The 134438-nt window shown below is 40.0% G+C and overlaps 1 protein-coding gene across 12 annotated transcripts; it reads left to right on the top strand.

The window, feature by feature from the left end:
• The first annotated feature begins 19243 nt into the window (after nucleotides 1-19243).
• On the top strand, nucleotides 19244-111054 carry PCNX1 (pecanex 1). Of its 12 annotated transcripts, XR_013956881.1 has the most exons (37): nucleotides 19244-19557; nucleotides 27462-27670; nucleotides 33757-33862; nucleotides 36948-36993; nucleotides 37915-38004; nucleotides 39567-41264; nucleotides 52399-52531; nucleotides 57214-57398; nucleotides 64519-64609; nucleotides 66347-66404; nucleotides 68547-68764; nucleotides 69853-70006; nucleotides 70789-70821; nucleotides 71878-72049; nucleotides 75461-75571; nucleotides 76049-76140; nucleotides 77337-77446; nucleotides 79118-79223; nucleotides 80596-80688; nucleotides 82171-82321; nucleotides 84038-84179; nucleotides 85452-85629; nucleotides 86030-86138; nucleotides 86633-86762; nucleotides 87778-87836; nucleotides 88550-88765; nucleotides 89189-89442; nucleotides 90403-90633; nucleotides 92777-92877; nucleotides 94132-94282; nucleotides 96501-96731; nucleotides 97119-97393; nucleotides 99144-99385; nucleotides 100469-100905; nucleotides 102322-102462; nucleotides 105975-106262; nucleotides 107539-111054. XR_013956881.1 is itself a non-coding variant. In XM_080618092.1 (36 exons), the coding sequence occupies exons 1-36, from the start codon at nucleotides 19405-19407 to the stop codon at nucleotides 106113-106115; spliced, it is 7044 nt and encodes a 2347-aa protein (XP_080474218.1). In that variant the 5' UTR covers nucleotides 19244-19404; the 3' UTR covers nucleotides 106116-107347. The 12 variants fall into 12 exon arrangements, 11 of the variants coding, with proteins under 11 accessions (XP_080474218.1, XP_080474214.1, XP_080474219.1 ...); XM_080618092.1 differs by lacking the exon at nucleotides 107539-111054 and having other exon boundaries at nucleotides 52402-52531; nucleotides 105975-107347; XM_080618088.1 differs by lacking the exon at nucleotides 107539-111054 and having other exon boundaries at nucleotides 105975-107347.
• Nucleotides 111055-134438: the final 23384 nt, after the last annotated feature.

The following is a 134438-nucleotide window of genomic DNA, read 5'->3' as shown; positions in this document are numbered from 1 at the left end:
CACACCTTCTCTGGGCACCCTGTGCCAGCGCCTCAGCACCCTCACAGTGAAGAACTTAATCATATCTAACCTCAATTTCCCCTCTGTCAGAATAAAATCCCAGGTACCCTGACCACACATGATGTCTTCCCACTTACATAAAGTATTTGGTTTAGGTTTTCCTTAGCACATTAAAAATGGAGTTACCCAGTTGTCTGCAAAACGAGATTTTTTAAAAATTCTGCGTTCCCTGGTGAGACGTTTGTTTTATTTTAAGTACAGAGTAACTGCTGCTAGTCCTTAAGATCTGTGCAGTGAGGCTCTGTCTGTCTATTTATCTATCCTTGTATTAGCACTGTGCTGCTGCACTTCGGAAGCACCAGGATTTAGGCTTTGAAAAGAGAGATGAAGATTTTAAGACTAGTGTGCTCTGAGTTTAAGAACTTATTGTTGTTGTGAAACATTTTAATTGGCTTGTCTGGGTTTTTTTTTTTTGGGGGGGGGGGGGAAACACCTCCACTCAGCTGAAACTTAATACTAACTATTGCAGAGAATTATGCAGGAAACTGAAATTGTTAGTAAGTCTTTTTTTTCCCAGACTTCACAGCCTTTATTTCTGATAGAGACCCAAAAATACCTTTTCTGGAAAGAGCTGGTATATTAATATTCTTATTTTCCAAATAAATTATAGAGCAAAATATATCTAGTTGAAGATGGAACTGTCATTTCAATGTGACACATGCAAGATGTAGGCATGCTGCAGCACTAGTTTTCAATTTAACCTAAGAAATGAGCTTTGGATTTTCTCCTGTGTCTCCATATCCCCTCTCTAGTGAAGGCAGAGCTGAGGATGCATCCTTTTCACTACTCTTTTGTTACTTAAGGGTGTGTTTGCACAATTAGCGTAAGCTTATCCAATATTACTCTGTTGCTGAAAGGGACTTTCCTGCCCCTTGTCACATGCTTGACCTCCTTTACTGATTGCGGCAGACATGACTGCGTGGCTGTAGAGTCACTCCAGCTCGTTTATCTAACTGGAAGCTAAGCCGCCAAGTAAAAGCAGCGAGTTCTCCATCAGCTCCTAGGTTGATCTGATTTGCATTAGGACTGTAGGCATAGTTGTTGAAGCCAGCACCACATAAGGAAGCAGGACAGGGTGGGGAAAGGGACAGCAGACCTGGCTTTTCCAGCAACAGCCACTTACTTTTCTGAACAATTTTATTTGGGGGGGGGGGGGGGGGGGGAATATTTCTTTATTTCACACAATGGGGAATTACTATTCTTTATGCAAATATTGTGCCTTTAAAGTTGTAGCATAAAAATTTGAGTGAGACATAACAAAATAGAGGCCTCGTGCCTTTCAGCTGTTTGACACTTACTTTGATCATGCTGTAGAGCACTGACAGGTTTAAAGTAAAGGGTTATATTGCCTTTGGTGAAAACTATGATAGGAGAAAAATGAGTCCTGCAGAGGCTCGGGCTGGCTGTTGTAGTGACCTGCCAAGACAGAACCCTGCCATCTTGTGGAACGCATTGATACTGAAGTACTCAGCCAGCTTTGCTTTTCAAACACATCTTGCTTGGGTTTGTTCCTTCCTCCTTTTTTTTTTTTTTTTTTTTAACCGATGATGCGTTTGTTTCCACAGAGACGGTGTGACTGGCTCAGAATGCCCAGAGCAGCCAGTGCCTGCAGCTGGGAAATCCTCTGAAGAGCCAGGATAGGATTTTCCCATTCTCACAAACTTCTCTTGGCCTCTTTTACCAGCCATGTCAGAGACTGATTTCTGAATGAAAAGATTTGACCAGATTGGGAAGGCTGTTCTTAGGATCAAGATAAATAGAAGAGTCAGTAAATGTTAAGTTCGTATTTCAGTAACTGGGAAAGGGCAGAAGAACAGAACACTAAAGACCGTCTGCACACGGTCTGTGAAAGACGACATTTCAGCATTTGCAAGATACAGAAAGATATTTGAAGTGGTGCACACCTTTCTGGTGATCATACAGCCTAAATGCTAACTGTTTCTTCCTTGTGTATTTTCTAATAAGTCTGCATATTTTCCCATCATTATTCAGCAGATGTGAATAATGGGAATTAGATTCTAAATATGACAGATCCAGTTCTCAAAGTCTGTGTCTGAATACACACTCATTGCTTCCTAAAGTTTGGATATAGATTTTGTTATGTTTGAGAAGGAGAGTCCATTCTGCAAAATGCAGGTGATAATCTGAATGTAGTTCAGACTTCCCACAAACTGGGACCCTTAGAACAAGAATTTTAATTCAGGGTCATTTGTGCATCTGCATTAAAAAAGAAAAAACAAACACCAAAACCCAAAACCCAACAGCAAATTATTGGAGGGTAAACAAAAAGGCCACTCTATCCCCAGGCCTTGTTTTAAAAAGCAATGGGAAGTATGCTGCTTATTCAGTTCCATTGTTCATATAAATTTAGGGCAATCATCTCAGTTTTGCTCTCTCTCTCTTCTAGGTGTTTATTCATCCTTCTAAACCAGCAGTCTCTTTTTCAATGGACACCTTTCACTTCACTGGACTTAGCAGCTCTGTAACAACATGTTAGCACTGTGCCCATCCATAGTTATAAATCTACACTGGATATTTAAATGTTGGCACTCCAGGGTCCTGATCTCTGTGCTCTTAGAGGGGGAAGAGGAGTATTCAGAAAGAAGAAAAAGTACCAGAAGTACCAACACAGTCCAACTACACTGCAGTACTGGAAAACCACTGTACCTCCAATTATAGCTGCAATGAAAGTACATTTCTATCAGCACAGTAAGAAAGGATAAAAGATTAAGGAGATGCTTCTTGGCACACCTGCTTAATGCAGCTCACTCCTTTCACATCTCATGGTAATTTATATTCCATCTTAAATTAACCCAGCACTAATGCTCTCATTTGGCTTTCATACATTTCAGAGGATATGTTTCAGCTGTGTTCCATGATTATATCCACTGATACAACCATATACACCACTCTGGAGAGTTATCACGTGCTAGTAGACAGATTTGTTTGATCATTTGCTGATAATTTCTCCTGGAACAATGTAAACTTTATGACAAATGGGTTCTTCTGTCATTAGAAATTGCCTCTCTTCATGGCTGTAAAGCTGGACTGTTTGGTTTTTCCCACTTAAGAACAGTGCTGTTTTACTAACATTGCTTCACTGAAGGTTTGTTCTTCATGCAGGGGAGACAGTTAAGCCACTGGCAATAGAACCTTTATGAACTGTGCTTTGCTAGCTTTGTGCTTTTGCAGGCTGCGAATCTGAGTCTTTAGCATCTGAGTCAGTAAAAGACAGAGCTCTACTCTGCTTCATAAAATATATATGCTAATCTCCCAGATGGCTATGTCTTCTTTCTCCATAGAGCAGATGACCTGGAAAATACAAGAAGACTGAAAACACTGGAGAGTGGAAATTTGGGCCAAAATCAAGGAGCTTCCAGTAGATTTTACAGACAGACTTGGCTTTTAAATTTAGTTTGAATTTGGTATGATAATAAACAGCAATGATTACATGACCATTATTACAGGTCACAGTATAACTTGACATGTAACATGAAGCATTCATACATATATAAGCATCCCTGTAAGGAAAATGAAACAAAGAAAGACTTTCAAATGAGACTTCTGCCTACACTTAAAAATATACAGCCAACAGAAACAATGTTTATGTTTGGCTTAGTAATGACTAACGTTTGCATACTGTGTATTGTCTCAATCCACAGTTTTGCAAGAATGTGGAACAAAAATTTAACTTATTTAAATAGAGGAACTGAGATTAGTGCAGTGCAAATGCTCCTACTGAAGTTCAGCAAAGATGCTACAGCAAACCTTTTGCGTTTCTGGAATCTTTATAGGTGCCGGTGGCCTGATCTTCCTTTTCATGTTTCCTGAGAGAAGTGAAGCAGCAGCACAGTGGCCTTCAGTGCCACAGCCAGCAGATGGTGCAGCACTCACTCCAAGTGTTCTGTACTGAGGCACCTCAGCTCCCATTTGAAGCCTTCTGCTTGGGGAATGACCAAGTCTTCCTTGTTTGTGAGGGCAATAGGGTTTTGTCTGGAATAACAAAAACAGGATGGAAAATTAGGTATTAGCTAGTCCAGGGTTTTGTTTAGGTTTTAAGTTAGTTAAAGCCTTTGGGCCAGTTATTGGGTTGCTGAAGCCACCCTTGAATAGCTTCAGAAACACGATGCAAAAATAAAGAATCCTGCATCTGAACTCAGACCAAAAATGCAAACTTTATTCCTACAACATGCAAATGCAACATCCACTGCATACAAGCATTCGTATCCAAACCATAGCTTTATACCTAAATCATAACTCTTCTAAATCTGTCATTACGAAGTTGTGGATGTAAAATAGATAGCCTTTCATTTGGAGTAAAGTAATCCATGTTTTTGAGATTGGGTTGATTGAGGCTGATGTCTTTTTTCTCTAATTTGTATTTAGTAAGTTAGCTTACTATTCAGAATAATAAACCTCGATCCAAAATAAGACCAACTAGGTCAGTACAGTAGTAATTGCTCTTTTCCATGCAGTCTTAAGGGAATAGGCAACATTTGCCTGCTGTCTCCTTCTATTTGCAATCACAGTTTAAATCCTTAACAGAATTAGCTAAAGGAGCCTCTTTCAGAAAACGTGTAGCTGTACTGAAAAATTTTCTGTCTTGATTTTGCCACAGAGTCTACTGTATGCCCGGTGACTAAGCTCAAATACGGTACTGTATTCATTCGATATTTCATAAGGCAAATGGAAGGGGATTTTCTTGTACTTAAATGGAAATGGACCCAACTCTGTTTCAATCTTTTAGCTGCGGGCAGAGAGACACATCATGTTTTTTATTGCGATACCATCTCTTGGTATTGGCAGCACCAGATGCATAGACAGCCAGAGACATCAACCCACTGAGCAGGGATTTCATGTTACACTATTGCAACCATCTCAAGGAGCCTGCCTTTACACTCTGGAATTAATTTGCATTATCTATTTACTTTTTCTTCCCTTTCCTGCACTGGCAGTCCTAATTGGTGCGCTCTGGTCCTGCATGCTGTCAAAGCACTGCACAGTTCAGTGTACAGCTGAAGCTTTTGTAGAATGAAGCATGATTCATAGTGAGCCTACACAGATCAGTCCCAGACTACAGACCGGTAAGTCTCTTTGACTCTAATTGGTACCTGAGCAGTTTTCAGAAGATAGCATTAAACATAATTAATTTCTGAAGGATACATCCCTCCTCCTTTCTTATGGCGTGATATTTCCTCTCCAAATTACGCTGCTGAAAGGGCCTGTAAGAATAAGATCTATTAGTGTATGAATAACAAGCTTTATGCACATATATAAATCATCCGGATTTGCTGCTGGTAGAATCTGAAATTTCATATCACTGAGTGGGAAGCTGAGAATCTCAGCTTTGATCCCAAAAGGTCTCAGGTAAGACTCTATCTACAAGGTTTATGGACAGATAAGTAATAATCAGATCATTCTTTAAGTCATCTTTGACCCTTGTATTCAAAACAAGTAAGACACTTGGCTTTACAGGAAGAGCAGGTGTGAAAAAGAGTCACAATAAAAGGTTTTGCCATTCTCAAGATTCGTTCTTTAATCTATTTTTCTGTAACTTGTGTCGAGCTAGCAGGGAACAGGGTAATGATGAACCAGCACTCATAGAATGAGCTACATAATTCACAGCTTTAATACTTGTTAAGCATCCACCTCAAATTCATTCAGCAGAGCCTTTCCATTACTCCACAACAATATTTACTCTTGTTAGACTTCATCGTGCTCCTACAGAGCCTAGGAGGGCTGAAAGCAATAACACAAGCAAGCACCTCCATGGGAATGCAAGCAGGTACCCAGTGGGACTGAAACACTGAAGGAAACCCACCATTTTCTAATAAGCTTCATGAAAACCTAGGATGCATTTGCCTATATTATTTTAATGCATATGTAAAATATGTTACAGTAAGACTATTTTGATGGCTACAAAAAGTTCATTTCCCCATTTTCACACAGTTGTCTCATCCTTTCTACTATAGCATAGCTGCTTCACTGCCAGCAAAGAAATACGCTTCCTTTCTACCCAATTTTAGTATAGGAATTTATACCTATTTAACCCTAGTAGAAGGTATCCATCGTTAACTTGTCAATACTGTGCCAGAACTTCTTTCCATGAAGAATGAAAGGAAAGATTAGCAAACTCCAGAGCAGTCTGGGGAGAAGGATCTCTAACACAGCAGATCTCACTCTAGTTAGGCCAGGTGGATGTCACCCATGCTGAAGAGCTGCAGTGTCAGCCCTGGGCAGCCTCTCTCTTTTTTGCAGTGACAGGACAAGGGGGAATGGCTTTAAACTGACAGAGGGGAGATTTAGATTGGATATTGGGAAGAAGTTCTTCCCTGTGATGGTGATGAGGCACTGGCACAGGTTGCCCAGAGAAGGTGTGGCTGCCCCATCCCTGGCAATGTTCAAGGCCAGGTTAGACTGGGCTTGGAGCAACCTGGTCTAGTGGAATGTGACCCTGCCCATGGCAGGGAATTGGAACTAGATGGGTCTTTAAGGTCCCTTCCAACCCAAACCAGTCTGTGATTCTATGATTGTATGATTCTCAGACAAGCTCCAATGACACGAGCCATGACACGACATTTACAGTGTCCTTCCTGCACATACTTTTGGTCATTCTTACCAGTGAAGGAGAATTGAGATCACCTCACCAGCAGGAGCCAGAATTGGCCCTGATATTCTCATTGGTCTCAATTAACACCAGATGAACTCCTTGGCTTGATAATGGTAACAATCCTGCCTCCCTGAGCTGGCCCTCAGTGAACCCCTGGGAGCAGTGCCAGGGGGGGCTGGCAGCCCGCCTGCTTCTTCTCCTCCTTTTCCTCCTTTTTCTCCTCCTCCTTTTCTTCCTCCTCCTTCTCCTCTTCCTTCTCCTTCTCTTCCTCCTTCCCTGCTCTGTGGCTCAAAATGAGGAAATTCTCTCCTGGGCTATTTTGGGTCCTGCTGGAGCCACACACTGCTTCCTCGGCTCACAGCTCATTGTTTGTATTCACTTAGATGAAACAATTGTAGTCTGCATAGGACATATTTGTTTTCCAGTTCCTCAAGCCATTATTACCTTTTCCTGTTCCCCTTGAGAAAATGGACCTCTGACACCCTGCCAGGTTGCGTTACTGAATTCCCTGCCTGTTTCAGGGTGAAATCATGACAAGGGCAGGCGCTTTGACTGAAAGGGAAAAAAAAGAGTCACAGAAAGAATGTCGAAGAAAACCTTACTCTGGAAAAAAAAACAAGTTGCGTAATAGTGAAGGAATGAGGCAGCATGAGTCATCTCCCTCATGAGCACTTCATCTGGTGAGTTCTCACCCATCCAGGAGGGAGTTTGCCAGACCTTGCTTACATCCCACAGCCAGTAAGCCCAGCCCGGGGTATAGCACTGAAAATAGAGCTGTATCTAGCCAGCTCCTAGCATGTATGAGAAATGGTCTCATTGTTGCCCTCAGTAGAAGCATAAACTCTCTTTACCTGCATTTTAGTACAAACTACACCACTGAACCCAGCCTCATCTAGGTCCGTAAGGAGGTTTGGAAGATGTAGTCTATAGGCTCCCCTTGGAACACCAAGTTCCTCCTTGGAAGACCCCTTCTCGCAGTCCATGCTTCATACGTCTTCTTTTCTTCCAGCTTCCCCATCAGAAGAACTCATTTGATCCTCTGAAACTGGAGCTGATTTCAGTTCTTTCCTGTTCAACCTCCAGTTTACCTTTTTCAATCTTGTTTGGAACTTACATGTGCCATTACAAATCCTGAGGGTGCTGTAAGAGTGAGAAAAAAAGAAGCACACACTTTTTGGATGTAATCTTGTTTCTATTTCTTAAAAACTCTGCAGTAGAGTAATGCAGATTAATTAATTTTCTCTTAAAGTCTGAATAATTCTTAATGCAAATGTAACTGTACATGCACATCTAGGGCTCCTGGCTTTTTCCTCAGCTCTGCTATTGACCCATTCATAGAACGTGTCAGTTTCCAGGTGTGTACCCACACAGACTGACTAACTCCCAGCACACTTCTACCCTTATTTTGGATAGAGAGTGCTAGAAAGAATGACAAAGATCACAAAGACAATGGCTGTTGCTATCTTATCAGTGGGAAGAAGATGAGCTGTTATTATAAAGGATAAGGTTTCAGTAATGAAATTTTTCTTTTTCCTGTAGACTACACAAGGCCACATGCACTGTCTGTGCAGCCACCTCCTCCTGAGTTTCCTTGAGGGTCACTCTAGCTAACTGAATTTGACGGATTTTCTGGAGTCATCAGTCCCACTCCTACTAAACACTTTTAGTCTGTAGCTGATGTTTTAGAATAATAGAATGGTTTGGGTTGGAAGGGACCTCCAAAGTTCACCTAGTCCAACCCGCTGCCATGGGCAGGGACACCTTCCACTAAACCAGGTTGCTCCAAGCCTCATCCAACCTGGCCTTGAACACTGCTAAGGATGGGGCAGTCACAGCTTCTCTGGGCAACCTGTGCCAGGGCCTCACCACCCTCACAGGGAAGAATTTCATCCTAATTTCTAATCTAAATCTCCCCTCTGACAGTTTGAAGACATTGCCCCTTGTCCTGTCCCTACATGTCCTTGTAAAAAGTCCCTCTCCAAGTGTCATATAGACCCCTTTAGGTACTGGAAGGCTGCTCTGAGGTGTCTCCAGAGCCTTCTCTTCTTGAGGCTGAATAAGCACAGCTCTCTCAGCCTGTCTCCATAGGAGAGGTGCTCCAGCCCTCTGAGCATCTTTGTGAACCTCCTTCGGAATCATTCTAACAGGTTCACATCCCTCTTGTGCTGGGGACTCCAGAGCTGGACACAGTCTTGTGGGTGGGGTCTCATGAGAGCAGAGTAGAGGGGCAGGATCATCTCCTTCGACCTGCTGGTCACGCTCCTTTTGATGCAGCCCAGGATGCAGTCGGCTTTCTGGGCTGTGAGCACAACCTGCCGGGTCATCTTTTCCATCACTCCAATAAACAGTCCCTTGTAATTTCTCTGTTGTATTTATGAACAAATCTGACAATTTAGGCACTTGTCTTAAAGCTTAGGAGATGATGAGTTTCTTAGAACCAGGAGATGCAATTAGCTAGTGACAATAGCATCTGACAGAAGCTCCTACCAGGCCTGCCAATCACACAGAAGTCTTTTTGAGAAAGTATGTGTTGTTCAGATCTGTTGTAAGGAGTAAGACAGAAGGGAGGGAGGCTAGTGAAAAGTTGGATTATTATACACTCTGAACTGTTTACTTGTAAGACCCGGATCCTACAGACTTTCTGCATTAAAAAGAAGAATCAGGTTTTATGCAGTTTTGCTGGTGCCATTTAAAGCTTACAAGAAAGCATTTAGTTGCATTGCTACCAACATAAATGCAAAGCAGCAGTACATACCAGAAGTTCAAAATTCAGTCCAAGAGTCTTCGGCCACCTGTGCTTAATTCTGCTGTTACCACAGCAAGACTGTTTTTCACATGATTTGTGTAACACTCAGTATTGAATTAAATCTTGGAAGTACATTTTCTTCTGCAAAATAACTTTTTGTGGTTAAAATGCTGTTTGCAACAAAACCTCCTCTTTTCATGTCATGTCACAAGCTGAAACAATGGCAAAAAGATAAATCACTCCATATCTAATTACAGCAGCCAAAAAATTTGTAATAGGCTCACTAATTTGTATAATGCTTACAACACTGTACATAATAGCTATAGGCATATGGTTTACAGATTTCTGATGCAACCTTCACTGGCATTTCAGGGTTCTATAAGCAGCACAAAGCAGAGTATAAATCTCTCCAAAAGGGTTGCTTGCTCCACCCTTCCTTTGTTTCAAAGTTGTTTCTGACTTCTTTTTTTTCTTTTAGGGTTACTTTTAATGTTAGATCATTTCTATTGTTTACCTCCAGAAAAGTGTTTCCAGGTCATTTTGCCATCATCGCTGTTCTGGGAAGGCCTATGAAAAGGTGAAAGTTATATGTTTCTCTGGCAGATGTGGTCAGAAATATAGGGTTTTCATCAGCATCATACACTTACATCTATTTCCTTTGCTCTCTCAAAGTTGTCTCCCTGTTCATTTTCATTGCTTAATCTATCAAAGATTTCCCAAGGGGCTGAATATATCTTTTCATGCTAGGGACTGATAAAGAATGCACCAGTGAAATAGATAGGCTAATGCTATTAATATGGACAGTGCTCTGGAGCCAAGAACCTAGCAACTGTGCAAGGCATCCATGCAAGTGGACGTGGGCAACACAGATGCCCCTGGATACCTGAAGATCCCCAAGAATCTGCCATGAGGGGTTTACAGCCTGCTCCATGATATCAGGCAAAATCCCTTACTCCTGAGCAAAAGGTAAGGAAGAAACTCTGCAAAGGATTGCTCATAGAGACAGCCTTTCAGAGTGTCTCATGTGGGTTTTTTCACAAGAGGGATGGGCCAACAATCAGTGCTTATAGAAAAACTTTTAGGCTGCCTGAGAGTTGGAATTAACCTGCCTGCAATTCTCTGTTCTGTGAACTACGCTGCTACTTTGCTGTTAAATATCTGTTCCTGATATGAAGTGGGGAACAAGCTCATTTGATAAATAAATATAAAGGAATGAATAGACTTAGTTTCAACCCACTGCCTTGTCTCTGAACCAAGAAAAACCTCATTTGTCTAGTACTGACTCTGCAAAGCTGTGATAGTCCCTACAGGGTAAACATCACTCTGTTTAAAGGATCAGGACCTGGAAGATCTGGGTGCTGGCTTTGTCAATCAATGGTTTACATGGTGGACCAGAGAAAATCACTCAATTTGCAGCAGTTTTAGCACCAGTTCAAAGGAATTAAGGATCTCTCTTTTGCAAGTTGCTTTCATTCACAGATTAAAGAAAATATGTCCAACACATGCATTAGTATCAGTGCTACTTAACAGGTAACACTGAGTTGTACAAAGTGAATCTATTTTTAAGCCCACTTTTCTTGGCTGCACATAGTTCCCTACTCAGTTTGGTGCCACTGTGCCCTTGCTGTGGGTAAAGATCAACAGGCCTTACCTGTAGGGATGAAGGCAAAGAATCCTGACAACAAATCTTACAGGCAAAAGGATAAATGTAAAAAGTGAAACACAGTCTAATGTACAAAACAAGTTGAGGCCTATCAGCTAATGCAGCTGAACGAATATTTGCATGAAAATTACGCTGTTTCAGAACCTGTGGTGTATCTATACATGTGCATGAACACAAAGGTCTATATCTCTGCATATGTATTCTCTGTGTTCACAGATATTGTCTTACGGGGTTATAGCAAAGAGCTACCTGAAAGTTGGGGCTGCAAGGAGAAGCTCAGTTGAATGTGTGTGTCTCTTGTATGGCTATGGGTTTCTTTTACAGTAACAGCTTCCTCCTAAATCAGCTTAACATGAAATGCTGTTTATGGAGGGTAGGTTAAAACCAGTTGCCCATTGAATGGCTGCAACAATTCTATTCAGCCAGCAGGGGAGGGAGATCTTTGTAGCTGCTGTTGTTTTCCTGATGAATAATTATGCCACCTCCAGCTGTCTGCCAAAGACCTTTTCTTTAAAAGCCATATGTCCTCTCTAATAAAGCTCACATCACACCTCCTTCAGGCTGCCCTAATTCTGTTGTACTTATCCCTGATTTCATTTGGTTCATGCAGTAGTATGGCTGTAGGATGGTGGCTTCCTTAAGCTAGTGCTTAGAGAAAACATGGCCCAGAGAAAAACGAAAGATTGCCTGCAACAGCCTGAGTCTGTGCCTCTATGATTCCTGGAATGTTACTCATTGGGTAGCTCATATGGGTTTTCTTTTTAAAAAGCTCTTTAAAGGGTTGCTGGAATCCAAGTTACTTGAGATCTGCCATAAAGTGGCAGTGTTTAAGGGCACTTCCCCCAGATTGATCATTTTCACATTCTGAAATCTGTCAACTGTACCTTCAGGCACTGCCAATTCAAGCAAATACAAAAATAGTAGTCACAACACCTCAGGCCATGATTTCATCAGATCTTCTACCCTAAGCAGGTCTGACCTGCTCATTATTTATCTGGGAGACCTCCAGAGAACAGAAAGAATACAGGAAGGGGCAGATCTTGCGAGGCAGCTGGAATTTCTTGCCAGTACAAATCATACATCTCTGGGAATTTAAACCTTCGTTGTTCAAAAAATAGCGCTGCTTCTGCTGTGACCGACCTATATTGGTGCTGAAGCAACGTGTGAACTAGAGATGCTACCTTCCAAAAGGGATTTAAAACTGAGATTCTGAGGTTTTTTTCTCAAATTCAGGTTGTTAACTATGGCCATATTCCATCTCGAGGCAATGAATTACATACTGTTTCCAATAGTCTTGAATGTCAAAATTATTCTTCACACCTCCTACTGAAGCACACAGTCACTGCCATATTCCACTGCAGACAAGGCTGTATTCAGTGAGGAGTCTTACATACACAGTTAGCAAAGGAGTTGAAATCAGACAGAAATATAAAGTTCGTTTTCTGTTTATTCAGAGTGAAGCTGAAATCCAAGCAAGATCTAGGGAAACTGCCAAGACCTGCATGGCCTCTCAACTGATCTGTCCAAGCAGACCCTTGTACTTGTATGAAATCCAGTTGCATGAAATTCTGACCTAGATCCCCTATAACATTGTCACCTTGCAATGACACTAGTTATTCCACAGATTCCCACAGTTCCCTGTAGATAAACCAGCTGTCTTAAGACTATTCTCCAAATCCTGCCCACATTTCCTCCTTGAGGGCTCCTAATTTTGGCCTCTTTTCATTACACTGAAATTGGTAGGCATTTTATAATTTTTATAATTCTGCCTCTGACTATGTACTTTAAACTGAAACACTTTCCTAGACAGGGACTGACCAATTCAAAAGGTCTAACTTTCTTAGAAAAATGGCTAAAAAGAGCCATAAGAGAGAGGAAATCCTTTAACTTGAGAAGATGGTCTTGGGAAAGCATTCGCCTGCTATGGGTGCTTTCTACTTCGGACAAAGAGCTTTAACTGTGAACAAAGATCTTAAATAGGAATCTACCCCAGTGGTATCATGAATCATTGTTTGGTAGAAATTTCTTACAGTGAGGCACCACTGTGCTGTACTTTAAAGAATGTGGTATAAATGTTGCTAAAATACTGTCAGCTGGGTGTTTGGATATTCTAATTTTAGCCTTGTTTATTATGTTCCATCTCTATGGTGGTTTCAGACAATTCTTGTACCAGCAATGCTAGCAAATTCCTCTATTTCAGACAGACCTTGTGGTCACTGGGACATTGATGATGCTTCTCTGTTTGATTTCTGTATGGACACGTTCACACAGTTAGGTCCTGTAATATGAAAGCGGATGATGCTTTTAGAAACACTAACCAAACTATCCTTAGGAGGAAAATTAATTGTAAAACTGCAGTCTATTTCCAGCAATGGGACCATTAAGCCATTCCAATTGATCTTTCAGCCACGATGAAGCAGCTGCAAGAGGTTAGGATAGTGAGACTGTGGAACATGTAGCTGCCAAAAAGGTACAGCAGAAAGCTGTGTAGACAATTTCTAGACAACAAAGAAAAGGAGTGGAATTGAAGATGCTGTTGTTCTAGTGGCAACTTACAGAAGGTTGCTATCAACAAGTTGGTAAGAATTCTTTCTTCTTAGCTGTCATGGGATTTCTTTGCCTGCATGGATCTATTTTTAATGGCTTTCCCCTTTCAGCACTCCTTAATAATAAGATACTTATGTAAGTGCTCTTCCTGGGGGAGAATCTCACTTTGGTCTGCTTATTTTGTCTTGAGAAAACCACAGGGACCGGAGAGCACATCAGAAGAGCTTACATACTCAGAAGGTGTAGCAGGCATCTTAGAAACTGCATGGGCAGAATTAATAGGACTGTGAGCTTCATGGTTCAGCTGTTTTCTGATCAGTAATTGGCATCTTTCACCCAGTGAATTGATCTCTTCCTAAGTAGCATTGTGAAGTACTACAGAGAACTGTATTAGTCATAGGGACAGTTGGAAAAAAAAAACAAGAAAAAGCAAAACAAAACAAAACAATCCCCAAACCTTTATTCCTCTTTCTCAGCTCGTGAGGGCAAGAACTATACTCTCCCACACTGAGAGAGAGGGAATGATTTGGCCTGTCCCACAAGCTGCTGGGCAGGGCGTATCCCGAAAGGGCAGGTGGATCCGGGAGTGTGTTTGGTGCCAGGGCTGTGATAAAGGTGGCGCGGCCAGCAGCCTGGCATGCAGCTGGGGCTACATCATGTGCTGTGTGCAGTGATCCTGCCAGCACAGCAGGGAGACGTGGTCTCCTGCCATGTAACCTTCCTGATGGTAAATCTGTGCCTGAGCTGGACTGAAATTCAGGAGAGCAGGTTACGTGTTTTTTCTAAAGGTTGTATTCGAGTTGCAAGTAGGGATAATATACAGGACTGAACCTCACAGAGTAATTTCATAGCAATCCCTTAGCATGCAAAGGCTGAATCTGGTGTGACTTTCCTGCTAAAAAGGGAGTGTGGTGTGGCCTGTGGAAGGATCTGGCTGTTGTTTAGAAGTTTGTTTAAAAGCTGTGCAAACAGTACGTAAGCTGTTACCAGGTGCTAACATGGTGGCAACATGTTCTGTGGTGTCCGGCAGTTGTTGAAAGCCACTCGACTGTAATTAAAAGCAAATCTAGCACAACCTCCTGACAGGGTTTATAAGAAGATTATCTACCTTACAGCGAAACCAGGCTAACAAATATTATTGTAGAATGACTTTCTACTTTCTATCAGCCTTGTAAATAAGCCAACTTCTTAATTCTCATGAGATAATGAGAGAATAAAACACTTTTATTACCATTTATGACAACATTCTGAACTCAGATAAACCCCTTTTTAACTAGACTGTAATTATATGGGAATGTTGTGGGGGAAAATTCAAGACTTAAAATTAGGCAAAGACTCTTAATGCCTAAATAGCAAGTATATATTTTAACTATTGCTTCCTCAGGAAATCAAAAGGTAGGTGAACTTCTCTCCTAGGCTGATAGTTATACAGAAAATTGACTTTTGTCTTTTTTTCTTGGAGCCAAACCTTCTGCTTTGGACCCTGTATCCAATTCACAGTAAGTAGTGTGTGTCAGCAGGATCCAGAAATTGGGGTTGAAATGCTGCTGTCTCACTGTAGATCCTGAGACAAGAAATCAATAGGAAGAAGTAAATAAACATTGGTAGTGAGCCACCAAGGCCTAGTTTGTCAATCTTATTCTGCAAAAAAATGTTGTATCCAGTATGGAAAGAGAACTGCTAACCCTTGTAATTGTAAAGCAAGTGAATCAGTGCTTTTCTTACTTTCTACTGATTGTTTTATTAGCTACTTACATCATACAGTTGTCATATTGTGTCGATTACGGTAATGAGAAATTACAAGGAAATAGCAATCATAAGCTTGTTCCTGGACATAATAAATTACACCCAATATCGGATAAATATTCTTTGAAACTTTCTGTTTAACCCCTTGTCCTAAGTTATGTTCTCATAAAGCGCAGGAATTCTCTTGATAACTAATTTAAAACATATAATTTTGGGTATCCCACAAAAGATGCCTGGAGGGAAAGTGAAAAACTTCAATCCCTTGAATGAGAAGAGAGACTAAAGTGCTACTACTGGTGCAAAGTATGCCACAATAATATTCTTAGAAATGGCAACATATTGAAGTATTTTTGTTGCAGGCTTCAGTGTTTTGTTACCTTTTTGATGAACTTCATGTTCTTCTAATATCACATATTAAAAGTGTGCTCACAAGGCTTGTCAAGAAACTGTGATTAGTTTATCCATCTGAGTATTTGGTAAAACTTGTGTTTTACTGTGTACCACATATAGCACTACTCTGATTTTTCAAACGCCTTTTCAATCCACTGGAGTGTGGCATAAAGTAAAGAAAGATGTTGCTGTATATGATTACAAGATCATTCTTAGCCATGTCCAAGTAAAACAGCCATATCTTTAATATTATCCATACCTAAGATGGCCAATAATATTAATTTGCCACAAGAGTTTTCCCAATAGCCTGCAGTGGTAAGGAAGACACTTCACTGTGCAAACATATAAAGAATGTTTGGGAAAACTCAATTTAAGTATTGGCTGGCTGAAATAAAGGTTACAGTTTCAAGTTCATCTCTTCCTGTGTAGCACTGACTTCTTTGCCTTAGTCTGGCGTTACAAAATTACAAGAGAGATGCTGGTGGAAATAGGTTGATCTCCAATCTTGTGATTCAATGCCCACTCTCTTAAATATTTTATCTAAAATTGTTCACTCTTCACTGATGTTATGCTCTGTTTCTCCTACAGCACACTCTTTTCCTGTACAGACAGTAATACCCATCCTAAAGAAGTACTGTAAGGCAAAAATGGAGTGCAGAAGATAAGCTAGTTACTTGCTGGACTGCACAGGTTCAATGCATAGATTGAGTCTATTGTTCTTGCTTTCTATCCAGATGTGTTTGTGTCCCTTAAAAGCTAATAATAAGGCTTTTTTTCTTAATAATGCCTATGACTGGGCTTCTTATCAATTTTACCTTCAGGTGTAGATGGATTCCAATAATATTGTTTCCTCATTTTGTGTCATTTTCAGCCTGTCTACATTTAAATAGCTAAGCAATGAAATTTAATTATCCTCCCAAGCGCATGATATTCTTTCACTTACTCTCCTGGATGCAGACCAGAAAATCCCATGATGAAGTGCTCTTGAACAGGGCTAACTGTACCAAAGTAGGTTATTGTAATATTCATGCTTTCTTTCTTAGGTTTCATTTTTGCTTTAACACACACCCGCCCCCCTCCAAACCTCTGTCACTTCGTAGCTGGTCTGTTGAATTCTAGAAGTGAGGCTGGGGAAGTAATCATATAAGCCTCCACAGCATCCAGCCTCTCACACAGGGGCACAGTTTAATGAGAATCATTACTATGAGGCTGAGGCTAATATGTCCAGATTTAATCAATGACTCCTAAACAGAAGCATAAAGTTTTTAAAGCGTTTACTGCAGCCTTCAGACACATCATTAATGAATGTTATTGCTCTTGCCTCCTTTTTGTGGAGAAGTGAACGGCTTTTATGTAACATTCATAAAACAGCTGATGGAAGAAAGCATGCTTCATAATCCTCATCATTACAATATCACAGTATATTTACAGATAACACATCCAAAACACTTAATCTTTTGATTGTGTATTTTGATTGAATCTTTTGATGTATCTTTTGATAGCTGTATTTGTAATTTTAGTTTTTAATGGTATTTTGGCAAATTATGCAGTTGAAACAGGCTTCATAGTTTCTTTTTGTTTTTTCTGAGCCTACTGTAACTGGCGAGGTTTGTCATGCTTGGCTTTATCCCTAAAGGATAAAGGGAATGCTCCCTCTCCATCCATGCTAATCCTCTACAGGTTTTCTGTTGGTTCCCCCACCCCTTCTTTCCCTTCGCCCTCTTTTTTTTTTTCCTTTCATATCTCAATCTTGTTTGACAGAGTGAAAAAAGGCTCCTCTGCAAAATACTGCTCACAGTCTTGTGTTTCCAAATACACTATCTGCAACACTAAAGCTAAAAATGGTTTATATGTTTATACCGGGGAGAGAGAGCCACCATAGCCAGAGTTTTGTGTCCATCCCTTCTCCCTACTTTCCCACTGGGGAAACAAAAAACAGATCATCTACATCTGCTTTGAGTCAGTCACTTCTGACTTCTGGTTTTCCAAAAATAGCCAAATGCTGCCATTGGTTTGCTAACTGTCAGGGAGAAAAACACTGTGGAGACTGTGGCATGAATGCAGCCTCTTGAAAACACCAGCCCAAATGCATGCTCATCATGAGTCATGACTGAGTGCTTGGGTTGCTTCATTCCTGCAGTATCTCCGCAGCAGAGACCCAGAAGGTGCTGTTCCCCCAACTCATATCTGCTGGAATGGCACAGTAAGTTGTTTTCAGGACAGAACCTGTGTGGGATCCTTCTGCCACCACGGCAATAGTATCATCACATACCCTCAAAGCTGCTTCTTCCCAAATATGACTGGAGAAGGTAATTTTGTGAGGAATCCTCAGTGTTACTCATCCATCGGTTTTGAAGGAAGAAACCTTCCCCTTTTCTCCTGCTTGACAGCACTCTGAAAACTCCTTCCCTAATCTGTTCCTTTCTATCTCGATGTGTGACTTTCAGGATGTGCTTATTTAGTGGGAAAGCTTGAAAAGTCTGGACTCGGTGAACTAGTGACCTGTAAAAACAGGTGGATGGGGAAGCTGAGACTTCACTTTGTGAGAGGTTTGTGGTGGACCCATGGCCCGCTGTGTGGCGTTCTCCTTCCTAATACACCCATGGGATTCTGGCTCTGTATGTGCAGAAACAACAAACCAAACCCTCTAGTGGGGACAGATCTGCAAGGATTCTGGTAAAATACATGACAGTAAAGAGAGGACTCTTTACCCCAGTAGCAAGTGACAAGACAAGAGGTAATGGCCTCAAGCTGTGCCAGGGGAGGTTTAGGTTGGGTATTAGGAAAAATGTCCTCACTGAAAAGGGTGCTCAGGCGTTGGAACAGGCTGCCCAGGGCAGTGGTGGAATTACTGTCCCTGCGAGTGTTCAAAAACCATGTAGATGAGGCCCTTAGTGACATGGTTTAGTGGTGGACTTGGCAGTGCTGGGGTAAAGGTTGGACTTGATGACCTCAAAGGTCTTCTCCAGCCTAGCTGATTCTATGATTCTATGGCTCTGGAAACAGTGAGGTTGATATTTTGCTTTAATTTTAAATAATTAAAGTATACAATGGGACTACGGCCCCTGCCACAAGAAGAGGACACCATGCCCCATCAGGAGGGAGGCCCTCAGGGAGGCCAAAGAAACCCCCTGTGTGACACTTGTTTCTCCCTACATTTTCCCGAGCACCTGAAAAGGCGTGCAGCCCAGGAGTCACCCTTGCCAGGCCGCAGGCGTGAGCCCCCCTCCCCGCGTCCTGGTGCTCCGGGCAGCCCCGGCCCACCGCCCACCCCTCAGGCGACCCGGGCCCCGCAGGGTGACCCCGGCCGGCGGCACCAGCCGGGCGCGCCGCCAGGGGGCGCTGCGGCGGCCGTGCCCCGCTCGGCGGCGTGCTGTCGCGCCCGCCCCCGTCGCGTGGTCCCTCCCCGGCGGCAGCGCGCGGGGCGGGCGTCCCCTGCCGCAAGGGCTGCCGGTCTATCGGCGGCGCGGGGGCGGGCGGCCGGCCCGGGGCCCGGACATAAGATGGCGGCGGCGTTGCTGGAGAGGCGGTGGTGGTGGTTGCGGCCGTGCGGGCTGTCGCGGAGCGCGGGCGGTGCGCGGCTCTGCCCGGGCTCGCAGGGTGGATAGAGCCGGGGGGCCGGCTCGGCGGAGTGGGGCCGCCATGGGCTCCCAGGTGCTGCAGATCCTGCGCCAGGGCGTGTGGGCGGCGCTGAGCGGCGGCTGGTACCAGGACCCACACCAGGGCGCTGGGGTCAACGCGCTGCACCTCTACCTGTGGCTCTTCTTGCTCGGCTTCCCCTTCACCCTCTACATGGTGAGCGCAGGCCGCCGTACCCAGGGAAGCGGTGTCGGCCTGGCCCGCGGGGCGGGCCGGCATTACGGGGGGCAGCGCGGCTCGGCGGCAGCGGGGAGGCCCGGGAGATGGCGGAGGGGGGGGAGCAGGAAGGGCCGCGGGGCCGTCGCTTGCGCGCCCCCTGCCCGCGGCGCTGCCGCCGCCCGGCCGCCCCGAGGAGGGCCGCCCCGGGGCCCGGCTGCCTGCCGCTTGCTCCGGCCCGCGCCCGCCGCGGTGCGCGGTGTCCCGTGGCGGGACCGGCAGCCGCGATCGAGGCGGGTCCTTGGTATACGCCCGGGGCTGCGGCGTTTCGGAAGCGTGGACGTGTTACCGGGAAGATGTGGGTGGGTGCTAGCGTGGCCCGTCGGCGCTGTGGGGCTTCGATCCCTGGCACTTGGCCTTCGTGTTTTTTTGTTTTTTTTTTTTTTTTTACTTCCTTAAAAATCGGGCATAACTCTACTGGCTTCTACTGCAGGTCTGCTGGTACTCCAGAAAAAAGCACAGCCTCTGTACCAGCCGGTGAATCCAGCCAGTATTGCTGTCTGGCAGCTCTGTCCCTTTCTCTTCTAGCTTTTGAGACTGGTGGAGCAATGTGCTTCAGGGTCCATAATCGGGAAGTTTATTTGGCTATAGTGTAGTGTGCTGGCTGGCAGCATTTTGGACTCGGTGTTACTGATAAGATGCCACTTTAGCTTTTTTGCTTGTGTCTGGACTTCAGTGTACTTGGTTTGGGAGAATTCCTGTTGAACTCATGTTTGTATTGGACACTTAAGTCAAAGCTGTTGAAATACTAACCTTTAAACCTGGAAACTTTTTTGACATTTGGACTTGGAAACAAATATAAGAGGTATGATCAATAATGGGAGGAAGGGGCAGCTTCCTGTTGGCTGGTGCTTTTTCTCTGTAACTTGTGTGTAATTTACGAAATACTAATATTTCACTTCAGATTTCTCAATAGAAAGGTGTGAACCTGTTAGGTGTGACCAGTTTTGAGCACCTGAGGTAGAATGTGACTTGCAAGTCTGCCAGGTTCAGCTGCTGTGTCCAAGTAGAAACTGCCTTGTGGAAAAAATGTGAGCTAGTGAATGAAACCTTGGAGGAAAAGCTGTATGTGAGTACAGTTGCAGAGATGGAGACCTCTGGGGTCAAGCATTTACTCTATTAAAAGCAATGAAACATTTCATACTAAGAAATAGCTCATGTGGAAGAGAAGGTTACAGCTCTATGTAGTTGGGTTTTAATTTATATTACCATGTCTTGGAAAAGGTAGCTCTAAGGCTTTTTGTTTGAGAACTTCAGACTGCTGGCAAGGAAACAGCAGGCTGAGACAAATGGCTTTTAAAACCGAAGTTAATGTGACGACAAATCGTCTCTATAAAAACTGAATCTCTATCTGTTCAGCGTTCCTTTTGGTCTGAAATGTAGGGTGGTTTTTTTCCTTTTCAGAAGTACTGCTGTTTTGATTTGACAGTCTATTTAATTAGTAGTGCTTTGCTGAGAGAGCTGTTCATAAAGGTGTGGTGAGCTATATCCTGCATGCGCAGGAGAATTCTGAAGGGGGCTGATCTGTACTGTACATAGGTCTTTTCACAACTGATAAATCTGGACCAGCATTTGAGTCTCCTGCTGCTCTTAAAGTGACAGTTAAGCTTCAGTTGCCCATATTATGGGGTGGTAAACTGAAGTGTTGCTTAAACTTTTTCCCTTTTCCTGTGCAGAGGGAAAAAGACAGGCAAAAGCAGGCTGATTTGGGTTTTGCAGAGATCAGAGAAATTAAATTCTCTTACTTCATAGCTCTGGACAAGTTGAAGATGCAACAACAAGTGCCAACTTCCCTGAGAATAAGTAGGGAGATTAGTCACAAGTTGAAGCAGATTGAATCATATTTGGCCATTTTCCCTCTTTCCACCCTCTGCAGTTTAAGTGTTGTCTAGACATAAACTAAACAGGCAGAACTGTGATGGTCATCTTAGCTCTTTAGCATCTCTTAAAATGCATCTTTTTCAGAATAAAAAGCGGTAAATGTGGCATTGCTGTAGGACATACATAAATAAGCAGAACTTGCTTAAAAAGTCTTAGGTAACCGTAATCTGAATTCAGAGCATGGCTCACTGGTGTGTAGGAGGGAGTTTCTAAGCTAGCTTCAGATGCTAGCTAGCTGGCAGACAACCCTGTGTGTTTAAAAAACAAGGTGTATATAGAAAGACTTAGAATGCTGGCAGGTTTTATATTACTTATACAACTTCCTCACGTAAGGAATTCCAAGAGCACAGTGTTACTTTGATGCATTGGGTCAGCAAAAGAACTAAAGGCTGAATGCATTTTACAGTAAGCTAATAACATTTTTGCAAATGTTATTTAACCCCCAGCAGGAATAGAACACTTAATCTCTTTTGGGTATGGTGATTTAGATGCATTTATTGCTTAAAGACTTGGTTTATTGCACCCAACCTTGCTGATCTTTAATTTGTGCATTCCTTCTATTTATCCTTTATTTCCAGAATGGAATCTGGTAATAGTTGTGATCAGCAAGTGATACCATAAATCTGTGTGTTTCTTTGCATGTGTATGCCAGTGCATTTTAAGGTTGATGGGTTTAATGCATGATGCAAACCAACCAAAGAAACTAGCAGAATTCAGCTAGTGTTTCTTCCTTAGTCCCTCATCTGCCTTCTGAGCACATGAAAGTGAGGTCTGTACCCTGTATGAAGGACAGACATATGCATAAATATATCTGTACTGCAGATCCAGATACTTTTCTTCTCATGTGGTTTGTGTTTTTTTTTTTTTTTTTCCATACACTTAACCTCTCCTTGTGGGAAGTGTGGAAAAAAGAAAAGATAATGAAGGAATTGAGGTGTAGAGGAAGAGAAATGTCTGCTTGAGTGAAGCTGCTTCAGTCTGCACTCTTGGTTCTGTGGCTTGGCAGCATGCATACGAAAATACTGTTTTCTAGACTAGTTAAATCTATCCTGTTTAGATATCTGTATTCAGTAACAGACTAAACTGTGCATGTTGATTTGCATATCCGTTATAAGAGCTGATCCCTGTTTTTACACTAGTCGGAAACTCGAGTTGGGAAAAGAAAACATGCTACAATATGGGAAACTACAACTAGGTTGTAAAACATAGTGGTAGAGTTGGAAAAAACTGCCTTAAATGCAGAGGCCAGTGTTAAGCATCAGTGTTGCAAGGGGGAGGGGAAGAGAGGAGACTGCCAAAGCACTTCCCCTAGTCGGAATGCTGTTTCAGCCCCACCACGTGCACAGGAGGGGGTGAAGTCTTGGCTCCGGTATTTGGGGAACTTTGCCAGTGACTACAGAGGAGCCAGGGACTGTACCTTGCTTGGGGTTATGGGCTCGTATATATCTACAGAACTTGTCTGTCAAAGTCAAGCTCATTTAGGCAACAGTTCACTTAATAGGCACTTGATTTCCTGACTTGCGTACATAGTTACACAAGTAGGTCATATAAATGTAGCTTCATGTGAAAGTCTCTTTCCAGTGAAGTTTCTGAAATAGGTGCTGTTTCTCAAACACTTAGTTTAAGTTGGATATGTAATGAGAATCCTTGGTATCCCAGATTGCCCTAAGCCACGTCTAGTTTCTTGGCTATGCAGGTTTTACTTGTACACTTTAAGGTTTCAGTCAAGAACTAGATAACTTGTAACTGAATGTGCTTCTGATAACAGCAGTTATTCACGGTTCACAAACAAAAAATGGTGACAGATGCTATCTGCTGTTTCTTGATCTTTCTTCTTCACCAGTATGAAAGTTCCTAAAAGTTACTGGTCTCAAAATGCTTGAACTTGAAAGTATTTTACAAGACAACTGTTGCTGCTTAATGAATGTTTGATTAATATCACTTTTATGTAAGGACTTGCAATCTGATTTGGATTGGGAGACTTTCCTATGAATGTTTTCAGCAGGTAACACCTACACATCTCTTTTTGAAAAGAATCTGGAAACTTCATTGTATGTGTAGTGTCTAGCTAAAGCTAGCTGTGATTAAGCAAGATCCATATAGTCTTTGTTTCTTCATAAGTATATAGCACAGCCCGTGATCAATGAAATTCCTTGTGGTTTCTGACACTTATATATTTGAAATCTTGAATCAAGATACAGGGACCTTCGAAGTTCAAATGGGAATATCTTAACCCTGTAACTAGTGGTCTGAGGTTTCTTTTCTGTTCCAGGTTGACCACTGGAATCTAGGAGTGCTTAAAGCATTTTTCTACCCACTCTTTCACAAAAGGTGTGCTGTGATACAATTGAGGTGATGTAATAGCCAGCAGCTTTCAGAAGAAGCAGTCCCACTTCCCACCTGTGCATTCGTACCTTTGTCCATGTGTATAGTGTGGATTTCATAAATTGTCTTGAAAGTTTTAAATTAGGAAAGTAACTCCTGAGGGGAAAAGTGGTAGAAAAATCAGTATCCTTCCCCTCTATCTTTGAAAGTACTGCTTAACTTTGCTTAGAGAAATACTCCCAGCCATGAGTTTGTCTAATGATTTGGTTTGTTCAGCCATTAGATGACTGAAGTTTTCAGCAGAGTGTAATTAAAGCAGGTGGTTTTTGTGTGGTCATGTCTAGCTCTTTTTTTCTCTCCTATAAGAGCTTCAGTTGTGACTTCTGCTGTTCAGTGTATGTTTTCCTTTGGTGCTAATGGAAGTGGCTAGATATGTGCAGTAAAATGAGATGTTCTCTGAAATGCTGTTGCAGCTACAGACTTGTAGCCAGCTGGTGTCTGCTGACAAGCTCTAACCTGAGATTTTTAGTCTGTTGTGCCTAATAAACATGGTTTGCTACTTGTAGAATGAACTAAAATGAGATGTAGCTGCAGATCTGTAGGATTTACGTTTGTATTACAATTGTGAAGATGGTATTGTATAGGATACTCAGTTATGCTGATGGGAGACCTGTCCCTCAAACGGTATAATGTCAAGCACAGTTTCAAATGCTAATCTTGCATTAACTTGTCTTGGCTTGTAGAGAGAAGACCCTAAGTGGAAGTTGAATGCTTTCAATTTTGACAAAGAAAACTAGAGAAGGCATAAGTGCTTTAGGTTAGGTTGCAGTAATTCTTCCTTTTAAGGCTGGAATACAGATGAATTGCTGGTACCATGAGTAGCACATGATCAGATGGCGGAGTATGGTTGACATGCTAAAATTTTTTCTATTCTCAGAGTATATACCCTCTCTAGAGAGGAGTCAGAAAGAATGAAAAGTAGCAAATTATCTTATTTTTAGCCTTTTGCAATCCTGTGAAAACAGGATGTGAGGAAAAAGCACCCTTTAATTCTTTATTGGGTCTGATACAAGTGTTTTGCTGCCTTCCTCAGTTTTTCTCAAAGCTTTCCTTTGCAGAACAGGATGTGTAGATTTTTTTTTTTTTTATTCCACAAAATAAACTGGATATGTTGTGTGACCTCACTGCTGATGGAGTAGAAGGGAGAAATTGAAGAGCTGTCAAAATGGAAAAGTATAGGTACATCTTCTATAGACCGTTTAGCTTTTGTCATCTGATGTCAAGCTGACTCTTCTGGTAATGACTTCTGAACACAGGTACTTGTAAAGGAGAGGATAGTTGAAGTTATATTTGTGATCTGGTAGACTGCTTGGTGCAAATAGGAAGCTTACAGTTTTTCCAAAGGTAATGGGCCTGCCCTTGCCTGCAGGGAGCTAGCTGTCTCTGAACTTCTTGGAAGTGGAAAAACTGCATTTCTTGAGGAAATTCTTGTAGTGTTTCTGCAGGGTTGTATGGATGCCATAAGCATCATTGTGGCTCCTGATAGCTTACTGGTGCTGTTTTTGAAAAACTTTGTTTCCTCCTTTTCCTCTTGAGGTAGTGCTTGGTAAGTGAATCTCCCTATCTACTCCTTATCCACTAAGGTCTTGTCCAGCTCAGCATGGAAAATCTAAGTTGGCACACCTCAGCTTAGTTTGCATTTCCTACTTCAAGTGTTATGTTAGGTGTTGACTTCACTTGTTTTGGAGGAAAAGGTAGGTTAAACTTGACCTACTTAACAAAAGGATACTAATAAGTAACCTGCCTTCTGATTGATTCCAGACTCAATTATTTATACTTGTTTGGCTTTAGAAATGTCATATTGATTGTTTGGTTTTGCTTACTGTCAGAAAGTGAGTAGCTGGATTAAGGATTTGGTTTGTTGAACAGCCAGCTGTCAATATTTAGAAGTGTTTATTCTTGTATCCCCATTATTAGTACAATATTTTGTTATTTGGAGATCTCTTCAAACAATGTTTTTGCTAAACTTGCAGCTTAAATTGTATGAAGAGCACTGCCAGTTCTTCTGGGACTAATAAAGCTCTTAAATACAGAAATATTAATGTTGTAATCAGACTTTTTTTTTTTTTTTAAGCGGCTAAAACTAGGTTTAGGTGCAGAATAGCAAGGGCTCTCTGTCTTATTCTCCAGTCATGTTCCTTTTATGATTCTGCAAGTTGTGCTTGGGGCTTTAATTACCATAAAAACTCTGTTCTTGCAATGGTCTGTCTAGGGAGGGAGACAAGGTATATGAAACAAGCTGGAATTCTCCTTAGGCTAGGAGGTCTAAAAAGACAGCTCATTTTTTCTTCTCATTTACTAAATTAATGTTCATGCTAGGTAACAAATGCTGTTCAGTTCTGATTGCTGTATGCCTGTGTGTATATACTTACACTTATGGCTGTTAGAATTTTATGTCAAGCTACACCATCAGTAGTGGATAGCAACACAACAAAATATGAAGAGACTCTTGTTCCTTTTGTTAGGAAAATGATCTGTTTGTGCATGAAGACTAAGGGTTAATACCTATCTCATTCTGTTTCGTGACAGCCTAGGGAAATGGCATATTATAAGTATGAATAAAGGTGAATTAGAGGGGTGAAGGCCTTGAAATGAAATCCGAAGTTTAACTAGTACTGTGAACACTTCTAAGTAGATATTAGTTCACACTTAATATCTATTGCTCAAGCAATTGATCTGTAAAAGCCTTATGGGCCTTGGCAAAGGTTGCTTGAGAAGTCTTGACTCTGAATGAAATTTCAGAAGTTGAATTCAGGACTGAGGTTTTTCATGTGGCTTCTGACCACCTTTAACACAGCTGAAAAATTGTCTTCAGAACATCTGCGTTGGCTGCCTTTCCATGGGCCTATAATGGTCTAGCATAAGTAATCTTTGAGGTGTGTGTCTTGCAGGTTATTGTGGACTGCTGCTCAAATGTGTGAGCCGCAAATGTAAGCAGCCTTTTTTTTTGTATGCAGGTAGAGTAGATCTTGGCTTTTGTGACTGATCAGTATTTTGTTATGCAAGAGAGCTGTTGGAAGCTGACAAGCTCAGTCAAAACATCTATGTTGGGTAGTTGAGCGGATTTTCTCCCATGCACCATGCTGTCAAACTTGCATCAGTTTTTAAAAAATGGACTTGGTGCTATGGACTAGCCCTGAAATAAGGTCATACCCTGTGCTTAGTTTAGTTTTCAAATTGCTTAAAATCTTCCCATTTTTTTTTTTTTTTATTCATGCCAACTAATAAAAAAATACTAGGCTTGACACAAAATCCTGTTTTCTGTAGGTTTCCTGGTCTATTATATTCCAATAGCCTTGAAAAATAGAACAAGTGTTGAATTGGGCTCTCAAGCTCCAATGATAGGTCTACTTAGAATGCTGCTGTAGTGCATTTTTAGTCCAATTGTTTCTTTCTTTTTTTTTTTTTTTTTTTTACATTACTAGACTTCTGTCAATCTCTGCACAAAGTTTGACTGTAGGGAGTGTGTGTTTAAACTTTCATTTTTCAGTATGTTCAGTATTTTCTGTGTGGCTTTATGTATTTTCATGGACATATGACCTTGTGTTCATTAACTGTTTCTTACTCTCTTTTGAAAGGCTCTTCCTTCTTCCATGATGATAGTAGCTGTCTACTGCCCGGTGATAGCAGCTCTCTTTATCGTTTTGAAGATGGTGAATTACCGTTTGCACAGGGCACTGGATGAGGGAGAAATTGTTGAGAGGAATGCCAGTGAGCATATGGACAGAGGAGCAAAAACAGAACAAAGCAGTGTTTCAGCCAAGAGGAAAGACAGCAATGGGCCCAGGTAAGATGCCTGCTGATGTTGGTATACTGCTTCAAACGATAAACAGTCCGGCCTTCATCATATGTGTCACTGGAATGGTGGTTGAAATAAATACTGAGGAATATAGATGCAGGCCTCTGTAGTTCTTGAAGACTAAGTCTGGTCTTTGAAAGCAGAGTTATTTATGTGTTAGGTTTCAAATGATGGATTCATGCTAATTTTCTGGTTCCTCCCCCAAAGGAGTTCCAGAACAATATTGAAAATGCTGGAAGCACTGAAACAATAGCATGGAAAATGTGTGCTGATTAGGTCACTAAATACTTAATGAACACAACCAGTACAAGTAAGTGGACATAGTTTTAAAAAACTCTAGCTGTTGGAGACCACATGCTACATGCTAAGTATTGTATCACTAAAAGCAATGTCTGATTGGGTCTCGGTTTGCTTGGCTTTGCAAAAGCAGGAGTTGGATACAATGCTTGACACCACCCATAGCCTTGCTTCAGGGGAATACTGTCCTGTGAATTTGGAATTTCTGGAACTGCTCAGCTCAGTAATGACAATGACAATTCTGAAGTATTGTCAATAGGACGTGATTCTTTTCCACAGATATTTGCTGTCACCAGCATAAAAAAGCCCGGAGCTTTTTTCTCCTCTGACCAGACTCTTTGAAGAAAGAAGTGCAAAAGATGACTCATCAGCAAGGCTAGCCTAACCAGTCTGATCAGACTATGGATGTGTTACAAGCTCTGTTATCAAAGACTCTGCCTGACTCCAGATAACTGGGGCTATCTTAAGAGTTAGACTGCATGAAATAAGTCAACCTTGAATTGTTAGCTTTTAAAGACAGCCTTTCTGTTGTCTGTGAGTTTCTGGTAGTAGTAACCAGAGTGAGGCAGTTAGGATGCTGTCCTGACTTGGAAAAGGTTGTGTGTATATTTAAAAAAGGAAAAGGAAAAAAAAGAGGCATGTACGATAAGGAAATGCAGCTGAAAGAAGCCTCTTAAGTCTGTTTATCAGGATGCTTAAAGAAAGGAAGTGTTAAAGTGATGCTCTTTAAATTGCTCAGACTAGTGCTTCAATGTGCATATGGGGTAGCTTCTCATGAGATGGGTCTTAAGCTCCCTGTGTTCTCTCAGCTCAGGTACTGTTGGCAAAATTCCCTAGTGTCTTGTATTCCGTTAAAGTTGCTATACAGTAACTTCTTGTATCAATCTTTTATAACCTGCCCCTTTTTCCATGCTGTGCTTGGTAACTGAACCTGCTGACTGTAATTATGACTCCATTTAGATCACCATATACCTTACTAAAACTATTGAGCTATTTTGGCAGAATGCTTGCCTAAATGTATGTTAATGCTTATTCTGCGTAATAAAACTCATGAAAGTAAACTAGTGGTCTGTTCTGTTTCAATGCAACCTTGCTAATGCATGTTTCACTTGTGATCGTTGGATGTGTTGTGGTCAGGTTTGTTTTTTTTGTGTGTGTGTTTTTTTTTTTTTTTTAGCCATGTAGCTTTTGCTTCCAAAATGGTAGCCAAGACTTGGCAAGGGACTTCTTACTACTAGTATTGTGAATTACTTCTTGATGTTTCAGAAGTTCTGTTTTGCTTTATGGAGCAGTTGACATGGGACAAGTTACTACATTATAAGCATTTGTGAGCTCAGAAGTAGAGGTTAGTTTGATGCTGTGTGTCCTGCTTGCCAACTAAGTTTCATTAACTTTTATATGATCCTTGTTCCCACTTTCAGGTCTCTTAACTAGAACTGGGAACAAGGTCAATGCAGAAATTACGGAGTTACTTTTTGGTAAGTGGGATGTACAGTATATACTAATCTTTGCCTGGAAGCTTACAAGGACTCTGGGATAACATTAAAACCAGTAGAGGGGATGTAGAGTGAGTGTTTCATATTAAGCTGTTACCTTAGTAAGTTCAAACCACTGTCTCGGAAGAAAGTGCGTATGTAAGGTTTTTTCTTCTTAAACTTTGCTCTCATAGCATAAGATGGATATAGGGGAACTCCAAGCAGATGTGCTACCTTTAAATATTTACATGATCAGAATATTAGTTTTGGTAGCTTAGGCTACAGCATATGATAATATATATATGGTATGGTGTGAAAAGCTGCCCTAGAATTTTCACCCCACCATGTGTGCCCTCCCTGAGACCACTTTGGATACGAGTTATTAGTATTTTTAAAGGAATGAGAAGTAATCTGGTTTCTGTTCAGAAGTTGTTCAGCATTCTGTTTAGCTTCAGAGAAGTGATTTTCTTTCTTCCTGAATTTATCAGCAAAGCGGTACTTTCGTGTATTTTATGTGCTGTCATTTGTATAGGTTTACATGAGCTACTCATTTATCTTTGGTTCGCATTGGCTTGTGAATAGGATCAAACTCAGGGTTTTTAATTGTTTCATAGAAGTTTGGCATGCTTCAGTGAGGAAAAGCCTGCTGATCCTTAAGAAATGGCTTATTTATATTTTTCTCATCCTCTGTTATAAAACAAATTCTCTAGTTCGTGTTTCCAAAAGAAGCTAGTCTTAATTTTGAGATGGGAATGTGAGTTGTCTTCTGTAGCTTCTAGTGCAGTTGCTGCTTTCATACTTAAGAGAATGGTGTTAGTAGTGCCTCTGTGAGATGTCATGAAAACAAGTCATGGGGATACAGGCTCCTAATCACATGTAAGAAGCAGAAGGAATAGTGCAAGTGTCATCTTTGGGTATCAGTGAACATGCTTAGGTACCTGAACTCAGTTTTGCTTTTGGGGATATGAATATGGCTTCTTACTTCAAACCATAGTAGTCACTGATGCAAGAATTATAAAGCATTAACCTGGTGACACTGTTATTCCCAGTTTCCGTCAGCATGGGGGAGCTGTAATCATGATGCTACATGAATTTCACATGTACTTCTACAAAATAAAGCTACCAGCTGAAGAATGTTGTATCTTTGAGTTATGTGCAGTCTACTGTTAAAAAGTAATCTCTACAATTCTTGCCCTACCTTCTTGCTTTTTCTTCTTGCAGTTTTCTGTGACTGGCAGACCTGTTCTTGAGCTTGAAGTTGTTTTACCCTTTTGACTGTGTAATTAGTGATTCAAGCTTTAAAGAAAACTTCTCTTAATACTGTCTTAACTTACTTAACTTACTGTCTCTTAACTGTAACTGTCAGTCTGGCATTTGCAATACATGTTGTGGTCCTTCTGTGTTTTGAGAGCAGCCTCCTGGCTAATTATGCTGCTGGTTTAGTTGGAAATTAAGGACAGAAGAAGGTGTTTAGAAGAAAACAAAACTCTTCCACTGCTTTGTCTAGAAATCACAATTACTCATTCCAGACTCTCTGTGGAAGTTCTAGTCCAAATATGGGAATTCAGTCAATCAGCCGAAGTCAGGTTTTAAACTTTTGAATTTATGTAGGCTTATGGCCTCTTCAGACTTTCCTTTAGTCTCTGACACACCTGTGTAATACAACTGGAAGTAGTAATTTTGGATAGAACAGTGACTAGTTTTAGAAATGCTAGTTTTAATTTGGTTTGTGCAGTCTCTGAATACCTCTTCCACAGCAGTCTCCGTTGCAGAGAGCTGGATATAATTTATTCAGTTATTTCAATATGTATAGTAACTTCAGGTTTTTTTCTTGCAAACTGAAAATTGTAGCACTTGCTCTAAGGTATGAAACCAGCAAACTGTAAGAAACTGGTTGTAATACTTAACAGTAGAAGGGAATGGCTAGAAGAATAGCAGAAAATAGCTCCTAAAGGAGAATACATGCTGTTGTAGTCCAGATACTTATGCATATGATGATTAATCCTAAAATCTGTGCTTTCTGTTGTTTCTGCTGACTTTGTTGTTTGCTACTAGCTTTTGTTCATCTGTAAGTTTGTGAGTATGGTCACGGAATGTAGCAGCTTTGAGTGGAGTGGTGGCATTGAGTTGTATTGTTGCTTATGCTTATATCTGTTGGTTCACTTCTAGACAAAATCACCTCCTTCTTGCACCCTAACTACTGGGCTAACAACCCAGTTCTGTGCATGAGAGTTTGCTTGCATTGACTTAATATTCTGCTTCATGGGACATACTTTTTATTCAAACAGGAAAGGAATTCAGCCTTTCTGTGAAAGCCATTGTTTGTTATATCTTCAGTTGTTACAATAATGTACACCGAACTTACTGGTTCATAGATTCATAGAATAGTTAGGGTTGGAAAGGACCCTAAGATCATCCAGTTCCAACCCCCCTGCCATGGGCAGGGACACCCCACACTAAACCATGCTACCCAAGGCCTCATCCAACCTGGCCTTGAACACCGCCAAGGATGGAGCATTCACAACCTCCCTGGGCAACCCATTCCAGTGCCTCACCACCCTCTCAGTAAGGAATTTCTTCCTTATATCTAATCTAAACTTCCCCTGTTTAAGTTTTAACCCATTACCCCTTGTCCTGTCACTACAGTCCCTGATGAATAGTCCATCCCCAGCATCCTTGTAGGCCCCCTTCAGATACTGGAAGGCTGCTCTGACTTCTCCACGCAGCCTTCTCTTCTCCAGGTTGAACAGCCCCAACTTCCTCAGCCTATCTTCATATGGGAGGTGCCAGAACTGCACACAATACTGCAAGTGAGGTCTCAAGAGAGCAGAGTAGAGGGGCAGGATCACCTCCTTCGACCTGCTGGTCACGTTCCTCTTGATGCAGCCCAGGATACGGTTGGCTTTCTGGGCTGAATGGTTAAGTGAGTTTTTCACTGTAGTCTTTAACTAACTACAAACTGGTTTTTTTTTTTTTTTTTGGTCATCTCTTCTGATGAAAGAAGGTTTAGGGACCTCTTGTATGATCTGTAATGGTTCCCAAGACTCTACCTTTACATCTCTGATAGGACAACAGGTTGACGTGACATGCTGAAGAATGAATGATGCTTCAGGCCTTGTAGTCTACAGACAGTTTGTTTAGTCTCCTAGATTGAAGCCCCTGTATTACAATAATTATTAGGTGTTGGTCTTTTTGCATGAGAATCTTCTGTGAGGCTAGCTATCTATTAAGTCCTGCAGTGCTTCTGTCCATTTCTGCCCACTTTTCCAGAGGAGCTTCATCTTTTAGTTTAGTCCAGCTGGAGAAGAGTTGTGCATATGTTCTTTGTCCAGCAAAGTGCTGGAGTGGTCTTGCTGCAGCTCTGTATCATTGATTATTGGGAGGCAATTGCTTATTTTAGAAAAGGAGCTGAGAGGGTCAGTCTCAAATAACATTGCAGTTACTTTGGTTCAGAAGTCTCCTGGTTCAAGACTGTTGAACTGTATTGGGAGAGGAAAAAGAGTGCCTCAACATCTCCCTCTTTGCAATTAAGAGTGTCAGGCTGCATGTCCCCAACTCATTTCACACCCTGCTGTCCTAATGGACTGGTCCAACTTGCTTTTGTTTCATAAATATGTCTTTGACAAGCTAAATTATATTGAATTTCAGTTTGGTAATATTGATCTAGAAAATACTTTCAAACCAATAATTACTATTTTTGAAAAGGTGGAATTAGTAGGATGTGATTATATGTATATTGTACCTCAAAATATTTCTTGGTAGGAACTGTAAGTTATCTGAAGGGAAACATACATGGAGTATACCAGGACCTCTGCCTTTCCAATAACCTTTACTGAAAGTGTGTAGTCTTCTTTAACCCATCCTTATTTCTGCTTCAAGATCCAGCCTAGTGAAAAGATCTGTAGTAATTATACTCTCTTTAAAAGTATTACTTAGTTCTGTTTAGTATTCCTTCTGATGATTGATTTTTCTGGGTATTGCAATCTGACAGGTGATCTGAAAGGTACATTAAGTACCCATGGAGAGAATTGCATGTCAGCATTTCAAATATTTTGCAGCTCCTAAGTCTTCATGGTTTGTATTGGCTGATGACCCTGGACTTTACGAGGCAGCAGCTGCTGGGTGCTCCAGCTCTGTGCTTCCTGTGTCAAATGGGCAGTATTCATTTGAAATACTGGGATATATTTGAGCCCCTGGTATTTAAAAATTGTCCTGAATTCTCACTCGGTGTAGACAGACAAAATCCAGTTTAACTGGTAGGTTAATGTCCTTTTTATGTTTCCTTTTTAATGTTTCTGTCAGTGATCCTGGTGGAGGGATTGAGATGTCAGAGTTCATACGAGAAGCAACTCCCCCTGTTGGCTGTAGTTCACGAAATTCTTATGCTGGGATAGATCCAAACAACCAGGTAAGAATTAAAATACTGTAGTTGTTGCTTTAGTACTGCTGGCTTTGCAACCCATTGAGTAATCCTTGCTGGTTTGTTTGTTGTTGCTTTTTTTTTTTTGCCTTTTTTTTTTTTATTTCTTGCATTACTTCTGTTAAATTTTCTTAGGATAAACAGCTTAGCTTTCTGTATTTATTAACTGCTTTATTAAGGTTGCATTGCATTCTCTGAGCTTCATGGCTCTTGCTTATCCCATCTTGCATTTTATGAATGGCTGGGTTTTATAAGGCAATGTACTGTCCTGTCAGAAAGAGCTCCCTTTTGCTGTTAGCCTTTTTCTGATTTAGTAAATCAAAATGGCTCAGAGCATGGTCTGATAAGTACTAAGACCGTCTGTGGTGGGCTTCCCTCTTTCTTTTAGTGTCAGTGAGCAATTAGACAGCTCAAGCTGAAACTCCATTCTTATGTTCCAACTTTGTTTTCCTCCCTTACTTTTGTTTGCTTTGTCATTTAGATGCTTGATTGGCAAACTGCAGTTGTACTGTATTTCAGCAGTCTTCTGTTAACGTATCCATTGCTGATTACCTCCTGCAATGCTAAATGGCTTTCTGAAAGTTATTGTTTGAGACAGTTCAGACTCTGCAGTTAAAATTTTTAATTTATGAAAGTACAAAGCAAGATAACCTGGTAGAAATGGAAAGACTAAAGCTATTTGTTTCAGGATGACCTCTGCAAAATTGTCACAATTTTGACACATCAAAAGGGGTGAGAATAAAGCAATAAATAAGGGCTGCTGAACACCAGATGGAAGTGCTGAAGAACTTGGCTCTGTTATGTTTTAATGCAACTCATTATGCTCTAGTTGCCTTGTAATTTAACTGGGGAAGTTGCTTTGTTTCCTTGTTATGTCTGATAAATTTATGCATTGAACTTCCATAGTGCCGATGTGCTGTTCCTTCTATTTGGCTTGTGACGTTTACCCAGTCATGGCATCTTTCTTTTATTAATTCTTCAGGAGGTCAGGTTGATTGTCCCAGCCAGACAAAATAGTTGTGTTGAAAATGTGCAATGCAGCATCATATCAGAGATACATAAGCTATTTTTGAGTTACGTGGAAATCTTTGATGTGGTATTATAATATCTTTCTAATTAGCTCCCTGAACAAGCAGTGTATAATGTAGTGCAGTGTTATGCTAATGTTGGTGTTTTATCTGAATAATGCACTGTTACGCAGCACAGATACTCTTAAGAAATTTTCTCCTTGGAAGAGGGCAGGTATTTGGTAGTGTTTAAAGGGATAGAAAGCAATGGTCCATGTATGAAGACAGAGCTAGGCTGGAGTTTGTGTTTCTTTTACTGGTCTTTGAAAAGAAAACCTATTCCAGTCATACTTTTACAACAGTTTTAATGTTAAAGTATATGAAGAAGCTTTGTATTGTTTCCCATGTGCTCTGATGCTGACACTGTAACACAGTTAAAGCAACCATGAAAGGAAGTAGATTGTTTAAAATGTGTTTATGTTGGTAAAATAAGTGCTCACTAGACCTTGTGATTTGAATTTGTAGCATCAAAAGTGCATGTGAACAGTAAGCATCTGAGTTTGGGTCTTTTTTTGTGTACGATAGCTTTCCCATGCTGATGCACTTGTATTCAGCTGCAGCATTCAGCAGGGCATGTTACTGAAGGGGGGGGGGGAAGTTAGAACATGGAGAAATTACTAACTAAATGTGTATGTGTAAAGAAAATGCATTAAATAAGCTCTGGTTGATTTTTTTTTCTTTTTTTTTTTTTTTTGCATTACATGCAGCAAAGCCATTTTTCTTCTGTAGTATGGCTGAATAAAATCTGCAGATCTTCAGATTACCTGAAATTTGTTGTGCTTACAGAGAAGGAGTAGTAGAATTATGCTCTTTTCCCTAATGTCATTTAAACTAGAGTTTTTCGAAAAGCAGCATCCTAATACAGAAAAGTCAGTTTGCCATCATTTTCATGTATCTTGGGTTCAGATTTTGTCTTTGAGTACTGTTCTGTCTTATTTCTGAGAGTTAAATTGACCCATGCATTTTTGTGTGCTGTTCAGAGCTCTTTGAGAGAGGTGGTACTGCGGATATTACTGAAGGAAAGACTAAGTTCTGTTTAGCATGTCTGCAAAATAGCCTGATACAGATTACAGGATGTATATAAAAAAGCAAACTGTAAACCTAAGCAGCTAGCTAGTTTTCACACGAGGAGGTACATGCCTGCTAGTTGGCCAGTGAATGTGTCTGAAAAGCAGATAATGTAAATTAGAAATGTGATTGTAGCTAAAATCCAAGAATAAATCAAGGAATACTGCAGTTTTCCACTAACCAGTTTACTTGCTTTGAGGTAACTGTAATCTGTGTCCTTGGAAACTGTCTTCAAAAGAAAAATTGCATTTGCAGGAATGAGGGGGAGGAATAAGATACAGTAAAATGATGAGGTTAAATTGATTTAAGTTTATTCAGCTGCCAGCAGGGATCATTCTGCCTATCCCCTGTTTGTGTTGCTGGAACTTTCTATGTACTACACTAGGTTCTGTGGTTACCTGGTTATTTCATCAAGTTCGACAGACCTGAAAACTAACCCTGGTAAAAAATATGTATCTTTTCCAATGGGAGCAGTTTCTGCATTTAGCTTGGTGTTTACTGTGTGAGCAGGTAGACATGGTGTTTTCTTTAAGCATGTTAGGTAACTGTGATCACTGCATTACACATTTAGCTTCACAACAGCAGTTAGTAGTGTACTACCACCCTAGCAGTTTGTTTTCACGTTAAGTATTTTCAAGGAAAATTCCTAGATTAGAAACTGTTTTTAAAATTAGCATAGTAAAATCTCCTGTGCACTGGCTATAAAACAGAACAATGTAGTGATATAGTTGGGTGCATAGTTAAATGCCTTGTCTCTGTTTGCAGTGGAAACGTTCTGAGTCAGAAAGGATTTCACAATACTGTCCTGTTGGATACTTTTGTGCCTTTGAAAATCTCTGCTAGATGTATGAACAAATGCATGCATTGCAGTAATAGGAAACAACAATTAGGTAATTCATGAAAATTCACAGCTTTTTTACATAACTCACTCTTTCTAGGTTGGATCTGGGTTATCTCGTCTGGGAACAGCAGCAACCATCAAAGGTGAGGTTTTTGTCTACTTCTTAAAATTATCTTGCAAGTAGCACTTCAGATCACTGTTCTATACAACATTGTTTCCGAATACCTTGTATGTTTTCAAAACTTTTCTGTGAACTAAGTACAGCGTTTACTAATTGGAATTAATCTTTATTGCTGTTGCATATTATGTGTCTAAAATACTAGGAGAGAATATCATGGAATCTGTCTTTTGCTTTCCATGTAACAACAGGGTTTGGGGTTGGTTTCTTTGGTGTGTTTGTTTGTGGGTTGGTTTTTTTTGTTTGTTTTGCTTTTTGTTTTTGTTTTCTGCTTGTAAATGCAGGCAAAGGGGCTGGTTTGAGTGGACTTTTCCCTGCTATTTTGAGTTCTAAGCAACCAGTCACCCTTCTTGTTTTGTATTTCCATGACTTGATTATTTCTGGTTGCTTGGTATCTAGCACAATTATTGTCCAGTACAACCCTTATGAACTTCTCTGAGGTGAAAAGATAAATTATTTGTAATTAGCAATGTTGCTATCTTGCAAATTTATTAAGCTAATAATAAGAGAAGAAAATGAGATGTGAGGGCTTTTTACCTTCCTGATTTTTCGTTACCATTTTTTATCTATGCAAGTATTTTATTACAATGTATCCCTAATTTTTATTAGCAACCCCACTGGCTTCTGTGTAAGGTACTTTTCTAGTTCTTCATGCAAGATCTGTGTAGTTGAATGAAAACTTTCTTGTGTATGAAGTAAAAGAAGCAGAATAGGCAATACTTATCTCTGACAAATGAGAGAATTTGTGTTACTTGTAATTGTTATTTACCTTTGGATGAGGACACAAAACGAACGGTTTTTCGTGACAGGTGAGAGATCTATGGTGCATATAGATGTATGTGTTAATATTTTGAGCACTAGTATTCTTCTTTCTTAAAATTCACAGGAGATACTGACACTGCCAAGACCTCTGATGATATCAGTTTAAGTCTTGGCCAGAGTTCTAGCCTATGTAAAGAAGGAAGTGAAGAACAAGGTAAAATTTCTTCTTCTGCATATTAAACGTGGTATCTTGTTACCTAAACCCCTTTGCTTAACATGCTAAGTAAATTCATGCAATTTGTTGATAGAGACTAGGAAATGGGATCTTGAAGTTCTGTTTCTTAATTACTCTAAGTTCCTGGGATGCATAGCTTGAATACTTTGGCTGTGTGTTTATTGTTCTGGCATCTTCCAGCAGGTAATAAGTATTTACTACCTCCTTCCTGCTGAAAGATAGCTAGCTTGCATGTCCCTAGACAATCTTGCTCGTACTGAAAGTGGCCTGGGGTTCATGGACTTCAGTGTAGACTAATTTGCTTTTGTTTCCAGTATAACCAAATGTGTCAGGCTTGCTTTTCTGTAAAATAAATGATGCTGCATAGAGTTCTGTGTCTGGAGCTACAAGCTTCTAATGTGCAAGCTATAAGAGTTTTGTAATTGTGTTTTGCTAGGATGTAAGGAAACTGCTAGTTTGTATTCTTCAGTTGTCCAATTTTGTTTCAGGTCTCATTTTTCATGTATCTTTATTGCCAGGAAAAAGTTTATTCAGACTAAAATGAAGCATAATATTGTAGAGAACTCTTTTGTTTGCTGATTTTAGAGTACTTGCTGATTAGCAGAAAGTGAATTCTAGGAATACTATAGTTCATTTTGGCCAGTCTAATAGACTGCTGGGTTCTTTTCAGTTACTATGTTATTCAGTGCAGAAAGTATGTTTAAAATACAGGATTACAGGTGGCCATGGTGCTGTATTAGACAGCAGTGTTCTACTACTTCCAGCTCTGTAACAGAACTGTTTGTGAAGTCTCTTAAGTTACACATGTGCCAATACATTCCACTAAAATTTAGTGATTGTACTAACTTAACTTGGCCTTCAGATTTTCTGTTTTTAGTGACAGTACCAGAAGGGAAAGTAGCCTGACTTTCAGTACTATCTGCAGGTGAACATTTTTACTTGTGATGGATAACAGAAACAATCTCTCTGACAAGATCTAACAGCAAATCCTCATGATCTGTTTTAACAGCACTAGTTTTAATGGTAGTGAAATTCACTAACTTCATAGGGAGTTTTGTTCTAATACCACTGGACCTGTGCCAGTGCCTGCATCTTTGCTAACTGTGAGCTTAGTTGATATCTGGTAGAAAAGGTGATATTTTTTTTTTTTGTTGTTGGTATTTTTGTGATTTCAAAGTTATTGTGGAACAAACAGTTTATCGTATGTAGGAAGTAAAACTAAAGGCAGGGTACGCTTATAAAATTAAGAAACTTTGAGATACATAAAAAGATTCTGACACACGTCAGCAATAGAGAATTTGGGACCTTGTCAGAATGGTGTTGTCTTTTATTAGCTGCTAAGATTAGGCTGGTGTTGATTTCTTTTTTTATGTACATAAAGTATCAGATTTGCTCAGATGCTAGGGAGACTTTTAAATGGTAATGTAATGCATAATACTTGCAAATGGATTTGTCAGTTTATTTATTCTATCTGATATAAAATCTGCTTTACAACTGGCTGTTTATAACTTACATGTGTGTTTTTAAATGTACTTAAACAGATTTGGCAACGGATCGGAAGCTTTTTCGTCTGGTGTCGAATGACTCGTTTGTCTCTATCCAACCTTCATTATCCTCTGGACAGGATTTGCCAAGAGACAGCAGTGACAAAGTGTGCCTCTCGAACAACCAGCTTGTGGACCAGTCTAAAGCCAGTGCATGTGACACGGAAGTAGCTTCGCTTGTAACTCTGCATTCTCACTCCTATAGGAAGGATCATAGACCACGAGGTGTACCAAGGACTTCTAGCTCTGCTGTCGCTTTTCCAGATGCTTCACTAAATGACTTCCCTCTCTATCAGCAAAAACGAGGACTAGATCCTGTCAGTGAGTTAGAAGCTTCCAAGCCCCCTTCTGGATCGAGAGAGTCCTTGGCTGAGAACTCTTGCATTTCGGGAGTCTTTCAATTAGATGACATTCTGAAAAGTAGCAGCCCTCAGCCATTGGTTAAGAGTGGGAAGAGCAAATCCTTGAAAGCAGACAAAAGTGTGGACAGTTTGAGAAGCCTGAGTACTAGGAGCAGTGGTTCAACAGAAAGCTACTGCAGTGGGACCGATCGTGACACTAACAGTACCATAAGTAGCTATAAAAGTGAACATACGAGCTCAACACATATAGAAAGTGTGTTGTCAGAGCATGAGGAGGAGTCTCCTAGGGAAGAAAAAAAGGACGGTAAGAAAAAGGACTGTGGTGTTGACTCGGATGACAGTAGTTCTACTACTGACAAAAGGACTAGTAGTGAAAGGACTGCTGTGGAAGTGAGCACTATCAGTGGTGTTCAAGAGGTAAAGGGTTCTAATGCATCTGATGAGATGCACAATCAGAAAGGTCTTGGTGCCTCTGCTTCAGAAGAGGCCAATAAGAACCCACATGCCAATGAACTGACTACACAAGCTGACAGGCCACCTGGGAAGGCTGCTGAACAAAGAGATGAGCAGAGTGAGAAACTAGCTGTGTTAGTGGATTCAAGAGCTTCTAAAGAAACAAGTGGAAAACAAAAAGAGGGAGATGTTCGACCAAAATCTTCTAGCTTAATACATCGAACAGCCTCTACCCACAAGTCTAGCCGGAGAAGGACAGGAAAAAAGCGGGCTAGTAGTTTTGATTCAAGTCGGCACAGGGAATATGTATCTTTCCGAGGTGTATCTGGTACTAAACCTCACAGTGCTGTGTTTTGTCACGATGAGGACTCCAGTGATCAAAGTGACTTAAGCAGGACTTCAAGTATGCAGTCAGCTCACCAGTTCAGCAGTGATAGCTCTTCCAGCACCACCTCCCATTCATGCCAGTCTCCTGAGGGAAAGTACAGTGCTCTAAAGACCAAATACATTTCTAAAGAACGTGGGGGCACAGAGCCTGAAAATGCTCACAAAACCCACGTAAGCTCTGAAGGAATTAGCAAAAAACGATCTACACGTCGGACTTCTAGCACAAACAGTGCCAAGAACCGTGCCAGAGTATTAAGCCTGGACAGTGGTACTGTAGCGTGTTTAAATGACCCAAATAGTTTAATGGCACCGGGAAACATAAAACAGTTAACCACTTCAAAATCTGATTTGGAAGCCAAAGAAGGAGAGGTGCTAGATGAGCTATCTCTGTTGGGAAGGGCTTCACACTTAGAGTCAGTCACTCGTTCTAGGAATAGCTTACCAAGCCAGGCTACGTTTCCTGAAGGGGAAGAGCAAGAATCAGCAAGTGGAGGTAAGTAAATGACCTACTAGAAGTACCTTGTCATGTTTTGTTGATAAGTCTGGTATCTGTGACTTAAGTTGCAGCTATACTTAGGCAACTTCCTGTTTCTTCCTTCTTGCCTAGTAAAATGACAAAGCATTTCCTTCATAATCTGTGGGAAGATCTACAGATATGGGAGTTCAATTCAAAAACTGTTATGAAATCTATAGGTAGAGGTGTTATGGGTTTGTAACTGGCAGTCTTTGTTAACAAGAGCTGTATCTTAAAGTTACTATTTGTGATCAGATCAGACCTGCTCCATGGTATTACTCAAACTTCAAATTATGTGGACTATCTTAAAAGTTAACAATAAAAGGGAGACTGTGCAGTTTAGAAAATTGTGAACATGGAAGTGATTGTTTGACATTGCTGCTGCCTCTTAGATGAACTCTGGCATGGCTTGAGGTGGCATCAGGAAGACCCAAACAACCCCAAACCATTACCCTGCTGCCTTGAATTGTGCATTCTTATGATGGTCTAGTTACTGAGCTGAGCTCTCCTAGGGATTTGGTTTTGCTTAGCTTTGCCATTGTTGGCTAGACAGTGTTGTTTACTTTGGGGTTGTTTTCTTTTTTTGTCCTCATTATGAGAACACAATAACCTTCCTGAGCTGGAGAGAGGAATGTAGTTTTCTCTTACTTTCTGTAACTATTATTTTGCTTGGTGTAATGTTAGTATGAAGCCTACCTGTAGTAACTGGTATTAATACAGATTTTTGGAGCTCTTGATAGTTTTTTGTTTATTGCTTGTTATGATGTTCCATTATGTTTCTTGGTTAGCCATATCGAGTGCCTTAACTAGAAGGCTTTTTGTGTCATGGAAGATTAGTGGTTTTAAATTATTTTTCAGAGCATATGATATTGCTAATTACCTTATTCTGACTTTTGGGATTGTTTGAGGAGGAAATACCTACCATATAATCTGGGTCTTGTTAGCTAAGCACACACATGCTTCATGAAACTATTTTAGATCAAGACAGATGTTTTGAAGTACTTGTAGCGAGTTTACTGTCTTTGCTATTTAGACTGCCTAAGCAAAGTGTAGTGACTCTTCCATCTTAAAAGGAGAGGATTCCAGTTCACAGTGAGATGAGATATGGGCAGTAGCTCTTTCCCCACTGACATAAGAGCTAACTCTAAAAATCAGTACAACTAACTGGGGGGGAAGAATAGCATGCTACACTGAAGTTCAGTGTATTGATTACTGATCAAATTTGACTGTTTTATAATTATTTCAGGCCTGTTTAGATGCCTTCACTTAAAGAAAAAGCATATATTGGTACTTTCTGTTATTTTTAGTAACAGAGTTACAGTAGCTGTAATGGAAGAGTTCAGATTGCTCTTTGTACTAACTCTGCAAGCTAAACATTTAATACACTCTATTGTTAAGCTTTAAAGTGATAGCTCCCCTTTATGTCTACTGAGAGTAATTTGACAAATAAAAGGTCTGATATATGTACTTAACTGTTTTGACTCTGCTCTCCTTAGCAGATTTAAAGTTATTTAATTTCATTTTGGTTTGTGTTACTACAGTTTAAAACTGTTAAGATTTTCTCCTTATATTCAAAGGAGGATTAATCTACTTTACCTTACAGAATATGTCAGACTTTATATGTGCTCACCAGTTGCCAATAGTCTGAAAGAATTGGTGCATGATTGATGCTATATATTGCCAAATTCTTTGGTTCTTCTTTTAAAGAGTGAAATGATGGGAAAGACCAACCCTAACATGTTCAAAAGCAGTCTTAAAGATAGAAATCTATAGCAGCTTAAGCAGTAAAGTCTCACAGTCAGTCTTGCTGGACTATTCAGTTTCCCCTTCAAACTTTGTTTACATAATGGTCATTTTGAAGTTGTTAGTATTTTTGATAAATGGCAAGGACCCAAGTATTACTTGTCTGTGGGTTTCAGGCTGACTTTAAGAAGCAATCTGAATACAGATTTGCCAGATTTGATGACATGATATGATTAGTAACACTTGCTGTATCTTATGGTTTTTATTACCAGTAGAATAGGATGTTTCATTTATGATTATAAGAAACTAATGTCATTCTGCTTTTTTGAAAGCAGACCAAAACCATTACTGTTCTTTTGCATTGCTTAAATATTTAGGCAGTCATGTCTAGCATCGAGCCAGTAATCTGTTGAATTTATCTGTTCATGATAAATCCGAATAAGTCCTTCATGTTGTCCTTCATTTCTACTGTTTTTTCTTTTGTGGGGGTTTGATTGTTTGTGTGTTGTTTTGTTTTTTAGGGGGTGAGGGAAGGGAGGGAGGCTTTTACCCCCAAATTTATAGTTTATGTTACAAGTTTTGTACCAGCTATATCTTCATTGTAGCGTCCTTCTTTGGGCTAACCTGTGACTAATAGAGATCAGAGGAAATGTTTTAGCTTTTTTTAGTCTTTAAGTTGCTTTTTATTCATTATTGAGTTGTCCTCACCTTTTGGGAGTGTTTTTAGTGTAATATGTATCATGAATGTGTATGTGTATAGAAATTATTTGAGAAAATTGACAAGTTGTTTACATATAGCAAATGCTATAAATGGAATAAACTTGGTTCAGATTTTCATAAGATCAGAGGATATTGGTTGGATGGGATTTCTAGAAGTTGTCTTGTCCAACCTCATGCTGAGAGGATTATTTAATATTAATATTTATTTCTGTGATTGCTTATGATAACTTTCTGAAGCAGTTAGCAGATGCACCAAAAGACTCCTATTAATACAGGCTTCTTTTTTTTAGGTAGCAGCTTTCAGTTTCTATTTTTCAAATAGGACTTGAATCAGTAATTGTAACTTAATTTTTTAAATCTTAATGGAGTAAACTGCAAAGTACATTCATACTTGTTTGTCTAACCGCTAAAGTGTTTTGTAACAGATATGGCCTTTAGTAATCTTCTACAAAGCAGGATGCTCTCCAAACTTGTACGTATTTTCCTTTAGCAGATACAGCTTAGCAGTTTCACTTGTATCTTACTATGCCAGGAAGTGGTGGATGACTCACTTTTTACAAGATAACTTGTGCATTTTAATAGAAATTGCAGTTTGTTAGACAAACAGCACTTGAAAATTCTGTTATTAAATACATGTGGTGGATGTATACAGAAAAATGGAAGATGTCTTACAACTGTTACCCTTTTTTGTAACTCAGTCTCTATAAGTAGCTAGTGAATTGGTGAGTTACGGGTTAAATCAAGTTGTTTAGATGTCTAAAAGTTTGCCTAGATGTCCAGTGGTATTTCAGAAATACTACCTTGGTACTCTCCTATGCCTGGCTTCTCTCAGATGTGTGCTATTCCTGGACTGCTGTTAGTGAAGACTTAAAAAAAACCCAGTGTAATCCCATTTATGACACACTGATGTTTTGTAAAACTCTAGCTGACCTGAAAAATCAAGTGTTCTCCCTGGTTCTGTTTAAATGTAAAAGATGCACTCTTTAAGTTGCTAGTCTTCTTTTATAGCTTGCTGTAATTTAACATTTCTTTATTGACTTTAAGATCCTGAATTACATAGCCTTTTGTAAATAAAGCTGCATGTAATGTAATGCTTTTTTTTTTTTTTTCTTCTGTACATTGCATAGTGATGTTGAAATAACAGCTCATACTGTTCCTTTGTGGTTTGTGGTCTGCAGCATCTCTACAGGCAGGCAAAATAGGGTTTGTGAGCTTGGATTACAATTTTGTTTCATATGGCACATGGAAACCTGTTAATCTTTTCAGTCTGCATGTATTTGTACATCTGTGCTTAGCATATCTGCCTGTAATCATTAGACAGTATCCACTCCAAAGTTAAAAGTACAACTCTGTTCTCTGCTATGCAGCCAATGGTTGTGTCAGCTGTTAGAAACATATCACTTCTTTCCTACTATGCTCATGTTGCGTGGGATTTAAAGACTGTTTTGCCTGTTGTAGAGCTGTTCAATGCTTCTGTTGGCTTTAGTTTTGTTTTCTGCAGGTAGGAATTAATACAGTTATGCGAGATGGGGCTTCTGGTCTTGTTTTCTGGGAACCTTATCCGTTTACATTCAAACTGCTAAATCAAACAGTTTTGCATGAGAAATTAAATTCTCCAAGAATTCAGAAATGGTAGAAACTGAAAAACATATAAAGGTACTGTAATCTGGTGTTGTGTATGCTTGCTGTCTCTGTTCATGTGTTCAGCAGGAGCTCTGCTGTAACTGCATCATATAAAGCAGATTGGCCAGAAGAAAGGGCCTCTTTACTATATGAGGCTCTTTATTGGAATCAAAAGACTGTATTCCATTACTTGATTTTTAGATGTTAATTATCAGTGTTATAAATGGCATTTGGTTCAAGCATTTTCATGTTAGTCCTTCCCAGTATCTGTCTTTGAAAGCATAATGCTGTTCTGTCACAGCTTTTGTGTGCAAAGGTTGAGTTTTACGGGATTACCTCTGACTTAGGAAATCTTGTCACCTCAGTAGAGGTGAGGTGTTGCCATTGAACACATAGATATGTAAACAGCATTAGGAGTGATGTGTGAGGCCGAAATGGAGTTCTGCAGTTCTGGAGCTAACAGTGAAATAACACTGGGAGTGAATCTTGCATGTATCTCTTAATTGTTAATCACTACTTACTAAAGCTATATGCAGTTTTAGTATTTTGTATGGGGACTCTATCCTGGCTGTTTTACCCGCTTTCTAGTGTTTATGGATAACCCAGGGGCTTTCATTAGATGACTTATGACCAATGTAATTACGATTTTCCTGATACTTTGTGATTCCATAAAGGTGGTGATGGGGAACAAACAAACAAAAACCTCAAGTTTTGTTTAACTCACAGCAGTGGCTGTTGAGAACCAGGGATGTGTGTAATTGCTTGGCAAAAGTTCTAAGTACTGGTGGTAAGAGGCTTCCTGTCACTTGGTGGAAATGCACTCCTTTAGTGTGTGACCTACAGAGTAGTAGATACTCTACCTAAAGTTTTGCAGGGCTGCATAAGAGAAATTCAGGGTACTTGATAGAAATGCATGTCCAAAGTGTGACAGCATATACCAAAAATTAAAAATTAAGCAAAATACACTTTGTATAATTGTTTCATTTTCTGCTGGGTAAAACTTTATAAAATTTCTGTAAAATTTGACCCTGGTTAAATTCTCTCAAGCTTCTCAAAGAAACCAGTGGTAACTCTTTTAAAATTTGCATTGCTGTAAGTTATTTAAATGGCTTGGATTGGTATTGTTTGTGCAACTACTTCTCACAATTTTTACTTGGTTTGGAAAGAATGGGTCAGTGTTGTTGACTAGTAGTATGTGGTGTTCATAAATTTGTCAAGTATTCACCTCAAACAGGAGTTGAATAAAAAATTTTAATGCTTGGTATAAATGAAGCTGCATCTGCTAACTTAAGTTTATAAGCCGCTTTGTTTCATGCTCCTTTTGTAGTTGTACCTGGATTTGCTGTTACTCATAGAGCTGAGATAGTTCTTAAAGCTCTCTGAACTGTAATGGAAGTGCTCACATTGCTGCCAAATGTAGCTGAAATGTAACTCCAGAATATATCCAAGTTGGCTACTAATTAACACTTGGAGTTTTAATTAACAGAAACCCATTCAAAGCAAACATGACTTTCTGTGTATGATATGTAGAATACCACTTATACTGGAAAGGCTGTGTGTTCTAAGATTAAAGCATCTTGTCCTTAAAGGTGAAATAATCCAAATACAAAGTCAGAGTTAAGTTTCATAAAGATTTATGTAGGTTATGAACTTTTGCCTGCTGTATGAACATACTAGTAGCAATGGAAGGCCAAATCCCTGGATTCAGGGACTGAATTGCCCAGGAGATCAGGTGAGGTCATAGCTTTAGCTCTTTGACAGCAAGTCCATCAGCATCATTTTCAAGAAGTCCATGTAACACCTAGTGGTTTTTAAATGTGAAATAATTCAAGTGGGAATTACTGTGAAGTAGAATAACCAGGGCTTCCTAGTTTTATCTTTGGCATTAGTATAGAAATTGGTCTGTCAAGCTGGTTTGTAAAAAATGCTTGGTTCAGAATTCAGACCAAATGGTTTCATTGTCCTGCTTATTCCCTGCTTGACAGTGTTTTGCTTTTTGGGTTGTTATAGTGACCGGTTTGATGTAATTGTAAATATTCCTCTGGCCTCAAACTTGTTTTCTTCATACGTTCAACCGCAACACTGAATTCTTGGGGTTTACTTCCCTTGTTTTTCTCTTCTTGTGTGTGTCAAGCTTTCCTTCCTAAATTGTGTGCTGTTCCCCTCTGCCCTATTTTCTATCAAAAGTTTTTATCTTTATATCTTTTTCAGCTCTGTTCTTCATTGTTTCTCTTGCTGCTCGCATCTCCATTCTTCAGAAGTTGGTATTAGTGATATTTTTTTGTTATATGTCCACACTAAGTTATAACACTGTAAGCCAATACTTTGCTTTTCCATCAGAGAAATAAAAGAAAGTTGTGGGTCTTATGATGGTACGTAGTCCATGGTAATTAATAACTGTAAACTGAAGATGTAGACTAAACTGAGTCCTCCTTTCTACTCAGGTATCTTAAGTGTTAGGGCACATGAGAATAAACTACAAATGCATAAACTGTGAGGAGAGTGGTGGTATTAATGCATAAATGCATGTGGACTGTGGCTTTTCTTGGGTTTTGAACTCAAGTGAGATACAGATACTCAGTACAGAACAAAATTTCAGCTATTTGGTTTGGCAAAGTATCGTCAATGTTGGAAGACAGATTTTATTGCTTATATGTAATGCATGTGCCATAAACTATTAATTTTGGATTTCATTGAGAGTTTGTAAGGCTTGTCATTACCAGTGGTTGAAAATAGTTGGATTACAATTCCCTATTTGACAGGAGAGAAATGGCATGTCCAAGCATCACTTAGGTTCCATGCACATGTTTAACCATGCTTAACCTGATAAATGTTAAAAACCATCTAGGCTTCCAGTGTTTGTTTTTAACTTACCCTTACTCCCCTTTCCTGAGAAGAATGAGCGACACCGTTTCTATTGTGTGTGTGTGGTATTGGTTTTTTGGCTTTCTTTTTAGTCAGACTGAAGTTTGCAGTTTTTATTCTGAGAACTCTGGTTTTCCACGTGGATACTTTACCTCTGTGTTACCTCCATACTACATCTTTCAAGCAATCTTCCTACTTGGCAATAATTTATCTGAGGTACCAGGCTTATCATTTTTGTCTAGAAAAAATTAAATGGGATTTATTGGTGCAATAAAACTTTGAAATTCTGCTTTTTAATCTCGTGCTTCCTCAGTTTCCATCTTAAAAAGTTTGGCTTAGAAGCAGTGGTACATAACTACAGGGTGATGATGTAAATGTTTTGGCTTGTATGTGTAAGATTTTCTGTTTGAAAGCAAATATTCCTATTGTATGTTTCTTAAAGCTAGTTGTTGTGAAAAGATTGTGTAGTTGTAATGTAAAACTTTGAGTCTTCATTTCTGTTTAAAACTTTGTCGAACTCCAGAAGCTTACCTCAAAACCACTTGTGTAGTACAGTGAGAAACTTTGGAAAGGCATAACCTGAGAGCAGCATAGTTCAACCTGTGTTCAGATGATTCCAGCCATTTGGCAAACGATGTGAATTATTTGTTGTTGTAGAATTTTCTCTCCAATAGATTTTAGTCCTTCAATTAGGAAAGTAATGTTCCAAATGTGTGATGATGAAATGGTATCCTCGTGACTTTCTAGGTTTGTGATTGCTAACTTGGCTTTTTTCCACTCAGTGTAATGAAAGGGGGAAGAAAAAGAATTAATTTAAATGTGTTCATATGCACATTTCCATTAACAAATACAAAAGTCAAATTGTTTCCTCTTTGAGGTTAGATTTACTTAGGAGTAGTTGTGGGAGGGTTAAGTTTGCTATAAAGTTGTCATTAGGTCTCCATCTCTTACTAATCTTTGGGAAGCAGGTTTGTGTTTCTTACTTGTGCACTTTGAACTTCAAACGCAATAATTTTTTTTTGTTCCTGAGGACAGATAATGTTGAGGGCTCCAACTCATTTGACAATATGCAGAAGAAATATATGCTTAAATTTCTTGATATTAATGTGGTGTCTCAACATAAAAGTTCAGGATTAAACAGAAAACCAGAACAGACTTCAACAAACCCTGTAAGCTGAAAGTCTTGTCACCTTTTCCTGATCTACTTAAAGTAAGCAGAAACTGTAGAAGTATAACCTGTGTTATCTTTCCCTATTAGACATGGATTTTGTACATGGGTTTAGATGTTGGTTCTTAACCTTTCTGGAGTCTAAAGTGGTCGTAAGTAGCACCTCGAAGTGTGAGTGATAATCTAAAGATACATTGTAACTGTCTCTGTACAGGAATACTTTTGTGTAGTTTTGTTTTTAAACATGAAAACATTGTTACTTTGTAAACATTAAAGGAAGCTTTGTTATATTAAAGCTATTTTCCTCATGATTACACTGCTTTCAGAGCATGATGGAGGATAATTTAGGAGCTTCTGTTTACTTCGTTATGGTTTCAGTGTGTATCTTTTTGAGTCATTGCATAACATTAACTGGCTGGAGTTTGTTGGGCTGAAAAGCACTGCAGTCTTTTCAGAAGAACTTAAACTTGCTTAGATCCCGGATTCTACCACCTATATTCAGGAAGAGCATATGTACATGGCGTGCACTGAACGAAAAGATAAATCAAAAATTCTTTTGTAGATTAGATAGAAAGCTACATTAATATCTACTATTTAATGTTAACTTTGATTTTACCTTTTTTTAAAGGTTAAGTGAAATAATAATCTAGCAAATGCCAGAACTATTTGCCTGTGCAGCCTTGAATATAATCTTCAAGTGTATGTGAATTGATTTTTAATTTTTTAAATCTTAAAATATTTTTATATCCCTGTTTTTCTCACAGGACACTGCCTCAGTCAGTGCTTGAGGAAGGCTTGCTTTAGTGATGAGTAGATGGAGCTGTGTAGGAAGGACCTCTAGTATTTCCATAATCTGGGCTTCAGTTATTGCAGAAGGTGATGTTTACTGGATAAAGGACATGAAAAGAAAAACAGATGTTGTCAGTGTTAAGTATACTGCCTTGAAGAGCTGCTCTTGAATGCTGTTGCTTCTAAGTAGTTGCAAATGGTAATTAAGATGTAATGCTGATGTTTACCATCCTAATGGCAATTAAGTAGCTTACATTTCAGTTAAGGCTAGTCACTGTTCTTTATTTTGTGATGTTTAACTGTGGCCTGATTAGCAGAAATGTGCGGAGTTACTTCTGCATCTGAAGTCTGTGGAAGCTGCATTCTGAATATGTGAATTTTTAAATGCTGATGTATGCACTGGAAAAACTGAGCTCTACAAGTTGGTAACCAGAATTAGTGGGCAGTTCTGACCTTTTGTGTGATAACTGAAAGTCAGGATTCATACTGTCTTTCTCAGTACTTTAAATACGACAGCTATAAAGAAATCCTTGAAGAAATTAGGTTAGGTTGTGTATTAAAACAAAGCATAAAAAACTGTATACTGAAATGCAAGCGAAATGTTTTGATTTCTTCCTGAAATACGCTGAAAGAGAATTATCATCTACTCTTTCTTAGAATAACAAAAACAGTTGTTGGAGTAAGGAGAAAGTGTGCTATCCCAGAGTTTTCCAGAAAACAGAGGACTGAATTCAGGACATCCTTAACTTTTGATGTTCTGGTAATGAAGTGCTTGTAACTTTAACATTGGTCTTAAAGTGTAATACTAGTCTTCATGTAGCTTCTTAGCTCTTAAAGCAAGCTATGGATTGAAGTTTCATATGCAGTATTCACTTGATAATCTCTGTTTCATGGGTGGAATTACTCTTGTTCCATGCAGCCTTTATTTTCTGAGCAATGGCAGTAATACACAGCAGCAGTAGTAGGTTGCTATAGGTTGCTATTGCATGTAGACCAGCATTAGTTTTTGCTGGTAAGTTTTGAAAGCTTAGTAGGAATATTGTAATTTGAAATGCACTAAAGCAAACATGGATCACTCTGCCTGTGATCTTTGTGCCATAAAAAAATCATTGCTGCTTTTAGTGTTTTGAATTTTTTTTATTTTGGCTTGACACAGTCCTTGGTTTTCTCACTCTAGTAACAGGCTTTTTGCCTACCAAGTTGTGACTTCCACTTTAAGATTGTGATTCTACTTTTGCACTAATTTCATGTCAAGTGTGGTTTGTTGTTTTGTTTTTTATTCCCTTCTCCTCTTACTTCATGTGGCTGCCAAAACCTTTTTTCTCTGACCCATTCATTTGAGCTCTCTAGTGCTCTGCGTTCAAGTTGGGTAGTAGCTTCCTTGGTTCAGGAGGAAGACTCTGAGATTGTAAACACACCATGAAGCAGTACAGAGCTAAGTTTTTCAGACTGTGAAGTTTAAGGAACACACATAGATTTTGGGGGTCAGTCTGCGGAAAAATCTTGGACTCCCTGGAGTACATGCAAATGTTTTACAATGTTGCTTTATAAGTTGACAAAAGCTTTTCTTTGTGGTTGGGGAGTTGAAATAATGAAACTACAAATGCTTACAGAAGTTATTCTCTCACTTAATCATACCCCCCTGCTCCTCCAAATAATAGTGTAACTTAGTCTAAAATGAGCAATATGGTGCTTATGAGGAAAAAGCAACTGTTTTGTCCCCTGAGGGGGTGTTACGAGGTTAACCTCAATGCTACCTGTTTGGCAGAAATTGTACAATTGAGAATATTATGGTGAGGAGTAGCAGACAACCTTTCTTGTCCTTTAGGCTTCTCTGTTAATTATCTATTAAATGAGATAGAGGTGGTGTTAGCCTTGTCTCTTCTTGCCTTGTGTAAATGGAAGAGATTTGGGATATCTAACTTTTTTGCAACCTGTCTATATGGATGTGGGGTAGGAGGGAAATGAACTACCCTCAAGAACTCAAGAACACACCTCACCCCCCACCCATCCAGATTCTTATTAATAATTGTGTGTTGTGATCCTGCCTTGAGTCAGGTTATTCAAATAGTGTCTAAGCTACTTCTGTTGTTGCAAGTCAAGTTCATTAACTTGGGGAGGGTCAGGGGGAAGAAAGGAGTCTTAAGTTACTGTGTACGTAATTAGGATGGGTTCTTATTTGACCTAAAGTCTGTCTTGATGCAGCAGCACAAGCCAGCGAGGAGACTGTCACATTTCGTCGTGAACGCAGCACATTTAGGCGTCAGGCAGTACGACGCCGGCACAATGCAGGGAGTAACCCTACCCCTCCTACATTGCTCATCGGATCACCCCTCAGGTAGGGTATCTAAATGTTCCACCATATTTAGCATGCATGCAGCAGACCACTTCTCCCCATACCCACCAGTGTTGCCAACAACGCACTTTCTACTTCCTTCCCCACCATAACCTCCTTGAGCTGTCACTGCATGTCACTGTGGGCTTGTTGAATTGTGCATGTGTATGTGGCACTATTTTCAAAATGAGCAGGATAGCCAGTCTCTAACATGTTACAGCTGATTTCAGATTGATAACAAAATGAACTAATGCTAACAAACCTAGACTCAGTGTTTTTCATCAAAACTTCAGAGGCTTGTACTTTCAAGCAAGGAGGAAAAACCCAAGAAAATATTACTCACCTCTCCTTTTGGTTTTCTTTCCTTTAAGAAAGTATGCACTGGGGACTAGGACTGTGATCACTTTTCACATCTGTAGTTAGTGAGAGAGAACCATGATAACAAAAGCAGAACGTGATAAAGAGCTAAAGTGTTCCTGCAGAGGTTCCAAATCTAAAATACATGTATTTTATGGTGTATTTTATGGGCATCCTGCAGCTTTTTACAGCTGAAGGGACATAATGAAGTAATAGTGATGCCTTAGCTATATAATGCACAGTATTAAATCTAGTCATGTGGCACTTCGCATGCCTTAGAGATGTCTAAAATATACTGTATACGTGTATCCCAGGAGTCCCAACCTTCACTGGCACATTTGTTAACAATACTGAGCCTAGTGATATGTTACATACAGCAACTCTGGTCTCTCAGCTTGACAGCAGTAGAAGGAGCAACCACAATAAGTTTTTAGGTTTGCTTTTTAAGTCTTTCAATCCTGTGGTTGCCCACAGTGTTGGAGGATCTGGATAGCAGAACACTGCCTATAGAGGAAGGAACATCCCCCCCAATATATCAAAATAATTCTTCTTCAGTTATATGATGAATACGAAGGAATAATTGTATGTGTTGTGTATTCTTAATGATCTTTTCATATGCTAAGCTATCTTTAATAAATAGGAGCAGTCTGCCTTTATGTTTCAAGAATACTAGTATAATTTTTGTTACTAGAAAAAGCTATAGAAATTGAGCAAATAAAAAGAAAATACTTTATAATAGGGGATGGGCAAGGAATTGTGCCATCTCTGTGTCACCACTGAAATAACAAAGGACTAAGTTTGTAAGATTTCCTCAGGCAGGAGGGTTGCAAGAATGATGCCTAAAATCAAACAAATGAAAGGTTTACTTCTGCCACATCAAGTACTGAAACTACTTAGCTGTGGCTCTAGTAGATAGCGCAGTATGTAGCAGCAGTCACATCGTTTCACATAATTTGGTCGTGTTGCTGAACCTGGCTTGTTCAGCTTTAAGTTAGTGATTTACTTTGTAGTGCAGGATGCTAAAACTGTGCATTCTCTTAGATCACTTGCTGATTCTCTGTTGAACTTGCTTCTGATGTTTTTCGTGGGTGGGTTTTTTGCTTTGTTGTTTGCTTTTTGTGGGTTTGTTTTTTTTTTTTTTTTTTATTAAAGCAGGGTAGTATAGTTTTGTGTAGATAAATCATAAATCCTGAACTGTGCATTTGCCAGAAAAGAGCTGAGTTTTCTTGTTCATAGGTAGGAAGTAGAGTAAATAAAGGACTATTTTAAATAAAGGACTATTTTAAACTGAGGCTTACAGCTGCCTTTTTTTTTTTTTTACACACTACTGCAGTCATTAGGGTTTCTATGGCTTAAGCTGGACTTCATTGCGAGGTCATGAGAAAACTGAAGTTGACGAAAGCAATTTTTAATCAGACAAGATGTGTGAGGATGAAAGAGTGGATCAAATACTTTTATTTTCTGTATGTATCTTCCGATTATCTAAATTTGTTGCTTTCTAAATATAAAAATCCAAAGAAAACTTTCTCTGACATAATGGCACATTAATAAAAATACATGTATTGTAAACATATGCTCAGAATTGAATACTTAGTGAGGTCATTTTGCTCAAAGCATTGTTTGTGATGGTAAATGTCTGTTCTTTGGAATGGAGTTAAATTGCTGTAGTCCAGCCAAGCACCACAGTGCTTTCAGATTTGTTTGACATAAATTTCACTTAAACTACCAGTAAACTACCAACTGTGGAATATGTCTGAAACATTGTAGATATTACTGTTTGATTTCTAGATGAATGGTCTGAAAGCTTTTCTTTATATAGGTAGCCTAATTTTAGTGCAAATTCCATGTGTTGCTGGAGGAGGAAACCCTTAAAGATTAGAAGAATGTTCATAAGGAAGAAATCTGATGAAATACAAAGAAAAAGGGGGGGGGTGTTGTGTTGTGGTTTTTTTGGTGTTTTTGTTTTGGTTTGGTTTTGTTGTTTTTTTTTTTTTGTTTGTTTGTTTTAGCCAGCCATCACCAAATATCACTGCAACTGTACTGGCATTACTTGTATATGCTAGTGGTGAGCTGCCTCAGTCTAGTTCCTGATACTGCTAATCCATGTGCTCTCAAATGTTAAACTTCCAACAGCATTAGATTCGCCAATATTTTGTTGCCTTGATGTTACTCCTTTTGTATTCTTCCCAGCAAAACCTTAATCTCGTCATCTCTAACTCTGGCATAATATTGGATGTCGTGAGGATGTTACTTTAGAACCTGTGGAGTTCACCCTGATTTTTGCTTTTTTAAAATATTTCCTACCCATTATTGCTACTAGTTTTCATTTCCTCTGTGGAATGTTTAGTAAAAGAAACAATGGCATTATATGCATGTGTGTTTGGCAACGTAAGACACTTAAGTAAAACCTGATCTAGTAAATTCTGATGCCAAATTAGATACAAGAGTACTTTGCTGGGCAACGTGAAAAACAAAACCAAAAAATCCAAACCCACCACAAAACAACCTACCACCCCTGCTTCTGTCCTGCCTACATGTCAGCAGTGTTTTGGGCACTTTTAAGTATGCATCCTATGTAGGCAAATGGTGTATGCATGTGTGTCTGGTATGAGGACAATCTGCTAAGTGATTGTCTGAAGCAGAATTTTGGTTTTATAATTAACTAATTAGGCAGAGGATTTATCTTTTACAAATCAGTGCAATCTATTAATGCCTGTTTTGGGTTTGTTGTTGTGACAGATGGATAACCACTGAAAGGGCAACTTTCAGCATACCTTTTGATACATAGCTACTAAAGGGAAAGCAGTTTTGTTTAGCATTGTTTTGGTGTTGCTGATAATACTGGAGGGACACAATGAAGGCTGGCACATCTATGAGCTTCCTTAGGGCTTTTGTTGCTATGTAGCTTACTGAGAGCCTTGCATACAGCAGCAAAACACTGAATTTAAAGTTCAGATTAATGTATGTTAGAATAAATAATGAATTGCATTTTTTTCCTTAACGAGCTGTGTGCATGCCTGCTTTATTTTGCATGAGCTTTTCTGAAGACCTATTCTTAAATCCTTATTTTGTTTTCAAGTAGCTAAAAAGTAGATGTTCTAGGAAATATTGTTAAAAGCAAGTACATTAGATGTAACACCTCAATGCTTAGTAAGACCTTACTTTTTCAGTTGCCTCACTTGCCAGTTGTAGCATCATGCTGTAAATAGTGACATCTTAAAAGCACCAGATGATACTCTTTTGAAGTGTTCAAGATATTTTCCGTAGTCTTTTTAAAGTGTAAATCCTTTTGTTTGAAGAATTTCTTAATTTCATTGTGTCGCACAGCTACTGACTGTACCATGTAGCTTACTTAAATGCACAAAATGAAGGATAAATAAACGTTAGTCTTGCAAAGTCGGATGTGATATAAACAAGTGTAAATGTCATGTTTTCTGATACATTGCCATGTTTAATATTAAACAAGCTACTAAAAAAAATAGCTCTATAAAATAGCTTTGCAATGAGAAGGCTGTTAAGAGGAGAACTAACATTTTCAAGCATTGTCAATTCATGTGGCTGTAAACTTGCATATTTTCTGGAGCCCAAGTTGGCTTTCAAAACCTGTTTTTTAGGTGCAAGTATGTGTGAGTATAGAAGAATTTCTTTGCAGTAGTAATACTGATTAATGAAGTGTGTTGTCAAAATAACTTCAAATAGACTTAATAAATCATTAACTGGCAAAAGTTTTATAAACATTCTATAGGTTTCTGAATTCAAATGCTTTAACTACAGTCATCTATGAGGTCTGTGGTAGTAGTTTGTGGCTACTAACAAAGCTTAAAGACTCTATCTAGTTAGAGTGCAGATTAGTAGCAAGAAAGGTGATGTTATTGTGACCAAAAAAACCTAAAGCCAATTAAACAGTTGATCAGGTTGGCTAAATGAGCAAAAAAGTCTCTAGCTATCATGAGAAGACTGGGATAGTCACTGTTGTGTGTAGGTAATACTTCAGGTTAGTCTACAGTTAGACTAAACACCAGTAATTTGCTTTACCTCCCACAAATTAGGGCTTGAAAGAGTATACTACTTTATGGTAACTTGGGGAGATGTTAGCAGTACTCCTTCTAAGAAGTAAGATAAGAACTGTATCTCTAGATTACTGATGTAACTAGTGTACAAATGCTGTTATATGGAATTCATGAGTTATCTTAACCCTAGTAAGTGGGTTCTTAATGCTATATTCCTGCAAGTTTTCCTCTTTAAATTAAAAAGTCTTGTTTTGCTTCACTTCTAGCTATCTTTCTCTTCTTCCCGGTAATGTGTCCCCAATCCGTGTTTTCTCGTAGCCTTCAAGATGGTCAGCAAGGCCAGCAGCCCTCCTCCCAGGTCAGAGTGCAGTCCTGCTCCCCTTCCCAGGCAGCTGTGCTCGGCGCTAGCGCCTCCTTGCTGGTGAGAAATGGGAGTGTCCACTTAGAAGCATCACATGCCGCTGCATCTGCTGTAGGTGGTAGCAGTTTGCACGATGAACTTGGTATGCAGGCCTTATGTAACCTTGGTGACATGGAAGTTGTAATGCAGCACACGTGTTGGTAATAACGCGGGGAAAGGCAGCTGAGCTTAGCGCTGATGTTGAGTCTTGTAGCTGCATTTCTTGGAAGGCCATATTGCTCATAAATTCCTTGCCTTTCACAGTCGCCTTTCCAGGCACTTTCTTTAACAAATGGTCAATGAGAAACTCTCTGAGGATGCATAAATATGAGTAGTGATGCTGTGAGAGCTTTCATGACTTGAATGATGTAACAAGTGTAATGTGTAAGTGTTTTTGCATTGTCACAGGTAGTTGAGCAGAGATTGTGACCAACTTTGGGGATCCTTTGTTTTCTGAAAAAAAGATTTGTTACAGTTCCTAGGATTTCTTGGTCTTTTCTTTTTTTTTTTTTTTTTCCCTAGATGAGTCTTGCTTAGCTGCTGTTCAAAAAAAGAAATCGTGTGAATGAGTGCTTTATTTTTTCTCTACACCTTAATTTAGCTTGAGATTGGAAGAAAATCTGGACTCTTTCTTACATCAAATATCATGATTTCATGGAACCTGACAGTGCCCCTTAGTTCTTCATGGTTTTATTTTATGTAGTATTCTTAACTATTTATTCATTTCTATGTAGCTAATCAAAATGCTAGGGAGAAGGAGGCAAAGATGGTCAGAGTAAGTGACTGATCTCCTGTGGCACAATAACTTGGGGGCAGATGTGGTAAAGCTCCTGCAGGGATCTTGGCAACTATCTATTAATGGCCTGAATTACTGATGACTTCAGCATTAATATAGAATTCTTCAAATTATTAAAATGGGTATCTTTAGAACTGACAGTTAATAGTGACAGTATTTTGAGTAGCTGACGGCTGTAGTAACCTAAAAGTACAGGTTAGCTCAGAACACTGACAAAACATTTGTTTCATTCCATACGGTGCTGAAAGATAGGTGAATTACCATGTAGCTCTACTAGTGGGGAAAACTTAGAGTTGTCAGGCTGTGGTACACCTATAAGTATGTGTTTGGCTAACAAGTTGCCATTCATCTCTACCATCTAGCTGCAGTATAAGGAAATATTGACTATAAGCAAAACTGAAAATAAGTGACAATCTGAGATGTTTTATGAAACTTAACAGATGTGATACAATCTGATTATGGCTCTACTAGATAGAAGAATTGAAACTTCTTTCTCAATTCTTGTATGTGTCTATGAAGTATGAAAGCTTATCACACAAAAGTGCAAATTTCTTTGTATAATATGGACACTTGTTTGAAGTATTGGAATGTAACTCTGAAATTCAGGAATACAGGCTGTATCTGTCCAAGGTTAATGTTGAGAATTATTCTTAAAGCTACCATTACTGTATTTAAGGATTTGATTCTTTTTAACCTAAAAAGTAAAGTCAAGTTTTATAGAATTCAAGATTTAATACATAATCTAGGTAAGTCTGAGTTATTTAAGAATTTATACTGTGTTGTAGTAATCAAAGTGGACATTTAAGACATTGAGCATAATGTTCAGGCTCTCTAAAAAGGCATATTCATTGCACTTGGTGTACATTGAAATGTATTCGGAAATCTGTATAGCTGATTTCTGCTGAAATTTTGGCTGTACTATGTTCGTAGTTACAGGGGGCAGCACATTGCATTTGGGAGGCACAAAACTTCCAGGATCTGAGCAGTTAAAAATATGATGTATAGTAGGCATTTATTTCTGATTCAAAGTTTTGAGCATCTGTTTAGAAACCTTCCATGAGTGCAAGCAGCCATTCCAGGCAACATCTGGTTTTACTAATTTAGGAAAATTTTCTAGTTTGTGTGACAGGTACTATCTTTTGTTAGAGTTCAAGTAGTTGGCAAAATGGTGCAGACTTTCACAAGCATGATTCCTTTATCAGGCTTGACAAGAGAGAGTATCTTTTGTAACTGGTATATGGCTTGTTTGGGTTTTGTTTTGGCTTGGGTTTTTTGTTATTGTCAGTCAGGGATAAAGTAATGCTATTGCTCTGTTTCACTTAAGTCTAAGGCTGTTGGTTTTGCTGTGTTGTCCCAAAATACCTTGCAGTGAAAGATGACCCCTGTTACTTTACTGTAGATTGTGTATGACTTGGAGATGGTGGAGGGTAGCAGTTTTGGGTTTTCTTTAACTTTTACTCTGATGTGATCAAAGCAATGCAGGCAGTACGGCTAATTTCTTGTCACTGTAGAAATCACTACAACTGCCCAGGGTAAAAAATAGAGGCTGGGAAAAAGATACAGAAACAAAACCTGATTTCCAAGATCAGGCGGTACAGGTGACATGCAGCAGATACTGCTATGTGTCTCTCTGTACAGTGCATGTGAGAACTTATTTTCTTAATGAAATTCTATTAGCGTATTCCAGTTTTTCTGGAAGACAAACAGGGCATGTGTTAATTTACATTAAAAGGCCCCACATTTAGGAATTCTGGTTTGTGGTTTTTTTTTTTGTGCACCAATGCAGTATCTGCTTCTACTCTTTCTCCACTTACATATTGAATGTCAAGCTGCAGTTTTTAACAAGTTGCACAATTGTTTGTGTTAAAGGTTTGTGTCAACTTGATTCTTGTGGCTTATTTTACAAAGGGTGACCCTTAGTCTCTCATGCCTGTCCTACATCAATCTGGTAACTGTATGGTTGTCTTCAACTGGATGTTGTCCTGAGAATAAGGCAAGAGATGGTTTGAGGCATTATCTTTAGTCTTCCAGGCTTGAAGCAGAAAGATTTTTATTAATTACATTGCTATTTTATGAGGGGTGAGGGGGAAAGAACTTGAAATGATGGAAAAGAAGCTTATTGTGGAGCAGTAAACATGAATTAAATCATAGGAGGAATGCAGGACAGAAAGGAAAGGTGGCAAACTAAGTGCCATGCTTACAGGCAAGATTAATATAATAGGAATCCAGAAAGCAACAAAATGTATACTGTGACTTTAAGTGAATGACAGTCTTCAGAGCACAGTGTGGCAGTGCTAGTGTCTTTTATTCTCAGTGATAACTGATTCTTGAGACACATTGGTGAAGGGTGGGACTTTTCAGTCCTTGCAGTGAGGGCTGTAGGTGTTAGAATTTGTCAGGTAGTTAAGAATCCGTGTACTGAGTCACTAGAACAAATGCCCCGTTTCTGATACTGGGGTGAAACAGCAGCCTCTTGTCCTCAGCTAGCTGATTATTTTATGTTTATTTTATTTTTAATCTAAGGAATACTGGGCTTGTGATCAAAGAGAACTGGTCATCTGCAGTTCTACAATGCAATTACCCTGCCTTGTTGAGCTTCGGATTGTGTCACTTTTATGCAAGCAATAATCTTTCAGATTTATTGAAGTATTTTAACTGATGAAAGCAGTTGGATGGTCTTAAAGACAAAAACATTTTCTCTAAAGATAAATGTATACACTGATTACTTATTTGATTAAAAACAATTTAGAATCAGTTCCTCAATGCCTTTTTATAATTAAGTAGATGTAATTTATTTGGGATGGATGGGGAAGTATTTTCAAAGCTACAGGTAGAAAATACTTACCATTGTTCCTATGGAAGATATCCCTGTTGTAGTCTGTAGAATTCTGCCTAGTTTGTAATTTTTTATTTGTATCTGGAGTCTGTCAAATACAGTAACTTAAGTGTTCTAACAGAAAACTCTTAAGTTTTCATACTGCAGCTGAAGGTAAAATTTTGACCTTCGGACATGATACTGCTTTGCACGCTACAGGGTATTCCAGTTCTGATGACTTTGGGTTGGCTAACTAGGATTTCAGAACTGTTGTCACAAGTAGTAGATGGCTGTATCTTGATCTAATGATGATGTAGACTTTGCTATGTCAGCTGTTAGCAACATTCAGAACTAGTTTGAGAGGTTCGAAACAAAGTAGTGTTTATTAGATGGAAAAGTAGGAAATATGCTGAAAGTAACTTAGCTGAAGAAACCATCAGAGCACCATTTTAATTGGATCCTGAGTGGCTGTCTTCCAGGTTTCATCTGTGTAAGCTCATCAACCTGTTGCTTTCATTGATTCCTATAACTGTGGGTACACCAGTTCACACAACGTGAACTGTTATGTGGTTGTCTCTGGACGTGGTGATGAGATATTTGTCTTTTGAAACAAGAAAACTTGTTTCAAAGGAAGTGCATTTGTCTTTTCATGTCAAAATGAAGACGCATTTTGGATTTGTGTACCTGAGTATGCATGAATTTGTTATTTCTTCTAGCCTGATCCAAATAGAATATTGTTTGGGGACTTTAATTTGCTAAGAATTCACAGCCCTCACTTTGGGGGCCGAGACGGGTTATAAGCATTTCTGTTTAGTGGATAAACGTGCTATTGGCTGTATTTCTTCATTTGTAGAGTAAACTTTTGAGTCTGCCATTTGTTCACAATAACAGTCCTCAGAGGAGAAAGGAAAAACTTTCTTAAGCTTCTTCAAAGCACTGTGGGAGAGCTAGGAATGGGAGGGACAGAAAATGGCTAAGGTAACTAAAACTGCTAGGTGTATCCATAGATACTGAATCTTGTGAGCATTGAGAAGCTTCATTTGAGTCTGACTGTGCTGTGAGGAACCTGCTGTTATCTCACAGTTTAAAAATTATTTATTTGATGGGACTTCAGAGCTCAGCCATAGAATATCCAGTCATACCCTAGGATTTGCATCCTCAGAAGCACTGAACAGTCCTGTCATCTTTTCTACTCTGGATGAATTGAGATTTTTCCAGTGAGCCTTTTGATTGGAGAAAAACAAACAAAACCAACCAAACCACAAATAAACCAACCCCAACATACTACATTAAAAAAAAAAAAACATAAACACCAAAACAAAAACAAAACAAACAAACAAAAAAAAAAAAAACCAAAAAAAAACCACAAAGGAAAAGCAAAAAAGGGGCAGGCAACTTTGGTTTTTTGGAAAGCCATGCCTGTCTTGACAGCTAACTTGTAATAGGAAGCCCATATAAAGTAGGGGAGTGAATTGCAAGTATGGTAAAACCTGTGTCCTGTTTTGCAGCTTATGTAAAAGCAACTGGAATTAAGTGTTCTGTCTGTTTGCTACCTCTCTATTAACCTTAACCAGGTTTGTTTTATCCCACCACAGCTGTGGAGTACTTGCTATATTTGTATTGCTGCTATAAATTTTGACAGATTCAAAGATATGTCTTGAAAGTAGCATATTCTAACTTCTGTGACTAGAGTTTCAGTAATTTTAAAATCTGAAAGTGTAATTCTAAGGATTCCTAAGGACTGTTTGCCCAGATGATTTTTTTTTTTTCCATAATTTATATTTAATTTTGTCCTGACTAGAATCTGAAATGTGTTCTCTAATACCTTCATGTTTGCTGTTGAAATTGTTTTTTTTACTGATGCAGTCAAGAGACCTTATGTGTAACTTTAGGTTGGTTATTAATTGTGGTCAGGAAGATTCCTAATGTCTTGCTCTAGTTTAAATTCTAAACAGTAACAACTGTTTACTACACTATGCATGAAAACCCCAAAGTTATTTAACTAAAGCACTCCATTAAAACCTTAACTATTGAGGAAGAAACTCTTTTAACAAGTGAGCTTTCACCGTGTTTCCCTACAAAGGCATATAGCAGAGGTAATTAAATATTGAGAGCTGTTGTGTTAATGAGCTCTGGCACACACTGTATGTGACTTCTGAACTATGTACCTGACAGAATGGTTGGTCTTAGCACATCTGTGGTATGGGTCTAATTGGCTTGAAGTGCACCTTCTGAGGGTAAAAATCTTTATAAAGATACATTCAACATACCAGTGTCTTTCCTTAGTGTCACTGGTTTTAATAATCTAGTTTGAGGTGTTTAACCTTCTCGCTTTCAAACACATCTGTACTGGGTTTAAATGTCTGTGGGTCTGAAGAGAGTTTGAGTAGGATCATAGTGTGTTTAAGGAAAAAAAAAAATCAAACCCCCCACAATATCAGAAGCAGGTTATGCTCTTACAGAAGGGAGAAAGGCTCAAAGCTCTGATCTTGTTAGGCATTTCTCCTCTGTCTGCTTGTTATCCTGTATCAACAGAAGAAGAAAGAGCTGTAAGATGCGCAGCTGAGAAGTGTAGTTTTTCCTTCAGATGCTCCGGAGTGGGATTTCTTTTTTTTTGTGTAAGCAGACCTTAAAATATTGCATGCTTTGCATCATGGCTTAAGAAGGGATTTGAGCTAGAAGAGATGGAGAAGTTTGCAGAACACATCATATGAGATGACAATTTCAAAATCTGCTTCCTGCATTCAATTCAATATATTGAACCTGGCCTTGAGGGGAAATTACAATGCTTCTCTCTCTGATCAGGTTATTGTGGGAGATGGGCACTGTAAAACATCACATTGTAAGGTAATTTATCATTGGAGTTATAATATCTGGCTTTTTTTTGCAAATTATATATTTAGGAATAGTTTCATAGTTAGGAATTTAGTACATTCAACAAGTTTTTAATAACAACTTTAGGAAGTCATGGTTAATGGATTCCTAGTAACTCCAAATGGATCATCTGAGATGTTAGTTTTCAGTCTTCTGTTCTTACACTGAAGCGCCTGCTTCTGGCTTATGGACTAAATCTATGCCTACAACTCGTTTTTCAAGTTTTCTACAGGTATAACTTAGGAAGCATCTCTAGCCACTTCCTTCACTCTTTGTGTTTATTTTCAAATAGATACATGCGCCTCAAAAAAATTCTATTCAGGGCACTTGAGGAGTCTCTGCTTTAGCTAAATGCCATATTTCTTTAACACTGATAATGAAGGATTTACTGATTGCTCTACTCATGGCAAGTTGTTTGCCTTGTCTTCTAAGGGGATGGGGGAAAAGGCTTACAATGTGCTTTTGTTGTGTTGATGGTGACATCTTGTAAATACAAACTCCTAAAATTCAGTTCAGTTCTGCAGTTTATTATATATATAATGTAAAATAGTATGGGAGTTGAGTAGCTAATGTCTTGTCTGCATTGGTGACACATTAATGTGTAATCATATTTTATATTTTGCACTGATGTAAATTTAAATGTCTATGTTGATCTCATTAGTAAGTGAAATAGAAACTACTGCATGTGGGATGAAACATCATGAAATTCTGACCTGCTTTTGACCTTTTCTTTAACAGGTAAGTTCAGTTCTACGCTCTACGAGACAGGGGGCTGCGACATGTCACTTGTGAACTTTGAGCCAGCTGCAAGAAGAGCATCGAACATCTGGTGTGTGTGAAGGCCAGTCAACAGTGATGATTCTTGTCTTACTGCAACCAAATACTTGATTTTAATTTTGAAAGGTTATTTAGTACGGACTACCAGAAATAAAATACAGAATATTATCCATATACTTTTGCTTTTGAAACCCAAGTGTTTTTTATGAGAAGATGACAGTAACTGGATAGATTATTTTTTTATTTTTTTTTTTGGTACTTAAATAAAGCTGAGAAAATAAAAGACTACTATTGCGTAAGCAATAGATGTCCAAACAGGCAACTTGACATTCATTTTTGATTTGCTTTAGAAAGTCTTTAAGGATTTAGACCAGATTTTGGGGAAGTAGGTAGCTGTTAACTATAATGACTTTTAACTTGCTTACAAATTAACTTCCAATTGTGAAGCAAATGTAAACTGATAAAATTTGTTCTCAAGTTCATAGATGGCATGAAACAATACATGGAAGTGTTGACATGCCTGAGGTTGAAATCTGACTTGGAGCTGAAATAGCCAGCTATAGACTGGAAAGTTCATCTGCTATTGGAAAGATGCCCTTTCTCTGAAGGGACAGGAGGCAGAAGAAAGAAAAACAATGCGAAACCTCCTGTCCCCTTGCAATCCGCTTCACTAAATAGAAACACTGTGAAGCTATTGTCATGCAAAATGCCACAAATTCCTACCACATGTAGGGGGAATAGCTATTGGAATTATGGAGCAATGGATAGAGAACCTCCCATATTCAAATCTTGTGAAATTGTGCAAGTGCCTTTTGTAGAGTTGAACTTTGAAAAAGTTCCGTCTTCCTTGCGCAAAGCTGCCAATGCCTGCCTTCTACTGCTTGCATGTTCTAGATGCAATGGCTTTGCTGATGGCTGCTGTTACGAAGTTACATGTACTAATGGAAGAAACAAACTGGCCACATCCGAATAATCAGATCTCACTTTTAGAGAATACTTGAGTTTTAGTGAAGTAAAATTGATAACAAAGAATGTTTTTATCTTAAGGCAAGGAACTGAAGGAAAGTTGCATAAATTTCATACAAGTCTTACAGCCATGTGATTTACATGGAAAACAAACATCCAAAAGCTATCCAAAATTGGGGAAAAAAGCAGTGGTTGGATATGGACTCCCATACAGTAAGAGAAATTTCTCCTCATCTCTAATGAATGGAAATTGCAAAGTAATTTTGCTGTTTTTTACCAGAGGGTTAAGTTTTATTTAAAGTTGTTTTTCAGAAGCTATTTAAGTAATGCAGTATACTTGTGTTAAGTATGTGCTATCTTTGGCAGTTTGGGGACCTTGGTAAAAACAGTACTGAATTAGCATAAACTCTGTAAGTGAACACATAGAGGACTCTGTGCTGCTCTAGAGATGTCATGTGTGTTTGCACATCAGTAGCTAACAGAATATAAAAATTCTTTTTTTTTCTCTTTTTTTTTCTTTCCCCCAGCCCAAGGGGAATAATTACTCTCATGCTAATCCTTGTTGGACAACTCTGGGACTAGGTGTTGAGAAAAATATACCAAGGTTAAAGAGTCTCCTGATTTGCTGTGGCTACAGAAGTTGCCATAATACAGAAGACTAAGTGGATACTTGTATTTAAAACATGATTGAAGGAAAAACTTAAATATTTCTAGATAGAACTTGCAAGGAGTCAGAATTAATTTGGGACACTAGGAAATTAAGAGTGGCCTGTTGAAATAAAATGTAGTTTTATAATCTGAAGTCTTTCCCCTGTTCTTATAGTGACACGGACTCTCACGTATCGAGTTCTACCTCAGTTCGCTTTTATCCACATGATCTAGTAAGTTTTTCATCTTTATTTTTAAAGCATGCAAAAAATCAGAAGGCTTTCAAATTTTATAGCACTGATTAACCATCCTGTGTGGTAGTTCTTTGTTCTTAAGAAGAATTTTTGCCTGGGTTTAAATCAAGATTAAGTATGTATTGTTGCAGTGTCTTCATATATACGTACAAATTCATCTTTCTGCATAGTACTTTAAAATTTAAATATAAGTGGCTTTCTCTGATTTAAAGCATAGTTATTTTCTAGATCACATGGAAATTGTTCTGAGATACCTTGTAAAGGTTTCCAGAGATAATAACATGGCCAGAGTTTTCCTTCTGTGCTAAGATCAGCAGGCAGCAGAAAGAATAAATTGCTCATTCTGTCCAAGAGAAACTCCAGAAATTTCCCTGAAAGGAACTTAAAAATCTGTCATTGGAATCTGCTGTACGGAATTTTAATTCGTAGCAAGAGTGACTGGGAAGAAAGGCAGAGGCTTACACTGTTAAATACCACAAATAGCTTTAGAATTCTTCAGTTTTGTGATCTCAAGCCTTTTATATTATTGTAAAGTTCAGGCATACCTGCAGTCTTAATTCTGAAGTCTTACATTGCTGGGTCATGAAAACAGTGCAAAAGGTCATGATTCTTATGTTCATGATCCTTAAACTAGGTAACCAAAGTACCTTGAAGTTCCTAATGCACTAACCAAGAGAGAAAATGAAATATGAATTCAGCATTTGGCAGAGGAAGAGAAGGCCTTTGTTTGCCTGACTGTGCTTTTGATCAAGAATGTGCTTTTTTGTACCTGGTGTCTGCTAGAGGAGTTTTCTTTGCGTTTCACTATCCCCCTTGAAAATGTAGCCTTCTATAAAGAGGCTCCATTTTTTTCTCTTGTGCTGTTGGTTTGCTAGTGTAAGGGAATGGTTCTGCTTAAGGCAAACTAGTACTTGTAAAAGCTTAGCCCATGTGTCTTAATTGAAGTTTTCCACTGAAATTTATTATTAGTGTTGGTGAATGTTATGGTGTTTCTATGTTTTCAGAAACCAAATTTTTTAAAAGCTGTCAAAAAAACATCTATTTTTTGACACAGCTTATCTTGGACAGTATGTTTGGTATTTTTGAAATGCTTTTAGGAAGGCAGTGTTCCTGCTTTTGGTTTTTATTAGTATTTTTCTGGGAAGGCAAAGGTGGCTGAGCAAAGTTAAAGTACAGTAATGCTTTAAGGAGTCATTAAAAAAATTTGAAGATGAAAAATTGAATGTTAAACTTTATAGGGGTTTGGATGTTCAAGTTTTTTTTTACAATTATCTTAATGTTGACACTTAAAGGTGACACTATTTAAATTTTAGTCTTTGCCTGAAAAGATTGAGAGGTTTTTCTTTCAGTAAATGATGGTTTAATGATGTGATGGTATAAAGGGCAGTGCATTAAGATGTTTCTTGGCCTGTTAATGAAACTAAGAAAGTGGGTTAGATGGCACATACATACTGTAGTAACTTTTTAGCCTTAGGAGCGCTCTTCTTGGATGTCCTGGTTGTTGCTATTACTGTGATTTCAAAAGAACTCTAGAGTGACAAACTACAAAATAAGTGAGAGTTATAGTCAGTCATAAACAGTACTTAAGTAGTTAGGGGAGAGCTTTTTTTTGTTTGTCTCTCAGTATTCTGAATGTCATGAGTTTGACCACTGATGCATGCATATATTGCTTTGTCCTCAGAAACAACCATTCAGCATGGGTGTGCATGCAGGTTAGCTAACTTGAAGAAATGTGTTGCAATTTATTTAAAGTCGGTGTTGGATTATTTTTGTGGTATACTTTATTCCTGTTCACATATCAGTTTACGTGTCTTCAAATTTGAAGTTTTTGGAGTAAATGGGATAATGTACTTGGAAGACATGTTTGTACTTCATTTGAAATAAGGCATATGCTAAAATGCCAAGCAGTTATGTTGTATGGAAATTATTATTGCTGTTGGTGCTATTCATTTGCCATAAGGACAGGAGAAGTAAGTAGAAGCCTGAGAGCTGATACTGTTTAACAAGGAAACTTCTCAAAAGTGAAACTAAATAATTCTAGCAATTTTCTCCAAAGCAGTTTACAGTAGAATACAGTGATATAATAAAAATGAGCTTTTATTAATACTGACTTTCTTTTAGCTTTCTCTTCCTCAGATCAGGTTGAACAGGCTGCTAACCATGGATACAGATCTCCTGGAGCAGCAGGATATTGACCTAAGCCCCGACCTTCAGGACCACATGCAACCTCAAGAGGAAGCAGCTCAAAAAGTCAAGCAGTACTATCGCTTTTGGATCCTGCCTAAGCTTTGGATTAGCATCAATTTTGATAGATTAACTCTTCTGGCTTTATTTGATAGGTGAGATCTTCATATGTTACTAGACCTCAGAAAGTAATGATTAAAAAATTGTAACTAAACTGTAATACAGGTAAAGATATATCCTTAGAGAATTTTACTCATTTACCATATTCTGAAGGATGGAAGAATAATACAAAATGCAGTTTTTCTAAAATAATGATTGCTACTCTCCTTTTTTCTCTGGTGATGCAATAAAGGAAAAAAGAAAATGCCTCATTTTGCATGGATGGGCGATAATGTATTTGAATGGTAAAAAAGAGAGATTTGTTGCTAATCTTTAAAGCTAGAAAATAATCTCAAAAAAACTAATTGAAAGGGTCTAGAACCTGGCATACGCTTACTTCAGCAAGTAGAGAGATTTTACCTGTTGTTTCAAAGTGTTATTCCCAAGGGCCTTTGAACGTGGCAACCTGTTGTCCCTGCTGCATTTATGTAGTGGAATAAAATGGAGATGACCCCATTTAAAAAAAAAAAAAAGTTACAAACTTCTGGAATATATAGGGTATTTAAATTTTGGCAATAAACTTCCTTGAGATAAACATAGTAGTGATTCTGTCCAGGCAGAAATATTATTCTGTTCTTAAGCACTGCCAATATCATATGGAATTATCTTTATTCCACTTGGCAAATATTAGTCAATGGAGTGTATTTTTAGCTTCTTCATTATAAAATCATGAATGGCAGTCTATATGCAGATAAACTACCATGTATATTTTCACAGGTTTGTAGTCATCTAGTGTGCACCTTGAATATAGATTTATGTTACAGACAATTCTTCTGGTTGAGCATTTGAATTATCCCTGAAGTTGTTTGCTGAAGTTGTCTTCTGCTGTTTAAAAATCAGTTCCGTAAGATACTAAATGCTTTCAGCTGTTGTTGAAATCCTGGTAGCTCCTAGCTTTGCTAAAGGACAGTGTGCTAGTATAGCCTATGCAAGTTCAGATCTATTCTTAATTATTTTGCTACCAGCATCATAACTTTTGTTAACTTCTGACCCCAACTGTTCCCTTGCAGCTTTTTTTCTAGACATAGTTAGCTTTTAATTCTATTTTTTTTTGTTCCTTTTTTTTTCTCTCCCTCTAATACAGGAATCGTGAGATCCTTGAAAACGTGTTAGCTGTCATCCTAGCTATTCTAGTTGCATTTTTGGGCTCCGTACTTCTTATAGAGGGCTTTTTCAAGGATATTTGGGTCTTCCAGTTCTGCCTGGTAATAGCCAGTTGTCAGTACTCACTATTGAAGGTATTTTAATTTCTATCTTTGCTTTCTATAAACAATAGCAATAATTCCTGTTGGGTGCTGCAGGTTAGTTAGAGCTTTATGGAAAAAACTGCATGCTTATGATTTAAAAAGAAATGAGTAAACTTCAGTTTCATGGGAAGTTTGATAGGTGGTTATGGAAGGTCCCTACACTAGAATGGTTCTGTTCATGTTTATTAAGCAACTCTTTATTTGCTGTTCTCATGCACTTTATTGTTTTCCTAAAGAGGAGCATATTCTTACTGGTTGAAAACAGCCTACAAATTAAACTTGAAGGGATTTTTTTGTTTGGTTGGTTTTGGGTTTTTTTATTAGTGAACGCACCTCAATGCATTCATAATGCATTATTATATCTAGGCATATTTTTAGTCAGAATCTTAGGGATTTTTTAGAAAATTGTGATTTAATGATTGTCTATTTCTTTATGATTAGACTATTAGGGTGGACATGAAATTTAAAATTAAATTGCATAATATTTTTGTCTTAAATACAAGTTTTAAAAATTAGCTTTGGGTTGTTTGTGGGTTTTTTGGGTTTTTTTTAACAAAAACTTAACACTTTTGGTGATAGATGTATACTCTTTGAACAGATTTTATGGGTTTATTCATTGTGCTTTTTAAAGGCTGTACAGTGGTTTGATAATTGTGAAATTAGTTGTAGATGTTATTAGAAGAACTTTAATCAAGAAAGCTGGAGGGAGGGGGAAGAGGTATATGCATTTACCTGTAGACTGGGTAACTTTCCTCTTTCTATTTTGGTTTCAGAGTGTTCAGCCAGATTCTTCTTCCCCTCGACATGTAAGTCATAGGCATATGCTGCTGTACTTAACCCTGCAGAGAGAACTAAGAAGCTCCACAGAGAATTGATCTTTTTGGTTTGATCTTTTTGGCATTTCTCTTATGTGTCTTCTCATAAGGCACAAGAGGCTTATGTTGTCTTAGTGTGTGAGAAGGGAGCTGATACTATTTTTTCTTCCCCCCCCAGTATGTTTGTATTTAGCAAATCATGTCCTCCCTGTTTTAAGACCAGCTTTTGCTATAGAGCCATTTGTCATAGGTTTTTTAATGAGTCTTTAGTATTCAAACAATTATACTGAGAAATATTCTTAATGTTGAAGTTTGCTATGCTGATATGAACTGACACAGCTTTGATGTTCTATTCTGGTCTTGTAGATCATTCAGTTGTCCTAGTATGCGCATAGACATACATTTTTCACTCTGTTTAGGGGTAGGCAATGCTCTAGTGAGCATTAACATTTGAGCATGGAAATGTTAATGTGCTAGTGTTGCACAATATGTTTATATTCTATTATGCATCTGCTAGATTGCCAAGACAAAATATTTTTGTTATGCTTTTTCATCTCTTATTAGGATATTATTCCTCTGCAGCAAGTAATATTATTTTTGGTGGTAATTTGTATGTTTTAATGAACACACAGATACAGATATATATATATCCCTCTCTACCCCCGCAGGAACAATATCTGAGTAATAAACTTTAATTGCTCTTTTTTTCAGACTTTATATATTCTCTCTTGCCTATGAAGCCTAGTCAGACTTTCTGTGGCATTTAGTATTGCAAAAAACATGCTTTAAAACTTAATGGAGAATAAGGGTAAATATAACATAGTCTAACTTAATCTAACTGTTGTCCTCGTTATAAAGCCACACAAAAAAGACTTGCATCACTGCAGTGCAATGCATTAAGGATTTTATGAACAAAACTTAAGGATGTGACAGGACATTAATTGTTGAGCAATGACTAAATTTTGATTCCAAAATTACCTGTTATAGAGTATCGGTTACCTTTTCTGCTAATTATGAAGCAAATGTTCTCTTTTCTATTTTAAACAGGGTCATAATCGTATCATAGCCTATAGTAGGCCTGTATATTTCTGTTTATGCTGTGGTCTTATTTGGCTGTTGGATTATGGCAGCAGAAACATATCTACAACAAGATTCAGGTTGTATGGAATGGCTTTCACCAACCCATTGCTGCTGCTGTCAGCCAGGGACTTAGTTATAGGTGAGTGGCTTTGGGTTTAGTGGGGGTTTTTTTAATGGTTTTGAATTGTTTGCTTCACCACAGCAGCAGTCCCCACCTCACCCCCCAGCATCTTGTTATGATACTCTTATGGGAAAATTCCCCCCTTCTATAGCTTTGTTGTAAGAACTGCAGAGATGTCAACTAGTGTGTCAGAGGGAGAAAAAGTTCTAGCTTTTTATCTAGTATCTTCATCCCCAAACCTTCCATTATTTCTTAACTTGTATCTAGATTTGCTACTTCACTTGGATATCGCTGGTGAGTAGTTAAATGTTTTGATTTGGACTCTTTCATACTCTTCAGAGGGGCTTGTGGCAAGTGAGTAGGAGTTCCCTTAAATCAGGTTATTTAACAACCAGATAGAACAGTATGGATACAATTTTAAAAACACTATGGACAGATCTTAATATGTATCTTCTCAGAACAGGCCTGTCAGCGAAAATATATAGTTCTGGGCTGTATGAGGTGTTTTTCTTATATTCTGAATAGCACAGTGTAGTCACAATACTGACGGTATTAAACACCCCTGCATCCCACACCCCCAAAGAACCCAACCCAAAAAAACCCTCAAAACCCAACAAATTTTTCCCTTGCTGTAGCTGTTACTACTATTAATAAACTCTGTAAGTAATCTCAGGCAAAGCCTGAGAGAAAGGAGGGAGAGAGAGAGAACATGAAGATTTGAAGAACATCTTGTCATAGGCACTTTTGTGCATGTTCTTTAATGGAGCAAAGTTATTTGGGTAATCCTCTCTGCATCACCTCTGTGGAGGGGAAGAAAATATGTAAGAATTAACCTAAATTGAACACACTTGCTCTTCAGTCATACCAAAATACCTGTGTATGAAAGACTACAACAGTTAAATATTGTAACTGCTTGTGTCCAATTTTCGGACAGTCTTCTGTCCAATGAAAGTGAACACTTGGTCTTGTTTCTTTTTCTTCTTTAATAAGAATTAGAGACTATTGTGAATTAGTTTTTATTACTTCGTTTTTAGGAACATCCTGAATTTCATATCACGTGTTGTTTTGCCCCTTTGACTTTCTGCTGTTAAATCTATATTAAAATTTAAATGTCCAGACAGTAAAGCTCTAAATTACTTACAAACGGAGTAATGTCCAGGCATTTCCAAAGGTGTTTTGTACAGATACTATGGATCTATTCGTGCACTGACATACTTAATTATAGATACTTTTGACTCAAGATATAAAACTAGCTTCATTTCCCCTTGTTTATGCTTTGTCAATTGCAGAAGGCTTTTCCCTTCCCTTAATCACCTTGAGTCATTGCTGTAATGTATATCCATATCCCCATAGGATAATACATATGTGCATATGTAGGTGGCGTGTTGTAATGTGAAAGTGACCTACTTCTATTTAAAAGTCTTATCCATTTTTAAAAAGATGTGCTGGCATCTTCACCAGGTTGCATCCATTTTGGGATTCATTTTTAAGGCTATTTCGTTCTTGTGAATGCTTTTCGATCCTTTTGTTTTACTGTTCTTTTTTGGTATCTTGCACCAACTTAGGTTCTTTATATTTCTCGGCAGTTCTACCAGTACAAAAAAGAAAAAAAAATTGCCAGAACAGCTCTCACTTCTTAAATCAAAACAAAAACCTACACCCCCCCACCCCCCACATGCATGCCCTTGCCTTTGGAGCAATTCTTAATGCTGGTAAAACTGTTTAAAAAGCTTTGTGAGTTTATCACAAAGCAAGCTAGCTACTAGCAAACATACTTTTGTTGGCACAAAGTAGAAATCTCAGCTGCCTTTTTTCCCATTCCCAAGCATAACTACTCAAACAACACAGGTGCAGGGCAAGGCAAACTTTGTGTTTAGATAACATAATTGCTGTGTCCTTGCTAACAGACAAGTGAGGACTGGTATAAATTTCATATGAGTTTACTTTGTCCCACATATTGATCTATTGTTCTAAGTCTGTTCCATGTTTATGATGATCTGGTTTCACCTACGTGGTCCCCATTAGGGAGCAATTCTGTTGCAGACTTTAAAAACCATCAGAAATATTAGGGTTTTACTGGACTAATCTCCCTAAATTATTTATTCCCAGATCTATTTTGTATTTTTGTTTTCAATCAACCCAAGATAGCTCAACATCAGGCCTTCACAATACAGCTTTTTCACCTGTCAGTGAGAGAATGCTTTGCCTCCTACATAGGCATCCTTGAGTGAAGATTTGCGATAAAAGCTTGACTACAGAACTCTGAAAAATATTTTCTTCAAGTCCTGAGTAGCTGGCCCTTGATCTTGTTTCCTATTTTGTATCAGTAGGAAGATGCAGAGCTCTCTTTTTCCTAAGCCTTCTACCTGCATGTCTTTAAATTACAGTTATTTAAGTTCAGTGAGGAGTAGGAAAAGAAAATCAGAATTACTTATCTCACTGTAGATATTTCTAAAGTGGTATCTTTTAGTATCCAACCATTCTATGGATATAAAGATAGAAACTTAAAATTGAGGCTTGTAATTCTTTACAGAATACTTTAAAATTAGTTGCTGCTTCTAGTCACTGAAGCTACAAGTCAATAAGGTCATAGAATTCCTACCTAAACTCCTAGATTTTACCTGCTAGGGTTTTCATGGCTAGATCCTTTTATCCTTTAGAACCTAGAACATATAATGTGCTTCTGCTAGAGAGTTATATCTGAAGTACTTAACAGTTGTGTAAAATATTGTTATTTACTCATATTTTATTCCTGAAATGGAAAATAAATGCTATTACAGGTTGGAACATAACATTGTCTGTATTAATATTAAGTGGCCTTAATTTCTCTTTGCATTCTTAAATCCTGTAATTTGCAGAGGTTTTAATGGTTCATACAGATATTCCTTTCATTTAAAAGAAAAAAAAGTCATTTAGAATCAGAACTTTTCAGAAGTGGTGTGAGGAAAAAAAGTGGAATTCAGGTGCTATTAGTGGCAGAAAACCCAGGGTGAAATGCTTGGCCTCTCTTACATCAGTGTGGCTGGTATTACTCCTTAGTTCTGTAACTCCAGACAGGCAGTTAGGCTCAGATAAGCACTCGTTTACAGTGAGTGAGAATTTACAGATCTTCTAATCTGTAAGCACTCTTGGCTGATGTTTGTGAAATAAAAATAGAAAGCCTGAATTGGCATGTGTCCATTTCTACAGTGATTAAAAGGGAAGTGCAAGAAGTCTTTTGACTGTTGATCTATGCAACCTCTACATTCGGTAAGTTCTGAGTCACTGGAGTGCAGATACACATAATGGATATTTTCCTCAGAAATAGTTACAGAAGTCCTTCAGTGATGTTAGATGGTGTGTGTGACACCATAGAACTTAAATTGAAGAAGACATTACCTTGCTATATTTTTCATACTCACTTTTTCAACTATTTTTTCTCTTCCGTAGTGTTTACACTATGTTTTCCCATAGTATTCTTCATTGGTCTACTGCCTCAGGTGAATACATTTGTGATGTATCTCTGTGAACAGCTGGATATTCATGTCTTTGGTGGCAATGGTGAGTGGTGTGTTTTTGTGTTGGTGACAACATTAGATTAAGGGCAGCAGTCACATCAGTAGGGTAGTTACCAATAGTGTAATCACTAAATATTTTTATTCCTACCCTCTAAACATAGAATACTAATTATTATTTTTTTAGAGGCTAAAGGTCTTCTGATTGATTACTGAGAACTAGAATTACTGTCCTAGCAAGTCTGTCAAAAAGTGTACTTTCCTTCTCAGCTGGTTTTTGTTGCAGTTAACCATTTCCATAGTAATGCTGTTGAATAAATGAGGAGACATATAAAGCCACATAGGTTTTTCTTTAAGGAAAAAAAAGGGGGAACAATACAAGTAGTTGCTGCGGGGTTTCTGTATCAGAGGGGTGTCTCAACTAGAGGGCTAATACGTTGATCTGAAGTATTTTGTATTCTAACCTGATTCTATTCTAATCTAATTGCATAACACTGCCTACTTTTTCTTTTTTTATTTTCAGCTACCACAAGCCTGCTTGCAGCACTTTACAGTTTTATCTGTAGTATTGTGGCTGTAGCATTGTTGTATGGACTGTGCTATGGTGCCCTGAAGGTGAGCAAAATTTTAGGTTGGTTCTTTACTTCCTATTATCTTAGATACTTAATTATACAGAAGGTAAATTGGAAATATTAGTCTGATTTTGTAGGATTTTAGACTTGCTCAGCTGTGATGCCAATAAAGGAGATGCAATGCAGAAACAAAACAGTTTTTTACTTCTAAAAGGTGTATGATATGTGTGTGCACTAACAGGCCAAAACCATGACACTTACCATCATGTTTATGGTTCTACTTTAGTTCTTGGGGTGGAAAGTATTAAAAAAACCAAAAATCACTCAAGTGGCTTGTTTCTACCACAGCTATATTGGTTTGTTAATGTCTCAAAATGGCTTCTGTGACTATTTCTGGTTTGCAGCACTAGGAAAAAATAGTCTTTTCAAAATTAATCTTTACTTAAAAAGAAATCAGGAAATAGTTTGCAGTGTCAAAGTGAGTATGTGTGTATATCTTGAAGATAGAGTTAGCTGGCAAATGTGATGGTGGGGGAAACCAAACCCAACTGTTTTTGCTGGCTTGAAGTGCCATTCTGTTTGGAAATGGTGTGGTATTGATTCTTTGGTTTCGGAAGTGTTGATAATCAAATGCTCTTGGTTCACAATTAATTATAGCATGTGTGCCTTCCAACTTAGTATTGACTGGCTTTCTTCCATTCTGTCAGAGTAAAAAGTTGCTAGAGGTAGTGCTCCTGTGATGCTGTCACCTCCAGAACATCATTAGTGTGTTTGTCTTGGTAGCCTTTTAAGAACACATGTGTTCAAGATTAACTTTAGCCAAGAATCACTTTCTCCTCTTTGCAGATCCAGTATAGATCATGAAAACAAATCCCTGGTTTAATCTAAATCCAGCACATTAGGAAAAAAAAATCCAAGTGAAGACATGTAACTTCCAAAATTAAGTGATTAAATGCAACTCTAAACCTGTGGTCTCAGGGAATGCAGAAAATTATTCCTAAGGGGTATGAAAACGGATGACTGTTACTGATAGGGTAGGCTTAAGGGAGTTAGACATAGGTAAATATGTCTAACTAGGTAAATATTTAACAGTGTTTCTGTACTGAAAGGCCTGATTCATTTTTTGTGGAATTGAGTTAGTTTTTCCATTCTCTTACTATGATATTTGTGGTTCTTGTATATCAGATAAGCGTTGTATACTTTGTCTCCTTTTTATTAACACTTCATTTCTATCTCCAGGATTCTTGGGATGGGCAGCATATTCCAGTTCTCTTCTCCATATTTTGTGGTTTGTTAGTGGCAATATCATATCATCTCAGCAGACAAAGTAGTGACCCTTCTGTACTTTTGTAAGTGACTCAGTTTGTCTCCCTTCCTCAGGGAAGAAACAAGTTGCAAGGAAACATTATAATGTTAGATATTGGTACTGTTTGAACTAGTAGTCAACAGCATTATCAAAAATAGTAGATATTGATTCAGTAGTTAGAAAGAAGTTCTCAAATTTTGCACCTAGTTTCTCCTCTAATGACAACCTTTCCTTGCCTTCTGGCAAATCAGCTACATGCGAAAATCTGATTTGACTGCCTGCTGATGTTCTCCAAAATGCCAGTCAGGTGCCATCTTTCTGCTGGTGTGTTTCTGCTGAGCAACCTGTACCCATTCAGTATTTGAAGAGGTACACAAAGCTGCAGTTTAAGCTGAAGCCCATCTGGATGTTTAGAACTGCTTTTCTCACTTAATTCATTATTGTGTTCTTATCTTGACTGTGTGCTCAGAGCACTTGTTCAAATAATTTCATCTTGGGTGTAAAACAAGAAACTGTTTTGGTGATGAGCATTCCTGTCTAGCATGGGGAAACATGTATTCATGTTGCCATTCTGAGTAGGAGCGTTGATCTCATGAGATTCAGTTAATAATTATGTGTGTAAAACAAAACAATTCCAGTAGGCGAAACACCTCCCACAGAATAGCCAGTAGAGGCTCAGTTACACACCTGGGCTAGGCAGAGCTTGAACTTGGATTTAAATTTAGCCATAATGTTGGATGAACTTGATAAGCTGTAATCTGGGGTAGATAGTGAGAGGCCTCTTCTGTGAACAGGGAGATGAATGATAAGAGAATTCTTATCTTCGGGTTGACGGCTAAACCTTGTCCTGTTAGTCTTAGTTCGGGTGACTTCACTCATTTGGTATGAGGTTTTTGTCCCTAGATACCTGTTCTTGTTTTGTTTCCAAGTGCTATAGGCTGGATGTTTATTTCGCCTGCAGATTCACGCGTTCAGATGTGGCATGATTAAGCATTGCAATGTATGGCAATATTGCCTTTGAAGATCTGTGTCTCATTCTGTAGTGAGCTTCCTGTCCATGAAATGAAGTAATACATATTTCTGTACCACACAGGCTATTGTAAGAAAAAAAATCCCATTGAGGGGTTGTAAGACACTTAAGTACAGCTAGCACTGCTGCATATGGTCTTCTGAAAGCTTAAATATAAATTTCTGGGGCCTTTGTACCAGTAATGTCTGCTAAGAATTTAGTAGTTGGTCAGCATGGATAACTGGTGAATTAATCAGGGTGGTATAGGGGTTTTTTGTTGTTGCTGTTGAAGTTTGAATTTAAACCAAGGAATTCTTGGTTTTCTAATTGGTGTTGACAAATAGACCACTTCTAAACTTTGCACCAAGTTATATTTCAGTTATTTATGAACTGAAGTCTCGCTTCATAAGTACTTAAAATTCAGTATGTGTTCAGTTACTCCATTGGTAGTGGAGGAAGTGCTGTTTGAACAACACCTGACTGCTCAACTTTAAGGGTGGTCATTGCATGCAACCAGTGAACTAATTCTTTTATAAAATCTCATCTGTGTAGATTTGCTCAGCCATGTGAAAGCACTCATAGGCCAGGATTTTTTTTTTCTTGTAGTCAGCTTGTAGTAGAAGTTTTGACTCTATTATTCATCTAAAGTATTCTTCAAATAGAACAGTACATGATTTTCAGTGTGTTGTTTTTTGTGTCTTTAAGCTCTTTAGTGCAATCAAAATTTTTTCCTAATTCTGAAGACAAAAACCCTGAGGATCCTCTGTCTGAAGTAAAAGATCCTTTACCTGAAAAGCTTAGAAATTCTGTGGTAAGCAGGCTTTTTAATTTTATTTTTTTTATTTAATCTAAGCATTTACTATATGTTGGCTTGTATAGCATCAGTCTGGATCTTACTTAGCTAACAATACTTAGTTACCATGGTGTTGATTTAGAATGGCTATCAGAGCATTTCCTTTAAATCAGCAGATGAACCAATGTACTACACTGGGAGTACAATATTATATTGCAATTTAAGTTATTTAAAAGGAGGAATGAATTGGAATTAGCATTCCCTAGTGTGAATTCAGTAAAGTATCAGACGATTTTCTTCTAGCTCACTGGTAATAAATGATACTTGTTTTTGTGCAGAAGTTAGTGGTGGCAAAACTATATTAGCTCAGCATGTCTGGTAATTCTGAGCAAGAGCTTTGTGCTTGCTGATCCAGAAGCAGAAAATAAAAGTGGTTTAAAGTGATGTGAGGTTTTGGTTTTTGGGTTTGCTTTGTGGTTTTGGTTTGGTTTTTTTTGTTTGTAGTTTGTTTGGAGGTTGATTGTTGGGTGGGTTTGGTTGGGTTTTTAGTTTGGTTTGGTTTTTGGTTTGTGTTGGTTTGGTTTTTGGGGGTTTTTTTGTTTTTTAAGGAGGAGATGTAACCTGTTCCAATTACTTTAGCATATACTTGGAATTTTTAATACCAATTCACTCTATTTATGAAAGTAATATTGAAACACTATTCTTAACACAGTGGAGCAGCAAGTAGAAGTCTTAAGCTTAGTATGTCTAAACTTTGAGATGCTGAGTGGCCCTAAGTACATATTGCCCCCTTGTGACTGAGCCTGGCATTTATACATTTTGTTATTTTTTGCCCATTGCCGAGAGCTTGTATTAGCTTTTTAGGGGTATATGAAAAATTTGGACTTGTTTATCAGGATTATTCCAAATCTGTCCTTTAACCTTCTGCAAAGGAGGAGGAAGAAGTGTTAAAGAGCCTCTTTGTTCTGCCTAGTTGCTAGCTCTGTTGAGGCAGCTGCTGTCCAGAGCTCCCAGTTGCTCCATAGTCTCAGCAGTGCTTGGATCATAAATGGGGAATTGTGTTAGCCTTTCCAAGCTTGTTCATCAGTGCCGTAAGGGACTGGGGTCCATATACCACCTCGAAGTCCAGAATCAGAGAGAGAATATATTGGATGTAATTACTTCTCCTGCCCCACTTTGGGTGTTCGTCTTTCCACTTAACTCATTTGAACTAATGCTCTTAGCTATAAGACTTGTTTTCTAGAATTTCTGATAACATCCATTTGAAGTAATTAACACTGACATCATTAGAAAGTCTTTAATCATTTTCCATGTTACTGTGATGGGCATTAAGAATCTGAAGAACACAAAGCTGGTATTTTCTAAAATTATTTTTGTTTCGGCTCTGCAGAGTGAACGATTACAGTCTGACCTGATTGTGTGTATAGTCATTGGTGTACTCTATTTTGCAATTCACGTCAGTACAGTATTTACAGTTTTACAGGTAAGATGTTACATCATGTCTAGCGTTTGTCTTCTACATATAAATTCTCCAATGTGATATAAAGCTTTTCCTGGTAGTGTACTGGGTTTCCTGACTAGTTTTAGATGGTCCTTAAATATGTAGTGTGACAAGTACATCTTCACGTTCCAGTTTTATGTGCTCAAAAACTCTTCTGCTCTTTTCGTAGTTTCTTCTTACATTCTGGATTTTCACTTCAGTCACTAACACAGTGTCCTCTTCTGCTTCATCTCAGTTAAATCATGTCAGGATCATTTGGGAGTAAGGAAAAATGAAACTAAAAAATCTAGAAGGCTTGATTCTTCAATGTTGAGGGCCTGAACTTTGACATGGCAATTGCATGTTCATGTGGGTGTTTGTAGGCTATGGAATAGGGGAGTCCTGCTTTACTAGAATAGTTATTTACAGGACTTAAGTGAAGCTTTGAGTTTATTAGTCTAGCTAATACTACTGCTTCAGATACTTTTATGTGTATATATGACACCTATGTGATAATGGTAACATGGGACCAGATCCTGTATTCATAAGTAAAGGCATTTGCCTAAAGCATTGCAGTTACTGAATTTCTTGTTTTGGTATTCCTGTAATGGAACTATCAGTTTATGAAAGGCCTTCTGTCAAGCAAATGAAAGTTTCCTGCATGTATTTTAGAAGTATTTTACTCTCCTGCTGGTGCCTGCAGTTAAAGAAACTAATTTTAAAAAGCATATGTGTTTAGATTCACCTTTTCAGGTGAAGTGTCCTATTTAACCAGATGTACTAGATTTTCGTCTAAGGAAAATATCTCTTCTGTTGTATGGCTGGACTTCTGCATTCTTCCCAGATGTTGCTTTCTCCCGTGTTTGGAAAACTTGGGTATATGCTTTTCACCAGTTCTATAGGCTTAGGCTTCACAGAATTTCTGAATCAAGATCTTATAACAAAGTAATGCAATTCTAATTTTGTTATATCTAAAAATTTAGAGAAAATTTTGATGTCTAGGAAGTGTTACTGTGAAATCTAGTCTTCATACCACTTTAATACAGCAGTATTTTGTGGTTTCTGTGGACGAGTTTGGTTTTGGTGGGGGGCTTCTTATTCACCACCTTCTCAAGAGAATTATGATCTGTTTCTCCTTAGGCTCATACTTCCTTTTACCCAGCAGATGAAATGTAAATTGGATTCAGCCTTTAGAGGATAATAGGTTTATCACTTATAAAATGCAATGCAGGTGGGTCAGAAGCAATGGCCTATGAAGGAAGTTTGGTGTACTATTTTTACTTTAAGATCAAATAAGAAGTGCTTGGAGAACAAATTTTTGCTAAGTATTTAAAAGTGGGTAGTACAGCTACTCATGAACAAATAGGTTTACCAACTTACTATTACCAGGAGCACCTGCCTAGATGCTTGAAAAAGTATTACATTATTAGTGTATTATTTTGTTTATAAACCACAAACCTTAATTTCTTCATTTCTTCTTTTTAGCCTATTTTAAGTTATGTTCTCTATGCATTGGTGGGTACGGTAGGCTTTGTGACCCATTATGTTCTGCCTCAACTCCGAAAGCAACTTCCTTGGCATTGCTTTTCTCACCCACTGCTGAAAACCAAGGAATACTATCAGTTTGAAGTCCGAAGTAAGTATAATTCATGACACATTTTTGTACTTGCTGTAGTTGCTGACCAACTCAAGTTACCTGTTGATGCACTTAATCTCTTTTTGTTATTACTCTTACCTCTTGAGTGTTTAATGACATCTAATCTAGAAATGTCTTAGTTTCTTGTGCTTTGATTCCATGATATTTTATGTATCTCTTAACTGATGTTGGTAATATATTAGATGTGCTAATGTTGTCTCAGAGCAGTTCCATTAAAGCAGTCTTCGAAATCTTAAGTTGTAAAGCTTGTGCTAATGATTGCCTTAATTTTCATGAAGGTAGAGTGTTTTTCACTAGGTATTTCTTCAAGATCATAAGTTTTTTGAGGTTTAGGTATGGTGAATGCTGTTGGAGATTTGATCTTTGTGTGCATTTGATTCTTAATGCTATTGTTATGTTTAACAACAAAGTAGTGCAAGTTGCGTACTAATTGAAAAGCACACGAAGGGTTCATTCTTGTGGATCTGATTGATCTGCATAGACACATACTTGCACCATATGTTAAAGTCTACATTTCCATGAAATCTTTCCTTGGAGGCTGCAGAAAATACATAGTTATAGTGCTGTTCAGTTTTCCAGTATGGGTAAATGTAGCAGTAGATTGCAGTGTCTCCGTTATTGCGACGTTTTTATTGTTAACAGCAGGCAGAAAAAGTTTCTATCAGAAATAGCTTAGAAACAACTGAATCCACTTTTGATTTTTCTCTTCATTTAGTTTTCAAGGTAACTCAGTAGTGAAAAGAAAGCAAACATTCTGCTGTTTCCAGAAGCAGAGAATTACAAAAGTAGTTGTAATATGCTAAACTATTTGGAGGAAGAAGTGAAAAGTGCAATAGTATAATTGTATGTGTTAGGTTTTGGGTTTTTTTTTTTTTAATCTATTAAACTGTAGAAGCTGCAGTTGGTGCCCTTCTGCTGGTACTTGACTTCAGTATTTCCATACGTAGCAGTGTTTTCAGGAAAGTTGAAAGTCGTATCCAGTAATGTTAAATGTAAGTTTGTAGCACTTCCCAGTTTGATCCCTGCAGCTTAGAGAATTTATGCCATGTCAATGACTAATAGTCCTTATGGCATCTGGCATAGAAAAGGAACTTCAGTTTTTGCTGGGGCTCATCTAGGCATGTGCAGTTGCATGTGTCTGTTCCACTTTGTAAAATAAATTTTCTCATCATCTACATTTGCATTACTTTGAAATATGGCAATCCTGTTGTATATTTTGTAATTGCTGTGGAAGTTTGAAAGAAGTTCTGATGTCTCAGACATCCGTGTTGGCAGGTTACATGTACCCTTCTATATTGTAGTCATAAACCAGAAATCTTTTGGTTTGAGTGTGGTTGGAAAACATCCTTTTACATGAGAGAATGCGTAATGTCAGGAAGCTTCATCAGTATCAGTGTTGAAATTATTGAAGAGGTGACAACTCGGTTTGTGTCCTGCCATGTGCAGGAAGCAAGTAGCTTGCAAACTGTAATATGTTTTGTGTAGGTGTGTAACAGTGCAAAAACTCTACTGGGGCTGCCAACAGTAGCTTAATAAGAGCTTCTCTTTGTTTTGGTTAGATAAATTTAGGCAAGTCCAGCGTGAAAATACAGTTAGTGTTTGGCTCCACAAATCACTTGGATCAAGAATCTTTATTCTGCTAGCTAAGTGGGATTTGACAGCGCAATCTGACTTCTTTTTAATATATCTTGATAGGTGCTGCACATGTTATGTGGTTTGAGAAACTTCATATTTGGCTCCTTTTCATAGAGAAGAATGTTATCTATCCACTGATAGTCCTCAATGAGCTTAGTAGCAGCGCTAAGAATATTGCTAGTCCAAAGAAACTGGATACTGAGTAAGTAGAAAAGGCTATCAAGTAATCTGAGTATGTCTTCTATGGTGGGAAATTAAATAGTGAGTTCTGGCCTCAGTGTGGAGACAGTTAATACTATTGCCTTTAAATTAAAGTAACAAATAAAATTTTTCTTTATTTGAAAGCTCTTATAGAACCAAGTCACTTTGCTGATTTAAATCGAGAGGAGTATTACAGTCTTAAATTAGGAACCCAATTCAATATGTTCTGGTATTCTGTCAGATGCAAATTTATGGCTTGTGCAATGTTTCCTGAGTTGGTATGTCAGTTTACAGCCCCTCTGCAGCTTTCGGCTCTCATCAAGAAACTTCCCAGGCCTTGTGGCCCCTGAGTATAATCTGTATCCACATGGCATTGCATACGGCCTCTTAGATTGAGCCTTAGTTATAATCCTCCAAGTATGCGACTGTCTCAGCAAATGAGAGTTCAATAATAGGTCTTGCATTTTTTGCCTCCAAGAGCAGAGACCAAGTAGCTCTTTTTGAAGTTCTGTTGATTAAGAACAGAAGTGTTTTAGAAAAAATAAATCTTGACACAAAATGGAGTATTGGGGGGAGGGAGGAGATTCTTTGAGTGTGGGGTTGGTTTGGGCTGTTTTGTGCTGTTTTTTGTTTTGATCTTAAGCTTAATAATCCCTGGATCTATTAAGTTCTTGCTTTGGGTTCATTACTCTTGTCACTACAAGACCTTTGGAAGGAATGTTGCAATTACATTAACATTATTTTTATAACCCTTTGATCTGTCAGTTACTATCTCTGAAAAAGAATATTACTAAGTTTATCATTAAGTTGTGGTTCTGCCAATATAAACTAGAGCAGTATAGTCATAAGGAAACAATGATAATCCAGTGTTCATTAACATCCTCTTGCTGATTAATCTGTAGCAGTGCTGGCATTTTTGCATCTCAATATTCATAACCTAAATTAAAAAACAGATTTTCTGTTCAGAGTACAAGGATATTTTGCCTCCTGATTTAGCGAGGCTTATAAATAACGCTAATCCATGAACACTGGTTTGAGAATACTGTTAGAAAGATTTAGCATAGTAGCCTTTAAATACAAATAATCTGAGGTTGTCTTTAAAAAAACAACAAATTAAACCCCACCCAGCCACCCTCCTGCAAAACTCCAAAAGCAAACATAAATCTAAAGCCCGAGTTTGAAGAGATTGGCAATGCACGACAGTAACAATTTAGGTGGTCTTTAAATTTTGGACAGGAGATAAGTAACTGTTTTGTGTGAATTTCTTATACAGGTTGGGTGCTTTAATGATCACCATAGCTGGCTTGAAGTTACTGCGTTCATCATTCAGTAGCCCAACGTGCCAGTATGTCACTGTTATTTTCACAGTGCTGTTCTTTACTTTTGATTACAAAAGTTTTACTGAGACCATGCTGCTAGATCTCTTCTTCATGTCCATACTCTTCAGCAAGGTAACTTTTAACTCTCTAGGTGTTTCAGGTCACCCAAAAGGGAAATCAGATAGCCCTAACTGATAGGTAAACTTCCAGAACATCAGTCCTGTTGGTACTGTAACCAATATGCTATGAGACAGCTAAGACTTCTCTTCCCAAAGCACTTGTGTTTGCTTGAGAAAGCAGATGTGACCTTCTAAACATCTCATCAGTTTCTGGTAGCAGAGCAATGAATTGCATGTTAAAGATACTTGTTTTATTATTACATTGTTTTTGTAAGTCTCAAGGTTTCTAGTAGACCAGTAAGAACTTTAGGGTGACCAGTAAAATCCTCAGGATATTTGTGTACTGAAAAGCATGTGATTCTTAGCCAAATCACTAAATTACTTTCTTTTCTTCTTTTTTTTCCCCCTTATAGCTTTGGGAACTCTTTTATAAATTGAGGTTTGTATATACCTACATTGCTCCCTGGCAGATCACATGGGGATCTGCCTTCCATGCTTTTGCCCAGCCCTTTGCTGTGCCACGTATCCTTTGAAAATGCAGACTTTTTCCTGAAGTCATGTATTATAACTTCTGAATGTTGTTCAATATAATGAATTGTATGGTATCAGCTAAAGCTACTGAAGGAACAGGTTTGTCTAGTGAGTATATAAAAAATTTATAAAAATAAATATTTTTTTAATATAAAAATTTTTATAAAAAAACCTGTTCATGCTTTCTACCTTGCTGCAGTGCTTCTGTAGACTGGTTTGAATGGAGGGTTGAGAGAGGATTCTCTGTAGAATTTTGAGGAAAAGAATGACCGCAGTGCCTACTGCCAAATTTTCACCTATTTCTATGTTTAAAAACAAAATATTCCCCTTATTGCTGAAGATACTGTAAAGATGCTTTGTTGTGTAAAAATTCTAGAGATACTGTTTTGGTCTTAATTGGTGTTGCTGTCTATTTTGGGTACTGTCACAGGAGCTTGAACAACAGTAGTTGTTGCTTTGCTTTCCTTAATTCTGTTATCCTACAGATTCTGCAATGTTGTTTGTCCAAGCAGCTGTGTCAGCTTTCTTCTCTACTCCACTGAATCCTTTTCTGGGAAGTGCAATATTCATCACTTCATATGCCAGGCCTGTCAAATTCTGGGAAAGAGACTACAAGTAGGTGAAATAAAACCATAAAGTTTGTCCTTTTGTTTTTTTCTGCATGAATGTATTGGTTTTGGGGAGTTGGTGGTGTTTTGGTTTGAGGATGGGTTGCCATGTGTTTGCGTTTTTTACTTTTTACCTCTCCAAGTGATGCTTTGTTTTCCCAGTATAGTACTGAGAGTTTTTAATGAACTTGCTTCTGAAATGCTGTAGCAGCTGTTTTTTATACTAGCAACATTAGCTTCTTGAGTAAAAAAAACTGAATTTATGTACTAGAAGGTTTTGAGGGGCAGTTCATAACTGTATTTGACCTGTGTTCATTATTGCTCATTTCACAACTAAAACTGGCTAACTTCAATATAAAAATCTTTCAAGTAAATCCTCTTTGATCAAGGTGGGATCAGTAGTAAAAGATTTTTCATGTCAGATTATACCTTCCTGTAGTTTATTTGTCTGAAGTCCAATATTGTTGGAGTAAAATGTTAAACAGCATAGGGCAAGATGAGTGGATAGTTCTGCTATTTATGGAGAATTATTCGTTTCACTGCTTTATTGCTCTTTTTCCAATTCTAACACTGGAACAGTTTAAATACAGTGTTCCCAGTATTACCTTAAAGAGTTAAAGTTGTAACCTCAGCCAGTGAAATAACTTTCTGAAACTTTCCCTTTCAGTAAAGTCTACTGGAATGTTAGTTGTGCTGCTTGAATTTTTTTTAAGTTTGTCACATCTAAAGGTTTATGATATTTATCTAAGAAAATACATATGTTTATTATCTCTAAAGCTAAATATTATTCTATGGCTTCCTACTGTGGGCAAACTTTATTAGGTATTGGATCATAAAACAGAAAAAACTTTTACATATGAGAAGAGCAGCAAATTTGCATATGAAATAATTTTAAACAACTTTTTGAAACTTTCAGTGGAAATATTTTTTATCAATTTTTATTCTGTGAGTTATTTCTTCCCTTAGATTTTCTTGCAGTAATACATTTTGTGTTAAGTATGCTTTATTTCATGATTTTTCAGTACAAAACGTGTGGATCACTCAAATACAAGACTGGCTTCACAGCTTGATCGAAATCCAGGTGCGTTTCCTAGTCTGATGGGTTTTCTGTGGTTTGGGTTGGGCTTTTTGGGGTAAAGCAGTTGTGGTGGGGTTTTGGGTTGTGGTGGTTTTTTTTTTTGGGGGGTGGGGGGAGGAGGGATGGTGTTATAGGATTCATGATCAGCTTGCCTTTGATTTTTTTCGACTCTGCCCAACCTTTCTGTATATTATTTTCTCCTCCATTATCTCATTCTTGCTTTATTCATTAGACACTCCTATAATTTTTCTTGTTTCCCCCTTACATTTGTGTCTGTGCTTTACTGCTTTACTTACAGTCGTCTGCATTAAGCTGTTTTACTTTTTAGTCTGAAGTGACTTTAAAAAGGTAAATGTTATTTGAGGGAGTCTCAATGTCATAGTGATGAGTCCAGTACACAGTCATTACCAAGATACTTCTGTGCTCATTTGCTTTTGCTCTTTGTGTGGAATAGATCAATGGGAGATGCATGAGTGGAACTGGAGGAGTAACTTGGAAAATGGAGGAGTTACTAAGGGGAAAAAACTGGTCAAAATACTAAATGTCACTTAGCATTCACTTGGAGTTGTCCCTTAAGGGGGTTGTGTGTGTAGAGAGTGACCTTGAAACACTGCTGTTAAGAAAAGTGTAGGATGGAATATGAAGTGATACCTGACATTGAAGCTTGATGTTCTTCTGCAGGTTCAGATAATAACCCACATCCAATCTTCCTGCAGGTTCAGATGATAATAACCTGAATTCAATCTTCTATGAACATTTAACCCGTTCCCTTCAGCACAGCCTGTGTGGAGACTTGTTGTTGGGTCGGTGGGGAAACTATAGTACTGGGGACTGCTTCATTCTAGCCTCTGACTACCTCAATGCACTAGTACACCTTATAGAGATAGGAAATGGCTTGGTCACCTTCCAGCTGAGGGGACTTGAATTCAGAGGTGAGTGTGTTACACTCTTTCCTTAGCTGTCTGTATTAAAAAGTGGAGTTCTGCTTTGGAAACTTACTTCCAGTTCCATCCTGTAAAGAAATTGCTTTGAAAAGGGGCTGTAGGGCTGCTTCATGCCTGTGTCTTTTGTGAGGGGAAAGCTAGCTTGTTCTAGCAGAGTTGATGCTTAAATTTCTTGTTTCAGTTTTAGTGCAATATGGCTACTGTAATTGATTCTTAGATACATCTAACAAAAATGTGATCCTAGAGTGATAAAGTTATCCAAATCTTGTGTTTAGTGGCAGATAGATCCCTTGGTGCTACAGAAACATAATTGGAGATGGGTGGTATTTTAAACACTTTCAAATACATGTCAACATTAAGTCAATCATATAAAGTGTTCAACTCTTTCTTCTTTGTCTGCTTTCTCCTAAGGGACTTACTGCCAGCAGCGAGAAGTAGAGGCCATCACTGAAGGTGTAGAGGAAGATGAAGGTTTTTGTTGCTGTGAACCTGGCCACCTTCCTCACATGCTTTCCTTTAATGCTGCCTTTGGGCAGCGTTGGCTGGCTTGGGAAGTGCTTGTGACAAAGTATGTTCTGGAGGGTTATAGCATCACAGACAACAGTGCGGCTTCCATGCTTCAAGTCTTTGATCTCCGGAAAATTCTCACCACCTATTATGTGAAGGTATGATTCAGATCAGTACAACCCTTGGGGAAGGTAGGCTGGATTACACCTGGAAACTGCTTAATATCTTGAACTTCCAGTACCTTTCATATAAGGATCTCAGAATGTGATACCTATTACAGACGTATGAATACCTTCATCAAAGGAGAGCAGAGTTTGCTGTCCTGATGATTACTTGATACTCTGGTGCATGATCAGGACAGTGACTCTGTAGTCTTTCTAGCTGAAGCTGCAGTAGTAACTTGAAAGCTGTTTCCCAAACATAACAGCTGTGTTGTAAATAGTTAAGAGAAGTTAGAGGTTTCTTTTTCCTGGAGAAAGCCAAGCTGTGTTGGTCTTTAAAAGCTGTCCAATACAGTTTTTTCTTTCGTTTTTTAAACACAAAAAAATCCCTATCCTAGAATTGTAAGAGAACTCCAGGCTTCAGATCCCTTCAGATAATCAGTTGACTAATTGAGATCTTTCATAAGCTACCCTCTTTGAGAGCTGAAAATTTTTAATTTGAAATATTTCCAAGATACTTACTGACACAGAAGTTGCTGTTTTCCCATTCTTCCTCCCCTCTCCCCAAGCATGAGGATGTTAAAACTGTCTTGTCATTTACTTAGCCTTTGAATTATTTAGAAATTCAATGTCTAAGCCTCCATGTTAACTGGATAAAAATTCCTCTGTATTTGTTTTTCTGCAAAATTACAGTGAGAATCCTGTCCCATCCTTTTTTCCTTAACTTATTCCTTCAGTGGATGCTTCAGAAATCTCAAGAGTCTTTGAATAACGTCTGCATGCAAACCTGTATTGTTTTCTGTGTAAATTTGCTGCATCTGTGAGCTAAATAAATACTACTGTGTATCAGGTTTGTTCATCACCAGGAAAATAATGTAAATGAGTTGAAACAGTTGAGATTGTTGGCTCTTATTTTATTGCAATACTGACTCATATTTTTAACTACTGCTGTTTCAGGGAATCATCTATTATGTCACAGCATCCCCCAAGCTAGAGGAATGGTTAGCTAATGAGACAATGCAGGAAGGACTGCGGTTGTGCACAGACCGCAATTACGTTGATGTAGACCCAACATTTAACCCCAATATTGATGAGGATTATGACCACCGTCTAGCAGGAATCTCAAGAGAGAGTTTCTGTATGATATATTTGAACTGGATAGAATATTGCTGCTCTCGAAGAGAAAAGGTGAGTATGGACGTGTGAGGAAAGTGCACTCTGGTTTGACCTGCAGGCTGTTTAATATTGATTTTTAAAAATTAATGAGATTTTTAATTGAATATTAATTTATAGTTTACTGGCTTTGATCTGCTCTTGAGGTGTGAGTTTAAATAAATTCTGTAAGTAGTCTGTGATTTAACCTGTTCATTAATGAATTTTTATTTACCAGCTTGAACCTTAGTCATGCATTTATCTATCTACAAAAGAGTATCTTTATAGAATTGATGTTTTGTGCTTGGATATCAGTGTTTACAAATCAACTTTAACTTAAACCCCAAACCACTCCAACCTATTACCTGTTGCCAGCTTATAAGAGTAACTACTTCTTTCTTAGTGGTCATACTATACAGTTCCTTTGGACCGCTGGAATTGTTGGCTTGTGAAAATGATCATCCCATATTTACCCTTTTCCTCTCTACAAATCCTTCCACCTTTTAAGCAGAAACATTAATATATTTGTAGAGGAATGCTGTGACTTCTTATTGTATACAAAAACCTCTATGTGGTCAAATCAAAATAGTATTGCCTTTGAGAATAATGAGATTCAAGGGTCAGGAATATAATTGGAATTTGGGATGTGATAAGGGTCTGAGACTTAAGAGTTCAGTTTTACTTTGGAGGTAAAAGATTAATTAGAAGCCTGTTTTAACAGGTGTGAGACTTAGTGTTCTGCAGTCACATAACAATAACTGAAGAAAATTGCTTCCTTCTAAGTACAGTATTGTGAAATATTTTGTGTAGGTATTGAAAATCAGGTTTAATCACTTCAATGAATGCTACTATTATCTAGGGCATTATATACCCTATACAGTTACTAATGGCTTTGAGCTGAGCCTGAGTTCTCCCTGAATAAAACCGTAGGCCAGGGAAGTTTCCTGAAAACTCAGAATTACATACTCCTAACCAGTAAGTGAAAACCCACTTTATTGACTAAAGTTATCATAGAATCACAGACTGGTTTGGGTTGGAAAGGACCTTAAGATCATCTAGTTCCAACCCCCCTGCCGTGGGCAGGGACACCTCACACTAAATCGTGTCACCCAAGGCTCTGTCCAGCCTGACCTTGAAACTGCCAGGGATGGAGCATTCACAACTTCCTTGGGCAACCCACTTCCAGTGCCTCACCAACCTCACAGATACTTCAGATACTGGAAGGCTGCTATGAGGCCTCCACGCAGCCTTCTCTTCTCCAGCCTGAACAGCCCCAACTTTCTCAGCCTGTCTTCATGTGGGAGGTGCTCCACTCCCCTGATCATCCTCGTGGCCCTCCTCTGGACTTGTTCCAACAGTTCCATGTCCTTTTTATGTTGAGGACACCAGAACTGCACACAATACTCCAAGTGAGGCCTCACGAGAGCAGAGTAGAGGGGCAGGATCACCTCCTTTGACCTGCTGGTCACGCTCCTTTTGATGCAGCCCAGGATACAGTTGGCTTTCTGGGCTGCGAGCACACACTGAAGCCGGCTCATGTTCATTTTCTCATCAACCAACACCCCCAAGTCCTTCTCCACAGGGCTGCTCTGAATCTCTTATCTGCCCAACCTGTAGCTGTGCCTGGGGCTGCTCCAACCCAGGTGTAGGACCTTGCACTTGTCATGGTTAAACTTCATAAGGTTGGCATTGGCCAACTCTCAAGCGTGTCAGGGTGCCTCTTGATGGCATTCCTTCTCTCCAGCGTATCAGCTGAACCACACAGTTTGGTGTCATTGGCAAACTTGCTGTGGGAGATTATTATTGTCTTAACCCCATAATTTTGCTATTTGACAGTTTGCATACAAGATACACAGTATCCTTGAGGAATGTTGTGTGCAACTGTTAAGCTTAGGATTTGTCTTATTTCAAAGATAAGTATGTGTGTGTCTGCCTCTGCAAGTATTTTGCGTACTTACAAAACCTTTTAGGAAAAAAAACAAAACAAAACAAAACAACCTCCTGTTGAAATTCTGAGCAAGAGGAGCTGGTGTGGTAGGTACATGCACAACACTTGAGTTTGTGTGCCTTTGCATGTGTTTGGGTCTTTTTGCTGCTGGCAAAACTGCTTTTCTGTGACTGTTCTTTTACTTTGGTCACCTGACTATTCTTTTTTTTTTTACTCTTTTGTTATTACAAGCCACTGGATGCAAGTAAAGACTCGCCCCTGGTGACATTGTGTTATGGACTGTGTGTTCTGGGGCGGAGAGCATTGGGAACAGCTTCACATCACATGTCAAGGTAATAATATGTTGTTGTAAGCTTCCCTTCCTCAAAATCCCTCTGGCTTCCTAGGTTAGATATTAATTGCCTCTTTAGAAAAGAAAAAGATGTTAAGTATCATCTTTCCTTAAACTGGACAGATATGCAACTTGCCTGTGTTATATCAGCCAGTGAAATGTAACCAAAGAACAGCAAATAAAGGAGAACTTGTTCACTAAAACAAAATCACATGTTCAAATTCAAGGTAAAGAATTCTGGTGTGGGTAAGGACCAGTTATATAACTGATGGAAACTGGCTGAGTTCTAAAAGTGAGCTCCATATCCTTCAAGTATGTGCCCTTTATGGAAACAGGGTGAAGAAGAGGACAGCTTCATAAAATAAGGAACACACATCTTGATGCAAGTTAGATCAGACAATTGTGTGTAAGTTTGACAGTTCAGCTGGCTCTGTGGCAAGCAGCTGTGTTTCCTACGAATCATCTTCAGCTCAACTCTGTCATCATATGGCAGTCTCTTCCTTGCAGATTAACAGCCTCAACTTAATTTAGAAAGCTGATGTAAAATGTAGTTGTACATTTCAAGAAATCATGAGGTGATGGTTTAAAAAGAAAATAGAGAAGCATAAATGGATGCGGAAGCCCTTGGTCAGCTGGGTGCTGACTGTGAAACCTATTCTGCTTTGCTTTCAGGGAAACTGTTGACTAATTCTTTTAAGTATCAGCCAATTGCCCCCTGAAGGTCTTCCAGATATGCAGCAGCAAGAGTGATCATAGCATACTTGATCTCTCATTTCTAAGTTAGCATAGTAAAAGGAAACGATCGATGCCTTTGAGTAAGACAGAGTTATAATGATTTTTATATTATACTAAAGCATGCACAACTGAAGCTATGTTGTCTCCTTAACTGATCCATTGTGGTGTTATGTTCCCTGAGAAGCGTTCCCTTTATAAATGTTCTTAATAAACTCAGGCTTTCCTCAGTGTTCCTTTTTACTTTAGTCTGTGTAAAGAGACTATTATGTGTATGGTTTATTCGTTACTTGCTCGGTGCGTATAAATGTCTATTGTCCAAGCTTTGCTTATACACACATCCTTACTCTTATGTTCTGTTCTCCCTGTCTTATCCTGTAAGTTATATTTATGGAGAAGAATATGTTAATTTTTGTGCAGTTTGGTATTTTTTGCTCTTGTCAGTGATGAACTTGTGGATATGTTTGTATTTCTATTAATATTTGTACTGTTTGCTTCTTTTTGTTCCCCCCACTCTCACCAGTAATCTGGAATCCTTCTTGTATGGCCTGCATGCCCTATTTAAGGGTGATTTTCGTATATCTTCAATTAGAGATGAATGGATCTTTGCTGACATGGAATTGCTGAGGAAAGTAGTGGTTCCTGGAATACGGATGTCACTTAAGCTACATCAGGTGAGAGATTACACAGGAGGATGTGTGCAGTTCTTTTTATTTCTGTGCAGTCGTTATTTTAAAAATAAGCTGCTGGGAGAGAGCGAAAAGAGGAAGAGAACAGAAGCGCATATGATAGTGATGGACAACTGAAAATGAGGGAGTATCATGTCTTGTCCTTTGTTTTGTTATAGCTCATGTGGAAGGTGATATTGAGGAAAAGGAATGCAGTTTATGCTCAAAGCTTGAAAATTACATCAAATGTTCAGGGAATATGTCAAGCGCTGTTTTGTATTCATCTAGAGATTATACCCTTATGAACAGTGTCTTTGATATTTTGCTGCACTCTTCCCCTCCCCACATAGATGTAATTGGTTTAAAAGGTTTTGTGCCATTTAAAGCTGCACAGCCCTCTCCTCCAATGGGAGTTGTTTTTCTTGTTCTCTTTTCTTTGAGGTGTTGTAGTAATGGACACTTTGAAATTACTCATTGATGCTATTAGTAAGGTTTAGGTGAGAATGAGAAGGTTGATTTTTCAATAAGCTGAAATTGGGATTGATTTTTATTGTGAAGTGAGGGTAAAGATGAGCAATCACAAATTCTGTCCACGCCATCTATAAACCAACCTCAGCAAGTATGAGAAAGCATGTACTTGAAAGATAAGCACTCTGTGAGGAGACAAAAGCGTTGACATTCTAGAAGAACGGATTGCTTGAAAATCAAAGTAAATAGGTGTCGTGGTTTAAGCCCAGGCCATAAATCAGAACCACGCAGTCCACTTCCCCCCCCCACCTTTCTTCCCTCCGCTCCTGGAGGGATGGGGAGAAGAATCAAAAGAATGCAACTCCCATGGGTTGAGATAAGAACAGTTTAATAACTAAGGTATAACACAAATCACTACTGCTACCACTAATAGTAATAATGATAAAGGAAATAACAAGGAAGAGAATACAACCGCTCACCAACCGGTACCTCGCCCCCACCCCGCAGCCTTCCAGCCCTTCCGGGCCCTCTCAATTCTACCTCCTGGGCATGACGTGCTGTGGTATGGAATACCTCTTTGGCTAGTTTGGGTCAGGTGTCCTGTTCCTGCTTCTTCCCACCTTCTCCTCCTCCCTGGCAGAGCATGAGACTCACAAAGTCCTTGGTCAGTCTAAACATCTGTGTTATCAGCTCTGTCCCCAGGCGGAAAGTCAAAACACAGCACTGCACCAGTAGAAAAAATGACTGCTACTGCTAAACCAGGACAATAGGTAAATCGTAGTTGCACTTAATAAAGCTTCTTTTTTTGCCTTCATTGCAGAGTCTAGAAGTGCCCCCCTCGAATTAGCATTGGTTGAATCAACTTCATGTAACAAGCTTGCCAAAGTTAGTAGAATGCTTATGTTAGGAGTGCATGTAGAAAAGTAGAATAATTACAAAGTCATTGTTGAAAACAGCTAGAGTACCACTTCAACAATTCTGAAGTGTTCTCAGTATATTTAGGTTACTCTGCAGAATAGGTTTGAATTAAGTCAAAATGAAAGCGAGGAAATTACGATTATCTGAACATTATTGTATTAATCTATAAAGGGTGATTTTTATCCACTTGCAATGGAATTGTATGTCCAAGATTCAGCCAGTGTTGGAAACTTAGCTGTTAACCACTTTCTTTAACCAAGTGATGTGACCTAATACTGAATTGAACTTGCAGATTTTGTGTTTCCATTTGACTGGAGGTAATGTAAATTGTGTGATAGTATCTGATGCTGAAATAATCTGTCATCAAGTATTACTGTGAACTTTTAATAGAAAAAGCAGATAAAACTTCTTTTCTTTCAGTTGCTCTTTTCATATAATACAGGCTTGGTAGTCAGTTCTTTACTGAAGTGTGTTATACTTGGAAGCTTCTTAAGAATGAAAGAAGCTAAAATGCTTTTGCAGGCAATAGATAGAAATCTAGTGTAAAATTCAACTAGGAATTTACTTGAATCAGTAATAGGCAGATCTTTTTTTTTTTTTTTTTTTTTTTTTGAGTTAAAGGAGGAAGCAAACACAAGCAAAAAGAATGAATCTGTTTGGAAAAAAGCTTGTCTTTAACCATGTCCTTTAGTAGGTATCTGATAATTTTTTTTGTCTAACTTCACTGAGCTTCCGAAAAGTTTGAGGTGTGAAATGTTTGATTTTTTTTTTTTTTTTTATATGTAGTTACATCTGAAATATTAATCAAATCTTACTGTATGTGCACTCTTGGAAACAGGATCACTTCACTTCTCCAGATGAATATGATGATCCTTCTGTCCTCTATGAAGCCATAACAACCCATGAAGAAAATCTAGTTATAGCACATGAAGGGGACCCTGCTTGGCGGAGTGCAGTTCTTTCCAATTCTCCCTCCCTTCTTGCTCTGCGTCATGTGATGGACGATGGCACCAATGAATACAAGATCATTATGCTGAATAAGCGGTATCTCAGTTTCAGGGTCATCAAGGTAAGTCTTGTGCATGCTTCACAACGTTATGGTATGTTGTGTATTTTTAATAACTATACAAAACTGCTACTTCAGCTCAAAACACTGCTTTTTTACTACCAATCTGATATTGCTAGGACTGCTTCTTCTCAGACAGTGGAAGTATTTAATCAGAAAATCAGTTTCTGACTTAAAATATCTATTTCTCATCCCATTCTTAGATTTGCTTTATTCTTGCTGTTACAGCCTGTGTCCAAAAGTTCAGCTTTATGAAGAATGAATATAAATGCTTGCAGTTCTGCACTGCAGTATTCCATAAATTAATGGAGACCTAGGTATAGCAAAGCAGTCGTCACACACACTCATTGTTTCCCTTTCTGACACAGCTTTTCTATTTGGCTTTTGCAGGTGAATAAGGAGTGTGTGCGTGGTCTGTGGGCAGGACAACAGCAGGAACTTGTCTTCTTGCGTAATCGTAATCCAGAAAGAGGAAGTATCCAAAATGCAAAACAAGCTCTGAGGAACATGATCAACTCCTCCTGTGACCAGCCAATTGGATACCCAATCTATGTCTCACCTTTGACTACTTCCTATTCAGATAGTCATGAACAGCTGAAGGAGATTCTTGGGGGAGCTATCAGCTTAGGAAACATCAGAAACTTCATAGTGTCTACATGGCACAGGTGAGCTAAGGAAATGAGTTCTCATTTACTATGTGTTCATGCTCTCGTGTTCCATTAACTAGTCTCAGTAACTACTGCTGTTAACTATGCCTAGCACAGTTTAATTTTGTAATATTCAGTCACATAAAAATAAATAAGCCTTGATTTTTATTTTGAGCACATCTGTAGCATATGGCAACTGCTTTGGTTCAGGATTAACTTCAAGGCATGGAAGTAATGCACCACAAACTATGTAAATGAGAGCTTGGAAAAAAACCAGGACAGAAAGTACAGATGGAGGAGCTACAGCTCCAGTTCTAATGTCAGGTCCAATAAGGAGAGGCAATACAACCTCTGTATTTTTTCTCAGTACCACCACTTTTGCAGTCTATAATACCATTTTTACAGTATCAGGACTGTTTGGTAGAGTTCTTGTCTGGCAAATACTTAGCATGCAAAGGCAGTATTAATACCGTTAGGCTATACTCATCTGTAGTAACACAAGCGTTAGCTGCTTAGAATTTCATGACTGCTTATAAATACCCAGTGTGTCAGAGCCGGAACAACTAACTGGAGTGATAATATAATCTTCCCTCTACATGCCCCCTCAGTAACCCAGTACAAACTCTTCTTGTGCTGTATCTTACAGGCCATGAGAACTTGTGTTGCAGTTCTGGCCACTTATGACTGTGGCTCCAAAAGCAACAGTGGCAGCTGTGTGTGGCATTCAGAAATGTGTGCTGGTTCTTGCTGGTTCTTGCCAGTCCTGTAGCTGTTCTGATGGTCATATTTACATTTGGAGATGTATAGCACATCAAACAGAAGGTGCTGCTTCACCCCAGAATATGCCACACTTCCTACTGTCTGTGGTGTTTGTCTTCTTTTGCCATCTGCTTGTCTGACACATGGATAGAATAACAGGTGAAAGTATGACACAGAACAGTGTATGGAGCTGAGCTGTGTATGCTTTGGGTTTCTGAATCTCAGGGACAAATACAGTCACAAAGAGAGTGCTCAGTTGTTTGAGTGCAACAGTAAGAAAAGAATAATAAGAAGTATGAATTGAAGGAAGGAGGAATGTGCTGTGGTTTTTTTGTGTCCATCTGAAGTTCGTTAACGCAAATGATGCAGTGAAAAGCCTGTATGATTATATCCACTAGAAAATACTGGCTGACTTGTTGTCTGAATGTTTAGAATTCACATGGGAATTTGTGATTCAAATAATGGCAATATGTGCTTCAAACAACTGTATGTTACTGAAGGTAACAAGAAACCAAATACATTCAAAAGAAAAGGAAAAAAAAAAAACAAAAACAAGAAACACAAACAAAAAAACCCCCTAGCATTTCAGGTCATCTGAATAGAGAAAGTTTCTGCAGTCTAACAATACACGACTGACGTGTTAAGGAGCATAAATTTTACTAAACTATTACAAAATAACCAAGGTGTTCTACCATCATTTTATATTTAGAATTTTATCTGTTTATTGTATTTCAGAAGTGGCTTGATTTTTCAAAAACTACTTTATATGAGCATTTGGCTTACCATAAATTACTGAATAGTTGTCATGAAGAAAATTGCAAGCTCTTAGAAAGCAGCATTTATATTTGTGAAGCATGTTCTGAGACAATAAAGTCAAGTTTTATGTGATTTTTGGGGAATGCTATGGGTTGTGCTGAGTAAAGCCTTTTGCTTGTCATCATGAGGCATTTCTTAGAATCGTAATGGTTAGGAGGCCTGACTTAATGTGTCAATTGCATTATGTTTTCAGACTAAGGAAAGGCTGTGGAGCTGGCTGCAATAGTGGTGGAAATATTGAGGATTCAGATGCTGGAGGTGGAGCTTCTTGCACAAGTAACAATGCAACTATCAATGAGTCTCAGAGCAGCATGTCACAAGGAGGAGGGAATGCAACTACAGGGCAGGGACCTGGAGCAGTACAGCACCCTCCTGTTGCAGCTCATCCGACAACTCTTCCTGCAGCTCATCCACCAACTCATCCTTCCACTTTGGGTAAAGTTGCTTTGTTTTGTTTTAAGATTTTATACAAGTACAATATTATAGGCAGAACTGGGCTTTCAGGTCTTTGGATCAGGCCTAAGTTACAAAATAAAGCAAGCGAAAGTGATTTGATGTAGTGTTAATACCTGCTGGATTCATCTCAAACTACAGTACTGCTTCCTGCAATGCAAGGTTCCCAAACCGATTGGAGCAGTAGGGGTATAGTTGTGCTGGCAAAATAGATTAAATAACTTTTATAATATGTTTGTACAGACTGGATTTTTTTTTTTTTTTTGCTTCTGTCATATGGTCTGTAAATGCTAAACTTTGTGAGTTTTGTTATAGTTCTTACTTATACAGTAGAATGGATTTTCTGTTTCCATAGTATTTTAGCTGAATCCTGTCCAAGAGTCTGTAGTGATCTGTAGCTAGGGAAGTGATAAACAGTAAAGCTGAGAAAAGGCTTTCCAAACTCTACCTTTGCTCAGAAAGTATATGAAAGTATATCTAGTTGAATGAACTTTTTTTACACAAGTAGTTAGTCTGTCAGCTGTGGAAAGATATCCACAAGCACTTGGTATTGGAAAAACAATAGCACCAATTCTCATAAACAGCAACTCCTGTTTTTCGAGTATATTAAATGTTTCTGAACTTGTTTAAACACAGCTTTTGCTCTAACAAATTTTCTGACTCAATCTTTGAACATCTAGTCAAGCATACTAAGAAATAATGTTTACAGTGTTTTGAAACATAGACATTTACCTGCCTTAATGCCTTAAGTATGGGAAACTTAAGTGTAATGTTAAGAAACAAACAGTTGGTGCAGGAAGAGCAAGACTGAAACATTTTTTAGACTACTTGTCTTACAGTGATTGGGAATTGAACAGAATGTGAAATTCCAAAATAAGATGAGTGGAATATATTCAAATGCTCTGCTATATGAAATGCAACAGAGATATTCTGCAGTACAGCTGTTTCAGATGTTGTTGATTAGGCCCAGAAGTTTTCTCTGTAAGCGCTAAGACATTTGTCAGCATTCTAATGTGTGTGGGAGGCTTTATCAAACTCTCCTGATTCTGTATCTTTTACTTTTAGGCACCAGTCACAGCTCTCACTCTGTGCAGTCGAGCCTTGTCAGACATTCCCCTGCCCGTGCCTCAGTAGCTAGCCATTCATCTTATTGCTACGGCAGTCGTCATTCATCTCTTCGCACACCCACAACGGGCTTTGTGCCTTGTCGGCGCTCTTCCACCAGTCAGATATCCCTTCGTAACCTTCCATCATCCATCCAGTCCCGCCTGTCTATGGTGAACCAAATGGAACCTACTGGCCAGACTGGGGTCAGCGCGCAGCATGGACTGCCCTCTTCTAGCAGCTCCAGCCAAAGCATCCCAGCCTGTAAACAGCATGCCCTTGTGGGCTTTCTAGGGACAGAAGGAGGGAGTAATGCAACTGAAACTCAGTCAGGTGGCAATGCAAGCCCTGCAAATCAAATGCAAGCCAAAAAGGATGACGTTATTTACAGAATCCAGGTGAATAGTCAAGAAGAACAAGTTAACCTATGCTTCCACGTGCTTTTGTTAGTGTTACTTTGGATGTTGTTGAAATCACTACTCTCTAAATACGCACAGTCTGGAATGCCTCAGTATGCAACTATTGTGCAGTTACATTTGGAGAACTAATGTGAGGAAAAGGATATCTGGACAACCAACCTTCTTGCATGCTTAGACATCTCTGTTTACTTGTATGTTTTGCTGTAGTGCAGCTTTGAGAATGTCAACTGAGCTCGGTTCCACTTCATACTTAGTTTGCCTTTATTCATTACAACATGTAAAACTGAACAGCTTCATTTGCAAAGTAGAAAGCTGGTAGCTTTTTTCATTTAAAACAATTAGATTTTCCACAAAAGTGTAAAAATTTTCACTTTCATACGTATTTATTCATTTTCATGTGTATTTATTCTTTGGTTATTGCCTCAAGTCTGGGTTTACTGAGCAGTGAGCAATACACCATTGACTAAGTTAATCATGGCAGCCTTACTCATTTTGTGAAAATCCAGAAATTTGTATTCTTGCTCTTCTAGCTTTTTATTAGCCCCCCATGCATGCCTTTGGCAGTATATTAGTGAGAAGCATCAAGAAGTGGATTTAACAGGGTAAATTATGACAAACGTGATTTCATTGCTAGTATCACATCATAGTAGAGTAATCCTTATTAAACTGCATCATAGTGGGTGAAGTTAATGAATTAATTTTGCAGGTCTGTACTTTGTAGCTTTTGTTTGCAGGCAGGAGCCCATTTATCAAACAGCCTAATTCCTCTGTGGGAGGAGGATACAGGCAAAGTTGTCATGTGCCCTTGGATAGTGGACACTGTGGTTCTCTCTGTCCTTAAATAGGAAGAAGTTTTCAGGAGTTTTCTCCTGCTGCCCTGTGGAAAGGCCAGTTTACTTCAAAACACAGGGTGGGTCTCAACTAACAGTGCTGGTAGATAAATAGATCTTCAGCCCAACAGCAAAATCTCCAAGATGGTGTTTCTTAGTGTGTTCTGTAAGAAGTGATGAGGCAGTTTTAACAGTTCATCACTTAACTCTGCCCTGCTACCGGACCATGTGCTGCCTATGCTTATGTTGTGCTGTCTTCTTAGACCCTGCCATGAGCCAGTGTAACTGAAAGAAGGGGTGGGAAGGGGAACCAGAGCTGCTGCTTCAGACAGCAGTGACCTGATATATTGTCAGCTCTCTGTGTGAAACCACAGCCTCATTTCCAAATGCAGTGCCGCTCAGGCTTTTTCCTAGCCTGGAGCTTGAGTTTCCACCATTGAAATTGGTCAGAAATGAATTTCTGTGGGTTAAGGTCAGTTCTCTGGAAGTATACAAAAGCTACAGTTTATCTGTTTCTCTTAAATTTTGGCTGAACTAACAGTCAAAACTCAATTCCTACTTATAGTTAATGGATCCCAGTCAAGTACTGGAAGGGATCAACGTGTCAAAAAGGAAAGAGCTGCAGTGGCCAGATGAGGTGATACGACTAAAAGCTGGAAGAAACAGCTGGAAAGACTGGAGTCCTCAGGAAGGCATGGAAGGCCATGTAAGTTTTGCTCAGAAGCTGACAAGCTAATTTTAAGAATGGCAGTGTCTTGATGCTATGGCAGTCTGCCTAGGTGTTAAGACCAAAGATAAATGTGGTAGTAAGCTGGATCAGCAGCTGTCCTCCAAGTCACTGTTGCTGGAAGAGCAGGTCCAGAATCCTAGTTTGAAGCAGAAGGATATTACTGCAACTGTATCCAAAAGACACAGGGTGACGATTCAAGCATTGTCAACTACCTCTGCTTCCTTGCCTTCTTCCAGCTCTTGTCATGAACATTCAGGCATTGCACTCATTCATCCAACCTTCATTTTCCTTTCCTTAAACTGTCTATCCTTGAGCAAATACGGAAGGTCAGTTTACCAGTGAGTCCTTAACTGAATGCTTAACAGTATTTGTTTTTAAATTATCCTGATGAAGATAGTCAAGATTGTCTTTAGATGCCTTTAAATTACAGGTACATGCTAAGTGTTTACTTTCCCTTGAAAAAGAAATCTGCTGTGGCTAAAACTTGCAAACATCTATGACTTGAACCTCTGTCTCTTTTTCCTAGAGTTATACCTGTGTTTTATAAAAAGTCATTGCATTAGTTAGAAAACTTATCTCTTGATTTAAGCTCTTTTTAGGAGTAAAAAACCCAGCTCTATCTTTGAACCTTTTTGGTTTTACTGAAGCATTATGGGGTTTTTTAGATCTTTGTGTCAATAAAGATGCTCTAGTCAGTATTCTTCCAGTTGATAAATAGTAAAAGGGAAGAGCCACTGACATTGTGTTTGCATTGGTTCATCAATAAAACTTTTTTTATTTGGAACATGTTAGTTCTGACAGTTTATAAGAATTTGCTTTGATTGAGTGGTTACCTCAATTGGAGGCATTATTTATAAATTTAATTCAGGGGCTGTATTTTGTTGTCTGAAAGTCCTCATCACTGTGGGTGTATGTGCAAGCTTCAAGTAAGAAATGGGAATATGCTGATAACACAGCATGTGCCAAATCTACCTGGTTACATATGTGAAGGAAGGGCCCTGGAAATAAATCCCTTCCACAAATAACTGTACCATAGTTGACCATCCACTCTCAAGATAGTAGGGTTATCTTGTATGTCTTCCCTTTCTGATCCTATAGCTGTATTCTTGCGTGCTATGATGCTGCTCATCAAGCAGTTTACAAGCCAAAGCCTGATGTCAGTGCTCTAGGAGTAGAATGCTGTTGTGAGCAGTGTTCAGTTTAGATGTTATAGTTTTGGAATTTCCTTGTTAGCTCTTGCAGATCAAGCATGCTATCAAGATGGTGAATGTGAAGGGTTGTATCAAAACACATCCTGTTACCTGGTATCACTGGACAATTTTTTTCTTCTCATGAGTTTGTGTATTTTGCAGTTGCAGCCTGCAGACATGTAGTGATTGATGTTACAGAGATTAAAACCAAGGATTTGAAGGGCAGAGTAAGCTGCTATTCTAATGCTTCTCATCTATTTTTGGTGCAGGATACTGGTAGGTTTTTTTAGAGGCTCATTTTTGACCTAAGGTGAAAGGGGGAAAGCACCAGATTATCCTATGTGTGATTAGAGGGATAGGATTTAACTTGACATAGTTTCCACTGCCTGCTTCAGCTGCCTGTGGTTAAACATACTAGTATCATAAGCTTTCAGGATGGTCTTTCTGATCCTGCAGCTGCAGTCATTTCTGCAAACAGGCAGAAATGATTCTTATCTGCTACAGTGCTGCTCATCAAGCAATTTACCAGCCAAAGCCTTATGTCAGTACTCTTGGTATGAAGTCCAGCTCTTTAAAACTTTCCTACTACATAGAAAAAGCATTTTTCCTAGTTTTGTTTTTTGTTTTTGTTTTTGTTTTTTGCTAAGTATTCAGTACATATAATACACAAAGACATTATAGAGTTTCTTCAAGGAAATGAAATTTAGCAGTCCTCTTTCTATTGTATCTACTTTTTCCAGGACTTTCAGATTAAGGTATACTCTGCATTATCTTTCTGTGATACCTGCACTAGCATGCGGAAGAGCCCTTTTCCCCCCCAACAGATTCTTACTACCTCTTTGCTGTCTAGTGACATCATTTTGCATGTTATAACTCATGGGGCATCAAATAAATGCCAGTCATAATAGAAGAGATGGTAAAACCAAGTGTGAGTGGGTGGTTGCAGTGAGTTATAATCTATGTACAACTCTTGCATAAGCACAGTTTTTAAGGAGTCGTGATACTGACATTTTTGGAGTCTGCCCTTAGCTATCACAAAGGCACCAGCTTGAAGCTGGACAACAAGGATGTAGTACTTGGACTTTATTGAGAAATGCTGTATATGGTTGGGGATAGAATATTCCTGACCTCACTCCATACAGCAGCATAAAAAGTTTACTTTGAAGTCAGACTTGAACACACTGCTTAAATATCACTCTGTTGCATCAGACGAAGGGGAAGTGAAGATGCCCTGCTTCCCTAGGTGAAATGTTCTTCCTATAAATGCAGTATATATCTCCTGCAGTGGACAAAGCTGAATCTCCTTCACTCAGCATTAGAGAAATTGGCAGCTGTCAGTTGGGTATAGTGAGGATTAACGGGGTCTTTTGAATTTGGTCTTGGAAGATGTAGGTTAATTGTGGGGTTCTGTCCTGTCTTCCTCACCTGAATCTTTAGAACTCTTGCAAACTGTCCTGTCCTGGATTGCATTTTACTTATTTTTTACCTTACCTTGTCTTGAATTCAGCAAATTTGAGATAATTCTATTTCTGTGGAGCTGGCAATACTTAAAACCATGTTACTGGAACATCCTTGGGGTTCCTTTGGGGCACCCAAAAATTTAAGGTGTATTTTTATGGAGGCAGCTGAGCAAACATATACAAGGGCCTGTATGGAAAAAGGGACTTTCTGGTGGTCAGTATCAGGCAAAATCCTTGGTAGCAGCAGATCAAAGAACATGAATTTTGTATAACCAAGAGAGTATGGGGCAGTAGTTTGTAGCACTGTTTCTGAAACCTTTCTTCTCTGCAGTTTTTTTTCATTTTAAATTATCTTTGAATAATTTAATTCAAAAGATCAACCTTGAATTCAGAGTGAACAAAATTAGGGCAAGGGATTTGACTTAGAGGAGAGAGTAGTTTATACTCAACTCTTCCTAAACTACAATTCTGTGCTATTGCTGTACAATACTGAGGTATTTTAAAACTATTACAGCTTTGGGATATAAAATATCCCAATTCAGTACTTGTACACTTTTAACAGTTTTTACGCACTTTGCATGAACTGTTTGGTTGTGATTTGAGTCAACTGATGAAATTCAAATCAAAGGCTGGCTTTTCTCAGGTAAGCTGCAGCTCTCCAGCAAGGCTTAAGTGGGTATGCTGTCCCTGAAAAGCGAGCAACTCAGTCAATATAGCACTTACATTATTGCTCCTTTTGCCCTGTTAAGGGTCTTGAATATCAGCCACGACTTTGATATGGCAGTTTTCCCCATGGAACTTTGTTTTATTACACTTCTTTTTTTTTATTTCCCCCCAGGTGATTCACCGCTGGGTGCCTTGCAGCAGAGATCCAAGTAGTCGGTCCCATATAGATAAAACCATCCTGCTGGTTCAGATTGAAGATAAATATGTTGCTGTTGTTGAAACTGGAGTCCTTGAACTTGGGGCTGAAGTGTAAATCTCTTTGAGACTGAAACTTCCCCTTCTCCAACAGTTCAGAAGAGAGAAGGGTCCAGAAGAAGCAGCTCCCAGGATATGAAACTTCGGTCCAGTTGCAGGAAAGGACTTGGAACAGATTTAAGTTCCTTTCCCCAAATAAACAAGTGTAAGAAATTTTTTTAAGTTGTTAGCTGCTGAAGAAACATTTGCATGAAGGATAGATTTGTTGAGACATATCTTTTTGTTTATAAATTTTGTTTATGCATTGCGTAATGCTTTAAATCAACAAATTTTTCAGTTCTAAGATCAGAGCACCTCATATTTTTCTAATTGTTTTGCCAAAAATTGCCATGTCTTGTCACAAGAGTGTGTGGAGTTCATCCACCTGATTTTAAAGAAATTGACTACAAACCTTCAGTTTGGTGAAACAGTGTAAGGGTTTCAGGTGTGGCAAGAAGAGACTGAACAGATGTATAGATTCTTATTCCTTATGAGCTAAACATTAATGAGAACTGCACTAATTTTTTTACAGCAATGCACTAAAAACAACCCTGAGATTGCTGAGAACATTTATTTATATATATAAATATAAGTATATAAAATACCATTATTTAAATTGCCTTTGGGATTAATCCCCTCCCTCTCCATATACATGTTGATGGTAAGGGCTGTGCCATGGGTTTGGTTCTATGTTCTGTATTTCGTACAAGTGCATTTGCTGCATCCTTTTCACAATAAATGGTAAAATAACATATATAGACAAGCACCTGAGTATCCCTGTACTACATCAGACTATTGTGATGGCAGTGGTACCTCAAATCTGTACAACACATCTAGCTTTAAGGTGAATCCTAAAATACTACCTTTCATTTGTTCCCTCCTCACTGGCCCTGGCTACTTTGCTTCTTTACACCCAGAGCTGGCTATGTTGTTTTGTTGGCTCTTCTCTGGCAGAGACATTTGTTTCAGTTTTGTAGGGGGAGGTACAGGTCTGTGATTACTTCGTGGATGATTGAAGGTTTTTTATTCTATCCAATTTAAAAAGGAAAAAAAAAATTACTTCAACTTTTAAAGAGCTTTCATAGAAGGCACAGCCCTGAACTTGTATCACTTTTACCACCTTGCCTTTTCTTTCCCTTTAGTCTCCATTCTTTTCTATGACTTGAATTTTATTTTCTGTGATGATATATTCTATGTAAGTGTAATTTGAGTATTTATAACTGTGAAGTTGAATTACTCATGTGTTACATATCCTAGGTTTTATTGTATTTTTTTAAAGTGTGTATTCAGGGAAACAAGTAACTCAGAACTATCATGGGAGTGTGAGAGGGGAAACTGGTTTGTTCTTGACTTGCAGTTCCTATGACTCACTTTTCTTAATCCGTAAGAAAAAAAATCTACCTGTTGTGATTGTTTCCTGTTTCTGACCTGTAATTACTTAGGACTCTGTGGGGAAACTGCGCACAGTCCTAGCTTTTGGGAGCAGCCATCTTCTTCCCAGTCACCTCCACTTCTTTATATGTAACATAACCAGAAGAGACTTCTGATTCAGCATAGAGGTTATTGCAATTATTTCTCTGACATCAGAGGAACATTGTCTATTATGTACCTAATGTAAGAGTGAAATTATATGGGCTGAGAAAAAGAAAAAAGAAAGAAAGAAACAGCTACCTAAGAAACGTATGTATTCTGACTCAAGTCACTGTATGCCATCTAGCCATGCAAGGGTAAGTCTGTGTGCCTGGTAGGTCGTCAGTTCTGGATACTGTTCCCAGTGAATTGTACTGGGACTTTGCTTACATCGTAGCTATGCAAACATGTACGCAAAGTACTGTGCATCTTACAGTTGCATATTACTATTTGGTTAATACATATGCAGTCCCATTCAATCTTGGTGTAAATGCACAGTTCTGGATCTGCCACCTTTGAAATAATTCTGCTGTTCCACATTATTTATCAATCTGCACATTATAATGTAGCTAAACTAATCTCCTGCATATCTGAAAACTTAGTACAGTAAGTAAACCTTCAGCAGCCTGGTAATGTTGCTGTCAGGAATTAAGAAAATGTGTATACTTTGAATTGAAGGTTGTAGTTGAGGTTTTATTCTGTGTCTTTCCCTTCAGGTAATTACAGGGTTTTCTGTACCACTAGGAATAGTGCTTCATTTTAGAAAGAGGAGTTTGAAAATAGGCCCCATTTGATATTAGTTGCACAAGGCTGGGTTTCTTTCTTGTACTGAAGCCTTGAGGTAAGCAAATGGCTGAAAGTCAAAATGCATTGATGGGTTTTGTTTGTTTGTGGGGTTGGGGGGGGGGGTATGGGAGTTTTTTATTTGTTTGGATTTTTTTATTTATAAAAAAACCAAACTTGACTGAAGCAACTTTTTGTATGTTAACCCTGGCTTTGAACAATCTTTCAGTCTTTTCAGGACAAGATAATGACAATGTCCATTGTTGGTAATAGATAGGAATTAATGGCTCGTTAACATAAAATTTGTAGAGAATGTTTAATTGCCTGGAATTAGATAAGCAAACAGCTGGTTGGCGGAAAAAGGTGGGTTTTTTCTAAGGGGCAAGGAGAATTAATGGATCTTTCTACTTTTTTTTTTCTTTTTTTCCAATTTTAAGGCTTTTGGTGTGTTGCCTTCAGGAAGTGGATTCCAGTGTGGCCAGTTAACAGCTTAATACCTTCTTTCAGATACTTGGAAAGCACCTGCTATAGGAAGTCTTTGCATAGTGCTCATACTAATTCCAGATCTGCTCAACAGAAGCCACCTAGTTGAAATTTCACTTTTCTATAAGGCTTTGGAAATTTTATTAAAGTTTTCCTTCATTCTGAACTCTTAAAGTTCAGCAATCACCATTACATGTTGGTTTGTGCAAAGCTTGTGTCATTGCTTTCTATGTGCAAGTGATAAACCATGTTTGTTTACTTTTAACTCCCCACAGGATAGATATGTCTGTGGAAACCTCTTTTCTAGATAGGGATGATTTCATCTTCTGTTTTCTTTGGCCTTTGTCTTAGTGCATGATATTTTTCTCCTGTTGTGAGTATGGAAAAGATGGGTATTTTCAGATCAGTCCTGTTAGTCAGATTAAGCTCAGAATAGAGAGATTTTTGGGGGGTTTTTTTAGATCTTTCTAAGCTTTCAAGAAAACCCATTCTGGATGAATCCTTTATCTCTGTCCATTGTGTGATATTCTTTTGCCATAAGAACATTCCAGTTAAGCCCCATTGTTTTAGCTTCCAGGTAGTTTCCATCTCTGAATTCTTTAACAGTGGTGTCTATGTGTTACATACCTGCTCCCTAAAACAAATATTAAATTACAGAAAAATGCTGGAAACCCCCCGCTAATCAGATTATGTTCTTTAGTAAAAATGGCTGCTACTTAATTTTTTAAATCCTTTCCCTGTTTCACCTCCCTGTGAAATATTTTAAAATGTTCTGATTAAAACAAAACCCTAAAATGTTTGTGACACCACTGATGACACCTAGATTTCTGTGCCATTTGCACTGTTATGCTTGTGATGAATTCAGGGGTATGCTCTCATGATTCAGCATTTGCAAACTGATTTTGGAGGTGGGGGGAGAGTAAAGGAGGAGTGAGTAGGTTGAATGTTCCTATAGCCACTTTGGGACATTTGGCATGTTTGCATGGTAATCTCAATTTTCAGGTCAGCTGTGTAGTTCATCACCAGGCATTCCTTACCCCTGTATTCACAACTGTCTTTGGAATCGAAGAACTCTTTGAGGAGCCCGGATGATGGGTGAGGTGAAAGATGAACTTGTGGCACAGGTCCCTGCCCATGTCTGTTTGGCAAGTGGCCATAAAGCTTTGTCTGGACTTGGGTGAGCAGGGACAAGAGATGCCTTACAGTCAGATTTAATATCAAATTGTTTCTCTGATATTGCACACACCAACACAGACCTAGGAGTGTAGATACAAAGACACTGCTTTGAAGGATCTTCAGTTGCAGAACTCTCCATTCACAGAATGGAGCAGGATTGATTGCGTTTCTTACCATTAACAATGTTACTCAAATGTTATTCAACTCATTGGATTTGGGGTTATACCACCACAGGTTTTATGTACTTAATTTTATTCAGGATTTTTATACCTATTATATAGGCATCTGTTCTTTTCTTGTCTGGCTTGCTGTTTGATAATCTCTTGCAGTACATTCAGTGGCACTGGACTTGTTCAGAAATTCTACTGGTAAAATTACTGGTGCCTTAGTAAAAAAGTGGGTACATAACACCTTGGTGGAAAGTAAAGCATGTGGCTTGTTTCACCCCAGCATGATACACATATTTCAAAACAGGTGATTAAGATGGCTGCCTCAAAAGATTTTTGGGAGCATAACTACATCACTCGGTCACAAACATCTGAATATGAGCAATTTTTATTACTTCTGCTATGTACAGTTTGAATAGATAATCCCAGTACACCTAGGCCACAACTCTGAGAGGCGGCAATCAGGTAGCTGGGCTTCTGAGTGTGTTACACAGATGTCCCCAGGAGCCCGACGTTGAGCTGCTGCTTAAGAAGGGGAGAGGGGAGTACAGTGTGAGAGTATGGGTTTGGTTTTTAATGGACAATGGAAATATATATCACCTCTGCCAGCAAACAGATACCTTGCCAGGGATAGGGATATACATACCTGCGTGTCTGTGAGTGTGTATGTGTCTGCGTGTGTTACTGGAAATGGCCTGTAAATAGTGTAGCTGTTTAAAATGGAAAAGGCAGAGGTTTTTTTGCAACATGTTGCAGCAAAAGGAGAGTATTGACAGTGGGGAAACACTGAGAAATAAAAAAAAAGTTTTTCACTTGTTGTCATTTATTGCACTACTCTGTTCTCTTGAGTCATTTGCACTATTTTAAAATCAAATCACTCTTTAATGAAGGATTCTCTTACTTTAAAATTACTTCTCTTACCTTTCTATAGAAAGGAGAACCTCAGCTATTCCTGTTTTACTGCCAGCATCATACCTGTTTTCATGCCTCTCTTCTACAGCTAAATGTTTTCCCCTTGTCTTTGCTCAAGTATTTTCAGTATTTATCATAATTTCCTTTCTCTTGAATTTTTTCAAAGCCTAGAAATTGTACTGGCTTTATGCTCAGTCATTTTCCATTCTTCATGGTTCTGAGGGAACTATTTTACCTAGGGTGGGTTAATCTGTGATTTCTAACTTTCTGCTGTCCTGGATCTGATAGCCAACTGCACCAGTGTGCCAAATCCTGAGCAGCACTACACTTCCTTGAACCACTTGTTGATACAGTGGTACTCAGCTGCTCTCTGTACATGGTCTCAAACTTCTTCATACTAGTACAGAGAGTTACAACATCTTGTCCCCCTGCATGAGGACTGAATTTTTCAAAGGTCAGGATGATGGTGAGTTATGGGCTGCAAGACTGGATCTTTCCTGGTTTTGAGATCAGAACAGTGTCTATCTCCTGGGATTTGATTCTTGCCTGCACTAGACAAGGTGACTTAACCTGACAGGCCTTAATTTATGAATGAAAGAGGAGAGTACAAACACAACATGTGTTCTTAAGGAAAGCCAGGTCCTTTTAACTAAAAGCTACTGTATCTCAATTAAGATGATCGGGTTTGTGAGTGCTGTGCCTAGAACCACCAGCTGTGGTTCCAGCTTTTTTTTTTTTTTTTTTTTTTTCAGTGACAGTATCTAAGGCTGGGAGCAGCACGTAGCGCATAATTAAGAACGATTTATGCTCTACTCTCCTCTTCCTTGCTGTTGGTGTCAGCCTGCAGCTGGTAAAAACTGAGGCATCATAGCCACAGTCACGGTCTGTTTGGTTTCGCCTGAGCCTAATCTAATTCATGTGCTCCAAGCATGTGTGTCTCTGAGCCAGTGTCCGGGAATGGGGAACAGGATCTCTGCTTCAGAGCCATGCACCCAGTCTGTGTGAACATCATGCCTATCACACAGCTTCCTTCTAATGCAAAGATTATCTTATACCCTGTTTTCCCTCTGGAGAAAAAGATTCTTGGGTAGACAGATACTTGGGTTCCAGCAGAATGTTGCCATGTGCAGTGTTGAGCATCTCTTCAGAGAGTTTTCCAGTTTGGTTGGGTCAGCTTAAATTGATTTTGCTCTGGCCCATTAGAAAGTGGTTTGGTTTTTCCCCTAGATCCTGGTGCAGAGGGCCCTGTCCCATTGTAGTGCACTCAAATGCTTTGGTGGAAACCCAAGTTACTCAAGCGCTGAGTTTGCACCATTACAATGATGTGCGAGAGGTCTGGTTTAACCTGGCCACGCCGCCTCCTGGGCTTTGCTGCACAAGCAGCGGGGACCACTCAGTCACGCTGCTACTGCAGACATGGTTGGCTGCCTGTTTTCGTCCCTTTCCAGCTCCCTTTTCTACCGTTACACATCTGTGCCTGAGGAGTCGGGCTGTTTCGTCCCTTCAGGCTCCGCAGCCCCGCTCAGGTGATGGGACGAGGGACAGGCCGGTGGCGGGGCCGGCAGGTGGCGGCAGGAGCCCGCCGAGCTCCCGGTGCTCGCGGTCTCGGCGGTGATCGGGCTCCTCCGCTATGGCCGGGCCCGGCCTCTGTGGCCCTCACAAGGGAAGCGGTAGAGGGGTTCGGGGCAGCCCATCCGCTTCCCCCGCGCTCGCAGACCGCGGAGCCTGCGGTGGAGCCCAATGATGGTGATTGCAGAGCCAGCTTTGACACCCCCACCTGGCTTTCTGCTTGCTCATCTGTTCCACAGAGCCTCTGGGGCTTTGTTTTTCAATTATGCCAGTTTAATCTCTACCACCTATCAAAGCATCCAGATGTTTCTGCCAAGTCAGGCGGCAAAAGCCGATGGCAGTGTTCACAGCAATCAGTGTTGGTCAGTGCTGGGCTGCCTGATTATCATAGAATCAGCTAGGTTGGAAAAGACCTTTAAGATCATCAAGCCCAACCTTTACCCTAGGAATGCCAAGGTCGCCACTAAACCACTGAGGGCCTCATCTACATGGTGTTTGAATGCTTCCAGGGATGGTGACTCCACCATTTCCCTGGGCAGCCTGTTCCAATGGCTAACCACCCTTTGGTGAAGAAATTGTCCTAACATCCAGTCTAAAATCTTGCACGGAGAGGATGCTGCCTGCAGGCCTTCCCTGCAGAACTGGGGCCTCTGTCCCGGGTGGGAATACAACTCTAGCCCCAGCAGCCCTGTGATGGGAACGTGCCAAGAGGCAAGGCAGCAATCCCTCTAGCAAGGGCAGGGCATGAACACTTCATCTGGGGATCCCACAGTCTGAAGTAAGGTACCTGGGACCTTGCTGTGCCACCACACATTAATATGGATGAGCCTCCTGTACCTCTCAATGAAAACTGCTGGAAAAGTGGGAGCAGAGTAGCCTGTGTGCCCTCCGGCAGCAGCGCAGGCTGTGCTGCCCGCTGTGTGGGTCCTGGTGGACTGCTGTCTACCACCCCGGGATGCTGAGGTACCGAGGCGGCTAGGGCTGGCTCCAAACCTGTACTGATCAGGCAGCGTGTGCCTGGCCTCTGAGCAGCCCTGCTATGAGCTCAGCGTGGTTCTCCAGGAGCCCTTTGCCCCATCAGCTCTGCGTGGACCTGTGTCCTTCCCACCATGGACGAGGGCAGGGATGAATGAGTTTGATTTGGGGTTATGGGGCACTTTTATAGTGGCCTCCCAGATGCCAAAAGGAAAATAAGACAGAGACTCAAACAACTGTTTATTCTCTCTGATTGTCAGTGATCCCATGGCCAGGGAACTAAGAAGAAGGAAGCAAGAAAAAGACAAATTCAGTGGGAAAAGAGAAAGACTGCCTTCAGCTTTCTGGAAGCTGGAAGAGTTGAAGCGGGCAGCTCCAGTATATTTTCTCAGTCTCTTTCCAGTAATTCTGCTGTGTTAGGTGACAATTCTGATTTATCAAGCACCAGTTTTAGAAACTACTCAAAAGGTCACAACAGGTCCCTTTCTTCACTGCTATTTTGCATATATCAATGTACATTATCATTCTCATGCAAAATTGCAGATGAAACCTTGGTTTAAGGGCACAGTATCCCTGCTCCTCTGCAATGCTGGGAATGAAATGGCTGCTGTTTCCACATGCAGTTCTTGGCAACACCTGGCTAACTCCTACAATGCAAACACCAGTCTGTAATGAAGCTGCTGATAGAGATCTGAGTGGCCCCTGCTTCTTGTTCAGACCCCACATCACATCCCATGGCTGGCAGATCTCACAGGATGGCTCAGAGGTGTGTGCCATGAGCCTGCACCGAGTTCAGTAGCTCTTTCTCACTCCCACTGTGGAAAAGAACCCTTGGCACCTGCCCCCTTGTAATCTGTCCTGCAAGCCTACCTGCTCCATCTGATGCAGGCACCTGAAAGCACAGGCAGGGGATGCTCTCTAGTAAATCAACGCTGTCTGTGTAGAAAACCATTTTCTACTTTCTCAGTGGAGCGTGTTTCACACATCCCAGCAGCAGCTGCCGTGGACGGAGAAGCCATAGCGATGTTCCCCAGCAACAGGAACCGTTCCAGCCCTCCTGCTTTCTCACTGTGGGAACATCCGAGGTTTGGAGCGCACCAGCTCCTCCCTGCACTGGAACTGCTGCGGTACATTAACTTTTCTCTCATGTGCTTCATATTTACCAGCGCTTTGAACAATCGGCCCCCGGTGTTCCCTAACACCCGCTGGGAGGAAGCCAACAACATCCACAACATCCCTCCCTGCCGGTGCTGTCATTCCAATGTGTGGAAAGCAGGATCAATAGTAGCTCATCCCTCTGTAGGTTACAGGACATAGCTCTCTGGCAGAAGCAGTGCTCTGATATATTAGGAGCTATTACAAACTATAGCTTCCCCTCTTCTCTTCATTTGCTATTACTGGAGCATTTTGTTCCATCAATGTATGCTGCGTGCAGCAAGACTGAGGCTGTTTCCTCCCCGGACCTGCAAAGACATTAGCCCAAGGAGCTATTTGCCCAGCCACAGCAGAGCACAGCAGCTTGTATTTTTCAGCCTCTCAGGATCTCTTCCATGAATGGCAAGGTAACCTCTTTGCTGCACCCCGGTTTTCATGCTCTTCTCTCACCTTTGAGTAAGACTTGGAGACCTCTGGGCTGCAGCTTCCTGCAGCAGTCTTGTCTTTTGTCACTGAGTCTGTGAGAACGATCCCTGAAAATGACTCCTGGCTGTGTCCCGGGTGATCTGATTTATGGGTCCTGGGGACCTGGACGTGCCCTGGAGGTGCAGCCGTGCTCTCCCACAGCTCCACATCTCTTCCATCTTGAAAGAGATGTGTTCATTGCTTCCAGGGCAAATGGCACAGCCTGTTGGTGCTGCAGGGCCAGCTGGGCAGAGGGAGGGTGACCCAAACCACAGCCGGGGCAGCAGCACTGGTGCATTCACTGCACTGAGCCTTCCCCCATCCCACCCCACAGCTCCCCTGCTGACCCCTCAGCTGTGCTTCTCACCAGCACACCCCACCACCAGCCCATTTGCCCATTGCCAGCTCACAAGGAGCCAACACTGAGAGTTCATTTGCCTTCACCTCTATTTTCTTCATTTTGGCATGATGCAGGGTGCATTAGACTGAGGAAGCCAGCATCTGTGAGAAGAGACAGCCCTAACATCCTATGAATGATGCTACTGCTGGGATCTCCAAGTCAAGTGGGCACCCTGTGCATGTGGAGGTCTTTCATCTGCTATGGAAATCCTCCAGCCCAGGTAAGGATTAGCTGTCACCTGGGAGATTGTGCCTGCATAAAATGTGTGCTGGATGGGTACCTGCATGGGGCAGCATCACAGGATGGTTTGGGTTGAAAGGGCCCTTAATGCTCATCCAGTTCCAACCCCCTGCCATGGGCAGGAACACCTTCCACTAGACCAGGTTGTTCCAAGCCCCGCCCAACCTGGCCTTGAACACTGCCAGGGATGGGGCAGCCACAGCTTCTCTGGGCACCCTGTGCCAGGGCCTCACCACTCTCATCGTAAAAAATGACTTTCTTATGTCCTGTCTAAACCTGCCCTCTTTTAGTTTAAAGCCGTTGCTCCTTCTGCTGTCGCTACAGGCCCTGGTGAAACGTCTATCTCATCAGCCCCCTTTATATACTGGAAAACAAGGTACCTGCTACACGTGAGAAGCTGATAAACAGCTAAGACTGATATTAACCAACGAAGTTGGGCCTCAACCCAGTGACAATTAGGGGAAAGCTCTATGTGTTTGTGCCTAGGCCTAGCCTGTTGTAGCAGACACTGGAGGCCATGGAGCCTTGCATGAGTTCTGGGAATGGCTGTGAGCATCCAGCCCTCCCCTCCTTCAGCTTGTGCTGTAAACTCCTCTCACGGCTCGTAACAAATGGCAGTGACCTGTGTAATCAATACTTGGCTTGGAGCACGATTACGGGTTCGTCTGCGCGTGATGTTCCACTGCGCGGCTCGCCAGCTATTTTCAGCACGCCCGGTTTTCATTATGGGAATGCATTCCCCGCCGGGGCCAGCATCGGCGCTGGCAGTGCTGCGCAGCGGCACAGCGGAGCTGGGCTCACAGTCAGGCACGGATCTCACCACGTAACACGGGTACGTGTCAAGTGTGGAGGAGCGGTGCTTTCCCACCCCTGTGCAAGCCCAGAAGCACAGGCTCACCCTTCTCCCTATGGCCAAGGAGCTGTCAGCACTGCGGATGGAGGGAGGGCAGCACCCGCTCGCCTCTGTCACCCCTGGCCTCTGCAGCTCCTCTGGGGAGGGAGCAGGGGTCCCCCTGAGCTCGCCGTCACCCCTTGCTGCCCCTGGTCCCCAGCTGTGGGAAGGGGGTGCCTCCAGGAAGCCTTGGCACAGGCACGGCTGGAAAACTGTACAGGGGCCATCCCCCGGCTGCCAGCTCGGGCTTTAGAGGCTTGCCGTGGCTCACTGCTAAGTTATCCCCTGCTTTATTAAATGTACAGCAGCGACTGTTCTAGAGATTAGTAGTGAATGACAGGAAAAAAACCCAAACCGCACAGATGACTTTTGCAGGCGGGTTTGGTGCACCAGTACTCCTACACTCGCGTTTCCCTCCCAACAGGAGCCAAATTGCACAGCTTTATGTAACCACCTATATAAGGAGTGCCTTGAAGGGAGGTGAAAACACCACCCACCCCTCTCCCCCAGCACCCCCTGCAGTCCCGCAGCACTGTGGGCTGTTCGTGGCCTGGCCACCCCCAAAGCCATTGGCAGCCCAAGTGCTGACACTTAAAGATGCCCAAGTGCCAGCTACATGCCCGATGTGCACCCAAATGTCCGAGGTACATAAGTCCCCATCTGCACCCCAGGAAGCTGCTTCAGCTCTGGCATGTTAGCGCTGGAGGTGTTCTCATGGTCAGGGGTGGGAGGATAGAGGCAGACGAGGGGGGCTGTGGCAGGCACTGTGCAAAGCATTAACTGGGCAGTGTGTTCAGGCTGAGAGACTGTGTCCACACAGCCCTGCCCTTGGGTCAAGGTGACCAATCATACAGCCTTGGTGGCCTGCCTCTGGGCCTTTCGGAGTAGTGCAGGGGCAGTGCCGGGTTTGCTGAAAACATCCCAGGCATGTCATTCTATGTATATATATGTAAATACATATATATGTATGAGTTCATATACACTAGCTTCTGAAATGAATGCCTTACAGAGCCATACCCTGAGATGTCTGCAGCAAAGGAGGCGTTGCACGAGGATTTAGGCAGAAAGCTCGTGGGCTGTGTGAGCTGAAAGCTCAGAGACAGTTGTAGCTGTAGCTCAGCGTTCCTGCCTGAGCCCAGCTCAGGGATTTGCTACGAGGCGCTCGCATCTGCAGCCACAACTGCGCTTTCATTTCCATCCTGCGAATGGGTTATAAACAATGCCTGGGGACCAGCCCGGCTTCACTGGCTCGCTCTCATTCATAAACATGCAGATGCTCACCTTTGCTAGCTCTTCTTTAAATGTTTTCCTCGCAGGCTTTAAATGACACCTGGGAGGATGGGAAGAGTGGCAGGGAAGGGAACTGTGCCTCCGCCGTGCACGTAATTACACAACAGTCATGTAAAATACATAATTGCTTGAGCAAGAACTGCTTAAAATATGAGTTCTGACTCAGCTGGCAGCTGCTGCAGCAGGGGCCAAGGATGCTGTGGCAGAAGGTGTCTGTGCAGAGGTTAGAGCTGAGCAGAGAGGCACGGGGGCCTGGATTGCAGTCAAAACTCTGCTGCTATGGTGACTTTTGGATCGGTTTAGTTCTTTCCACCTCCGTTTTCATACCTTCTCATAGGTGAAAACAGTTTTATCCACCTCATGGGAGAGAAGTGTCGTGGGAAGCAATTTATATATATGTATATGTCATGCTATAAAGATTTTCATAATACTGATGTAGTGTGAGCTTCAGATGTTCTCATTTTTGTGGGGAGACAGGGTTTTTGAATCAACTCACTCCACACAGGTCTAGAAGCCAGCCAATAAAGCAGCCCAGCTCTGCAAGTGCTGCCATGCTCAGGGGCGCTGGAAATCCAGCTCACAGCCTTGAATTTTGCAGTCACAGCCCCTTCACTTGCAACAGATGGAGACACAGCTCTGAGGAGGGGTTCTCTGCAAGCCAATGCACTTCGCAGGGGTCAGGAGAGAGTCCTTCAGAGAGATGCAAACAGGCCATGCAGCAGCATTGGTCCAGTTGTCTGTGACTGGACTTGATGATCTTAAAGGTCTTTTCCAACCTGGCTGATTCTATGATTCTATGAACTAGGTTTTCTGTGAAAAAGCCCTGCCCAGGGGAAGGGGATTGGCTTGGGCTGGTTTCACCACAGGAGTGGTGCATCTCAGGAACTCTTTACTCTGGATTTCCTTTCCTGTATCACTGCTCCTTGTTTACCCTCCATTTCCCTTGTTATACCTTGCTATAAGCTAGTTTCAGCACACAGATCTGGTCTTTTATGTTTGTTCAGCTCCTTAGACAATATGCCCTTGGGCGCTTACTGTAACATGAGTGGTTTAGGGCATTGGCAGCTGTTCAGACTTCCTGGGCGCAGTTGTAACACTGTTCAGATCCTTTTCCTTCATGTTGAAAGTACCAGTAACGCAGGCTGTGCTGGTAGTGCACACTAAAGCCAGTTTACTTCAGTATGCAGAGATTTCTTCCTGTGCAGTACAGGAACCTTCTCAAAGTCGAACACGAAATGAGTCATTACTGCCTCATGCACCCGCTGCAGACAGTCCCTTCTGCTGGCATTAGCTCAGCGCCATCTCCTTGTTACACCACTCGCAGAGAGCTGGCTCTATGGGTATGTCTGTGTCTGTCTTCCTCTCCCCCCGCTGCCCCTGGCTTTCTGCAGTAATTGCCATTCTCCTCCACTGCCACAAGTACAGGGAGATCTATAGGAAATTATATTGCTAATTAAGCTATGGCAGAGTACAAAAGCCCTAAACTATAAATACTCCCTCTGTGTTACAAACCAACGACATGTATTGTCATTGCTGGCTGGAAGCCAGTGCGGGCAGGGAGGTAGAAACTTTGGGGAGCAGACAGAGAGCTCTCGGAGGGTCTTGACTGCTGCCCACAGACTCAGGTCACAGCATCAGTGCAGAAAGAAACCAGGATCACAAGCAAAACCATGATTCCTCAGTTTTCTGGCTTCTCTAAATGCAAACTGCATCGGATTATAGGTGATGACTGTAAGATTTTTAGATAGCGTGATGCTTACTGTACTGCTATTCTGTACTGAGGCAAGTGGCTGAGGAGGGAGAGCAGGCACTGGGAATGACGCTTGCAGCAAAGCAGCCTGACAAGGTTTGCCTTCTACTGCATCTACAGACCGCACCTGGGCTGCGAATTTCTCTTTGCAACCAAAGCTTGGTTGTTTTTGATGGAATTTAAGGTGCTCACATTCTTCACAGGCAAGAGATTTAAGAGAAATACCAGATTTTCAGAGACACTACAAACCTTCAAACTCAGCAATGCTGCGTATGCACAAAAAGTGCCATTTCTAGGTCATGGAAATAGGTTAATTCAGCACTTACAGGAGCAGAAATGTGGTCAACAAAAGTACTTGGGCAGAAAATGCCACTGGTCACTACAGATGCTGCAGCTCAAAGTTTGGATGCTCAAATGCTGTGCCAAGATGATGAATGTAAAGAAGTTCATGCCTATTAACCAGAGCTACAGGACATGCTGGCAGTGCTCCTTCCCCCTAAAATGGTCCAAGCAGCACGAGGTCAATTAACTAGAAGACCCAACTGTTTCTTACAACAGAGGGTGCCACAATGATCTGCTCTCAAATAACTGTGCGCAACTGGGCATTGCTTTGGTTTGGTAAGTCCTTCTGTTAGATACAATTTCTTTAAGAAAAAATGCTGTGCTAAGAGCTACATCTAAAAGGACACATTTCCCAATGGAAGCTCAGAATGAAGGCATTTACAGAAATAAAGTTGTGGTTTCTTCCTTAACTTTGTCGTTAAGTGCCCATTTGTTACAAGGGCACTTCATTACTTATTATATGTCTCTTTGGCATGTTTCTTGCATAATGTGCTGGATATTGCACAGTGAATGAAACAGAGCATTGGACAGCCCATCCTGCCTCACGAATGAGGCAGGTGTCGTCCTGCGGGAAAATAATGCTATAATCAGCTTCTTCTGTTACTTGTGTACACCAAGAAGCCAGCCCAGCATTTCAAGCAGATTCCATCTCACCTCTGTTGAACACCAAGGGGAACCTACACCTTGCAGCTGATGTGATCTAACAGCTCTCTGCTCCCTTCCCTCTGCCCTGGCTCCCAGGCAAGGGGTTCTCCAGCTCCTGGTTTATGCTCCCCTGGGACTTAAGGAGGTTGCCTCTGCCAGCTCAGGGAGCAGAGCCAGCTCTGAGGGCTGCCAGGGCTGGCGTCAATGCAGGCAGGGAGAAGTGGGACTTTTCCTTTCCTTGGCAACAAGCTGTTAGATCAGCTCAAGCCATAAATAATACCAACCGCCCTCTCTAAGGAAGGTCTTTATCCAACAAGCACACTGCCCCAGGAAAACTGCTCTCAGTTCTTCATTAACTGCCCAAGCTACAACACATAAACTCACTTCTGTACAAAATAAAGTCCCTGCAAAATGAACATCCCCACGTACCACAGCCTGTGCTGGGTGAGAGAACTGCCCACAGGGCTTCCACGCGCAGACCCAGTGCAGCAGGATAAACACACACCAGACACTGATGATCACCAGGCAAACCTCCTCACCCCTGCCCAAGGAAAGGACAGCTATAGAAGACTTGCAAAACCCAAATCTCTGAAGGAGAGCCTGTGACTGGGTTGAATAGTATATGCTTTGCCTCTTTCCCCCAGTCCCAAGAGAGGGACACATTATCCCATGCCTCTGCACATATTGCAGGTACTGTTATTCTGGTTAGCAGTAGCTGGGTATCTGGCTACCCAGTGAGGTTCAAAGCTCATGAGCCATTCTATTGCTGCAGTGAGCAGTGATCCATAGTCTTGAAGGATCCCTCTATAGTCAGCAAAGGGAGATAAGCAAAGTCGTAGAATCAGAGAGTCATAGAATTACAAAATCATGGAATAGCTGGGGTTGGAAGGGAACTTTAAAGGTCATCTAACTGCAACCTGCTGCAATAAGCAGGGACATCTTCAGCTAGATCAGGTTGCTCAGAGCCGCATCCAACCTGACCTTGAATGTTGCCAGGGATGGGGCATCTGTTGCCTCTCTGGGCAACCTGTACTAGTGTTTCACCACCTTCATTATAAAATATTTCTAGTTTAAATCTATTTTCTTTCAGTTTAAACCTGTTTCTCCTTGTTCTATCACAACATGCCCTTTTAAAGTTTGTCCCCATCTTTCTTACAATAAGCCCTCTTTAGGTACCGGAAGGCTGCGGTAAGGTCACCACAGAGGCTTCTCTTCTCCAGGCTGAATAAGCCCAGCTCTCTCAGCCTATCTCCATAGCAGAGGTGCTCCAGCCCTCAGAGCATCTTTGTGATCCTCCTCTGGACCTACTCCAACAGGTCCATGTCCCTCTTGTATTGAGGTCCCCAGAGATGGAGCAGTGATGCAGATGGGATCTCACCAGAGCTGAGTAGAGGGAAAGAATCAACTCCCTCAGCCTGCTGATCCATTGACCTGATCATGCTTCTTGTGATGCAGTCCAGGATACAGTTGTGGCTTTCTGTGCTGTGAGCACACACTGCTGGGCCATAGATTCATTAAATTGTTTAGGCTGGAAAAGGCCTTTAAGACCATGGAGTCCAACTGTAAACCTGGCACTGCCAAGTTCACTGCTAAACCATGTCCTTAAGTGCCCCTCTTTTAAATACCTTCAGGAACGGTGACTCAATCACTTCCCAGGGCAGCCTGTTCCAGTGCTGGACAACCCTTTCAGTGAAGAAATTCTTCCTAATATTTAATCTAACCCCCCCCACCCCCCAGACATCACCTTTTTAATGGCACAGTTAGAGACTTTTTCTTCCGCCCATTGGATCTCTGCTTCATTAAGAGTCCACAAGACACAAGGAGATAAGACACAAGGACATAAGGAGAAAGAATTATGGCAACACAGAAAACTGTCAATTAGTCTCTGCACAATTTTCAAGTGCGTGCACCCTCTGTTAACTAACCTGTATCAGCTATGCCATAATACAGCGGGTGTGCGTATTGCGTATGCATGTGCATACATACTGCATCAGGTGCCTTGTGTTGCAAGGCAAAGACTAGAAAGATGTTCTTCTTGTGTTTGTGCATGCTCATACCATTCTGCTAATGGGGAGAGTAAATTTGCATGCAGTTGTATTAGGATTTGTGAATAATTTATGTGCATTTTGACAACAATTTAAATTAAATATTATATCTAATAGTTTTAATTGAAGTTATTAGGCTTTATACGGCTAACTCAAACACGATAAAAGCATAATGCAAGCTATGCAACAAAAGAACAAAGACTCCTGTTTGAAAGCTGTAAATGGGACTTAACGTGAACATGCATTTGTTTCACCTGATGGAAAGATTTAAGCCTATTCAAATGGCTTTGGTCCAGGTATAAGGGTAAAAATGGTCCTTTATCCTTGTTGTCATGCTTTGTAATAAACCAGAATATCAATGAGTAAGAAAAAACAGATGCCATTTTGCTATGTCAGGTACCAATTCCTTCAATGAGTAAGTCTGTATCTGTTTTAGTCTGGGTGTGAGAACATTTTCTTTCACTTGTTCCAAGGTGGCAGCTAGTTTGAAAGCTGGGCTGATGTTTTCCATGTGGATAAATGCTGAAGGTGGCATTTCACAGCTGTGCTCTCCTGAAAGCTGAGGTTGGAAAGCAGTGATTTATTTCCACCTGTGAAATTCCTGGGTTTGCTACCTGAGATTGTGTTTTTCTCACCAGTGCCTGTAGTAGTTATGCCACTGGTGGGTGAGCTAATGATGAAACCGCACATACCTGTGGGGTCTATATCTAGAATCACACAAAAATCCTTTCAAAGCCTCAAAAGAATATCTTATCAGGCTGAATATTTTGCCTGGGTCTCCATGCAGGGCAGGATGGTAATGGTGCACTCGAGGTTGGATCAAGTGCTGCTGACAGTTTCTGAGAAATGGATGTTTATAGCATGTTAATATCAAGAGAAAAGGAAAGCCTTTGGCAATAGACCTTTTTTGAAAGGACATGGCACAACTAGATACAGAGTGGTGTTTGCAGGCTTGCACAGTTTGTGCCGCAAAGTGCAGGGAGCAGTGCAAGACCAAAATCTGTGTATCCTTTGCCCCACATGGACAACCTGCTGCATGTGCACAGATGAGCTGAAGCTGCACCAGCACTGCCTGGGACGAGGTACCCCAAGAGCTGCAGGACCCTGCTGCAGGGCCAGCTTCACCCCATGCATTGCTTTGTGCAGGAATGGCAGAAAATGCTCTGTTCTCCTTGCAAAGAGCAGTGATTTTCTCGGCACAGGTAGGGTCTAATGAGTTTTTTTCATTAGCTTATCGTCTAGTACCTACCCTACATAAGGTTCTCCCAAAGAATGACAAATCTGTGAATGGATGGTGATGCTAGCTTGAGTTTTTCCAAAGTAATCGCTCAAATTTGGAAATTCTTTGTTCTCTGGCCAGGAGGACATAATTAAATTGCGTTGACCTTCATGAAAATCTTGCTGATGAACTGAAATGGGCAGAAAGCAGGCAAAAGTGCAGCAAGTGCAACATTCCCAGTGTTGCTGGCCAGTTTTTGTGTCAGACATACTTCCCTTATTGCTTTAAAGTGGAGCAAGGAAATAGATTGTTTTTATATAATAATGGTATCCATCCATTACCTGAATTTTTCTTAATATCATTGCACTGCTCTGGGGGGCATCTGGCATCTGTTGACTTGTGTGCTGAGACCTTGCCTAAATGAACTGCTGATGGAAGCGTTTGGTGTTTCTCTGCTCATCAGAACTGTTCTATTTGTTTAATCAGCAACTCTGTGCTCTTGGTTGTCTGTACCCTTTTAGGCAGGAACTGTGCCTCTGTATCAGTATTAGACGAGGATTACATTGCAATTCAGCTTGATCTTTCCATCCGACATGCAGCTATGCTTACTTTTTTATTTGTGTTAGGCCAGACCATCACATTGCAACTGAGCTACATCAGTTTATGTCTGGTGAAGGGCCCTGCATTTGCAGGGTTCTTCAAAGCACTGCACAAAGCAGCCACTGATAGATTAATTGCTCACAACACTAGCAATGATCAAAGCAATCCCTCTCAGGTGAGGCTGTGAAGAGAAATAGAGGGAAGCTATGACCATCACAATGTTGCTTGAAGGAATATCATGTGTGTCTTTTCTTTTGCCTCACTGAACTCTTTGGGGTAAGCACTCATCCCGGGAAACTTGTTTTTGTAATGGCAGGCAGCTGGACAGGCAGTGTGAGGTTTGCTGTCTGCCTCCCATTGCCTGCTTGCTGTATTTTTCAGAAGTCACAGCAGGAGATGATGCTGAAGTGTTAAGATAGGATGAAGAAAGATCTGTTACTATCGGTGAGGGTGTGTTTTTTTAATGGGCCTTGTAGTAGACATATTAAAACACATACATATAAGTAAAGACCTGCTGTTCTCTCATTGTAGGAGGGACAGGGAAAAAAACTACTTGTAGGAGGGATTTAAATGCAGAGTTGGCAAAAGTCTGAAGAGGGTATTGCAGCCAGGACTGGCAATGCCATGCAACCATAACAGATACACCCTTCTAGACAAAAGTTCTTTGTGCTTCATTAGCGTCTCTCACATAGATATCTGACGTCTGATCATTTGTGCTGATATTTTACTAATTCTTTTTGCTTCTAATTGAGGCTTCCTGTTATCCTAGAGGAAGGCTAGGGGACATAGCATGACTAACAAGCTGATCCACTGGGTTTTCTGTATTCATGAGGCTCCACTTCCATAAAGAGAAACTGGAAATCCTTTTCACCAGGGAATAATGTGCAAGGCTCAGAGTGGATGAAGTTTGTGTGCTCTTTTTAATAAGCACTGCTTTTCTTTCTATAGACACTCAAGCTCCCTGAATTAGAGCGCTGCCTGAAGGGACAGGTATTATGAAAAGCCTTTGTGTGTCAGTAGGAAGCCCCTGATTATCACAAGAGGATCTAAATGGAAAGGTGACATTCAAAAGACCATTAAGATAAAAGCCAGGATGAATTTCTTTCCAACTTCACTTAATAGAAGCTTTTGTTTAAAATCACCTTTCCTGAGAGAAGGAAGGAAAGTCCAACCTATGCAATCTGATATACACAGCTTACTTCTTAATTGGGTACAGTCAGCTGCTTAAGAAAGCAATAGCTTAACCAGGAAAGGTAATGAGATTAATGGCAGAGGTAATAAGAATGTCAATATATGTGACAAATATGTACTTCTAATCTTTCAGCCATGAAAGCCCAACGGACAACATAGTACCCGCTACTTCCAGATGATCTTCCAGGACACCAGGCACAAATGTAATACAGACAAAATTGCCTCTACCAGAAAAGACAACTTGCTTTGTGCTTGGCTTTGTGGAGCTTTAGGAAACTGAAATAAGGGGTTTTATGGATAATTGTTGAGTTTCTGTTTGCTTGCCCTCTGGACTCCCTGCAAGACTGTTGCCTACAGCATGCTCTCCAATGCTCTTGGTAGCCTAGTTTTGACCAAAGTATGAAACTGGGCTGTGTCCTTATTGCCTGAAGCCTGTCCCACAGTTTAAATTCTCCTTGCTTGGCCAGGGATCGTAGCTGAGAAATGCTTCAGTTTTGTTCCATTTTCCTGTTATAACCTTGTGACTTTTTCTAGAAAAATATATAGGGGGGTCTCTGTGTGTGACTGTCTCTCCCCTCTGAGCACTAACCAGATTGCAGAGTAAGCCTGAGACTTGGAAGTGTGGATTGAGTAAAAAGTGATCACAATCGCTGTTAATAGTGACATTTTCCAAGAATAAAATATGTTAGGCCTGACTTCCATCTGGCTGGCCCTTTCCCTGTAATGCCAGTGATGCTATCAGCCTAGCTGGTCCTGGATGCTGCTGCTGACTGAAGTTACCCTGCAGCTTTGAGATGACTCTGGCCAAGATCTCAAGACACAGACTAGTTTCTAAACAATGTTTCTCTCTGCTGTGATAACAGACATTGGCAGCAGCACAAATCCAATGCACTGTCTTTTATCTCCCAACACCCACTACCCATGTGAAAGTCTCAGTAGTAGCAGAAATAGGCAGTAAATGGATTGCCTAATTTGATAAAATCTGATCTATAGGTATCCACTTGGCTGTACAACAATGTGTAGAGCTGCACAGCAGGGCCTTATAGTTCCCAGCTATTGTTGAAGGAAAAGCATTAAACCAGTAGGTCGTGTTATTATGTAGGATCCGTGCCAGTTCAAAGCTGCCTGCTGCCTTAATGAGTTGTAGTGGCCTTTTTCCACAGCAATTTCCTTTTTCCTAAGGGTTGTCTTTCTGTCTCTCTTGCAGTGCTGGATCACGGGTCCTAGAGCCCTTCCACCAAACATGCAAACAGATACAGTGCCAGATCTGCATTGTGTCACCTCATACCTTAAACTGGGTGCTGCAGCATGTGATTCCAGAGAGCTACCTTCAACCACTGTTTCCCACCTAGCTTCTGGGCTCACCACCACAATAAGGCTGCCTGCAACTCAGCATCTGCCTCGGCTGCTGTGCAAGGGAGCTGTTAAAACCTTTGGGAGTTAAAATACTCATATTAAGTTCTCACTATAGTGGGCTCTGGTTTTGGTAACTGCACTTCACTCACGTCCCTGTTTCTGTGCATGACTAACATCTAGTCACAGCTGGGGAAGTTTTGTCTGCAAAAGGATTTGAGCAAGAGAGGAGATAAAGCATGCTTGGCAAACAGTCCCATCCACTGTTATATTATCAGCGTTTCCCTGGAGGAAGCAGTTTTGGGTTGTGCGGGATATCAGTGGTAGAATTCATCGCAGCCCAGTGCTTAATCCCCCATCACCACAACAGAGAGGCTTTCTTGCAACATCTCCTGTAAAAAATGCCTTATTTAGTCTGGGACCAAAAAATATTGATGACACGTCTCTTTTACAAGGCAAACTAGGGGAATGTCATGAATAGTCCTGAGGTGTAAATTCTAGTTAGGATGCTACCATGACTGCTTATTATCTAGTAAACTAATTATATCATTCCATGGGTGTATATATATCCTATCGCTTGCTTTTCCATCTATTTCTGAATTTCTCTCTCACACTATTTACTTTATAATTTTGTTTTGTGTTGGATTTTTCATGAATTAGCATGGAGCTGAAAAGCAGTCTCAGCCCTCATGGTTCTTCCTATTCTTCAGAGGCCTGTCTGGTAAAATGCCTTGAAATTGCCAGAGCTAGTAGTAGATATAGGCATAGCTCTTTTACCTGCTATTGCGTGAATGCTTTTAGTTTCCTGCTTAGAAACAGTCATGCTAGCAGCCAGCTCCAAGGAGTTGAAGATGAAAATAGCTTGAGCCCATCTTCCTGCTGAAGCAGAACTGTTATCTTGCATTCATTCACTATCGCTTTGTCCAACTTAATTTTAAATGTACTAAGCAGTAGAGCTTCTGCCACTTTTACTCTTAGGAGATAACTTTGCATATCTCACTGCCATGAAGGTCTTCCTGATGCTCCACATTTTCCTATCTCTACCCTTGAATGATAATTATGTCCTGGTCTATTATGCTAATTGGCTCCTTGCTCTTCATAGTATTTAAACCCTCTCAGGTCTTTCCTGTCATCGCTTGACTGTGCTACAAGTGTTAACTCTTTGAGCCTTGGTCTCTTTCTGTTTGCAGGTGATTCAAGTTTTGACATCAACTTAGGAAGCAACATGGCAAATCTTCAAATCTGCCCTGTAGGCAGAGTGGTGGAAATTATTCTTTGATTCAATGTCCTGTTAAAAAAAAAAAAAAGAGAGAGAGAAAAGTCATGTTGCATGAATAGAGCAATTTGCTTCCTTTTGAGGAATAATACATTTAGTCAATGGGGACATGAATTTCTAATAAAAATGTTGGGTTTGATTAGAAATTGCAGAATAAAGCTACTTTGTTTTTAGCAGACCACCTAGACCTTCTTTGCAGTCATTCATCGCATTGTTTAGTTTGTTCATGTATCTCCACTAATGTCCAGCTACATGAACTAACGAAAGGGCGCTTAGCCAGGGAGATCTTCAAATGTTTGCAGCATCCATGAGTAAGAGGATTAATAGCCCAAATGATCTAGCATTTGCAGTTGCCTACAGCATGAAAGCTTTCTTTTGCTTTTTTATTGTTTGAGAAACAACAATAGATCATTCTGAATATTGCAAGATGCTTGTTTCTCAGAGTGGGTAGGAAGTGCACTAGGGGTGAGGAGATCAGAGCTGTCATTAACTACTCACTGAAGTAGATAGCTGGGACAATCTTTACCTACAAAGTTGCTTCATCAAACAGAAGCCCCTGAAATGCTGTAGAGAAAGAACAGACAGAGGACTTGGGGTATTTGGAAGGTAATCTCCCATAATCGATAGTGATATGTCAAAATCATTGCCTGCATGGTGGCGGATTCCTTTTGTCGCCAACTTCTCACCCTTACTGTGTTCAGGATCCAAGTATTTGGTGGTCTGCTCCTCTCTACCAATAAAATGCCTTACCTTCTGCAATCCTCTGGGTCTTTCTGTCACTTCCCAACGTGGATCTCTTCATGCCTGACAAACTTGCTGGGTATAAAGATACCTGCTTCAAGAAAATCCATAACTGTGGATACTGGCACATGGATTAAATTGCAGGGCTCAAGGGCCAAATGCAAGGGTGTCATTTGGGAATCTGCAGGGTGTGGGAAGTGCAAGGCAAACAAACCCTTCCCAAGCTGCAGGGTGTGCAGCTGTCCCTTCCACACACATGTACCCGTGGTCAGCAGGCCAGAAGCCCAGGGCTAGGACCTGTCATGTGTTTTGGTAATGTGACTGTTCATAGCCTAAGGCACAAATTATTCCTCTCTATTCTGGTATTTCTTTCATAGTTCTTTACACCTGAGAGCTTTTGGAATTGGACTGCTCCCTGAGTAACAGAGCTATCTTCAGCAATGCTGAATAATTAGTATTTTGTACATATTTACAGACAGTCCAAAGCTTTTTCCTAATGTTCTGAGTGCTTAAGGAAAAGGATGTGTGACCTCTCTGGCATCAGATAAATGTGTTAGTAAGCCATGTAAAACTGTAGCCTAGTCTTTATCCCCCAGGACAGGTCCTCTGGATCCTGCCCATATGCCTGATTTGAGCTGCCATGAGCTCCACAGCACTCACCAGGGCCAGGGAGAAATCAGATAATCCTGCTGGACTCTGGCAAGGAGAGGATCGTGGTTTGGAGCTTGCAATTGATTAATCACATAAAATGAGCAGTGGACAGGAGTCTTTAACAAGCAGCATGAAGTCTGCAGACAGAAATGAGATCTGTTTTAACAAGTGAACCGCTGTGGGGGCTGATGTGAACTAAACCCTTTCAGACGATGGTCTTTAGACCTCCCAGCAACAGAAGCTTGTCTAAAAGGCAGTTTTCTTAGAATATGGTATGAGCAGCCTAACAAACGTACAGATGCCCTAGCAAAACGAATCTTAAAGGAATCTACCATCTCAAATTGCAAGCTCAGTGGAGGCCATGAGAAAAGGTGAAATGTACTTGGGTCTCAATTAAAAAAATAATTCCCATCACGTTGCCTCTGACAAAGACTTGGCAATTTTTCAAACTGCCTTTATTATCCTGCTAATAAAGGATAGCCAGCAGCAAGGTGTCAGTGGAGAGCACAAGAGAATCGCGGGGTGGTGCTGAGATATGCAATGTTAAATAGTCTGCAACCTGTATTCAGGAATATCTCCATGCAGGAGCCAGAGGAAGGAATAGGCATTGCCCAGCTGCTCCTCCTGGAGAGTACTGGGCAGGGAGGAGCTGTGGGCTCAGAGAAAGGAAACATGGGTAGAAAGAATATAGTGAAATCTGTGGAAAATGCAATGTGATCCCAAAATATGGCTACCCACAGGGGTGAGCCTGGGGGCTGAAGCCCTGGAAGAGGTTTAAGCTTGATAACAAATAGTGAAAGAGACATAAAGCTGCAATGAAACAGGCTCACCAAGATATTATTCTTTACTGATTTCCGTGGTATCTGAGCGAGGCAGAGGTTATATAAATAGGCACTTTCTGGAAAAACTCTTCTCCCTACCACGATATGTTTGGAATTTAATTTACCAGCTTCTGTGTTTTGTAGTGAAGGGGTGGGCTAAATTCAGAAGCCAGGGGCTTGTGTTCAGGCTTGGTTACAGTAAGATCATTCCATCCTGCGAAACAAAAATGAAGGCTGTACCGATAAAGTTGCTGGTGACACTCCTCTGTCCCAAACTGTCCCAAGCTTCACCCCAGTGCAGAGGGGATCACTGCCCCTGGTAAATGTGAGTGCTTGCCTCTGAAGCATGCTCCTTCTGAGGACCTGGAGCTTGAATATGATCTGCTACTGCAGGACCAGCCTGAGGATGGCTCAAAGCACCGGCGTGGTACCTTCACAGCAGCATGTGTGGGAGAGCACGTGGGCTGCTGAATCTTCAGGCAGATGACGTGATATTATATTTCACTCTATTTCTAGAAAACCCAAGTCTTCATTCCTAAGTGGTGTGCAGTGCATTAGTGGCAGTGGGAGGTGGCAAATGCATGAATCATGCATTGGGTCTTTACCGTTCAGTACAGGTCCACCATAAACAGAGGAAAGAGCTTTAAATGAGGGTGGGAATGGGCTGTTTGGCTCTGAGGGTGGTCCAGAAGGATGCCCCTGGGAGAGGGGGATGTGCCTCTGCACATGCTCTGCTTCTGTCCTGTAAATCTGCCCCTCTTTCTAACACACTGCACTCCTTTACCTAGTTTTATATGTTTTAGACCCATTTCATACAGAAAGAAGTTTCAAGCAATCTTGTGGACTACCCATTATGTCACCCTTATGTATGAGCCAATTCCAACCAAATTTGCCTAAGGGGGCCTCAAAAATAGCAAGAGTCCTGCACGTTTCACCACAAATAGTTGTGTGCAGGAGAGAGGAGGCGTCATTCCCAGACTTGCCTCCTAGAGTCCCCAGTGCTGCAACACATGCCAGCCTGCATCTTGTCACCAAGGTGCTCAATCCGGGTGAGAGCTGTAAGGCAAAAAGAAGCTATATTTTATAGGGATAGAAGAACATAAGAGCGAATTGTACTATGATTCACTTAAAAAGCTAGTTAACTCCAAAACACAAAGCCAGAGGGGGCATGGCTGGTCAGTTCTGTTGCTCACAGAGCTGCTCCATCCTTCCTCTGGATGCGGCCCAGCCCTAAGGCAGCTGGACAGTGGTGGCTGCGAAGGGTCAGGGACTGAGGTTATGGACAGCTGAACAAACCCCATGTCTCTACACAAAAAGATCTTGATGGGAGGAGGAGGCAGTGTGCAGGATGTCCCCAGACTGTACATTGATGTCCATGAATCATAACTTGCTCTGCAATAACAAGGCTGAGTCCTGTCCTTTTCCCCCAGTATAATCCTATTAAAGATCACAGGGTTGCAGCTTGTTGTGCAAGAAGAATTTGACCTATGCCTCCCCCCGGGTGGCTGTAATGAGGACTAGTCTGTGGCGGGGGCTGTTGCTATGCTGAGAGGAAGGCAAATGAGGCAGATGTTTGGGGAAGACATTATATTTTCTTAGTCTTTAACTGCTAATAAGGCACTGGAGGAGAACAGCACATTGACTGATTCAATGTGTCTTGGGGCTGGAAACACCCTCCATTTGCAGCTGCAGGAGATGCTCAGCTTTGTTCACTATCCACCCCATAAAAAACAGGACAGCAGCTGGAGAAACACAGTTTCTGCATGTTCCCTTTCACGTAAAATTACAGTGGTGGATTTATTCCATGCTGCCTTAGCTTAAGTGCATTGGACCCCCACCCTGGAAGAGGTTGAACTGGAGCTGAAGAGTGAACATTAAATAGCATAGCAACAAAATTACACTCTTACATGTGCTGGACAACCACCGGCATGGGCTCCTCGTGGAAGCAGCACAGTCTTCAGACAGAGACCCGGGCAGCGAGGGTTTGTACTGGGGAGAACAGTGCAAATCACAGTGCATCAGTGCATGAACAGAGATCAATTAATATCGAGGGTCGTTTTATCCCCAAGGGTTCTCAAGCTTTCTGCCTTGCAGTAAGTAAGATGCCTGCAAGGGCATCATGTTCCACGGACACTGCCATCTGCAAAACAGAAAGAAAGAGAAGTCAGCCAAATGATTTGCAACCACAATAATCTAGAGGTGATAAAAGATGAACAACAGCTGAGTTGTCAGCTCTATTCAAACTGAGCATTAACTGTTCCTGTGAGTGTAAGTAAAGGAAAAAAGGTAATATTTTATGCTGCCCTGGGACATTCTGCTTATACTTTATAAACGTTGAATTTTACCTGACTTCCCTGTGTGAGGCAGCTTGTGCTATTGCAAATACATTGCCCGAGAGCCTAGCAGGCAGCGTCAAAGTGCTTTGGCTTAGGCTGTGCAGCAAACCTTCAAAAGAAGGGCCCCCAGCACAGGAGCTGTGCCTTGACCCAGCAGCAGCCATTTGTCCCCTCCTGGCTGCTCAGCAAGGCCACCAGTTCATGGCATTCCCAGGGGATTTTGAACAGGTTTGAAGCAGTTTAAAACATACTTCAACCCTCTAGAGGAGCACAACTCGCTGCTACCGGGGAAACGAAGCTGTGCTCATAGAAAGCCATGGCTGTAGCGCATCCTGGTAACTTTGGTTTAGGTGCATTACAAAAGGCCATTAAAAATATTTTACCTTTTCTGTATTTTACCCTTTTCTATACTTCCCACTTCTTAAGAAATGCTAGTATTTCAGTTTAATTGAGAAGAGCTCTCTGTGCAGAGGGCATTAAGTGTGGCAAGGAACATGCAAAGGGTTGCTCGAAACTTCGGATTTACTGTTCATATGAAGCTCTTCTTGGTTTTGTTCCACTGCTTAAATGAAAATACTCTTTCAGAATTGCCCAGGAAACAGAAATCACAGGAAATTCATGCTGCAGACATAGCTACTTTTGTTTTTCCCTTTGGTGAGACACACTTCACAGAGATGGGGGAGCTGCTGCTTCAAAGTGACACAATCTCTGCTGTTACAATGGAGAGGTTTGAGTGCAGATATTCAGCTGTAAAGAGTGGTGGAGATGACGAGGACCATGCCAGTTTTAGTCAGTAGTTGTCAAGGGCTTCCTGAGTTTGTTTCTCCCAGGAAACACTTTATCAGAGAGTGTAAAAGGCCTATGTTCCCAACTATTGCATCTCTCTCAGGGAAGGGCTGGGGAAGTGTGGCAAATATTGGTTGGGTTCCTGAAAGCAAGGAACCTTGCAGGAAAATCCATGAGTGGTACTGATGCAATGCTGCTTGCCAAGAAACTTTGGAAGCCTCCCTTAATGTTGTTTGAAAATTCATGGAAAATAGGTTGTTTCTGAGAGACGTTAGCAGCTTAGAATTGTCCCACTGATGAAACATTTTCTACATGTCTGTAGAGTCCTTATTTGGTGGAAAATGCATCTTGGCCAGTGTTATGTTCAAGTGGACATAAATAAAGCACACAGGTGTCTTCTTCACATGAGGTGAGGTTGAAGCCCTGGGTCACTGTGGGTGCAGATCATTCTTGCTGAGAATGGACCCTCACACATGGCAGTGTTTGCAGATGGAGCAGTTGCAGGCTCTCAAGCCAGACACCAGCATGGAGGTGAGAGTTACCTTCTGCTTTGCTTCTCAACTTGCTGTCTTACTGAATAACTTGGCTGCAGCTAAACTTGGCTCTGCTATCCAGAGTTCTTTTAATAAACTTAAGTCTCCATCAAAGTGCCTCAATAAGTATGATACG

Source organism: Psittacula echo, assembly GCF_963264785.1.
Source record: "Psittacula echo genome assembly, chromosome: 5".
In the NCBI taxonomy this organism is placed as follows: Eukaryota; Metazoa; Chordata; class Aves; order Psittaciformes; family Psittacidae; genus Psittacula; species Psittacula echo.
The sequence above is the reverse complement of the archived record's forward strand: the minus strand, read 5'-3'. Positions and strand labels throughout refer to the sequence as shown.

Bases quoted from the DNA above. Each gene is read 5' to 3' on its own strand.
- PCNX1 (XM_080618088.1), top strand. From the start codon at position 19,405: ATGGGCTCCCAGGTGCTGCAGATCCTGCGCCAGGGCGTGTGGGCGGCG. The intron at 57,399-64,518 runs GTATGCAGGCCT...TTTCTTTAACAG, and splicing joins CAGTTTGCACGATGAACTTG to GTAAGTTCAGTTCTACGCTC. The intron at 68,765-69,852 runs GTGAGATCTTCA...CCTCTAATACAG, and splicing joins CTTCTGGCTTTATTTGATAG to GAATCGTGAGATCCTTGAAA.